This window comes from Theropithecus gelada, chromosome 3 (genome assembly GCF_003255815.1).
Source record: "Theropithecus gelada isolate Dixy chromosome 3, Tgel_1.0, whole genome shotgun sequence".
NCBI classification, from domain to species: Eukaryota; Metazoa; Chordata; class Mammalia; order Primates; family Cercopithecidae; genus Theropithecus; species Theropithecus gelada.
In genome coordinates, this window is record NC_037670.1 from 1,156,606 (window position 1) to 1,290,520 (window position 133,915).

The 133,915-nt window shown below is 44.8% G+C and overlaps 4 non-coding genes and 2 pseudogenes across 4 annotated transcripts; 5 read left to right on the forward strand and 1 right to left on the reverse strand.

Moving 5' to 3' along the window:
* The first annotated feature begins 9,239 nt into the window (after positions 1 to 9,239).
* LOC112621850 lies at positions 9,240 to 9,343 on the forward strand. The gene has a single exon (XR_003118788.1). It is a non-coding gene; the product is annotated as a U6 spliceosomal RNA (small nuclear RNA).
* A 6,500-nt stretch (positions 9,344 to 15,843) lies between these two features.
* Positions 15,844 to 48,121, reverse strand: LOC112620577 (annotated as a pseudogene).
* A 15,717-nt stretch (positions 48,122 to 63,838) lies between these two features.
* On the forward strand, positions 63,839 to 73,700 carry LOC112620565 (annotated as a pseudogene).
* On the forward strand, positions 65,302 to 65,435 carry LOC112621949. The gene has a single exon (XR_003118869.1). It is a non-coding gene; the product is annotated as a small nucleolar RNA SNORA22 (small nucleolar RNA).
* LOC112621942 lies at positions 70,413 to 70,546 on the forward strand. Its single transcript, XR_003118863.1, has one exon. It is a non-coding gene; the product is annotated as a small nucleolar RNA SNORA15 (small nucleolar RNA).
* Positions 73,701 to 125,659: 51,959 nt separating the features above from the next.
* Positions 125,660 to 125,764, forward strand: LOC112621886. Its single transcript, XR_003118819.1, has one exon. It is a non-coding gene; the product is annotated as a U6 spliceosomal RNA (small nuclear RNA).
* Positions 125,765 to 133,915: the final 8,151 nt, after the last annotated feature.

The window sequence follows — 133,915 nt, forward strand, 5'->3', positions numbered from 1 at the left end:
GGAGGGAAGGGGGGAGGGAGGGAGGGAGGGAGGGAGGGAGGGAGGGAGGGAAGGAAGGGGAAAGAAAGAAAAAGGAAGAAAGAAAAAAGGAAGGAAGGAAAGGAAAGGAAAGCAAGAAGGAAGAAAAGGGAGAAGGAAGGAAAGGAAGGAGAGGAGGGGAGGGGAGGGGAGGGGAGGAAAGACCAGGTGAAGGCTACTGGAGAAGCAAAGGACTGGAGGGAAAGGTCACCCTAAACTAGGCACTCCCATGGGGGTGGCAAAGACTGTTCTAAGGAGAATGAGAGGGCCAGGCACAGTGGCTTACACCTGTAATCCCAGCACTTTGGGAGGTCAAGGCAGGTGGATCACTTGAGGTCAGGAGTTCGAGACCGGTCCGGCTAACATGGTGAAACCCTGTCTCTACTAAAAATACAAAAATTAGCCAGGTGTGGTGGCACAGGCCTGTAATTCTAGCTACTCAGGAGGCTAAGGCAGGAGAATTGCTTGAACCTGGGAGGTGGAGGTTGCAGTGAGCCATGATCAAGCCATTGCACTCCAGCCTGGGTGACAAGAGCTAGACTCCATCTCAAAATAGATAAGGAGAATGAGAGGCTTCTATGAAATTGCTCAAAAAACTGGATCTAGATGGAGAGCTGTAAAGATACCCCTACCCCATCCCCACTCCCCACTATGGAGGGTACCAGATCCTTGTCCAGAAGAGTCAAGCCAGCGCCCTGAAGCCCTAACTGGGTCTCTCACTGGGCCTTTGGCCCTCACTTGCCAAGTGCGTAAGTGACTCACAATCACAGTCACCATTGTGTGTCCAGGGCCAGTGGTGCCAATTGTTTCCCATGCAGTATCTCATTTAGTCCTCCCAGCAACCCTTTGAAAGAGATGTGTTTCTATCCTTGTTACAAATGAAAGAAAAAAAAAAAAAAGACTTAAAAAGGCTAAATAACTTGCCCAAGGTCATGCAGCTAGTAAGTAGAAGAGCAGGGGTTCAAATCCAGCTCTGTCCATCACCCATGCTTCTAAAAGTTCTCATTTTTCCATTGAGGAATTTTTAAATTCCATTTGCTGGAAGACCCAGCCCATTTTCTGTCTGTCACAGGGCCATCTTGAAATAGTCCTGCCTCCACAGTCCCTTCTTCAGCCTGTCAAAGCCACAAAAACTTTCCCAAGATCCTAAGACCAGTAGGCAAGAAGCACTTCCAATCCCTATTAAAGCCTTGTTCATGAGAGAACTCAAGCTTTCTACCCTCAGCCACTGGAGTTTCTGCTGTGGGAACTGGGGGACATTCTTGAGCCATGGAAGCCTTGAGGCCGCTGGGACTCAGGAATCTGTGATGATGCCCTCAGTTCCATGAGTCTTGGATTCCGGTTTATTTCTGCTCCACTATGTCCGAGGCCTCCTCTCCTCGCAGCAGCTATTGGGGCTGAAATGTCCAAAGTAGCTTTTGCAGTCACGTGACTGATGCCTCATGTTCTTCCATGTGGTCTCTCTCCCCGACAGAGCAGCCTTGTCATCTCGTACAGTTGTTGGGCTCTGAGAACTCTCTATGGATGCTCTACACCGTTGTGCCATTAACTCTATGGCAACCCTCTACGGATGCTCTTCACCATTGTGCCATTACTCTGTGGCAACCCTCTATGGATGGTCTATGCCATTGTGCCATCACCTGTGCTACCCGCGGCCCCTCCATGGAAACTGCTGCCCAGGTAGCTGTGTCACACCAGGATCTCTGCTACCCCCAAGCCCCCAAATATACAGTTCACTGGACCAGGATCCCATATAGGCTGGCCAATGATTTTGAAGTCATCTGGCTCAAAAATGGAGGGAAAGCCAGCCAGGCCAGTCAGATGGCCCGTTTTGGAAATTGGAGCGGAAAAACCAGACAGTAGAATCAGTGAGCTACAAGATGTCCTGAAGGCAAGTAGGGCCTGGTTGGACCAGTGTGCTGGCCAAAATTACACTGGAGAAGAAACTTGGCGGTGGAAGCAAAACCAAAATGAGCTATGCCATGGAGAAAATCTCCTTGTTGTGGAGGAAAAATGAGCTTGGTTTTCGCAAGAAGATAAAGAAGGAGAGGGCGAGAACAGAGCTGGGACTCCACAAAGGGCCGAGAGAAGCCAGCCCAGGCTGCCTCCTGCCGTGGCTATTACTGCAGCCAGTTTGCCACTCATTCCCTCGGCTGTCAGTTGGCCTAGAAGTGGGCGGGTGACTTAGCTGTGCTGGTAAAATATATGGGGATTTCCAGCCCATGCAGCACGCTCTCCCATTTGCCAGGTACAGTGGCTCACGCCTGTAATCCCAGCACTTTTGGAGGATGAGGCAGGTGAATCACAAGGTCAGGAGTTCAAGGCCAGCCTGGCCAAGATGGTAAAACCCCATCTCTACTAAAAATACAAAAATTGGGGACTGGGCACAATGGCTTACGCCTGTAATCCCAGCACTTTGGGAGGCCGAGGTGGATGGATCACCTGAGGTCAAGATCAGATCAGTCTGGCTAACATGGTGAAACCCCATCTCTATGAAATATACAAAACTAGCTGGGCATGGTAGCACACACCTGTAATCCCAGCTACTCGTGGGAAAAGGCAGGAAAATCACTTGAATCCAGGAGGCGGAGGTTGCAGTCAGCTGGGATCGCGCCACTGCACTCCAGCCTGGGCAACAGAGTAAGACTCTTATCTCCAAAAACAAAAAAAAACTAGTTGGGCGCAGTGGCAGGTGCCTATAATCCCAGCTACTCAGGAGGCTGTGGCAGGAGAATCACTTGAACCCAGGCAGCAGAGGTTACAGTGAGCCAAGATCATGCCACTGCACTCCAGCCTGGGCGATAGAGTGAGACTCCGTCTCAAAAAAAAAAAAAAAAAAAAAGTATGGGGAGATGGCTGGGACCATCTTGAGACCATGAGGCAACAAGACCAAGGGGAAAAGCCCACATACTGAGGATGGCAGAGCCTATGTCCTCCATGACAGCATTGAGCCACCATACCTATCCTGGAATCCCCACTTCCAGTTTTACTGATCTGTAAGTCACTGTCTTTATTTTCTAGGCAGATTTCTGCTCCCTGCAGCCTAAAGCATTCCTCACCGCTTCTCAGAACCCCATGACTCTTGCTATAACTCCCAATGGAAAATCAACCTAAGTTTAGACATTAGAAATCAAATTATTGCTCATATAGAGGGAATAAGAATCAGGATTGGTCCTAGCCTACAGAGGAATCCCAGCTCTGAGTCCTAGCCCCAAAGCCTAGGGGATATGGACAAGGAAAGAAAGAGATATTCAGGCCGGGCGCGGTGGCTCACACTTGTAATCCCAGCACTTTGGGAGGCTGAGGCGGGCGGATCACAAGGTCAGGAGATCGAGACCACGGTGAAACCCCGCCTCTACTAAAAATACAAAAAAATTAGCTGGGCGCGGTGGCGGGCGCCTGTAGTCCCAGCTACTCAGGAGGCTGAGGCAGGAGAGACTCTGTCTCCAAAAAAAAAAAAAAAAAAAAAAAAAAATTTACAAAAAATTCCCAAAAATTTTTTTTTTTTTTTTTTTTTTTTNCAGGAGAGACTCTGTCTCCAAAAAAAAAAAAAAAAAAAAAAAGAAAAATTCACGAAAGTTCCAGAAATTTTTTTTTTTTTTTTTTTTTGAGACGGAGTCTCGCTCTGTCACCAGACTGGAGTGCAGTGGCATGATCTCGGCTCACTGCAACCTCTGACTCCCTGGTTCAAGTGATTCTCCTGCCTCAGCCTCCCGAGTAGCAGGGATTACAGGTAAGCACCACCACACACAGCAAATTTTTTCATTTTTTTTGTATTTTTAGTAGAAATGGGGTTTCACCATATTGGCCAGGATGGTCTCGATCTCCTGACCTTGTGATCCACCGGCCCCGGCCTCCCAAAGTGCTGGGATAACAGGTGTGGGCTACCATGCCCGGCCTTAGACATCTTCTAAAACAGGGCTCACTGGTGAATTGTATCAATTCAGTGGGGCTTTAATGCCTGAGATTTGGAGCGGGAGCAAGGGAACTAACTGGAAGAAGTTGATGGCGGCTGGAACTAAATTGGCCTAGTGGGAAACCAGGCCTTTTGGTTACTGTCCAGCCATAAACTTTAGTGCCGTTTTAGATTCTCAGGAATAAGGTGTCCTCAGTTGCCATTCTCTGTGTGCATAGCCACCATCCCCCACCCCCTCTGCAACTTTATTCATTCCTTATCTCCCCCACCTCTCCTCTTTTTTTCTACATTTTCTTTCTGGCTTCTCTTTTTTTTCTTTTTCCTTGAGATGGAGTCTCACTCTGTCACCCAGGCTGGAGTGCAATGGTGCGATCTTGGCTCACTGCAACCTCCACCTCCCGGGTTCAAGCGATTCTCCTGCCTCAGCCTCCCGAGTAGCTGGGACTATGGGCGCCCACCACCTCGCCCAGCTAATATTTTGTAATTTTAGTAGAGACTGGGTTTCACCATATTTGTCAGGCTGGTCTTGAACTCCTGACCTCATGATCCATCCGCCTCATGAGCCACTGCGCCTCTTTCTGGCTTCTCTAAGCAAAGCTAGAAGCCAGAAATCTACAATACTTAACTCACTTCTATTAAGAACTCAATGGGCCAGCTGTGATGGCTCACGCCTGTAATCCCAGCACTTTGGGAGGCTGAGGCGGGTAGGTCACGAGGTCAGGAGTTCGAGACCAGCTGGCCAACGTACTGAAACCCTGTCTTACCTAAAATACAAAAATTAGCCTGGCGTGGTGACGCATGCCTGTAGTCCCAGCTACTCAGGAGGCTGAGGCAGAATTGCTTGAACCCGGGAGGCAGAGGTTGTGGTGAGCCGAGATTGTGCCACTGCACTCCAGCCTGGGCAACAGAGTGAGACTCCATCTCAGGGAAAAAAAAAATTTTTCAATGAGAGAGTTACTGTAGGGAGAGACAAGGATGTATTTTGGAAGACTTAGAATGCTGGTTGAAGGCCAAGCAACGAGGTTGGTAGGAGAGAAGCAATCAGTTGATGAGGACTAAAGAAAGCTTTCTTCTGGTCTTTCATCAAACATGGTGTGTGTGTGTGTGTGCGTGTATGTTGCTTCAACACAAGAAATATGCCTGATTCTTCCCTTATGGAATGAGAAGCTGAACCCAAGAGCTCTAGCCCATCCTCTTTAAATCTCCATTTTTGAAAATATGAAACAAAGAGAAACTGGCATCCTCCTAATGTATCTTAGAAATACACATTATTTCATTTTACTCAGACCTGGAGAAAAACCACCCCCAGCCCCATTTTCCCATCTCCAAACAATCTCCAGCATTTGTAGAGATGTGGCCCTGCAAATTCATCAGATATATGGGGCCCACCCATGGTGTGTTGTGATATTAGAATTTGCAACTGCCAGATTCTGGCACCAAGCCCAGCACCTCTCAATCCTGTCCTTCTGCACCCCACATATTGTATGATGTTTTGAAGGGCAAAGCCAGTGCAACATTGATTTTTGCCTGTTGCTTCGTTCCCTCAACAGAGACGTAAGGAATGAAAGCTTCGATTGGGGTGAAAGAAGCAAAAAGTTTAAACCTCTACTTGAAGCAAAAAGTTTAAACCTCTACTTTAATGGGATTAATGCTTTAATGTGAATCTTTTTTTTTTTTTTTTTTTTTTTGAGACAGTCTCACTCTGTGGCCCAGGCTGGAGTGCAGCGGCATGATCTCGGATAACTGCAACCTCCGCCTCCTGGGTTCAAGTGATTCTCCTGCCTCAGCCTCCCAAGTAGCTGGGACTACAGGTGCCCACCACCACACCCGGCTAATTTTTGTATTTTTCGTAGAGATGGGGTTTCACCATATGGGCCAGGCTGGTATCGAACTCCTGACCTTGTGATCCGCCTGCCTTGGCCTCCCAAAGTGCTGGGATTACAGGTGTGAGCCACGGTGCCAGGCACTTAATGTGAATCTTAATAAACCCTGAATTCCTCCAGCAAGTTTCCCTATATATCACTGAGGATGCTCTGAAATCCAACAAGGAAAAAAATTGGAAGACTTTTTCCCCTTCTTTGTCATCAAGGTTTTTCTCTGGGATGAATTAGCCTGATTAGTGCCTGAAAGTTCTCCCACGATTTGTCCAAGCTCATTCCTTTTTTTGTGTGAATTCTCCAATGATGAGAAAGCTAAGCTTGTCCCCAAGTGATTTTCCACACTAATTATACTCCTAAGACTTCTCTCCAGTGTGGATGCTCTCACATTCCGTATTCTCCATGCTTCCCCGAGTTTTCCACCTTCATTACATATGACCATTTTAAATCCCACCTGAATTAGCTGATACTGTCTAAGTAAGGAACTCTGACTGAAGGTTCTTCCTCCTCCATTATACTCACAAGGCCCCTCTCTGCTTACAAAATCCCAGATGTCTGATTAGATCTGGGCACCATCTCAAAGCATTTTTACATACATTACACACAGTTTTCCTCCTTTGTGAATTCTCTGATGTTGAATGAGCTGTACTGTCTCGAAAGCTTTTGCACATTTCTGCATTGATAGAGTCTTTGTTGCATGTCAATTAGCTGATGCTGCATTGGAATGTTGACGATGCCTCCCCATCCCCAGGGATTCTCTCCAAAATCAACGTTACAGTGTTCAATAGCATGGGAGTCCCAGGGAAAACTGTCTATATAAATGACAGATGTTCTCTGTGATACAAACACTAATATTGAATAAATTCTGAATTCTGTTGCACAACTTGGCCGTATCTTATTTGGAGTTTCTCTCACTTCTAAAACATGTAAATGGAATAATGGATTTTTTCTGTATTCATGGCACTCAATAGGATGGGGTCCCTAAAATGGTTCTCTACAATGTCCCCATATATGCAATGGCCCAAGGGGTTCTTCCTGACTGCCACACAAACAAAATCCACTGACGACTATGGCATTAAAGAGTTTCATTGATAAACCCTGAATTCCTCCAGCAAGTTTCCCTATATATCACTGAGGATTCTCTAAAATCCGATAAGGAAAAAAATTGGAAGACTTTTTCCCCTTCTTTGTCATCAAGGTTTTTCTCTGGGATGAATTAGCCTGATTAGTGCCTGAAAGTTCTCCCACGAGAAGTATTTTTTCTTTTTCTTTTGAGATGGAGTTTTGCTCTTGTTGCCCAGGCTGGAGTACAATGGTGCGATCTCGGTTCATCACAACATCCGCCTCCCGGGTTCAAAGGATTATCCTGCCTCAGCCTCCCTAGTAGCTGGAGTATAGGCACCTGCCACCATGCCTGGCTAATTTTTGCATTTTTAATAGAGACAGGGTTACACCATGTTGGCCAGGCTGGTCTTGAACTCATGACCTCAGGTGATCTGCCCGCCTTGGCCCCGAAAAGTGCTGGGATTACAGGTGTGAGCCACCATGCCCAGCCTACTCTGATTTTTCAAAATTCTTGTGGTAAAAACAAGATAGATATGTTGGAGTTAGTAGTCACTTAGAGATAGAAAAATGTCTTCAAGAGGGGTTAAGTGTTGTCAGATGTATCTGCGTGGCCAAGAACTTAGATACAATGAAAAAGTATGAAAGTTAATTCATGTCAGGTAACCACAAAAGGTTGTGTTCACAATGATGTCGGGGATCTCACGAAGGTTCCTTAATATAGACAACATTTCAGCAATAGCCATATTTTAAGCAGTCATCTTTTCTCTCCACAATGTATTCCTGGAACTGCTTTGTTAAAAAGTCACATTTTCTTTGAATAATTACTCATATCCTGAAGCAGCGTCAAACAAATTGTAATTCTAATAAATATATCATAAAAACAAAAACATAGCCAGGTGCAGTGACTCACACCTATAATCCCAGCACTTTGGGAGGCCGAGGCACGTGAATCACCTGAGGTCAGGAGTTCAAGACCAGCCTGACCAACATGGTGAAACCTTGTCTCTACTAAAAATACAAAAACTGGCCGGGCGCGGTGGCTCACGCTTGTAATCCCAGCACTTTGGGAGGCCAAGGCGGGTGGATCACGAGGTCAGGAGATAGGGACCACGTCTCTACTAAAAATACAAAAAAATTAGCCAGGTGTGGTGGCAGGCACCTGTAGTCCCAGCTATTCAGGAGGCTGAGGCAGGAGAATGGCATGAACCCGGGAGGCAGAGCTTGCAGTGAGCCGAGGTCAAGATCGTGCCACTGCACTCCAGCCTGGGCTACAGAGCAAGACTCTGTCTCAAAAAAAAAAAAAAAAAAAAAAATACAAAAATACAAAAACTACCCAGGCATGATGGTGCTTGCCTGTAATCCCAGCTACTCGGGAAGCTGAGGCAGAAGAATTGTTTGAAACCAGAAGGCGGAGGTTGCAGTGAGCCGAGATCACGCCACTGTATTCTAGCCAAAACAGAAACACGCCAAGTAATCCCACTGATTTTTTTTTTTTTTTTTTTTTTTTTTTTTTTTGAGACGCAGTCTTGCTCTGTCATTTCAGCTGGAGTGCAAGGGCATGATCTCGGCTCACTGCAACCTCCGCTTCCCAGGTTCAAGTGATTCTCCTGCCTCAGCCTTCCGAGTAGCTGGAATTACAGGCACTCACCACCAAGTCTGACTCATTTTTGTATTTTTAGTAGAGATGGGGTTTCACCATGTTGGCCAGGCTGGTCTAAAACTTCTGACCTCAGGTGATCCACCCACCTCTGCCTCCCAAAGTGCTGGGATTACAGATATGAGCCACTGCGCCCGGCCTCAATTTGGTACTTTTTTTTTTTGAGACGGAGTTTTGCTTTCCTTGCCCAGGCTGGAGTGCAACAGCATGATCTTGGCTCACCGCAACCTCCACCTCCCGGGTTGAAACAATTATCCTGCCTCAGCCTCCCGAGTAGCTGGGATTACAGGCATGTGCCACCATGCCTGGCTAATTTTGTATTTTTAGTAGAGACAGGGTTTTGCCATGTTTGCCAGGTTGGTCTCGAACTCCTGACCTCAAATGATCCACCCACCCTGACTCCCAAAGTGCTGGGATTGCAGGCATGAGCCACCACGATCGGCCAGTTTGAGTGCTTTCTATCAATCCACCTTTGTCTCCTGACTCTTCCTCCTCTTCATATTGTTATTGAGTCCATCTAGTGAGTTTTAAATTTTTGTTATAAAATTTTTGTTTTAAAATTTCCATTTGAGGGTTGGTGCTGTGGCTCATGCCTGTAATCCCAGCACTCTGGGAGGCCGAGGCAGTCGAGTGACTTCAATTCAGGAGTTTGCAACCAGCCTGGGTGACATGACAACACCCTGTCTCTACAAAAAATACAAAAATTGTGCTCGCTTCAGCAGCACATATACTAAAATTGGAACAATACAGAGATTAGCATGGCCCCTGCGCAAGGATGACACGCAAGTTCATGATGCATTCCCTATTCTTGCTACAGTCCACTGCCCGTTACCTCGCTTTGCTTCCCTTCCCCGGATCCTGCCATAATGTCACAGGCCTGTGACATCATAACCTTGCCATGTCCATCTCGCGTTGTACCACTGAGGTTGGCAATTGGAAAACAATTTGCCCATCCTCACTCAGGCATGGCGGCTTGCCACCTACTACTGTAGCCCTCGTGCAACAATAAATAAATAAATAAAAATACAAAAATTAGCCAGGCATGATGGTACACGCCTTTAGTCCCAGCTACTAGGGAGGCTGAGGTGGGGGGATCACTTGGGTCTGGGAGGCAGAGGCTGCAGCGAGCTGAGATTGTGTCACTGCACACCAGCCTGGGCAACAGAGACTCTTGTCTTAAAAAAAAGATGGCCAGGCACAGGGGCTCATGCCTGTAATCCCATCTACTTAGGAGGCTGAGGCAGGGGAATCGCTTGCACCTGGGAGGGAGAGGTTGCAGTGAGCTGAGATCATGCCAGGGCACTCCAGCCTGGGCAACAAGAGTGAAACTCCATGTCAAAGCCTCAAAACAAAACAAAACAAAACAACAAAACAAGGCCAAGTGCGGTGGGTCATGCCAGTAATTCTGGCACTTTGGGAGGCCGAGGCAGGCAGATCATGAGGTCAGGAGATCGAGACCATCCTGGCTAACACGGTGAAACCCTGTCTCTACTAAAAATACAAAATATTTAGCCGGGCGTGGTGGTGGGTGCCTGTAGTTCCAGCTACTCAGGAGGCTGAGGCAGGAGACTCACTTGAATCCGAGAAGTAGAGGTTGCAAGTAAGCCAAAATCAGGTAACTGCACTCCAGCCTGGGTGACAAAAGCAAGACTCCATCTCAAAAAAAAAAAAAAAGAAAGAAAGAAAAAGAAACAAACAAAAAACAAAAAGTAAAAAAGTAGCCAGGCATGGTGGCAGGTGCCTGTAATCCCAGATATTCAGGAGGCCAAGGCACTAGAATTGCTTGAACCAGGGAGGCAGAGGTTGCAGTGAGCTAAGATTGTGCCACTGCACTCCAGCCTGGGTGACAGAGTGAGACTCCATCTCAAAACAAACAAACAAACAAACAAACAAAAACTAATAAAAGAATAGTAAGGGAATACTAAGCAACTCTACCTATATGAATCCAACAAGTTGGATGAAATGGACCAATTCCTTGAAAACTACAAACTACCAAAAAACACTCAATATGAAACATAATTTTTTAAATCTTGCAACAATTTTAAAAATTGAATTCATGGTTTTTTATTTTATTTTGTTTTATTTCAAGACTGCATCTCACTCTGTCACCCACACTGGAGTGCAGTGGCACAATCATGGCTCACTGCAGCCTTGACTTCCTGGGCTCAGGTGATGCCCCCACCTCAGCCTCCTGAATAGCTAGGACTACATGCACCTGCCACCATGCCTGGCTAATTTTTTTATTTTTGTAGAGACGGGGTTTTGCCAAGTTGCCCAGGCTGGTCTCCAACTCCTGGAGCTCAAGCAATCCACCTGCCTTGGCCTCCCAAAGTGTTGAGATTACAGACATGAGCCACTAAGGCCGGTTGAATTCTTTTTCTTTGTTTTGTTCTGTTTTGAGATGGTGTCTTGGTCTGACACCCAGGCTGGAGTGCAGTGGCGCAATCTCAGCTCACTGCAACCTCCACCTTCTGGGCTCAAGTCATCCTCCCACCTCAGCCTCCCAAGTAGCTGAAACTACAGGCCTATGTCACTATGCCCAGCTAATTCTTGTAGTTTTTTGTAGAGATGGGGTTTCATCATGTTGCCCAGACTGTTCTGAACAATCTTAGGTGATCTGCCCGCCTCGGCCTCCCAAAGTGCTAGGATTACAGGCGTGAGCCACTGCCCCCAACCTACATCCTACCTTTTGTGTGTGTGTGTGTGTGTGATTGACTGATTGATTGATTGAAATATTCTACTTTTTCATAGTTAAAATTGCTTATAGGCCATGTGCAGTAGCTCACTCCTCTAATCCCAGCACTTTGGGAGGCTGAGGGAGGATGGCTTGAGACCAGAGTTTGAGACCAGAATGGGCAATATAGTGAGACCCCCATCTCCATAAAAAAAAAATTTTAAATTATCTGGGGGTAGTGGCTTATGCCTGCAGTCCTAGGTACTGAGGAGGCTGAGGCAGAAGGATCACTTGAGCCTGGGAGTTTGAGGTTGCAGTGAGCTGTGATTGCACCACTTACCTCCAGCCCGGGTGACAGAGCAAGACCCTGTCTCAAGAAAAAAAAATAAACAAATAAAAATTGTTTATAATAATTATTATTTCATTAGTCATACTAACCAATACCCTCTTTTTGTGAACAATTTTTCAAAATGGTATTTCCTTTTTTTCTGCCAGGATATAGACACAATACTGCATATATTCATTTGAAGGTACACAATTCTGTTACTTGTCTTTTCCCTTCACTTTTTTTTTTTTTTAAGACAGTCTCACTCTGTCGCCCAGACTGGAGTACAGTGGCACAATCTCAGCTATCTGCAAGCTCTGCCTCCTGGGTTCAAGTGATTCCCATGCCTCAGCCTCCTGAGTGGCTGAGACTCCAGGTGTGCATCACCTTGCCGGGCTACTTTTTTTATTTTTTGTAGGGTCTTGCTGTGTTGCCAGGCTGCTCTCAAACTCCTCCTGCCTCAGCCTTCCAAAGTGCTGGGATTACAGGTACATGCCACTGCACTCAACCAATTTTGTCGTTCCTTTTTTTTTTTTTTTTTTTGACAGGGTCTCACCCTGTCACCCAGGCTGGGGTGTAGTGGCACAGTCATGGCTCACTGCAGCCTTGAACTTCTGGGCTCGAGTGATCCTCCTGCCTTAGCCTCCTGAGTAGCTGGGATGACAGGTGCTCACCACAATCCCTGGCTAATTTTTGTAGAGACAGAGTTTTGCCATTTTACTCAGCCGATGTTGAACCTCTGTGCTTAAGCAATCCTCCTGCCTCAGCTTCCCAAAGTGCTGGGATCACAGGCGTGAGCCGCTTCTGGCTGATTTTGCCATGTCTTGAAAATGAGATTGGGAGCTCCCTGAGAAAACGCTTCATTTTCCTTGCATGTGTTCCTCATTAAACTAGCCCAATGTTCACTGCTTAGCCAATCCCAACATTGGTTATAAATTATCTAAGCTAACGATAAATTATCTAAGCTAACAATTCAAAGGCAGCTGGGCGCAGTGGCTCACGCCTGTAACCACAGCACTTTGGGAGGCCAAGGCGGGTGGATCACATGAGGTCAGGAGTTCGAGACCAGCCTGTCCAACATGGCGAAACCCCATCTCTACTAAAAATACAAAAGTTAGCTGGGCATGGTGGTGGGTGCCTGTAATCCCAGCTACTTGGGAGGCTGAGGCAGGAGACTCGCTTGAACCCAGGAGGAGGAGGTTGCAGTGAGCCAAGATCGTACCACTGCACTCCAGCCTGGGCCACAGGGTGAAACTGTCAAAAAAAAAAAAAAGGATTCAAAGTCTGGGCGTGGTAGCTCATGCCTATAATCCCAGCACTTGGGGAGGCCAGGTGGGCAGATCACCTGTGGTCAGGAGTTCGAGACCAGCCTGGCTGGAACCTTTTTTTTTTTGAGATGGAGTCTCGCTCTGTCATGCCCAGGCTGGAGTGCAGAGGTGCAATCTCAGCTCACTGCAACCTCCCACCTCCTGGGTTCAAGCAATTTCCATGCCTCAGCCTCCAGAGCAGCTGGGATTATAGGTGCCTGCCACCAAGCCTGGCTAATTTTTGTATTTTTAGTAGAGACGAGGTATCACCATATTGACCAGGCTGGTCTCAAACTCCTGACCTTAGGTGATCTGCCTGTCTCTGCCTCCCAGAGTGCTGGGATTACAGGTATGAGTCACCTTCCTGCTCAGCCAAAAAGGTTCCTTTTAATCCTTTTTCATTCATCATTCACAAAGACTATCATTTTTTTTTTTTTTTGACAATCCCTATTTTTAGATCGCAGGAAACTAGGTGGTAAAAACTTCAGCACTATATATATATATATATATCTTTTTTTTGAGACAGAGTCTTGTTCTGTCACCAAAGCTGGAATGCAGTGGCATGATCTCGGCTCACTGGAACCTCCACCTCCTAGGTTCAAGTGATTCTCGTGCCTCAGCCTCCTGAGTAGCTGCAATGATAGGCACCTATCACCATGCCCAGCTAATTTTTTTGTATTTTTTGTAGAGACAGGGTTTCACCATGTTGCCTAGACAGGTCTCAAACTCCTGGCCTCAGGCGATCCGCCCACCTCGGCCTCCCAAAGTCCTGGGATTACAGGTGTGAGCCACCGCACCTGGCCACCCTATATTTTTGGTGTAGTTTTTCTTACATTAGAATGACATGATAAAGGCTAAGCCCTACGTGAAATGGACACATTTGGTATTTACGACACTGGCTATATAGCATTTGCTTCCTGCAATGATTTTAAAATGCTTAGAAATAAAATCCCTGGCCGGGCATGTTGGTTTGCACCTATAATCCCGGCACTCTGGCAGGTCAAGCCAGGAGGATCACTTGAGCCAGGAGTTCAAGATTAGCCTGGGCAACATAGTGAGACCTCATCTCTACAAAAAATAAACAAAATTAGATGGGTGTAGTGGCATGCGCCTGTAGTCCCAGCTACTCAGGAGGCTGAGATGGGAAGATCTCTTGAGTCTGGGAGGTCAAGGCTGCAGTGAGCTGAGACTGTGCCACTGCAGTCTCGCCTGGGTGACAGAGCAAGACCCTGTCTCAAAAAATAAACAAAACCTCTGCTACTCTCAGAAAATGACGTTAATTCAGAGGAATAAAATGCTGTGGTCGGCCGGGCGCGGTGGCTCAACCCTGTAATCCCAGCACTTTGGGAGGCCGAGGCGGGTGGATCACGAGGTCAGGAGATCGAGACCATCCTGGCTAACATGGTGAAACCCCATCTCTACTAAAAAAATACAAAAAACTAGCCGGGCGTGGTGGCGGGCGCCTGTAGTCCCAGCTACTCGGAGGCTGAGGCAGGAGAATGGCGTAAACCCAGGAGGCGGAGCTTGCAGTGAGCCGAGATCGCGCCACTGCACTCCAGCCTGGGTGACACAGCGAGACTCCGTCTCAAAAAAAAAAAAAAAAAAAAAAAAATGCTGTGGTGGTGTGGGATGCGGTGGTGCACACCTGTAATCCCAGCTACCCAGGAGGCTGAGCTGGGAGGATCGACTGAGCCCAGAAGTTCAGAGCTCACCACTGTGATCTCACCACTGCACTCCAGCCTGGGTGACAGAGTGAGACTCTGCCAAAAACAAACAAACAAACAAAACATAATATTTGACTTCGTATGGCTGTTATTGGGATTAAATGACGTAATGTATGAGGAACTAGTATATAAAGTATAAAATGATGTTAAAATCTTCGTTATAAGAGTTGTTGATGGTATTATTTGGGGAAATGAAACCAACTTATTGAGCATGCACCTAGGCTAAAAGGTGGTGCCCATCCTACAGGGATAAGGCATTGTTAAAAGTTTTAAAAGAGGCTGGGTGCAGTGGCTCACATCTGTAATCCCAGCACTTTAGGAGGCCGAGGTGGGCAGATCGTGAGGTCAAGAGATTGAGACCATTCTGGCCAACATGGTGAAACCTCATCTCTACTAAAAATACAAAAATTAGCCGGGCATGGTGGCATGCTCCTGTAGTAGTCCCAACTACTTAGGAGGCTGAGGCAGGAGAATCGCTTGAACCCAGGAGGTGGAGGTTGTAGTGAACAGAGATCACACCACTGCACTCCAGCCTGGCGACAGAGAGAGATTATCTCTAAAAAAAAAAAAAAAAAAAAAAGTTGTAAAAGGTTTTTAGTTCCTTATTCACAACTTTTCTTGGGTTTGCACAAAGTCAGTTGACATAACAAGATTGAATTTGTTTTTATTATTTCATTTTTATCTTGTAATGAGAGTTGTTTTTAACTCCTGTTTTAAATCTTACGTAGTTCTAAATCAGCTTTTTATTTTATTTTATTTTATTTTATATTATTTATTTTGTAGAGATGGGGTCTCACTATGTTACCCAGGCTGGTCTGAAACTCCTGTGCTCAAGCGATCTTCCTGCCTCGAACTCCCAAAGTGCTAGGATTATAGGATAAATCTGCTGTCTAAAACAAAAATACAGCTGGCACGGTGGCTCATGCCTGTAATCACAGCACTTTGGGAGGCCGAGGAAGGCGGATGATCTGAGGTCAGGAGTTCGAGACCAGCCTGGTCAACATGGTGAAACGCTGTTTCTACTAAAAATACAAAAATCAGCCAGGCGTGGTGGTGGGTGCCTATAATCCCAACTACTTGGGAGGCTAAGGCACGAGAATCATTTAAAAACCCAGGAGGCGGAGGTTGCAGTGAGCCGAGATGGCACCATTGTACTCCAGCCTGGACAACAAGAGTGAAACTCCATCTCAAAAAAAATGAAGAAATAATAAATAAATAAATAAATAAATAAATAAATAAATAAAACAAAAGCACAACCTGAAAAAAAAAATTAGTACCCTTCATACAGCAGGAGGACGGGCTTCCATGTCTGCAGCTCCATCTCCAATCATGATTATTTTCTTAAAATGAAATTTTTCCTTTAAAAGTCGAATCACTTTTCCTTTTCCACCAGATCTGGCTATTGGCTGCGTGTCATCAAAACGTGCATATCCACCTTAAAAGAGCAGTAAAAACAGGGTTAAAGACCCACAGAAGTATCTTACCAGTGCCAGCTTTCTGCATAGATGATATCTTCACTTATATGTCACTGAGAAGGCAAAAAATGGCTCTCGGTAAAGTCGCACAGCCTGGAGCTCCATACCTGTTCCTGGGAATAAACAAGCTTTGCTTTTCTTTTATTTCCTTTTATATTATGATTATGATTATAGAAATGGGGTATTGATATGTTGCCCAGGTTGGTCTGGAACTCCTAGACTCATGTGATCCTCCTGCCTCGGCCTCCCAAAGTGCTAGGATTACGGGTGTGAGCTACCACACCCAGCCAATCTTTGCCTTTAAATTACAAATATCAATTGTAGAGATGGCTCTATTAGGTCATAAATACCTAGGGGTGAATTTGTTGTATCCTTTAAGCTTCCAGTAATTCTCAAACCTTGTTGAGGTGGTAGAATATCATAAAATAGTAATACATAAAATTTATTTATTTATTTATTTATTTATTTTGGGGACAGAGTCTCGCTCTGTTGCCCAGGCTGGAGTGCAATGGTGTGATCTCGGCTCACTGCAACCTCCGCTTCCCAGGTTCAAGCCATTCTTGTGTCTCAGCCTCCCCAGTAGCTGGGATTACAGGCACATGCCACCACACTGGCTAAGTTTTGTATTTTCAGTAGAGATGAGGTTTCACCACATTGGCCAGGCTGGTCTCAAATTTCTGACCTCAGGTGATACACTCTCCTCAGCCTCCCAGAGTTCCAGGATTACAGGTGAGCCACAGTGCCCAGCCTTAATATATTAAATTTAAAATGTTAATATATAATGTCACCCAAGAGGAAATCCAGCTTATTTTTGGTCAATTATTTCTATTCTTACAGTAATTACCACACTCAGTCTTGACTTCTTTTTTCTTTTTCTTTTTTCTTTTTTTTTTTTGAGACAGTCTCACTCTGTCACCCAGGCTGGAGTGCAGTGGCGCTATCTTGGCTCACTGCAACCTCTGCCTCCCAGGTTTAAGCAACTCTCCTGCCTCAGCCTCGTGAGTAGCTGTGATTACAAGTGCCCGCCACCATGCCTGGCTAATTTTTGTATTTTTAATAGAGACGGGGTTTCACTATGTTGGCCAGGCTGATCTCGAACTCCTTATCTCAGGCAATCTGCCTTCCTCGGCCTCCCAAAGTGCTGTGATTGCAGGCATGAGCCAACGTGCCTGGCCTTGACTTCTTTTTTCAATGATCTCTATCTCTAGACCATTCAAGAATGTTCTATTAACATATTTACATTTAAAAAATATTTGGTTTTAATAATATCAGCCCCCTTGGCCAAGCGCCGTGGCTCATACCTGTAATCCCAGCACTTTCGGAGGCCAGTGCATTCCTGTAGTCCCAGCTACTTGAGAGCCTGAGGCAGGAGAATCACTTGAAGCTGGGAGGTGGAGGCTGCAGTGAGCCCATATCACACCACTGCACTTCCAGCCTGGGTGACAGGGTGAGACTCTGTCTTAAAAAAAAAAAAAAAAAAGATGGAGACTTTAGAAGGGAGACTTTTGTTAACGGATTACTGAACTACAGCTGCCCTTGTGGAAGCCTCCTGTCCCCTCTCTGGTCCATAACGGTGCCACAGCTGTTATATTATCTCAGATCTCCACCTATATTAAGGAGTGACTGATAGTGAATTTTTTTTTTTTTTTTTTTTTTTTGAGACAGGGTCTCACTCTGTTGCTCCGGCTGGAGTGCAGTGGCTCGATCTCAGCTCACTGCAACCTCTGCCACCTGGGTTCAAGCGATTCTCTTGCCTCAGTCTCTTGAGTTGCTGGGATTACAAGTACCCACCACCACGCCTGGCTAATTTTTGTATTTTTTTAGTAGAGTTGGGGTTTCACCATGTTCGTCAGGCTGGTCTCAAACTCCTGACCTCAAGTGATCCACCCACCTCGGCCTCCCAAAGTGTTTTGATTACAGGCATGAGCCACGGTGCCCGGCCTAATTTTTGTATTTTAGTAGAGACGGGGTTTCACCATGTTCATCAGGTTACTCTCAAACTCTTGACCTCATGATCTGCCCACCTCGGCCTCCCAAAGTGCTGGGATTACAAGTGCTAAGGCCACCACGGCCGGCCTTATATGTGTTTTTCTATATGCACTTAGAAATCAATGGGTAGGGCTTGGCTCCTTTAGGAAACAATTCCACAACTCTACTCTGCCCATGGACCCAGAAAAACATAAGATGAGGACAAACAAGGAAAGCTTAGGTTTTCCCTGGAGAAAGAGGAAAGGTAGAAATGGACAGGACCAGACAACTGGCCAGACAACACCATGTGTAAGTGCCAAAAGAACCACACAGACTGCGCCTTTAATTCCAGCACTTTGGGAGGCTGAGGTAGAAAATCACTTGAGGCCAGGAGCTTGAGAATAGCCTGGGCAATATAGCAAGACCCCATCTCTACAAAAAATGTTTTAAAGGCTGGGTATAGTGGCTCAAACCTATGATTCCAACACTTTGGGAGGCTGAGGTGAGAAAATTGATCACTTGAGGTCACAAGTCCAAGATCAGCCTGGGCGACACAGTGAGATCCTGTGTCTATAAATTTAAAAAAAAAAAAAAATTGGCATGGTGGCCTATGTCTGTACTCCCAGGTACTTAGGAAGCTGAGACAGGAAGATCCCTTGAGCCTAGAAGTTTGATGCTGCAGTGAGCTGTGTTCATGCCACTGCACTCCAGCCTGGGTGACAAAGTGAGACCCTGTCTCAAAAAAAAATTTTTTTTAATTAGCTGGGCATGGTGGCATGCACCTGTAGTCCCCACTACTAAGGAGGCTAAGGTGGGAGAGCCACTTGACCTCAGGAGTTTGAGGCTGCAGTGAGCCATGATTATACCACTGTACTCCAACCTGGGCAACAGAATGAGACTCTGACTCTAAAAAAATAATAATAGGCCGAGTGCAGTGGCTCACACCTGTAATCCCAGCACTTTGGGAGGCTGAGGCAGGTGGAGCACTTGAGGTCAACAGTTCGAGACCAGCCTGGACAACATGGCAAAACCCGTCTCTACTAAAAATACAAAAATTAGCCAGGTGTGGTGGCGGGCACCTGTAATCCCAGGTAGTCCGGAGGCTGAGGCAGGAGAATTGCGTGAACCTAGGATGCAGAACTTGCAGTGAGCTGAGACTGCACCACTGCACTCCAGCCAGGACAACAGAGCGAGACTGTCTCAAAGAAAATAAACACATAAAATTTTGCTGGGTGCAGTGGCTCACAACTGTGATCCCAGCACTTTGGGAGGCTGAGGTGGGAGGATCACCTGAGGTCAGGAGTTTGAGACCAGCTGGATCAACATGGTGAAACCCCGTCTCTACTAAAAATACAAAAACTAGCCTGGCATGGTGGTGGGCACCTGAAATCCCAACTACTCGGGAGGCTGAGGCAGGAGAATCACTTAAACCTGGGAGGTGCAAGTTGCAGTGAGCTGAGATCGCACTATTGCACTCCAGCCTGGGTGACAGAGCGAGACTCTGCCTCCAAAAAAAACCAATTAATTAATTAATTAATTAAAAGTAATAATAAAATTTAAAAATAAAATTGAAAATAAATAAACCACCCAGAGGGCGCTCTAAAGCAATAGTTAAATGCTTTCAGGAGGAGGTGCACCCCAACACTGGTGCTGAAACACACCTGGAGCAGGGGCTCCACTTACCTTATGCCGGGGGTCAGGTGTGGAAGGTGCTCTGCTATGAGTCTCTGCACCTGCTCCCTGGAGGGCTGGATGAGGGATAAGCGATCCATAAAAGCAGCTTTGAAAGGCACTGCCCGCCCATGGCTGGCCGTGTCCTAGGAGGGAGACCCAACAATCAGTGCAGCCAGGTCCACTGTCCTCGAGGTTAACATGCTTTACTGCCCCGGGTCTGCATAACATCCACTAAAAGGAAGGTGCTACCAAGAGCCCCACTGTACAACAGACAGGCTCTGCTGCTATGAGAGCAAGGCCTTGGAATAAACTTTTGAAAGTTTGCTTGAAAATAACATTAACAGGCCAGGTGCAGTGAGACTCATGCTTATAATCCCAAAACTTTGGGAAGTTAAGGTGGGCAGATCACCTGAAGCCAGGAGTTGGAGACGAGCCTGGCCAATATGGCGAAACCCCATCTCTACTAAAAAAATGCAAAAATTAGCCGGGCGTAGTAGTGGGCACCTGTAATCCCAGCTACTTGGGAGGCTAAGACAGGAGAATTGCTGGAACCTCAGAGGCAGAGGTTGCAGTGAGCTGAGATCGTGCCACTGCACCCCAGCCTGGATAACAGAGTGAGACTCCATCTCAAAAAAAAAAAAAAAAGTCACACAGCCTATCCATAGGTAGTTTTCTTGAAAGCCATGAGCTGTCATAAATCCATAAAGATACCAAAAGCTAAACGTTCTTCCATGAAAGGCAGCTGAAAATGAAATGTTGGCCGGGCACGTTGGCTCATGCCTGTAATCCCGGCACTTTGGGAGGCCAAGGTGGGCAGATCACGAGGTCAGGAGTTTGAGACCAGCCTGGCAACATGGTGAAACCCCATCTCTACTAAAAACACAAAAATTAGCTGGGCGTGGTGGTGCACGCCTGTAATCCCAAGTACTCAGGAGGCTGAGGCAGGATAATTGTTTGAATCCAGGAGGCAGAGGTTGCAGTTAGCCAAGATTGCACTGCTGTATTCCAGCCTGGACAACAGAGCCAGACTGTCTCAGAAAAAAAAAAAAAAAAAAAAAGGGCCAGACATGGTGGCTAATACCTGTAATCCCAACACTTTGGGAGGCTGAGGTGGGCAGATCATGAAGTTAGGAGATAGAGACCATCCTGGCCAACTTGGTGAAACCCTGTCTCCACTGAAAATACAAAAATTAGCTGGGTGTGGTGGCGGGCATCTGTAGTCCCAGCTACTCAGGAGGCTGAGGCAGGATAATCGCTTGAACCTGGGAGGCAGAGGTTGCAGTGAGCTGAGATTGCGCCACTGCACTCCAGCCTGGTGACAGAGTGACACTCCATCTCAAAAAGAAAAAAAGAAAAAGAAAAGAAAATGACATGGTGCTGACTGAGGGACTGGGGCTGTGGAGGGAGGTGCCCAGCTGCAGGACCGGAGGGCAGGAGAGAGGGAGAACCTCTGACCCAGGATCCACCAAGAGGCTCTGAGCCTTTCCAGGGAAGCACTAAGGCCACACTTTCAACCATGACACAAAGCCGCTGGACACTTGGGCCCTGCCCCCCAAGCCATCTTCTTTGGTTAGTGACGGTCATCATTCCCCTGATCAAGCTAAGAACATGTCTTATCCATATTTATTTGCCATAAATATTTATATAAATGAATGAATATATCAAATTCAGCTCTAAGGAATGAAAGAAAAAGCCTAGTGTTCATGTTCCATAGCCAGGGTCTAGCACTTCATCCAAAACAATCACTCTTCAGAAATTCTTTATCATTTCATAAAGTGGATAAATGCTATCCCTACATTTCTGACACCATGTCCTCAACGCCACAGATTTTGGCTAGCTCACTGATTCCTTCTTCTCTGATGACCGTACTGTCAACATCAAAACACACTGCATCTGCTGAGTAGAAAAGCTTCCTCAGCTCTGAGTGGGAGACCATCCTTGGAAGAATTTTCCTCCTACAGAAAAAAAAGATAAATGCATTTAAATACATCAAATAAAATTATGAAAATATCCCATCTTGCTTACTAAGCCAATCTAATTTGTGTGAAAGTCAGTGCAGGCCACATAAGAGTGTACTCATGAATTCATTCATTTCTTTTTCCTTTTTTTTTTTTTTACTTCCCACATGACACCAATTTCTTTTTTCTTCTTCTTCTTCTTTTTTTTTTCTTGATGGAGTCTTACTCTGTTGCCCAGGCTGGAGGGCAGTGGTATGATCTCAGCTTACTGCAACTTCCACCTCCCAGGTTTAAGTGATTCTCGTGCCTCAGCCTTCTGAGTAGCTGGGATTACAGGCACGTGCCACCACACCCGGCTAATTTTTTTATTTTTATTTTTAGTAGAGATGGGTTTCACCATGTTGGCCAGGCTGGTCTCAAACTCCTGACCTCAGGCGATCTGCCCACCTTGGCCTCCCAAAATGTTGGGATTATAGGCATGAACCACTGTGTCCGGCTGGTACCAACTTTTAAATACATTTGATGTTGAGGCCGGGCACGGTGGCTCATGCCTGTAATCCCAGCACTTTGGGAAGCTGAGGCAGGTGGATCTCCTGAGGTCAGGAGTTCCAGACCAGCTTGGCCAACAAGGTGAAACCCCTTCTCTACTAAAAATAAAAAAGTAAAAATTAGCCGGGTGTGGTGGCATGTGCCGGTAATCCCAGCTACCCAGGAGGCTGAGGCAGGAGAATCGCTGGAAACCAGGAGGCAGAGACAGAGAAACCACACACACACACACACACACACACACATATATACGTATGTGTGTGTGTGTGTGTGTGTATATATATATATATATAATGTTGAACCAATATTCAATTATTTTTTACCTAATTGTAGCAAGAAAGCAAGCATTAAAGCGGAGGTGTGCATAAGGCTTTATGGGCACACAGGAAAAATGTTTAGCCTTATCTATGAAACAGGGCTTCAGACTGGGCATGATGTCTCTTGCCTGTAATCCCAGCACTTTGGGAGGCAAAGGCAGGAGGATTGTTTGAGGCCAGGAGTTCAAGACCAGCCTGGGCAACATACAGAAACCGAGTCTCTACTAAAAATAATAATGCAAAAAATTAGCTGGCGGTGGTGGTGCAAGCCTGTAATCCCAGCTACTTGGGAGGCTGAGGCAGGAGAATCACTTGAACCCAGGAGGTGGAGGCTGAAGTGAGCTGAGATCACGCCACTGCACTCCAGCCTAGGCAACACAGCAAGACCCTGATTCTAACAAAAGAAGAGAAAAGAAAAGAAAAGAGAGAAGAGAAGAGAATAGAAAAGAAGGAAAGGAAAGGAAAGGAAAGAAAAGGAAAAGAAAATAAAAGCAGAGAAAAAAGAAAAGGCTTCAAGGAGGCACAGATATTTGAGCTGAATCTGACAGGTAAGTGGTCCTCTGAGTGGGTTGTCGAAGGGCAGGGCATTGACTTGGTGTGTACTGGGAGGAGAGGGAGGGAGGTGGAGACAAGGAGAGAGGCTTGTGATGGCAGAGGGAGGAGCGTGAGCAAAGACAAGGAGGAGGAAGAAGCAGATGACCTGCTGGCAGCTACCCTGTGACTTGGCCCAGGAGCCTGGCAGTGCATCAGGAGTTCAGACTCAGCGGATCCTAGGGCCAGGCTAAGGAGTTTAGACTTTAACTTCCAGATATTGGGAAAGGCTCTAAGCCTCAGAAGAAAGGTCAGAGCTAAATGTAAGGGCTAAACATACACAATGTTGCCAATGTAGAGGTGCTAGTTGAAGATGTGATCTGATTAAAGTCCAGAGAGAGGCCAGGCACAGTGGCTCACGCCTGTAATCCCAGCACTCTGGGAGGCTGAGGCGGGAAGATCACTTGAGGACAGGAGTTCAAGACCAGCTTGGTCAACATGACAGAACCCCATCTCTACTAAAAATACAAAAATTAGCCGGGAAGGGTGGTGTGCACCTGTAGTCCCAGCTACTCGGAAGGCCGAGGCAGGAGAATCACTTGAACCTGGAAGGCAGAGATTGCAGTGAGCCAAGATCATACCACTGCACTCCAGCATGGGCGACAGAGCGAGACCCTGTCTCAAGAAAATAAAAAATAATAAAAAATAGGCTAGGCGCGGTGGCTCACACCTGTAATCCCAGCACTTTGGGAGGCCAAGGCGGGCAGATCACGAAGTCAGGACATCGAAACCATCCTGGCTAACACGGTGAAACCCCATCTTTACTAAAAATACAAAAAATTAGCTGGGCATGGTGGCGGGCGCCCATAGTCCCAGCTACTCGGGAGGCTGAGGCAGGAGAATCACCTAACCTGGGAGGCAAAGCTTGCAGTCAGCCGATATCGTGCCACTGTACTCCTGTCTGGGCGACAGAGCGAGACTCTATCTCAAAAAAAAAAAAGAAAAAGAAAAAGAATAATAATAAAAATAAAGATCAGGGAGAATAGAGAGAGGGAGAAGAGAAGAGCGCTAAGGACAGAGCCTACAGGACCACCACCTTTATGTCCTGATTTGAACCTGGGCAGGAGAAGGAAAACGGTGAAGTTACAGGAAGAAATTCTGGGAGGCACACTGCTGCACAAGCTGCAGAGGACAGAGATTCAAAAAGAATTTTTTTGAGACAAGTTCTCACTCTGTCACCCAGGCTGGAGTGCAGAGGACAGAGATTCAAAAAGAATTTTTTTTGACACAAGTTCTCACTCTGTCACTCAGGCTGGAGTGCAGTGGTGCGATCATGACTCATTGCAGCCTCCAACTCCCGGGCTCAAGCGATCTTCCTGCCTCAGCCTCCCAAGTAGCTGGGACTACAGGCACACACCACTACACCAGGCTAATTTTTAAAATTTTTTTTGTAGAGATGGGGGTCTTGCTATGTTGGTCAGACTGGTCTTGAACTCCTGGACTCAAGCAATCGTCCCACCTAGGTCTCCCAAAGTGCTGGGATTACAAGCATGAGCCCCCATGCCTGGCCTTTATTTTTTAGAAAAGCTTTGGACTAGAATTAGGGTGAAAGGGATCCTCAAGGTGGCCTACCCCAGCCTCCCATCAGAGACTAATATGTCATATACAAGGCTACACAGATGATGTAAGTAGTCTATATTTAGAATAGACTGTGGTTAAAAACAGACTCAAAGCAGCTGACCAACCCACTGCTCAACTGATTTCCAACCAATGCAGTTGGCAGAATAATGCCATTTAAAGTCGACCTGGAAAAAAAAAATCTTTTAAGTCAAGGGTCAGCAAGCTATGGCTTGTAGGCCAAATCTACCCTGCCATCTGGTTTTGTATGGCTCACAAGTAAGAATGATTTTTACATTTTATTTTACTTCTTTTTTTCTGTCACCCAAGCTGGAGTGCAGTGGTGCCATCATAGCTCACTGCAGCCTCAAACTTCCATCTTGGCCTCTTAAGTAGCTGGGACTACAGGTGTGAGCCACCATGCCCGGCTGACTTTTACATTTTAAACAGTTGGGAAAAAAACTCAATAGAAGAATAATATTTTTTAACATGTAAAAATTAACGAAATTCAAATTTCAGGCTGACCGCAGTGGCTCACACCTGTACCCTAGCACTTGGGGAGGCTGAGGCAGGAGGATTACTTGAAGCCAGGAGTTCAATACCAATCTGGCAACATAGCAAGACCCCATCTCTACAAAAGGATTTTTTCAATTAGCCAGGTGTGGTGGCATGCGCCTATAGACCTAGCTACTCAGGAGACTAAGGAAGATTAGTCAGAAGGATTGCTTGAGCACAGGAGTTTGAGACTGCAGTGAGCTACAGCCATGACACCGCACTCCAGCCTGGGTGACAGAAAGACCCTGTCTTAAAAGCAATAATAATAATAAAAAATAAAAATGAAATTCAAATTTCAATGTCTACTAATAAATTTTTTTTTTTTTTTTTTTTTTTTTTTGAGAAAGAGTCTCGCTCTGTCACCCAGGCTGGAGTGCAATGGCACAATTTTGACTCATTACAACTTCTGCCTCCCAGGTTTAAGCAATTCTCCTGCCTCAGCCTCCCAAGTAGCTGGGATTACAGGCACCTGCCACCATGCCCATTTAATTTTTGTATTTGTAGTAGAGATGGGGTTTCACCATGTTGGCCAGGCTGGTCTCGAACTCCTGACCTCAAGTCATCTGCCTGCCTCAGCCTCCCAAAGTGCTGGGATTACCCATGTGAGCCACCGGGCCCCACCAGAGCCACTGCACCCAGCCAATTAACATAATGTCTTTATTACGCAATTTATGCCCTTCATGATTTGGATCCTATGCCTATGTATTTTACCAACCACATTCCCTACAAATACACATACACACACACACACACATTTTTATACACACACATTAATCACATGCACACACATGCTTTTTTTTTTTTTTTTTGAGTTAAGGCCTCATTCTGTCACCCAGGCTGGAGGAGAGTGGTATAATCTCAGCTCACTGCAACCTCTGCCTCCCTGGCTCAAGCGACTCTCCCACTTCAGCCTCCTGAGCTGTTGGGACTATAGGCATGCACCATGATGCCCAGCTAATTTTTTGTATTTTTAGTAGAGACAGTGTTTTGTCATGTTGCCCAGGCTGGTCTCAGCTACTCAGGAGGCTGAGGTGAGAGAATCGCTTAAACCCGGGAGGTGGAGGTTGCAGTGAGCCAAGATCGTACCACTGCACTGCACTCCAGCCTGGGTGACAGAGCGAGCCTCCACCTAAAAAAAAAAAAAAGAAAAAAGAAAAAAACTCAAAAAGGGTCGGCGTGGTGGCTCATGACTGTAATCCCAGCACTTTGGGAGGCCAAGACGGGATTGTTTAAGGCTAGGCATTCAAGACCAGCCTGGCCAATATGGTGAAACCCTGTCTCTATTAAAAAAAAGATTAAAAATAAAAAGAAAAAAATAAAATAAACCACTCATTTGACTTTGGTCCAGCAGGAATCAAGCTAATTCATACAGGCAGGCTCGCTGCAAAGAGCTTGAAGTCAGCAGGTCTATCGGCAGAGATGCAGGGCTTACTGTAGGGCAATTCCACTAAGTATGGAGAATGAACCACAAGTGAGTGAAGAGGAAGTCAGAAACAGACAAATGGTGTAAGAGGAGCTAAAATGAGATAAGCGGGATAAGCTAAAGAACTTTTTAAGAAAGTGCCTGACACATATACACCATGGAATACTATGCAGCCATAAAAAAGGATGAGTTTGTGTCCTTTGTAGGGACATGGATGCAGCTGGAAACCATCATTCTTAGCAAACTATCACAAGAACAGAAAACCAAACACCGCATGTTCTCACTCATAGGTGGGAACTGAACACTGAGATCACTTGGACTTGGGAAGGGGAACATCACACACCGGGGCCTATCATGGGGAGGCGGGGAGGGGGGGGAGGGATTGCATTGGGAGTTATACCTGATGCAAATGACGAGTTGATGGGTGCTGACGAGTTGATGGGTGCAGCACACCAACATGGCACAAGTATACATATGTAACAAACCTGCACGTTATGCACATGTACCCTAGAACTTAAAGTATAATAATAATAATTAATAAATAAATAAATAAATAGAAAGTGCCTGAGCAGGCCAGGCATGGTGGCTCACACCTGTAATCCCAGCACTTAGGGAGGCCAAGGCGGGTGGATCACCTGCGGTCAGGAGTTTGAGACAAGCCTGACCAACAGGGAGAAACCCCGTCTCTACTAAAAATACAAAATTAGCTGGACATGGTGGTGCATGCCTGTAACCCCAGCTACTTGGGAGGCTGAGGCAGGAGAATCACTTGAACCTGGGAAGTGGAGTTTGCAGTGAGCCGAGATCGCGCTATTGCACTTCAGCCTGGGCAACAAGAGCAAAACTCCGTCTCGGAAAAAAATTTAAAAAAAAAACAAAAAACAGAAGGTGCATGAAGCAACACAACATAACTAAGAATGGGCAATGCTCCTGAGAATGACTGAAGGTACCAGAACCTCAAAACCAGTCCCCAGGAACCCTGACAAAAGACCTGAGAGAGGAATGCATGTGCACCAACTTCAAGAAGATTCCAGTCTTGTTGAGATGATCAGACAAATAATTACTGGACATGTTTGAAAAACCAGGTACTTTGGCTGGACGTGGTGGCTCACACCTGTAATCCCATCACTTTGTGAGGCTGAGGCGGTCAGGAGTTCAAGACCAGCCTGGCCAACATGGAAAAACCCTGTCTCCACTACAAGTACAAAAATTAGCCAGGTGCCTGTAATCCCAGCTACTCAGGAGGAGGCTGAGGCAGGAGAATCGCTTGAACCCGGGAGGCGGAGGTTGCTGTGAGCCGAGATTGCACTACTGCACTCCAGCCTGGGCAACAAGAGTGAGACTCCATCTCAAAACAAACAAACAAACAAACAAAAAAAAAAACAGGTACTTGAACCTCTTTCCAACCACTGACACTAGCCATAGATTCAATGAGATTGGCCAGGTGCAGTGGCTCACACTTGTAATAATCCCACAAGTGTGTCTCACTTTGGGAGGCTGAGACAGAAGGATCGCTTGAGCCCAGGAGTTTGAGACCAGCCTGGGGAATATAGTGAGATTCCTTCTCTTAAAAAAAAAAAAAAATTGGTGGGGCATGGTGGTGCACGTCTGTGGTCCCAGACACTCAAGAGCCTGAGGTGGGAGGATAGCTTGAGCCCAGGAGTTCAAAGGTGCAGAGAGCTGAGATCAGGCCTCAGCACTTCAGCGACAGAGTGAGATCCTGTCTCCAAAAAAAAAAAAAAAAAAAACAAGACCATCAGCCTTGAATTTGAAAGGAAATGTACATTTCCTCCAGTGAAGGTGAGAACTGATTTACACATCCCCAGCTGAACACTAGGCCTGATTTACAAGTCAGAATTCTTGACACCTGCCTCCTGGGTTGTAATGTGGTCTCAAAGAGAAAACAGAATATTTTTGGCTTTTTTAGAGACAAGGTCTCACTCGTCGCCCATACTGGAGTGCCAATGGTCTAATCATAGCTCCCTGCAGCCTCAACCTCCTGGGCTGAAGTGATCCTCCCGCCTCAGCCTACTGAGTAGCAGAGACTACAGGCATGCACCACCACACCAGCTAAGTTATTATTATTATTATAGAGATGAGGTCTTACTATGTTACCCAGGCTGGTCTTGAATTCCTGGCCTCAAGTGATCCTCCCATCTCGGCTTCCCAAAGTGCTGGGATTACAAGTGTGAGCCACCGTGCTGGCCAAAATAGAATGTTAGGGACTCACTTTACATTGAATTTACTTGGAAGGCTGATTCTTTTCCCACACCCTCCCTAGGAGAGCGAGCAGGATTTTAGGACCTTAATTCTGCCCATGAAATGGTCAGGCCAGGGGAGATGGCCTTCACCTGTTGGGTTACAAGAGTATCAACGCCCTCCCTGTTTGATTGAGCAGCACAGGAAACTCAGCCACAGCTCCTTTTTGCGCTTCCCATCCTGCTCTGCAAAATGCTTTACTTCTCTGTACACTTCTGATTTCCTCGTTTTTATTTCTATTTCTATTTTTATTTTTATTTTGAGACGGGGTCTCACTCTGTCGTCCAGGCTGGAGTACAGTGATGTGATCTTAGATCACTGCAACCTCTGCCTCCTAGGTTCAAGTGATTCTCCTACCTCCCGAGTAGCTGGGATTACAGGCGCCTGCCACCATACCTGGCTAATTCTTTTGTATTTTTAATAGAGCCAGGGCTTCACCATGTTGGCCAGGCTGGTCTCAAACTCCTGACCTCAAGTGATCCACCTGCCTCGGCCTCCCAAAGTGATGGAATGACTGGTGTGAGCCACCACGCCTGGCCAATTTCCTCCTCTTTTCATTGTCTCCACTAGGAGTGACTCACAATTCCTGCATATTTAAAATTCTTGTGGCTGTAGGGGAAAAAAATCTGCTGAGTAAGTTCAGTTGCTTCAAAGTAAATTGTGTACATTAGAATTCCACACACGGAAAAATCATTGCCGGAGACTGGACTCTGGATTCTTCATATTTGGCTCTAACAGGGAGGGAGAGGGCAGGGCCAGGGGTAGAATACATCCCGGTGGGTAGGTCTATTCTCAGATTCTCAGACACAGCGGCTCCCAGGCCCCATCCGGACCACTGCCTTCTGCAGCTCAGAACAGAACACAGAACTTCTGCCTGGCTTGCTCCAGCTAGTTCATGTGGGGCAAGCAAAGGGACAACTGATTTTAGAAAAAAAAAAAAAAACTACTGCTGACAAGGCCTTCTCGCCCCTAGTTCCAAAGTACAAAAGCAAGTTTTCCTGCAGGACCAGCCTTCGGAGGCCTGATTTTGGGTAAGAGGAAAAAAAAAAAAAGTTCCTTGCCCAAACAAACGCTTTCCCAACTTCTCAATCTCTGTATCTTTCAAGAGACGTCTAAGGTCACCTTGCTTCCTTCACCTTTTGTTAGAACTGACCTCTTGTCTTCACTTGTGTAAGAAAAAATAAAAGCTGGTACAGAGGTTGTGAAGGTCACACATAGTTGCGAGAACCAAGCTTACTTGCTTTGGTAGTAGGGATAAATTTGTTCAGGTCCCCAGGCACTGAAAGAGTACATAGTAGATTCTGAAAACAGACACTAATGGCCAGATGCGGTATCTCACACCTGTAATCCCAGCGTTTGGGAGGCCAAGGCAGGTGAATCACCTGAGATCAGGAGCTCAAGACCAGCCTGGTCAACATGGTAAAACCCCGTCTCTACTAAAAATACAAAAATTAGTGAGGCATGGTGGCAGGCACCTGTAATCCCAGCTACTCAGGAGGCTGAGGCAGGAGAATCACTCGAACCCGGGAGGCGGAGGCCGAGATCACACCATTGCACTCCAACCTGGGCAACAGAGCAAGACTCCACATTAAAAAAAAAAAAAAAAAAACCAACAAAACAAAACAAAAAAGATACTAAGGACTACAAGAAGGCAGGGGAAGGAGGGCAAGGACTGAGAAACTACCTATTGGGTACTGTGCTCAAACCCTGGGTGATGGCATCACTCATACCCCAAACCTCAGCATCGTGTGATATACCCATGTAACAAACTTGCACACGTACTCCTTGAAGCTGAGGTAGAAGTTGAAATTGAAATGATATATAATATAACTGGCTATTCTGGGAAGCTGAGATCTTCTGCATGCCACATAGTTGACACTGATTTTTAAAATTAAGGTGAGGAGTAAACTGCTGGCCAGGCACGGTGTCTCACGCCTGAAAACCCAGCACTTTGGGAGGTTGAGGTGGATTACCTGAGGTCGGGAATTCAAGACCAGCCTGGCCAACGTGGCAAAACCCTGTCTCTACTAAACATACAAAAATTAGCCAGGTGTGGTGGCCCGCACCTGTAATCCCAGCTACTCAGGAGGCTGAGACAGGAGAATCACTTGAACCCAGGAGGTAGAGGTTGCAGTAAGCCAAGATCACACTACTGCACTCCAGCCTTAGCTTCCTGAGTAGTGGGGACTACAGATGCACACCACCATGTCTAGCTAATTTTTTATTTTTTCTAGAAACAGGGTCTCACTATGTTGCCCAGGCTAACCTTGAACTCATGGCCTCAAGGGATCCTCCCACATAGGCCTCCCAAAGTGCCGAGATGACAGCTGTGAGCCGCCACACTGGGCCTGCAGTTTCTTATAAAGCTAAACATATACGTATAAGGCTGGGTGTGGTGGCTCATGCCTGTAATCCCAAAATTTTGGGAGGCTGAGGCAGGCAGATCACCTGAGGTCAGGAGTTCAAAACCAGCCTGACCAACATAGTGTAACCCTGTCTCTACTGAAAATACAAAATTAGCTGGGCATGGTCGCGTATGCCTGTAATCCCAGCTATTAGGGAGGCTGAGGCAGGAGAATGGCTTGAACCCGGAAGGCAGAAGTTGCAGTGAGCCAAGATTGTGCCATTGCACTCCAGCCTGGGCAACAAGAGTGAAACTCCATCTCAAAACAAAACAAAACAAAACAAAAACAAAAACAAAAAAGACCCAGCAATCCCAATCTTGGAGTTTTATCCAAGAGAAATGAAAACATAATCACAGCAGCTTTATTTGTGACTTCCCAACACTAGAAAAAACCCAAATGTTCATCAACAGATAAATAGCTAAACAAATTGTGGTATATCCCTACAATGGAACACTACTCAGTAATAAAAAGAAATGAATTACTGATACATGCTACAACATGGATAAATATTTTCAAAATTATACCGATGGGGCCGGGTGCGGTGGCTCATGCCTGTCATCCCAACACTTTGGAAGACTGAGGCGAGCAGATCATGAGGTCAGGAATGCGAGACCAGATCGCGCCACTGCACTCCAGCTTGGGTAACAAGAGCGAAACTCTGTCTCAAACAAAACAAAACAAAACAAAACAAAAACCCCATTGTTCTCTTTATACAGATAAACTTTTTCTTTTTTTCTTTTTCTTTTTTTTTTTTTTTTTTGAGATGGAGTCTCACTTTGTAGCCAGGCTGCAGTGCAGTGGTTCGATCTCGGCTCACCACAACCTCTGACTCCTGGGTTCAAACGATTCTCCTGCCTCAGCCTCCCTAGTAGCTGGGATTACAGGCAAGCACCACCACGCCCAGCTAATTTTTGTATTTTTAGTAGAGATGAGGTTTCACCATCTTGGCCAGGATGGTCTCAATCTCCTGACCTCTTGATCCGCCCGACTTGGCCTCCCAGAGTGCTGGGATTACAGGCATGAGCCACTGTCCCTGGCCTGAAAGTCAACTCTTAACCGCTTGGGTCTGGACAGTTTGTGTTCGTTTTATTTCCCCTTACCTTGACTTCTTACTTTTAACTCCCAGTTTTTGTTTTTTTAATTTTTATTTTATCATATGTATTCTCACTGTAAGTTGTCTCAGATCAACAAGAAATGAGGCAGAGTATAAAATAAAGAAAGAAACATAATTGAATAAAGTTGCTTTTTAATAACAACACAACTCATTTATAAGCAAAAAGATACTGAAAATTTGTCTCTAAAGTAAACTATTATGTGCAGAATCTTATGTTCCAGCTGACTTTCATTATAAAACAGAAAACGTGTCCCTTCAGGAAAAAGAATTCTAGTCCCAAAATGTTATAAAAATTATACTTTAAAATGGCAGCATCTATGTAAATTCACATATTTTAAGGCAAGTAAGTATGCTATTGTGAGTTATCAAGAATAATATGCAAAAGAAGTCACAAAATACAAATGCAAAATAACTAGAATTGCTTTTATGTCTTCATGAAATGACTTAAAGCTGCAGGAAAAGAACATGAGTTTTCCTAACAGGAGACGCCACTCTTTGAGTCTCCACGTTCACCTTTCCCTGGAATCCACTGAAGCAGGAATTCTCAGATCATGGGCAAGCTCTTATCCTTTCACTTTCTGACATCCCTGTAAGTCTCTGTTTTTGTTGTTGTTGTTGTTTTTGAGACAGGGTCTTGCTCTGTTGCCCAGGCTGGAGTGAAGTGGTGCGATCATAACCCACTGCAGCCTCGACCTCCTGGGCCCAAGGAATCCTCCCTCCTCAGCCTCCTGACTAGCTGGGACTAGACATAGCCACCATGCCCAGCTAATATTTTTTATGTCTTTCGGAAGAAACGGAGTCTTGCTATGTTGCCCAGGCTGGTCTGAAACTCCTGGCCTCAAGAAGTCTTCCTGTCTCAGCCTGTCAGAGCCCTTAGATTACAGGTGTGAGCAACTGGGCCCAGCTCAGGCCACTGTTTTTACAAGTCCATCAATACTGGTCTTCCCAATCAATTTCTTTTTTCAACTTAAATTTATTTATTTAGAGAGGAAACAACTTAAATAATATATAGTATGTGTGAATTCATGGGTTTGCTATTTTCCTAAGGTACACTAAAATCAGTTCATAAGTATTAAAAAAAAAAAAAAATAGTATGGGGCTGGGCACGGTAACTCACACCTGTAATCCCAGCACTTTGGGAGGCTGAGGTGGGAGGATCACCTGAGGTCAGGAGTTCGATATCAGCCTGGCCAACATGGTGAAATCCTGTCTCTACTAAAAATACAAACATTAGCCGGGCATGGTGATGTGTGCCTATAGTCCCTGCTACTCTGGAGGCTGAGGCGGGAGAATCACTTGAACTCAGGAGGCAGAGGTTGCAGTGAGCCGAGATCACACCACCGCACTCCAGCCTGGGCAACAGAACGAGACTCCAACTCAAAAAATAAATAAATGAGTATAGTGTGTTACCCTAAAACTATCTCTTTCACTCCATGTTGCCCATGGAACAGTGGTGAGGGGCTCTGTCCTGGGGGATAAGTATGCACTGGGCTGCTCCCAGCCCTTGGAAGTAGATTAACTAGGCTGACTGGAGGAGGAAATCTGGCCACAGTGAGATACGCATGTCAATGAGTCAGCAGAGAGAGGAGGAAGACTCCCCCCAGTTAAAGAGAAAATGAGGCTGGCCGGGTCTGGTGTCTCACGCCTGTAATCCCAGCACTTTGGGAGGCGGAGCCAGGCGGATCACCTCAGGTCAGGAGTTCATGACCAGCCTGGCCAACATGGAGAAACCCCGTTTCTACTGAAAATAGAAAATTAGCCGGGCGTGGTTGCGCATGCCTGTGATCCCAGCTACTCGGGAGGCCAAGGCAGGAGAATCATTTGAACCCAGGAGGCAGAGGTTGCAGTGAGCCGAGATCGCATCATTGCACTCCAGCCTGGACAACAAGAGTGAAACTCCGTCTCAAAAAAATAAATAAATAAAAATTTTAAAAAAAAGAGAAGTCTGGGCACGGTGGCTCACACCTGTAATCCCAGCACTTTGGGAGGCCGAGGCAGGCGGATCACAAGGTCAGGAGATTGAGACCATACTGGCGAACACTGTGAAACCCTGTCTCTACTAAAAATACAAAAACTTAGCCGGGCGTGGTGGCAGGCGCCTGTAGTCCCAGCTACTCGGGAGGCTGAGGCAGGAGAATGGCGTGAACCCGGGAGGCAGAGCTTGCAGTGAGCCGAGATTGCACCACTGCACTCCAGCCTGGGCAACACAGCGAGGCTCCGTCTCAAAAAAAAAAAAAAGAAAAAAAAAAGAAAATGAGGCGAGGTGGGAATACTTTTGCTGAAACATATGCAAGGAGCTCTTGTTGAATGATTGCTGAGCAGGGACATTAAGAAATGTCTTCAGAAAGCATGGGGTGAGGACACCTCACTGTCACATGGTCACCATTAGCAAATAGCTCACCCCAATTCTTTCTTGTTGTGACGTAGAGATGACAGGTGGATTTCCAACAGTCATTCCAATAGAAATCCAACAGTAATTGCAATTGGCTTTTATTTTTATTTTTATTTTTTTGAGACGGACTCTCACTCTGTTATCCAGGCTGAAGTACAGAGGCATGATCTCAGCTCACTGCAACCTCTGCCTCCCGGGTTCAAGCAATTCTCCTGCCTCAGCCTCCCAAGTAGCTGGGATTACTGGCGTGCGCCACCATGTCCAGCTAATTTTGTATTTTCAATTGAGATGGGGTTTCACCGTGTTGCCCAGGCTGGTCTCAAACTTCTGGGCTCAAGCAATCCTCCCACCTCAGCCTCCCAAAGTGCTGGGATTACAAGTGTGAGTCACTGCGCCTGGCCAAAAATGCAGATTATTGAGCCCTATCCCAGAGGTATGTTCCTCCAGAGATTATAATGGATGTTAACATTGAGAACCACCGTTCTGGAAGAAACCCCGTTGTACAGTAAACAGAGGGTGAACAGCAAGGAGACCTGAGATCTAGTCACAGATCTGTAGCCAATCAGCGGTGACCTCAGAACAGAGCCAAATTGCTGTCTTCTGGAATGTGGGAAAAGGCCTGGGTCTGAGCAAAAGTTCCCAGCCTAGAAATACCTGGGGGTCTTTTTTTAAATTTATTTATTTATTTATTTATCTATTTACTTATTTATTTTGAGACAGGGTCTCATTCTGTTACCCAGGCTGAAGTGCAGTGGTGTGATCTCAGCTCACCACAACCTCTGCCTCCTAGGTTCAAGTAATTCTCTCATGTCAGCCTCCTGAGTAGCTGAGACTACAGGCACACACTATTACACCTGGCTAATTTTTGTATTTTTAGTAGAGATGGGGTTTCACCACGTTGACCAGGTTAGTCTCGAACTCCTGAGTCAAGCGATCCACCCATCGTGGCCTCCCAAAGTGCTGGGATTACAGGCATGAGCCACTGCATCTGGCCTCTGGGTAGCTTTTTGAATTCTGATGCTGCTACACCAGAGTCCATACTTTACGATTGAGTTTACATTAAGTTGTAGAACAGGCTGAAACTAATTTATAACGGGAATGATCAGATCAATGGTTGCCTGATTGGAGGGTGGGGAGTGGATCGACTGAGAAGGTACACAGGGGAAGGTTTTTGGGGATGATAGTGATGTTCTGTCTTGATGGCAATATGGGTTACATGGGTGCATGGATTTGTTAGAATTCATTGAGGGGTACACGTAAGATTTGTACATTTTACTATACGCATTAAGATTTTTTTTTTTTTTGTAGAGACAGGGATCTCACTATGTTGCCCAGGCTGGTCTTGAACTCCTGGGCTCCCACCTTGGCTTCCCAAAGTGCTGGGATTTCCTAAGCCATCATGCCCAGCCTAGAATATTGATTCTTTTCTTTCATGCTATGTTATTATTTAAAGCCATGATTTAAATGATGCTCTGTCTCTGGTCTGGAATGCAAGTTTATTCATTGGAAAAATATGATCTACATTGCAACGTGATCCTCAGGAACACATTGAAGCAAAAAGGAAGAGACTTATGTGCTTTCTCTCTTTTTTTGAGACAGGGTCTTGCTCTGTCATCCAGGCTGGAGTGCAGTGGTGTGATCTTGGCTCACTGCAACCTCTGCCTCCTGGGTTCAAGTGAGTCTCATACCTCAACCTCTTGAGTAGCTGGGATCACAGGGATGTGCCACCATGCCCAGGTAATTTTTGTATTTTTAGTAGAAACGGGGTTTCACTATATTACCCAGAGAGATTTTTTTTTTTTTTTTTTGAGATGGAGTCTCACTCCCTTGCCCAGGCTGGAATGCAGTGGTGCAATCTCACCTCACTGCAACTTCCGCCTCCCAGGCTCAAGCGATTCTCTTGCCTCAGCCTCCCAAGTAGCTGGGACTACAGGTGCGTGCCACCACACCCGGCTAATTTTTTGTATTTTTAGTAGAGACAGGGTTTCACCGTGTTAGCCAGGATGGTCTCGATCTCCTGACATCGTGATCCACCTGCCTTGGCTTCCCAAAGTGCTGGGATTACAGGCACAAGCCACTGCACCCGGGCATTGCCCAGGCTGATCTTGAACTCCTGAGCTCAAGTGATCTGCCCACTTCGGCCTCCCAAAGTGCTGGGATTACAGGCGTGAGCCACTGCACCTGATCTATATGCATATTTTATGTCCAAAGAAAAAAGGACTATAAATAAATATGAGAGTCTTGTTATAATATGTGTGCTGAAGTGTTTAGGGGTGAAATGTACTAATGCCACAATTCATTTTCAAATGCCTCCAAATAGAATGGTTTGAGGGATGGATAGTTGAATAGGTTATACGATAAACTGAGCATAATGAAATGTTAATTGTAGACTTCAGGGGTGGGTGTGGATGTTCACTGCAAAATTCTTTCAACTTTTCATTAAGTTTGAACATTTCTTAAAAACATTAATTCATTTATTTTTTAGAGACAGGGTCTTGCTCTGTTTCCCAGGCTGGAGTGCAGTGATGTTATCCTAGCTTACTGCAGCCTTGAACTCCTGGGCTCAAGGGACGCTCCCTTCTCAGCTCCCAGGAAGCTGGGACTACAAGTGTGCTCCACCGCACTTGGCTAATTACCCAGGCTGGTCTCAAACTCTTGTCCTCAAGTGATCCTCCCACCTCGGCCTCCCAAAGTGTTAGGATTACAGGTGTAAGCCCCACACCTCAAACGTTTTTATAATGAAACATTCAAGGGAAATTCTGATGCTGAGACCCTACATTTAACATCTGTTAATGAGACATTTCCTCAATTAAATATTCTACCATTGGAAACTGGTACATTTCTTTGTCAAAGGCAACAGTTTTTAAGCCATTCACATACACATGTTCCTGGGAGAAGTGACACTGTGGGAGATTGTTGTGATTTTTTACCTCTGAAAATGAACTTATCGGGGAATACGTTCATGATCTCTCCACAGGTTCTAATAAAGGGGGGAGACCTGGGTTCTGCACCTGGCCTTATTGTCGTGGCTACTGTTGCTTTCAGGTGATGGCACCTGTTCTCCAGGTGTGATTCTGGACTTGTACTTGCTTTAGTCATATATGACCACCAGGGGGGAGCAGTCACCTCACAGTTGCCTGGAGCATCCACACTCTCCAAACTCACACCTTGAAATGTCACCTGGCTGTCTGAGGTCATCCACGGTTATTTTCTTCCTTCCTTCCTTCCTTTCTCTCTCCCCTCCCTCCCTCCCTCCCTCCCTCCCTTCCTTCCTTCCTTCCTTCCCTCCTTCCCCTCCTTCCTTCCTTCCCTCCTTCCCCTCCTTCCTTCCCTCCCCTTCCCTTCCCTTCCTTCCTTCCCTTCCTTCCTCCCTCTTTCCCTCCTTCCTTCCTCCCTCTTTCCCTCCTTCCTTCCTTTCTCTTTTTCTTTCTTTCCCTTCCTTCCTTCCTTCCTTTTTCTTTCCTTCTTCCTTCCTCCCTTCCTCCCTTTCATCCACGGTTATTTTCTTCCTTTTTCTTTCTCCTTCCTTCCTCCCTTCCCTGCCTTCCTTCCTCCCTCCCTCCCTCCTTCCTTCCTTTCTCTTTTTCTTTCTTTTTCTTCCTTCCTTCCTTCCTTTTTTTTCTCTCTCTCTCTCCCCCTCCCTTATTTCTTTCTATCTTTCTTTCAATCCTTCCTTCCTTCTCCCCTCCCCTCCCCCTGCTCCCCTTCCCAATGGAGTTTTGCTCTTGTTGCCCAGGCTGGAATGCAGTGGCGCGATCTCGGCTCACTGCAACCTCTGCCTCCTGGGTTCAAGTGATTCTCCAGCCTCAGCCTCCCAAGTAGCTGGGATTACAGGTGCGCACCATCATGCCTGGCTAATTTTGTATTTTTAGTAGAGATGGGCTTCCCCATGTTGGCCAGGCTGGTCTTGAACTCCTGACCTCTGATGATCCACCCTCCTCGGCCTCCCAAAGTGCTGAGATTACAGGCGTGAGCCACCACAGCCGGCCATCCACGGCTGTTTTCATCATGCCTCACTTTCCCCTGTTGGTTCACTCACCCTCAAAGGACACAGCCTCTGTGCCATGGGCCCTCCCCCCAGATCTGTGTATTGCCTAACATGACTGGACCCTCCTCCCCACCCTACATCCTGCTCCAGCTCCTCTGATGACATCATTGGCTCCGGAGCCTCCACTCAGCCTCTTGCAGGAGGGTCTCTTCCCTCCAACATCCCCTGGCACTGTCTGGTGCAGGGACTCTTTTTTCTCCTATACCCCACATACCGTAGAATCTAAGGTAGGGTCTATATCCTCCATGCTTCCTGTGGTCGTGTCCAAGACCTTTCTCTTTCAAAGGCAGCGGAGTCACTTGCTGTCCCTCTCGGTGACTGCTGTCTGCTGGTCTTCCGCTTGCACCTCCTCATCCACTGAGGACTTGGGCTCCTGGTTGACTGTGTTCTCCATCCTTCTTGCCATCTTGCAGAGCAGCAACCCCTCTACATTCCCCCAGGAGGTCTGCAACAGTGATTTCATACAAGACGTTGGTGTCATCACCCACGTAGACAGGCCAGGCTACTCCCCATCTCTCTGGGCACCAGGACTGCTGTAGCTCCAGTGATCTTTTCCAATGTGCCTCTCAGCTACCCCTCCCTGTCTGCAGTCACACCTGGGACCCTCCATCACCCAGAGAGGAGGCTTCGGACAGCTCCCCGCTGACCTCTCCTCTCATTCCAGAACTCTCCACTTGGCCTCCCCACCTCACTGCTATTCTCTCTGCGGTCATTGCCTTCCTTAATCATGGTTCATAATTAAAATCAACTCCTGCAGGGTGAGGTGGTTCACACCTGTAATCCCAGCACTTTGGGAGGCCGAAGTGGGTGGATCACTTGAGGTCAGGAGTTTGAGACCAGCCTGCCCAAAATGGCGAAACCCGTCTCTACCGAAAATACAAAAATTAGCCGGGTGTGGTGGCAGGTGCCTCTAATCCCAGCTGCTAGGGAGGCTGAGGCAGGAGAATCGCTTGAATCTGGGAGGTGAAGTTTGCAGTGAGCTGAGATCACACCACTGTACTCTAGCCTGGGCAACAGAGGAAGACTCCGTCTCAAAAAAAGAGGAAGGAAAAAAAAATCAACTCCTTTGTCTCCTGACATTGTTCCCCTGAGCGAGGGTGACATGAACAGGCTGGATCTCTTGCATCTGCACCTGGACAGTCAAGTCTCACTGAGAAAGCATGCACTCAGCTGAACTTTCACTTTATTTATTCATCTATTTATTCATTTACTTATTTATTTATTTTAGTGACAGGGTCTCACTCTGTCGCCCAGGCTGGAGTGCAGTGGTGTGATCAGAGCTCACTGCAGCCTCCATCTCCTGGGCTCAAACGATCCTCCCTCCTCAGCCTCCCTGGGAGCTGGGATCACAGATGTGTACCACACCACACCCAGATAATTTTCTAATTTTCTGTAGAGATGATGTCTCACCATGTTGCCTAGGCTGCTCTTGAACTCCTGGCCTCAAGCAATCCTCCTCACCTCAACCACCAAAGTGCTGGGATTGTAGGTGTGAGTCACCATGTCTGGCTGTACTTTCACTTTTTTTTTTTTTTTTTTTTTTTTTGAGACAGAGTTTTGCTCTTGTTGCCCACGCTGGAGTGCAGTGGTACAATCTCAGCTCACTGCAACCTCTGTCTCCTGGGTTCAAGTGATTCTCACACCTCAGCCTCCTGAGTAGCTGGGATTATAGGTGCCCACAACCATGCCCATTTAATTCTTATATTTTAAGTAGAGATGGGGTTTCACCATGTTGGCCAGGCTGGTCTGGAACTCCTGGCCTCAGATGATCCTCTCTCTCTGTGGTCATTGCCTTCAAAGTGCTGGGATTACAGGCATGAGCCACAGTGCCCAGCCTGGCTGGGCTTTCACTTTAAATTCACAGACTTCAAGTGGGCTGCCTGGCAACTCTTCTACATTTCCCCAGGAGGTTTAAAACAACGATTTCATACTTCCTCTCTCTCCCCTCAAACCTCCTGTGCTTCCTTCCCTCCCTCCCTTCTGCTCAGCTGATGCTCACTTCTCCAACATTACTAGAAGCCCTCAGAGTGAATGTTCTTATCTTCCCACCACCCACCGACTGTGTCTCTGCTCCTTCCACTGTTACTGTGTACTAATTGCCCTTCTGGGGCTGGGCATAGTGGCTCATGCCTATAATCCCAGCACTTTGGGAGGCTGAGGTGGGAGGACTGCTTGAGGCCAGGAGCTTGAGACCAGCCTGGGCAACATAGTGAGACTCCATCTCTACAAAAAAAGTTTAAAAGTTAGCAAGGGGCCAGGTACGGTGGGTCACACCTGTAATCCCAGCACTTTGGGAGGCTGAGGTGGGCGGATCACCTGAGGTCAGGAGTTCAAGACCAGTCTGGCAACATGGTGAAACCCTGTCTCTATAAAAATACAAAAATTAGCTGGGCCTGGTGGCTTGCACCTGTAATTCCAGCTACTTGGGAGGCCAAAGCAGGAGGATCACTTGAACCCGGGAGGTGGAGGTTGCAGTGAGCCAAGAATGCACCATTGCACTCCAGCCAGGGTGACAGAGCGAGACTCCCTCTCAAAAATAAAAATAAAAATAAAAGTTAGCAAGGCGTGGTGGTGTGCACCTGTGGTCCCAGCTACTCAGGAGGCTGAGCTGGGAGGATCACTTGAGCCCACAAGTTCAAGGCTGTAGTGAGCCGTGATTGGGTCACTGCACATCAGCCTGGTGATGCAGTGAGACCTTATCTCTTTAACAACAACAACAAAAAAGAATCATCCTTGTGATTTATGAAGCCGCTGCCTGGCCTGAGCTGTGGTTCCTATTCCTTCTGGCTTTCCCAAGCTTTTCTTGTCCACTGGAAGCTTTCACTAGAGGGTAGAGGACTGGCTCTGTGGTTGGGGACCTAATTGGCCTTCTGTTTTCTGTAAAGAGGAATTTTTCTAATTGCCACTTAGCAGGGAACCTGACTAGGGATGGAATCTGGGGGCCTCACTATTGGTGCACCCTCCTGGGGACCCCTCATCTTTGGTCCACGCATATTCTCCTCGGGGTGACATCCTGGAATTGATGATCTCTTACACATCACAGCACCTCGAAGCTCCCCCAGCCGCACTGTTGTCCAGCCTCTCACTCTGATGCCATCATTACCTAGGGTCACCTCTGCATGGGTCCATACCATGTCCCAAGCTGCTCATCTCAATGACATTTGTGCTCTGGGAGGTGGAGGTGCCCTGTGGGTTCCTCACCAGGAGAGTGGGCAGGTGAGCTGGGTAGAAACACAGAAGGCGGTATAGCAGTGAGACGTGACAGGCTAGATGCACACACAGCGTCATTTAAAAAGCTTAGTGTTGGCTGGACGCAGTGGCTCATGCCTGTAATCCCAGCACTTTGGGAGGCCAAGGCAGGTGGATCATTTGAGGTCAGGAGTTCATGATCAGCCTGACCAACATGGTGAAACCCTGTTTCTACTAAAAATACAAAAAAAATTAGCTGGGCCTGGTGGTGCATACCTGTAGTCCCAGCTACACAGGAGGCTGAGGAGAATCGCTTGAACCTGTGAGGCAGAGGTTGCAGTAAGCCGAGATCACGCCACTGCACTCCCGCCCAGGCAACAGAGCAAGACTCCATCTCAAAAAAAAAAAAAAGGAAAAAAAAGCTTAGTGCTGCCTGAAAACAGAAAGCAATGCCATAAGGCCACAACTCATTGCCATTTGTGTACATTAAAATACCCACGTACAAAATAACAACACAGGTGTTTAAGAGCACATTTAGGCCAAAGGCAGTGGCTCATCCCTGTAATCGCAGTATTGTGGGAGGCTGAGGTGGGAGGATCACTTGAGGTCAGGAATTCGAGACAAGCCTGGACAACATAGCAAGACCCTGTCCCTACAAAAAAATTAAAATTTACCTGAGTATGGTGGTGTGTACCTGTGATCACATCTATTCAGAAGGTTGAGATGGGAGGATCACTTGAGCCTGGGAGTTGGAGGCTGCAGTGAGCTATGATCGCATCACTGCACTCCAGCCTGGGTGACAGAGTGAGATTTAATAAAAGTGTATGCATTGAACCCATTGGAGTGTTTATCTGTTGGGGGAATGGGAATAACTGGGAATCACACAATCAGACAGACAGGAGTGGGGCCTTGAATGGGGCCATGATGCCGTGGCCCGTGAGTCTGGGTGGGGGAATGTGATGCACTCTGCCCTCCCCATAGGCCCTGTCCCACCTGTCTAACTCAGTTGTCCTTACCTGTGGCTCTCTTGCTCCCCTGCAAAGGCTCACTGGGGCTGCATCTTCCAGCTTCTTTGGAAGCAAACATCCTTTGGTAACAGCCAAGAGGCAAGGCTGGGCATGGTGGCTCATGTCTGTAATCCTAGCACTTTGAGAGGCTGAGACGGGTGGATCACGAGGTCAGGAGTTCGAGACCAGTCTAGCCAACATAGTGTAACAGTATAACATATAACAGTCCAATGCATAAAAATATTACAATGACAGCAAAAAAAACAAAACAAGACCAAAAAAAGACAAATCAGACTCACGTTTCTCCAGTGCTAGATTTCTAGGAGACCACACTCTTGTCCTGTTCCTTCCCTAGATAAAAATGCAGCACAAAGTTCTGACTACAGATTTCTTCAAGAAAGACCTGTGGATTCTGCAAGAGCAAGAGCCTAGAAAGAATGAAGAAATGAACATCAAAGTCCAGACACAAAACAGGAAAGAGGGAGACTATCTGGCTTCACTCTCTCCTGGTGGGACTGGCACAAAAATGCGTCAGAGGCAAAATTTCCTAACCCTGCTTCCTCTGGGTAATGCTTTACTTTTGCCCCCTTCAAGCACTGCAGAGTCAATGTATTCTTTTCTGTAGCTTCAATTCTGCAAGGTTCAGGTCTGACAGGAAATCACACATACCTGATTAGCAGGGTACAAAGACAAGGGAGAGGGAGAGGGAAAGAGAATCTCTTGGGAGAACTAAACGCATAGACAAAGAAGCAGACTCAGGAGGGCTCAGTGGCTCACGCATGTAATCCCAGCACTTTGGGAGGCCAAGGCTAGTGGATCGCTTGAGGTCAGGAGTTCCAGACCAGCCTGGCCAACATGGTGAAACCCCATCTTTACTAAAAATACAAAAATATTAGCCAGGCGATAGCAGCACATGCCAGTAATCCCAACTATTTGGGAGGCTGAGGCAGGAGAATCGCTGAACCCAGTGGGTAGAGGTTGCAGTGAGCCCAGATCACGCCATTGCACTCCAGCCTGGGCAACAGAGAGACACTCCGTTTCAAAAGAAAAGAAAAAAAAAAATTCACTGGGTATGGTTGCACATGCCTGTGGTGCCAGCTACTTGGGAGGCTGAGGCAGGAGAATTGCTTGAATCCCAGAGGCAGAGTTGGCAGTGAGCCGAGATCGTGCCTCTGCTCTGCAGCCTAGGTGATAAAGCGAGACTCCGTCTCAAAAATAAATAAATAAATAAATAAATAAATAAATAAATAAATAAATAAAAACGGGACAGAGACAACAGCATTCCATGATGAATCAGAGACAGGATCTGCTGCCCAATTACAAGGGAGCAAAGACAACAGCTCTGTGTGTGTGTGTGTGTGTGTGTGTGTGTGTGTGCGCGCGCGCGCACATCTGAGACACGGTCTTTGTCGCCCAGGCTGGAGTGCAGCATGCAATCATAGCTCACTGCAGCCTAGAACTCCTGGGCTTAAACAATCCTTCTGCCTCAGCCTCCTGAGTAGCGGGGACTACAGATGCACACCACTATGTCCAGCTAATTTTTTTTTTTTTTTTTAGAAACAGGGTCTCACTATGTTGCCCAGGCTAACCTTAAACTCATGGCCTCAAGGGATCCTCCCATATCAGCCTCCCAAAGTGCTGAGATGACAGCCGTGAGCCACCACACTGGGCCCGCAGTTTCTTATAAAGTTAAACATATACTTACCATAAGATCCAGCAAGGCCAGGCGCAGTGGCTCATGACTGTAATCCCAGCACTTTCAGAGGCTGAGGCAGGTGGATCACCTGAGGTCAGGAGCTCAAAACCAGCCTAACCAACATGGTGAAACCCCCATCTCTACTAAAAATACAAAATTTCCAGGCATGATGGCACATGCCTGTAATCCCAGCTACTAGGAAGGCTAAGGCAGGAGAATTGCTTGAACCCAGAGGGCAGAGGTTGCAGTGAGCCAAGATTGTGCCATTGCACTCCAGCCTGGGCAACAAGAGTGAAACTCCATCTCAAAAAATAAAAATTTTAAAAAACCCCAGCAATCCCAATCTTGGAGTTTTATTTGAAAGAAATGAAAACATATCCATAGCAGCTTTATTTGTGACTGCCCGACACTAGAAAAAAATCCAAATGTTCATCAACAGATAAATAGCTAAACACATTGTGGTATATCCCTACAATGGAACACTACTCAGTAATAAAAAAAAATGAATTACTGATACATGCTACAACATGGATAAATATTTTTAAAATTATACCAATAGGGCTGGGTCTGGTGACTCATGCCTATAATCCCAGCACTTTGGGAGGCTGAGGTGGGCGGATCACGAGATCAGGAGATTGAGACCATCCTAGCTAACACAGTGAAACCCCGTCTATACTAAAAATACAAAAAATTAGCCGGGCATGGTGGCACACGCCTGTAGTCCCAGCTACTTGGGAGGCTGAGGCAGGAGAATCGCTTGAACCCAGGAGGCAGAGGTTGCAGTGAGCCACGATTGCGCCACTGCACTCCAGCCTGGGGGACACAGAGAGACTCAGTCTAAAAAAAAACAAACAATTATACCAATGGAAGGCCAGGCACAGTGGCTCACACCTGTAATCCCAGTACTTTGGGAGGCCAAGGTGGGCAGATCACCTAAGGTCAGCAGTGACCAGCCTGACCAACATGGTGAAACCCCGTCTCTACTAAAAATACAAAATTAGCCGGTGTGGTGGCCCTTGCCTATAATCCCAGCTATTCAGGAGGCTGAGCCAGGAGAATCACTTGAACCTGTAAGGCGGAGGTAGCAGCAGTGAGCTGAGACTGCACTCCAGCCTGGGCAACAAGAGCGAAACTCCATCTCAAAAAAAAAAAAAAAAAAAAAAAATTATACTGATGGAAAGGAGCCAGACACAAGAGCACATACTGTTTGAGTTATATGAAACACTAGAAAATACAAACGCTGTAATGACAACGATCAGATCAGTAGGGATAGGAGTTGCAACAGGGGGCTGACTGGAAAGAGGCCCTAGGAAACTTCTGGGTGATGGAAATGTTATTGTGGTGATGATTACAAGTATGAATAAATTTGTCAAAACTCATCAAAATGTGCACTTGAAAAGTGCATTTTATTGTATTTAGTTATATAGCAATAAAACACTGGCTTTAAAAAAGTCTCTGATAACAGGCTGGTCTAGGCAAACTTGAGGATCCCTTTCACCCTAATTCTAGTCCAAATATTTTCTTTTTTTTTTCTTTTTTTTTTTTTTTTGAGATGGAGTCTCACTCTTGTCGCCCAGGCTGGAGTGCAATGACGCAATCTCAGCTCACTGCAGTTTCCACCTCCCAGGTTCAAGCAATTCTCCTGCCTCAGCCTCCCGAGAGTTGGGATTACAGGCATGCACCACCATGCCTGGCTAACTTTGTATTTTTAGTAGAGACAGGGTTTCACAATACTGGCCAGGCTGATCTCAAACTCCTGACCTCAGGTGTTCCGCCCACCTCAGCCTCCCAAAGTGCTGGGATTACAGGCGCGAGCCACCATGCCCAGCTAGTCCAAGTATTTTCTAAAAAATAAAATTAAAAAAGGTCAGGCATGGGGGCTCACCCCTCTAATCCCAGTACTTTGGGAGGCTGAGGTGGGAAGATTGCTTGAGCCCAGGTGTTTAAGACCAGCCTGGGCAACATAGTGAGACGCCATCTCTACAAAAAATAAAATAAATGAGCCAGGCATGGTGGTTGCATACTTGTAGTCCCAGCTACTTGGGAGACTGAGGCAGGAGGATCACTTGAGCTCAGGAGTTTGAGATTGCAATAAGCTATGATTGCACCGCTGCACTCCAGCCTGGGTGACCAAGTGAGACCCTGTCTCTTAAAACAACAAAGAAAAGAAGGAAGGAAAGGAAGGTAGGCATCAGGCATATATTAAATCATTTGAAAATTTTTAAAGTCCTGACTACTTTGTTTCACCAACATGAAAGTGACAGGACTATGGTCATGATATTGAAAACCTACCTGGCACTGTAATACAGGAATATTGGATTTTATTATTTTCCTCCCTGATTTTCATTCCAATTATCAGTCATCAAATATTTAAAAAGTAATAATATGCAAACATACATAAAGAAAATATAGCAGGCAGGTGGCTCATGCCTGTAATCCCAGCACTTTGGGAGGCTGAGGCGGGTGGATCGCTTGAGCCCAGGAGTTTGAGACAAGCCTGGCTAACATGGTGAAATCCTGTCTGTACTACAAATATAAAAATTATCTGGGCATGGTGGCATGTGCCCAGCTACTCAGGAGGCTGAGGCAGGAGAATCCCTTGAACGCAGTAGACGGAGGTTGCAGTGAGCCAAGATCGCGCCACTGCACTCCAGCCTGGGCGACAGGGCAAGACTCTGCCTCAAAAAAGAAAGAAAAGAAAAGATAGTAAATACATTTAATGAACGAAAGCATGATTTATTTAATTCTCAACTTGAAGTTGTATCGTTATAACAATGTACCTGGTAGGTACTTATTTTAAAATTCTAATTCTAATGGGAAAGGAGACGACGACAAAGTCGGACACTTCAACTCTGAGTTTGGGATTGCACCAATCTTGCACGGAGGGTGCTGCTGTGCAGGACTGTATCATTCATTCGTGCTGTTTGGAAACAGGCAGCGGCTGTGAGATTAGACAGTGAAGCTACCCAAAAAATAAATCAATAGAAAGAAAGCCTGGAGATTCTAGGAAATGATTTGCCTACGCGATTAAGAAGAATAAATGTAGACTCAGAGAGCAAGCCTGGAAGAGGAAAAGTAAAGTCGGCGAAATCAGAAAGTTGGCGCAGGGAAGGCAAAAGGCCGCGACTTACCTTGCGTCCTAGGCATCCGGGGCTCCCGCGGCTGCAACTTTCTGACTGCAGGGTGCCAGCGCCGGCTCCGACGCTCAGGCGAGCAGTTCCCAGGGAGGTGAGCTGCGCAGACCTGCAGGGCCTCCACCGAACACTCTCCTAAGATCTGCCGATAAGCGGGGTGGCTTCTGATCAGTTCTGCAAGTGCTTCTGTAGACTCCAGACATCAGATCTCTGCTCTGCAAGGCCGGGCTGGGAGGAGGCCTTGGCCCCGCCCCTCCTCCTCCGGGGGCTCAGCGCCTGCAGACTGAGAAGTGCAAGGTTTGGAGTGCGCTTTCTGGCAAAGCCGCGCCCTGTGACACCTTTGCTTTGCAGAGGAGGAATAAAAGAGCTCCCGGACTTTCAGAAGCTGCTCCGCGCTGCTGCCACCACCACTTAGGATAAGGGTAGGTGAGGGAAGCAAGGGACCTCTGCTCTGATTTTGCAATTAATGAACCCCCCGTGGGGGGCCTCTTTTGAAATCTACGTTTGACATTATGCGCTTGTAGCAGTGTAGGTCCCAAAAGAACTTCAAAGACTGCTTATATTCTTAATTAAAATGCAACCATGAGTAACAAAATGAGTCTTTGCACCATGTTTTTATTTTTAATTTTATTTATTTTTTATTTATGTTTTTAAATAGAGATGAGGGGGTCTCACTGTGTTTCCCAGGCTGTGTTGAACTCCTGGGCTCAAGTGATCCTCCCTCCTTGGCCTCCCAAAGTGTTGGGATTACAGATGTGAGCTACCGCGACCAGCCTATTTCTTTCTTTTAAAAAATTTTCAGGCCGAGCATGGTGGCTCAAGCCTGTAATCCCAGCACTTTGGGAGGCCGAGGCAGGCGGATCACCTGAGATCAGGAGTTTGTGAGCAGCCTGGACAACATGGCAAAACTCCGTCTCTAGCAAAAATACAAAAATTAGCCGGGCATGGTGGCGCATGCCTGTAGTCCCAGCTACTTGGGAGGCTGAGGCAGGAGAATTGATTGAACCTGGGAGGAGGAGGTTGCAGTGAACCAAGATCATGCCACTGCACTACAATGTTTCCTGGCATAGAGTGAGACTCTGTCTCAAAAAAAAAAAAAAATTATTCCCCCGTGTCACTTGCCCAGCTCCTTGTATGTTAACTATGTTAACTGCAACAAATAAGAGGTGTTTCCGCCAAACATTTACCACTGGAGTTAGCTGGGTGGAGCTGGGCATTGAGGTCCAGTCTAAAACACAACCTGAAACCTCAGAGGCTGACAGTCTGCACTCCAGGCTCACTCTAAGTTCCTCACCCACGCAGAGGATGCAATCTGTGGGGCAGGACACTTGGTCACAGTGTTCCTGCCCTTAGCTACAGGACCCTCCCCACCAAAGCACAATTTTTTTTTTTTTTTTTGAGACCGAGTCTCCCTCTGTCACGCAGGCTGGAGTGCAATGGTGCAATCTCAGCTCACTGCAACATTCGCCTCCCGGGTTCAAGTGATTCTCCTGTCTCAGCCTCCCCAGTAGCTGGGATTACAAGTGCACGCCACCACAGCCAGCTGATTTTTGTATTTTTAGTAGAGACAGCATTTCACCATGTTGGCCAGGCTGGTCTCGAACTCCTGACCTCAAGTGATCTAGCCACCTTGGCCTCCCGAACTGCTGGGATTATAGGCATTAGCCAACATGCCTGGCCACCAAAACACAATTCTATCCAGTAACAAGAGGCCTGATGCTCTTGGACTGGATGTGTCCTAAATTCAATACTTTCAGATTTTGAGGCTAGGCTCGGTGTTCCCGCCTGTAATCCCAGCACTTTGGGAGACCAAGGCAGGAGGATCGCTTAAGCCTAGGAATTCAAGACCATCCTGGGCAACAAAGCAAGGCCCTGTCTTTATTATAAAACTAACTAAATAAATAATATTTCCAGATTTTATTAGTAAGAAAATGGTTGCAGGTTTTTGGGGACATCTAGTTTAATATCTGCCAGTGAGGCAGAAAATTTAAAAATAAATATGCATTCATTCACTCCAAGAAAAGTAACAGGCAAGACAAAGGTTAAAAAGAAAAGAAACAAGCTTTCCTCTCACTTAAAGGACAGTTATAAAATAACACTGTCCGAAAAGCCAAGGCCAAAGGAATAGGCTCCAGATACCTCTCCCACTTCCAGAGCAATGCTGAGAGAGAGAGAGAGAGAGAGAGAGAGAGAGACAAATTCCTTTACTGCTACTCCTTTCCCTAGCTTCTTTTTTTTTTTTTTTTTGAGATGGAGTCTGGCTCTGTCGCCCAGGCTGGAGTGCAGTGGCCGGATCTCGGCTCACTGCAAGCTTCACCTCCTGGGTTTACGCCATTCTCCTGCCTCAGCCTCTCGAGTAGCTGGGACTACAGGCGCCAGCTAGTTTTTTGTATTTTTAGTAGAGACGGGGTTTCACCGTGTTAGCCAGGATGGTCTCGATCTCCTGACCTCGTGATCCGCCCGTCTTGGCCTCCCAAAGTGCTGGGATTACAGGCTTGAGCCACCGCGCCCGGCTTTTTTTTTTTTTTTTTTTTTAAGAGACAGTCTTACTCTGTTGCCCAGGCTGGAGGGCAATGGCGTGATCTTGGCTCACTGCAACCTCTCCCTCCTGGGTCCAAGCGATTCTCCTGCCTCAGCCNTTTTTTTTTTTTTTTTTTTTTTTTGAGACAGTCTTACTCTGTTGCCCAGGCTGGAGGGCAATGGCGTGATCTTGGCTCACTGCAACCTCTCCCTCCTGGGTCCAAGCGATTCTCCTGCCTCAGCCTCCCGAGTAGCTGGGATTAAAGGCGTGTGCCACCATGCCTGGCTAATTTTTTTCTACTTTTTTAGTAGAAACAGGGTTTCACCATGTTGGCCAGGCTGGTCTTGAACTCCTGACCGCATGTGATCCACCCTCCTTGGCCTCCCAAAGTGCTGGGATTACAGACATGAGCCACCGCGCCCAGCCATTCTTTTCCCTAGCTTCTTAAGCATGACTATGTTTTACAAATGTATTTAGCCAGTTCTTGTTTTTCTTTCGACGCAGCTACAAGGTCACCAGGTATGCAAGGCCACAAGTTATGCACTATATGATTAACTGCCTTTGTTTTGCTTTTGTAAGCCCACTTATAAAAACCCCGCTCTGTCTTTGTTCAGTGCTCAGCTTTTTAGATGTGAATCCACTGAGCCAGTGCATACCTTAAAATGAATATCCTTCTCTTTTCCCATATCAGTCTCTCCGTTCCTCAGTTTGCCATAACACCAAGTCTGTGGGACGTGGTTCTGATAAAGGATTCAGAGGATGAATTCTGACATTTTGAAATAATGAGATAAAAAAATTATACAATTCATGGGGCGGGGGGTGCCTAATCAGGGTCTGAAATAATAACAATCTAGTCAAGAACTTTTTATATATTTTGCTCTTGCTCTGTCACCCAGGCTGGAGTGCAGTGGAGCAATCTTGCAACCTCTGCCTCCCAGGTTCAAGCGATTCTCCTGCCTCAGCCTCCCGAGTAGCTGGGATTACAGTTGTGCACCACCATGCCTGGCTAAGTTTTGTATTTTTAGTAGAGATGGGGTTTCACCATGTTGGCCGGACTGGTCTCAAACTCCTGACTTCAAGTGATCTGCCCATCTCAGCCTCCCAAAGTGCTGGGATTACAGGAGTGAGCCACCATGCCCAGCCACAAATTTTCTAATGGCTAATTATGTTAGAATCATGTACTCTTTTCAAAAAAGTTATTCAGTGCTGATAGCCTTCTAAAGTATAGTAAATTGGAACAAGCCCCCTGGAAAACAATATGGTTTATTCAGTAACATTGAACACATGCAATTTCTATGACCCAGCAATTCCACCTGAGGAAGACACTCAGGAGAAACTTACATGAGTAGGCTGGGTGGGGTGGATCATGCTTCTATTCCCAGTACTTTGGGAGGCCTAGGTGGGAGGATCGCTTGACCCCAGGAGTTCAAGACCACCCTGGGCAACATAGTGAGGCCTATTCTCTACAAAAAATAAACAAAATTAGCTGGACATGGTGGCACATGCCTCAAGTCCCAGCTACTTGGGAGGCTGAGTTGGGAGGATGGCTTGAGCTTGGGAGGTTGAGGCTGTGCTAAGATCACACCACTGCACTGCAGCCGGGGTGACAGAGTGAGGCTCTGTCTCAAAAAGAAAAAAAAAAAGAGGCTGGGAACAGTGGCTCACACCTGTAATCCCAGCACTTTGGGAGGTTGAGGCGGTCAGATCACCTGAGGCCGGGAGTTCGAGATCAGCCTGACCAACATGGAGAAACCCCGTCTCTACTAAAAACATAAAATTAGCGAGGTGTATCGGTGTAGGCCTGTAATCCCAGCTACTTGGGAAGCTGAGGCAGGAGAATCACTTGAACCCAGGAGGCTAAGGTTGCAGTGACCTGGGATCACACCACTGTACTCCAACCTGGGCAACAAGAGCAAAACTCCATCTCAAAAAAAAAAGAGAAGAAACTTGTATGATTCAAGGAGCCACATATATAAGAATTTTCACAGCAATACTGTGAACATTCTCAGTTACTGTGGTACTCCAATCGCCACTGGAAACTTTAAAAAGAGAATATCATTTAATGTCATAAATGATAACTTCCAACATAAAATTCAGTTCAGTAGTTACTTCTGAAAGTAAGGAAGGAAATGAGATTCAGAAAAGGTATGTAGAGTTAATCAACGGCATTATAATAACGATGTTCCTTTAAGTAGGACAGTAGGTGTACAGACGCTTTTTGTATCTGTGTGTGTAAAATATTTGCTAACAAATGTAATATTTCATATCAATATGTTAAATACCAATACATTTCTGGCAGGGTGCAGTAGCTCATGCCTGTAATCCCAGCACTTTGGGAGGCTGCGGCAGGTGGATCACGATGTCAGGAGATCGAGACCAATCCTGGCCAACATGGCAAAACCCCATCTCTACTAAAATACAAAAAATCAGCCAGGCATGGTGGCACGTACCTGTAGTCCCAGCTACTAGGGAGGCTGAGGCAGGGGAATCACTTGAACCCAGGAGGCGGAGGTTGCAGTGAGCCGAGATCATGCCACTGCACTCCAGCCTGGTGACAGAGAAAGACTCTATCGCTAAATAAATAAATAAATAAATACCAGTACATTAAAATAGCATAAATGTCTTAGAAGAATACAGTAAACACAGTTTAAAATGTGATTTAATATAAACATTGGGATTCAAAATAAGTGACGCTATGGAAATATGCTCATGACAGGTCACATGAATAAAGGAAGTTGCAGAACATACACATAGTTTGAGCCCCCAGTTTTGACAAAGAAATCTCTATGTGTGTCTATATCCAGGTATGGTATATGGTTATATATCTATGTCTATATAGCTACATAAAAGAGGAAACACTGTTTATTTATTTATTTAATTTTTATTTTTTTGAGACAGTGTGTGGCTCTGTCACTGTCCAGGCTGGAGTGCAGTGGTGCAATCTCAACTCACTGAAATCTCCACCTTCCGGGTTCAAGCACTGGGATTATAGTTGTGAGCCACCACACCTTGCCTACAGCTATCTTTATCATGGAAAAAGTGGGGAAAATTTATATTACAAAGTGGTATGATTACAGTATAAGAACTGCAGCAATATTTGACCGAATCTTCCCCTTCCTCCTCCTAGAAATTATGCAAAGTGATAGGGAGATGTGGTTGAGGGGTGAATGAGGCAGAAATCCCATATTCAGCAAAACCAGAAGACAAAAAGTCACTGGAGACTCCAAGACCTGCACAAGCGCTACCAAAGTTACACGGGAAGAGGCAGATGCAGATCCCAAAAAACACCTGCTAAAACAGACTCTCTGAAGATGAGCTGTTCATGCCACAGTGCAAACGTGTGTTGTCTGAAATAAGCACAGCAGAGCAGGGATAAAAAGAACTGAGGGCAAGTCTCAAGCAAGCAGAAAGGGAGTTGAAACCCTTGTAACCCAAGGGGCGAAGGGCATCTCTCCTGGCCTAAGCATCTTACGGGGCAGAGTTAAGGTCCTAAAACCCAGCTCGCTCTCCTAGAGAGGGCGTGGGAAAAGAATCAGCCTTCCAGGTAAATTCAGTGTAGGGTGTGTCACTAACATTCTATTTTAGCCAGCACAGTAGCTCATGCCTATAATCCAAACACTTTAGGAAGCTAAGGCAAGAGGATTGCTTGAGCCTAAGAATTTGAGATGAATCTGGTCATCATAGCAAGACTCTATCTCTTTTTTTGTTTGTTTGTTTGTTTGTTTGAGATGGAGGCTTGCTCTGTGGCCCAGACTGGACTGCAGTGGCGTGATCTCAACTTACTGCAACCTCTGCCTCCCGGGTTCAAGTGATTCTCCTGCCTCAGTCTCCCAAGTAGCTGGGATTACATGCGCGTGCCACCATGCCCAGCTAATTTTTGTATTTTTAGTAGAGACGGGATTTCACCATGCTGGTCAGGCTGGTCTTCAACTCCTGGCCTCGTCATCCACCCGCCTTGACCTCCAAAAGTGCTAGTATTACAGGCGTGAGCCACTGCACCTGGCCCTAAGACTCTATCACTTAAAAGGACAGAGAGACAGTGAGAGCAGGAGCCGCTCGCGCCTGTAATCCCAGCACTTTGGGAGGCCAAGGCAGGCGGATTGCTCGAGTCCAGGAATTTGAGACCAGCCCGGGTGACATAGCAAAACCCCATCTCTACAAAAGAAATACCAAAAAAGCCGGGCACGGTGGCTCACAACTGTAATCCCAGCTACTCGGGAGGCTGAGGCACAAGAATCCCTTGAATCCAGGAGGTGGAGGTTGCAATGAGCTGAGATTGCACCACTGACTGCACTCCAGAAAAAAAAAGGAAGAAAGTAGATGAAGAGCTCACAGGAAATGCAGGGGCTGTGTGCCCTATGTGCAGTGATTGGTGGTGATGCTAGGGAGTACTGGACTGGGAGGAGAAGCCCTACAGGGCCAGTTTAGAACAGTGCAAAGAAACAACAAAAATAAAAATAAACAAAACAAAACAAAAAATAGTACACAGCAAAGGAGGCAGAGCTACACAAAAACCACCAAGAGCCACATTGAATGACACAGTCTGACTGTGGCAGCTGAAAATCTTCATTTGCATTGAGAAGCTTGGAAAACTACCCTGGTCCCTTTCCTTCACAGAAGACCCTTGCAAATGATCAGTCCAGGAAAATACAGCTCGTTCTATAATGGATTAAAGAAAGAAAAAAGAAAGGGACACCTTTGTTATGGGCTGAACTGTGCTCCCCCAAAGTCCACATCTTGAAGTCTTAACCCCCAGTACCTCAGAATGTGACTATATTTGGCGACAAGGTTTTCATTTGTATGTTCGTTTGTTTGAGACCGAGTCTTGCTCTGTTGCCAGGCTGGAGTGCAGTGGTGTGATCTCAGCTCACTGCAACCTCCACCTCCTGGGTTCAAGCGATTCTCCTGCCTCAGCCTCCTGAGTAGCTGGGACTACAGGTGCCCACCACCATGCCCAGCTAATTTTTGTATTTTTAGTATAGATGGAGTTTCACTATGTTGGCCAGAATGGTCTTGATCTCTTGACCTCGTGATCTGCCTGCCTCAGTGTCCCAAAGTGCTGAGATTACAGGTATGAGCCACCTCACCCGTCCCGGAGACAAGGTCTTTAAAGAGGTAATTATGTTAAAATGAGGTCTTTAGAGTGAGCCCTAATCTAATCTGATCAGTGTCCTTGTAAGAAGAGAAAATTTGGACATGGAAAGACATCAGAAGCATGTGAGTGCGCTGGGCACAGTGGCTCACGCCTGTAATCCCAGCACTTTGGGAGGCCAGGAGTTGGAGGCCAGCTGGGACAACATGGCAAAACCCTGTCTCTAATAAAAATAGCAGAATGGGAAAAACTGACATCATGTGACTCTTCCTCTGATGCCTTGAAAAGGCCACATAATTTATCTGGTGTTCTTGCCAAATATGAATAATCTGCTTTTTTTTTTTTTGAGACAGAATCTCGCTCTGTTGCCCAGGCTGGAGTGCAGTTGTGCGATCTTGGCTCACTGCAACGTCTGCCTCCCAGGTTCAAGTGATTCTCCTGTCTCAGCCTCCTGAGTAGCTGGGATTACAGGCACGTGCCACCATACCCAGCTAATTTTTTATATTTTTAGTAGAGACAGGGTTTTACCATGTTGGCCAGGATGGTCTCAATCTCTTGACCATGTGATCCACCCATCTCAGCGGGTCCTGGGATTATAGGCGTGAGCCACTGCAACCAGCCACAACCTGCATTTAAACATAAGGAAACGTCAGGCCAGGCACAGTGGCTCATGCCTGTAATCCCAGAACTTTGGGAGGCCAAGGCGGGCAGATCACCTGAGGTCAGGAGTTAGAGACCAGCCTGGCCAAAATGGTGAAACCCCATCTCTACTAAAAATACAAAAATTAGCCAGGAGTGGTGGTGGGCACCCGTAATCCCAGGTACTCTGGAGGCTGAGGCAGGAGAATCACTTGAACCCACGAGGTAGATGCTGCAGTGAGCAGAGATTGTGCCACTGCACTCCAGCCTGGGCAAAAGGGCGAGACTCTGTCTCAAAAAAATTAAAAAAAAAAAAAAATCATAAGGAAACATCAAATAACCCTAAAGTAAGGGACATTCTGTAAAATAACTGGCCAGTACTAAAAGCAATGCCAAGATCATTAAAAACATGCAGACATGACAACTAAATGCGAAGCATAATTCTGGATAAATAGAATCCAGGGCCAGAGATAGAACAATCATGATATAACTAGCAAAATTTGAATGAAATCTATAGATTGGATCATGCATCAATGTTAATTTCTTATGATAGGATTAAATATGATGTTTACATTTGGAGGATCTGTGTGTAGAGTATGGGAATTCTTCTTACTGTTTTTTACAAATTATTTTTGTTTTTATTTTTGAGACAGGGTCTCACCCTGTTGCCCAGGCTGGGAATGCAGTGCTGCGATTTTGGCTCACTGCAACCTCTGCCTACCGGGTTCAAGCAATTCTGCCTCAGCCACCTAAGTAGCTGGGATTACAGGCGTGCACCACCACACCAGGCTTTTTTTTTTTTTTTGCTTTAAGTTTGGGGATACATGTGCAGAATGTGCAGGTTTGTCACATAGGTATACACATGCCATAGTGATTTGCTGCACCCATCAACCCATCCTCTAGGTTTTAAACCCCGCTTGCATTAGGTATTTGTCCTAATGCTCTCCCTCCCCTTGTCCCTCACCCCGACAGGCCCCAGTGAGTGATGTTCCCCTCCCTGTATAGACCCATGGGAAATGTTTCAAAAGTGAGAACTTCTTATACACGTTATTTAAAATGTTTTTTCCCCTTATCAAGAACACCTATTTATGTATTTAATATATTTCCATCGTGTCACCTGGGCGACAAGTCTCACTCTTGTCGCCGAGGTTGGAGTGCAATGGTGTGATCTTGGCTCACTGTAACCTCCGACTCCCAGGTTCAAACGATTCTCCTGCCTCAGCCTCCTGAGTAGCTGGGATTACAGGTGGCCGCCACCATGCCAGGCTAACTTTTGTATTTTTAGTAGAGACAGGTTTCACCACATTGGCCAGGCTGGTCTGGAACTCCTGATCTCAGGTGATCCACCCACCTCAGCCTCCCAAAGTACTGGGATTACAGGTGTGAACCACCATGCCTGGCCTTTTTTTTTTTTTTTTTTTTTTTGAGGAGTCTCGCTCTGTCGCCCAGGCTGGAGTGCAGTAACATGATCTTGGCTCACTGCAACCTCTCTCTACAGAATTTAAGCGATTCTCCTGTCTCAGCCTCCCAAGTAGCTGGGACTACAGGTGTGCACCACCACACCTGGCTTTTTGTATTTTTGGTAGAGATGGGGTTTCACCATGTTGGCCAGGCTGGTCTTGAACTCCTGACCTCAAATCATCTGCCTGCCTCAGCCTCACAAAGTGTTGGGATTGCAGGTGTGAGCCACCGTGCCCGGCCCTTTTTTTTTTTTCTTTTCAGCTCACTGCAAGCTCCACCTCCCGGGTTCACACCATTCTCCTGCCTCAGGCTCCCGAGTAGCTGGGACTACAGGCGCACACCATTACGCCCAGCTAATTTTTTTTTTTTTTTTTTTTTGTATTTTTTAGTAGAGACGGGGTTTCACTGCGTTAGCCAGGATGGTCTTGATCTCCTGATCTCGTGATCCACCCGCCTCGGTCTCCCAAAGTGCTGGGATTACAGGCGTGAGCCACCGCGCTCGGCCTTTTTTTTTGTTTTTGTTTCTTTGAGACAGAGTCTGGCTCTGTCACCTAAGCTGGAGTGCAGTGGCATCATCTTGGCTCACTACAACCTCTCCTTCCCAAGTTCATGCAATTCTCATGCCTCAGCCTCTGAGTAGCTTGGATCACAGATGCACACCACCATGCCAGGCTAATTTTTGTATTTTTTTTTTTTTTTTTTTTTTGAGACGGAGTCTCGCTGTGTCGCCCAGACTGGAGTGCAGTGGCCGGATCTCAGCTCATTGCAAGCTCCGCCTCCCAGGTTTACGCCATTCTCCTGCCTCAGCCTCCCGAGTAGCTGGGACTACAGGCGCCCACCACCTCGCCCGGCTAGTTTTTTGTATTTTTTAGTAGAGACGGGGTTTCACCGTGTTAGCCAGGATGGTCTCGAACTCCTGACCTCGTGATCCGCCCGTCTCGGCCTCCCAAAGTGCTGGGATTACAGGCTTGAGCCACCGCGCCCGGCCTAATTTTTGTATTTTTACAGAGACGGTGTTTCACCATGTTGGTCGGGCTAATGTTTGTATTTTTACAGAGACAGGGTTTCACCATGTTGGCCAGGATGGTCTTGACCTCCTCACTTCAAGTGATCTGCCCGCCTCAGCTTCCCAAAGTGCCGGGATTACAAGCGGGGGCCACCACGCCTGGTCTCCTCATAACATTTTTAACAGCAGTTATAATAAATCTGCATGCATACCATGTAATACCTATGGAACTAATAACTAGTCTTCTATTGTGCAGTGCTTCTAGTCACATATTATATACGTTTTTGTGATTCTCAAATACACAAACCCTCCTAAAAGCATCATATACCGATATTCACTGCAGCCTGAATAGCAGATTGGGAACAACTTAAACATCAGTCAGTAGGTGACCAGTTAATTGTGTCATTCTTTTTGAGACAGGGTCGGTTCTGTCGCCCAGGCTGGAGTGCAGTGGCAATACCATAGCAGACTGCAACCTCCGCCTCCTAGATTCCGGCAATCCTCCCACCTCAGCCTCTCGAGTAGCTGGGACCATGGGCGTGCACCACCACGCCCAGCTAATTTTTGTACTTTTTGTATAGATGGGGTCTCACTGTGTTGCCCAGGCTGGTCTTGAACTCCCAGGCACAAGTGATCCGCCCCCCTTGGCCTCCCAAATTGTCAGGATTAGTTGTGAGCCACCGTGCCCCGGCCCCTAGTTGTGTAATTCTTACAAAGAACATCCCGCAGCTGTTAACGAGGACTTCCCGTTCATCTTGATATTGCACACTCTCCAAGACACTTAAAGTATAACACACCCCACAGTGTGTATTAGGAATTGCGATTTGTGTGGGGAAATGATTATATTCATATATAAGTTTATAAATTCAGAAAGCATTCCGAAAATTCATCGAGTATCCAGGGGTAACCGTGCTTGTCTCTAGTGTTGAACTAGAGGCGGGAGGATGATTTAATTTCCACATGCCCTTTTATGCCTTTTGAATTCAGAACAATTTCCCTTATCTATTAAAAATAAAACACCAGCCGGGCACAGTGGCTCACACCTGTAACCCCAGCACTTTGGGAGGCCGAGGCGGGAGGATCACTTAAGCGCAGGAGCATCGCTTGAGCTCAGGAATTTGAGACCACCCTGGGCAACAGAGTGAGGCCTATGTCTGCAAAAAGAAAAAAAATAATAAAGTAAAATATCACGTGTTACTGAATCCCTGGTATTTGGCGGGCACTGGATACTGGAAACAATTGTCTAGCTCTTTGGAAATTTACCTTAAAAGGGAGTCCTCTCAAAGGCTGGACACCATGACTCTACAAGGGTGAGTTTTCAAATCTACCATGGAAGCCCAGGGCCTCAGCAGCATCCTGAGTCCTACGGACAGACAGGTTCTTACGACTCAACTCCCATCGCACCAGTCCTGCAGCTTTCTAAAGGCATCCAGCACTTTCTACCTTGCATTCTATCTTCATCTTTGCTAGTCCTTACAGCACCGCATGATCCTGGGGGAGGGTGCTTCTCAGACTAGCTTGTGTGTCCCCACGGCACCTGCAGCACCGTCAAGCACAAGGTCCAGAAAGCTCCAATGAAAGCCATGAGAGCAGCAAGAGAAGGAGACTGAGGAGCAAAACGCGCGAGTAGGGGCGGGAGGAGGCCCACCATACGCCCTGCCCCGCGCGGAGCACAAGCCCCGCCTGCATCCTGAACTCCTGGGTCCGCAAAGCTGTGCCCCACTGAGCCGCAACGCGGGAACCTAGTAGCACTGACTGCTGGGAACAGGTTGCTGCCTTGCGCAATAACTTCGCGGTCACGGCGGCGGCGCGAGGGGTGGGACTGCAGGCACCATGCAGCCGCGAACCAATGAGCGTGCGCCGCACGGGCCGTGGCCCAATGGCGGCGGCGCGCGGGCACGCTAGGGGCGGGCCGGGCGCGCCAACTTTTCCGAAAGAACCGCATAGTGCCTCCCGGGCACGGCGCGCGGGCTCTGAGCTCTCCGCGCGCCGCATGGCTTTCTTTTTCTCCTCTGCAGCAGCTGTGGCGGCGGCGAAGACCGTGAACCCCAAGACAGAGGTGGCTCGAGCGCAGGCAGCGCTGGCGGTCAACGTCAGCGCGGCGCGGGGTTTACAGGACGTGCTGAGGACCAACCTGGGGCCCAAAGGCACCATCAAGATGTAAGGCGGGGCTGGCAGGAGGGCTGGGCGGGCACCGCGCGCTGGGCCCTGGGCCGCGGACGCGAGCCCGCCGCCTCGGGGCTCCGCAGCCTCCTTTCCCCGCGTCCTCCTGGGCGGGTCCTCTTCCCTGCTAAGCCCCACCACGCGGCCATTTCTTTCTGCGTCGATGCCGTCTCCATGGAGAAAAAAGCGGCTCTAGTGCGCGGCGTTTCCCGCTTTCTGGGACTTCCAGGCACCCTGAGGACTCTGCACAATCTCTGCGGGGACGGGGTGGGCACTACACCCGCCCTCCAGCCTGCGGTAGATAACTAGTTCCATATCCTCGGCTCCCTAAGATCTGGGAAAAGCCCGTTTTCTAAAGGGACTTTTTAGTTTTCGTTGATAACTAGCTCCATATCCCCGGCTCCCTGAGATCTGGGAAAAGCCCGCTTTTTGTTTTTTTGGTTTTGTTTTTTGTTTTTGTTTTTTGACACGGAGTCTCGCTCTGTCAGGCAGGGTGGAGTGCAGTGGCACGATCTCGGCTCACTGCAAGCTCCGCCTCCCGGGTTTACCTCATTCTCCTGCCTCAGCCTCGCGAGTAACTGGGACTACAGGTGCCCGCCACCACGCCCAGCTAATTTTTTTTTTTTTTTTTTTTTTTTTAGTAGAGACGGGGTTTCACCGTGTTAGCCAAGATGGTCTCGATATCCTGACCTCGTGATCCACCCGCCTCGGTCTCCCAAAGTGCCGGGATTTACAGGCGTGAGCCACCGCACCCGGCCGGACGAAAAAGCCCGTTTTCTAATGGGACTTTTTAATTTAGTTTTCGTTTTAATTAGTTTGGTTTTTGTCACAATCTGATTCATTTCTGTCCCTTAAACAGGCTTGTTTCTCGCGTTGGAGACATCAGGCTTACTAAAGACGCAGGAGTTGACGACCAGCCCTGGCCAACACGGTGAAACTCGGTCTCTACTAAAAATACAAAAATTAGTCAGGCATGTTCCTGCACAGTGTGCTGCTTCACGAAATGGTGAGAGGTGCTCTGCTAGGTCTGAAATGTCTTGATTTTCCATAGAACTTTTGCTTCGTAGAAAGATTTACCATGTTCATTTTCAAGGAAGGAGAACATTCAGAAGTGACATGTAATCAGTAATAGTACTGACAGTGCCTGGAGTCTGACAGCCCTGTCTTTGAATCCCTGCTTTTTTGCCATTCACAGTCTGGGCTAAAGGATTGTAATTGTACATTAACTATAATAAAATTTGAAAAATTAAGGGTGGTTGACACAATCACATGGTCAAAATGCATGAGGATGGTTTTTCTCTTTATGGCCTTTTTTTTTTTTTTTTTTTTTTTTTAAAGACAGAGTCTCACTGTCGCCCAACCTGGAGTCCAGTGGCTCACTGCGACCTCCACCTCCTGGGTTCAAGCGATTCTCCTGTCTCAGCTTCCCAAGTAGCTGGGATTACAGGCTCCCTCCACCACACCCAGCTAATTTTTGTATTCTTTATAGAGATGGGATTTCACCATGTTGACCAGGCCGGTCTTGAACTCATGACTTCAGGTGATCCGCCTGAATCAACCTCCCAAAGTGCTGGGATTACAGGCGTGAGCCACCGCATCGGGCCGGTTTTTCTTTTTAAAACACCAATTTCTCTGTTAATGTCTTATCTCCATCTCCAACTGGAGGGGAGAGAAATCTCTTTGCTTTAATATTTTTAAAGTCTTAGAGATGGAGAATATGAGATTATTGATGGGAGTATGTGTTTTACTCATCCCTAAATTCCCAAAACTTCGCAATTCAAATACCAGAAAAGGAAATTATTTCCTGCTGGTTTGAGTACAGAATAATAATTAGTGTTTTGCTAGTAGTATACCATGCCATCAACATCCAGATGAAATACGTTTAGCAAAGACTTGCTAACCTAGGAGGTATAGTTTTTTTTTTTTTTTTTTAGTGGGTTCAATGGTGGCCTGCATTAGCAAAAAAGTGGAACCATAGTTAAACTTGACATCAGAATTGTTTGGGGGCTGGGTGCTGTGGCTCATGCTTGTAATCTCAGCACTTTGGAAGGCCGAGGTAGGTGGATCACTTGAGGCCAGGAGTTCACGATCAGCCCTGGCCAACATGGTGAAACTCTGTCTCTACTAAAAATACAAAAATTAGTCGGGCATGGTTCTGCACACCTGTAGTCTCAGCTCCTCCAGAGTCTGAGGCAGGAGAATTGATCGCTTGAACCTAGGAGGCTGAGGTTTCAGTGAGCCAAGATTGTGCCACTGCACTCTCCAGCCTAGGCAACAGAGTGAGACTGACATGAAAAAAAAAAAATTATTTGGGTTTTAGTGTGTGAGAAATACAGCATAAGTAGAGAGAAGCACATTGAACATTTACAATTTAGGAAATAATTATAAAGTGGACACACACAACCACCACTGTAGTTAAGAAATAAATTGTTGCTGGGTGCGGTGGCTCAAGCCTATAATCCCAGCACTTTGGGAGGCTGAGACGGGTGGATCACGAGGTCAGGAGATCAAGACCATCCTGGCTAACACGGTGAAACCCCGTCTCTACTAAAAAATACAAAAAACTAGCCGGGCAAGGTGGCGGGCGCCTGTAGTCCCAGTTACTCAGGAGGCTGAGGCAGGAGAATGGCGTAATCCCGGGAGGCGGAGCTTGCAGTGAGCTGAGATCTGGCCTCTGCACTCCAGCCTGGGCGACAGAGCGAGACTCCGTCTCAAAAAAAAAAAAAAAAAGGAAATGTTGCTACCACCTTAGAAGTCCCCTCCCACTGGAACCTCTTTCCAGTCTCCAGAAGTTTGTATTTCAGTTTTCTTTGAAAAAATTATAAACCTACAAAGATGGTGATTATAATGTGTGTACCCTTTACCTAGATTCACCAATTGTTTACATGTTGCTCCATTTCTTTTCTATTTTTCCCCTGAATCATTTGAAGTTAAACTGGAGACATGCCATTTTACCTCTAAAATACGATGTTTTCCGTTTTTTGTTTTTTTTTTTTAAGAGACAGGATTTTGCCACATAGCGCAGGCCGATTTCAAATTCCTGAGTTCAAGGGATCCACCTGCAGTGGCCTCCCAAAGTGCTGGGATTACAGGCATGAGCTACCGCACCTGACCTTTCCTTTTAAATTATTTGATCATTGCAGAGTAACAGTGGAGGCTGCTGAGCTTTCATTTTAGGAGATACCTGGCTTATTCTCACTAGAGGCCTATACTTGCCGTAAAGAGGCAAGGATGTAAAATTATGTGTTACTGTTAACTGTTAGCTGTGTCATCTTGAGTCAGCTTTTACTGAGCCTCAAGCTTCCTCATCTGTAAAGTAGAGATAACCTGGGAAATAAATTACACATGAAAATGTTTTGATCATTATAATTGCATGTGCATGATAGCTAATTGTGACTTTTTAATCTTAGCAATTTGTAGCCAAACTCTTGGGTAGATTTTTCAAGTAGATAGCACTTAAAGAGGCCCTTCATGCATTTTATTTGTGGTATATTTAGACTGCTTCATATTGTTTTAAGTGATTCATTCTTTTTCTACTTTCAGCAAATTCAACACCCAACAGCTTCCTTAATAGCAAAGGTAGCAACAGCCCAGGATTGTATAACTGGGGATGGTACGACTTCCAATGTCCTAATCATTGGAGAGCTACTGAAACAGGCGGATCTCTACATTTCTGAAGTATGCACAACTGTTTTTTGTTTTGTTTTGTTTTTCGAGATGGGGTTTCACTCTTGTTGCCCAGGCTGGAGTGCAATGGCGTGATCTCGGCTCACCGCAACCACCGCCTCCTGGGTTCAAGCAGTTCCCAGCCTTAGCCTCCCAAGTAGCTGGGATTACAGGCATGCGCCACCACGCCCAGCTAATTTTGTATTTTTGGTAGAGATGGGGTTTCTCCACGTTGGTCAGGCTGGCTCAAAACTCTTGACCTCGGGTGATCCACCCATCTTGGCCTCCCAAAGTGCTGGGATTATAGGCATGAGCCACCGCGCCCGGCGCACAGCTTGTTTCTGTAATATTTCATTGTATATAGGCTATGTCAGGTATTTATTTATACAAATTGATGTGTTGTTAATACTAGCTGAGACCATAGAGTAGAATTAGGGGGCTTAAATCTGGGTCTTCGTCCTGGTCTAAAATAAATTAATTGTGATCTTGGACAGGTTATGGAACCTTCTTTGGCCTGAAAATAATTTTATAATCAAGCTGAATTGCCTATGTGATTTGTATCTGTCTTTAGTGTAAATTAATAATTGAGATTTTAAAATGGGATGTTTAGGACTAGTCATGTTTATTTGTTAGGAAAAAGCCAACTAAAAGCTTACATTTGGATAAATTCCACTTTTTTAGCCCTGACTAGTTCCAAGGTTTAAAACAAACCTCAAGGACTATGAATCTATTGTCAGAATTTCCTGGCAGAAGACAGCAGTCTTTATTTTTATTAGTAAATTATGTGAATTAGTTTGAGATTACCTATAGAAAAAATAGAATAACACTACCATCTGCGAGTTGTTGGGACACGGTGTCGGTTTTGGCATGATTCGGGGTGGTCTGCACAGTGAACACCCAAGTGTGCTTTATAGTTCCCTTGGCTTTGACCCTGTGCTAGAGCATTGCCTGTTCTTCTCCTCTGCATTGAAAGGAATATTTATCCTTTTAAATGTATTCAGAAAGCCAGCACATTATGTTACGGCATGTTCAAAGGTATGATGATTCAGAATATCCCTCCAAGAATTATCTGAACTTTATCATGAACTATAGTTGCACCTAATTGAAGATGGGAGTGTAATTGTGTGTTTATTGTAGGACCTTCATCCCAGAATAATCACTGAAGGATTTGAAGTTGTGAAGGAAAAGGCCCTTCAGTTTTTGGAAGAAGTCAAAGTAAGCAGAGAGATGGACAAGGAAACACTTAAAGATGTGGCCAGAGCATCTCTTCGTACCAAAGTTCACGCTGAATTTGCAGATGTCTTAACAGAGATATATATTAAATTTTGTGTGTGTCTGTTACGGTACACCTATATAGAAAATCTCTGATAGTAGAAACGTGAATATAATTACCAATTTCAATTACAAGGTGCTATGTAGGTTCATTTTTGTGACAGTGATACCTAATCTGTGTCTCTAAAAAGTAAAATGAGGAAATTCAAATAATAGTATACCTAACCAGGTTATAAAATTGGAGCTTTCATTAAAAGGATTATAAAGTGGAGATTTTGTTATTAGAAAGCTTCCAGTTACCAGTATTTTTAATGAAACACCAGGAGGAATGTTAATATTAAGGAATGTTAATGTTTGTGAATTACAGATTGAGATTTCAGAAAGGTAACAGCTGTTTATATATAATGTATTCTATCTGCTTATAGAAGAAGACAAATCAGTGTAGAGATTGTAAAATGAAGAAACTGTCTACTTTAGCCTTCTGAAAAGCAACATATTTCTGCTGCCGCAAATTGAATTTACTTAATGGTTATCCTTCTATTGCAGGCTGTAATGGGCTCCATTTTGGCCATTAAAAGAAAAGATGAACTTATTGATCTCTTCATGGTTTTGTGATCATGGAGATGAAACATAAATCTGAAACTGATACAAGGTAGGTGGTAGAAGACTGAAATACTAATGGTCAGGCGTGGTGGCTAACGCCTGTATGTAATCTCAGCACTTTGGGAAGCCGAGGTGGGTGGATCACCTGAGGTCAGGAGTTTGAGACCAACCTGGCCACCATGGGGAAACCCCGTCTCTACTAAAATTACAAAAATTAGCCAGGCATGGTGGCAGACGCATGTAATCACAGCTACTTGGGAGGCTGAGGCAGGAGAACTGCTTGAACCTGGGAGGCGGTGGTTGTAGTGAGCCAAGACCACACCATTGCACTCCAGCCTGGGTGAGGAGCAAAACTCTATCTCAAAAAAAAAAAAATGAATAAAATGTGTTTTGAAATTTAGGGTGCTTTGTACAATATATACCGTTGGCAAAATTTTTTATTTTTTATTTTTTTTTTTTTTGAGACGGAGTCTCGCTCTGTCACCCAGGCTGGAGTGCAGTGGCCGGATTTCAGCTCACTGCAAGCTCCGCCTCCTGGGTTCACGCCATTCTCCTGCCTCAGCCTCCCGAGTAGCTGGGACTATAGGCGCCCGCCACCTCGCCCGGCTAGTTTTTTGTATTTTTTTAGTAGAGACGGGGTTTCACCGTGTTAGCCAGGATGGTCTCGATCTCCTGACCTCGTGATCCGCCCGTCTCGGCTTCCCAGGGGATTACAGGCGTGAGCCACCGCGCCCGGCCCAAAATTTTTAATATATTTGGATATAAAATATTATATATTTACCTGCAGATATAAGTTGGATAAATTGCTTGGTGAATATTGTTTTTACTTTTAGTAATATTTTCTTCTGAAATACGGTGAATGTTATGTTGTATTTATGGTTAGAATTGTTCTGAAAAGTGAACAACATCAGTCATTTGGCATTTATTGAATTGCCAGGTACAAAGCATAATGAGAAGCAGCAGAGGAATTAAAAAAAATTTTTTTCAAACACTTAGTTAGAAAACATGTTTGTGTTCGTTTTTCCCTTCTTTTAGTGGAGAATGGAGTCTCCCTATGCTGCCTAGGCTGGTTTTGAATTCCTGGGATTAAGGTGTCCTCTCACCTTTGCCTCCCCAAGTGCTGGCATTACAGGCGCTTGGCAGAAAACTTTTTTTTTTTTTTTTGAGACGGAGTCTCGCTCTGTTCCCCAGGCTGGACTGCAGTGGCCGGGTATCAGCTTACTGCAAGCTCCGCCTCCCGGGTTCACGCCATTCTCCTGCCTCAGCCTCCCGAGTAGCTGGGATTACAGGCGCCCGCCACCTCGCCTGGCTAGGTTTTTGTATTTTTTTGTAGAGACGGGGTTTCACCGTATTAGCCAGGATGGTCTTGATCTTGTGACCTCGTGATCCGCCCTTCTCGGCCTCCCAAAGTGCTGGGATTACAGGCTTGAGCCACCGCGCCCGGCTAGAAAACATTTTTAAAGGATGTCGTCACAGTTGGACAGCCTACCAGGGAGACTATCGCTGCAGACTTTTCTGTACAGCATAGGATCTTCAAGTAATTCAAGAAACAAAGCTGACTGCATGAAAATTATCAATACCTTCTCAGTTCAGTGTTTAACACACATCCATCTGGAGATCAATAACCATAATTTTTTGTGTGTTTGAACAGCTTAATCAGAGGGCTTGTTTTGGATCACGGAGCATAGCATCCTGATAGAAAAAAAGGGTGGAGGATGCATACATCCTCACTTGTAACATGTCATTAGAATATGAAAAAACTTAAGTTTATAGCCCCTTAACAGTGAAATGGAGGAGCTTCGTATTTTAGGCGAGATACTTTTTTGTGAAACTTCATTTCCCACTGTAAGGACAATAATCCTCAAATTGGTTTGGGAGAGTTACAGGAAACAGCCTCTGAAGATGTGCAAGGGGCAGGATTGGAGCTCAGTGAACTGTTTGTTAAATCTTAGGACTAATCCAGTTTCAGAAGCTGTTTTCTTCTCAAAAAATAAATGTTTCCCTACTTTCTGTAACTTTTTTTTCCTTCTTAATAGAGAAGTGAATTCTGGCTTTTTTTTTTTTTACAAGAGTGCAGAAGAGAGAGAAAAACTCATAAAAGCTGAAAGAAAATTCATTGAAGATAGAGTTAAATAATAGAACTGAAAAGGAAAGTCTGTGGTGATTCAGATAAAGGATTTGTTATTAATCAAAAGGTGAGAATGAAAATTAATTGTATAAACTAAATAGTATGTATCATCCTTTTTACTTTTAAGGTGGAAGATGTTGAAACTAATTTTTATTTTTGTTATAGGGAATTGACCCCTTTTCCTCAGATGCTCTTTCAAGAGAAGGCGTAGTCGCTCTGCGCAGAGCTAAAAGGAGAAATATGGAGAGGTATGAGTAGCAGATTTATCCAAGTAATTTGACTTTTACTTATTTTGCAAATTAATTGGGATTTCTTTCTCCTTATACTTTATTTTTGGGTTTTTCAACTGTATAATTAATTGGCATTAACTATATTCACATTATTTTGCCCCCGTCAGCACTGTACATCTCTAGAATTTTTTTCATCATCACAAACTAAAACTGTATACCCGTTAAATAGTTACTGCCCATTTCTCCCTCCCTCTTGCCCCTTGTAAACATTATTTTACTTTTTGTCTCTGAATTCAGTATACCTCCTCCCAAAGAGCTCACCACAATAAAGGTTTTTTAAAAAATATTATTATTTTTTGAGACAGTGTTGCTCTGTTGTGCAGTGGTATGATCTTGGTTCACTGCAACTTCTGCTTCCTGAGTTCTAGGATTCTCGTGCCTCAGCCTCCCAAGTAGCTGGGATTACGGGTGTCTGCCCCCATGCCCGCTGAATTGTTTTGTTTTGCTTTTTTAGTAGAGATGGGGTTTTGCCATGTTGGCTACACTGGTCTCAAACTCCTGGCCTCAAGTGATCCACCCACCTCAGCCTCCCAAAGTGCTGGGATTACAGGTGTGAGCCACCATGCCTGGCCAACAAAGAGCTCTTGTCTACTTTTAGATTTCATTTGCTGACTTGGGGAGAGTGGTTTAAATAGGGTTAAAAGACTAGTTTTCACCTGGTTGATGGCAAATTAAAAGGCTTAGGTTAAAGTACATTTTAAAATGTAATTTTTGTGTGTAATTCTGAAAAATTCCTTCCTAAAAATTACTTGTCTTCTCTTTGAACTTCAGTGGTAACATTGCTTATCCACCTCCCTTAAAATGCTATTTCAGGCTGACTCTTGCTTGGGGTGGGGTGGCCCTGAATTCTTTTGACGACCTCAGTCTTGACTGCTTGGGACATGCAGGACTTTTATGTGAGTATACATTGGTAAGTGTATTTTCTTCTTGAAGGCAATAGAACTTTTTAGCTCATGAATTATTTTTATTTTGTTTGTTTGAGATAGGGTCTCACTCCTGCCCAGGCTGGAGTGTGATCAGATCACAGCTCACTGCAGCCTCATCTTCTGGGCTCAAGTGATCCTCCTGCTTCAGGCCCCTGAGCAAATGGGACCACAGACATGTGCTACCATGCATGGCTAATTTTTTTGTGTAATTTTTGTAGAAAACAGGGTCGTATTGTGTTGCCCAGGCAGGTTTTAAACTCCTGGGCTCAGGCCGTCCTTCACCCTCAGCCTCCCAACGTGCTGAGATTACAGGCATGAGCCACTGTGCCTGGTTCAGGAAGTCTTTAGCAGAAAAATTAATTGAAATTCAGGATCAGATTTTTGTTTATATACATTTTGAAGGTTTATGTGTAGTAATGGGAAGCCATTGATGGGGGAAATCACATTTATATGTGATTTTTCAAAAAGAGATAATTTGGTTTAATGTCATCAAGTTTGTTCCTTATTAATATGCTGCTTGTCATTCTCTGTAAGTTCCTCTTCTCTCTTCACTCTTTGCCCAATCATGTTTCTTCTACACATAGGGAGTTCACCTTTATTGAGAAGTGTTAACAACTCTCATTCTGTCACATTATTGATCAAAGGACCAAATAAGCCCACACTTAGATCAAAGATGCAGTAAGGGATGGCTTGAGGGCTGTCAAAATTGCTATTGATGATGGTAAGGTCCTTACCATATTTCAATTCTATTATATTGTTTTGCTGGTCTGAAAAGCATGGCTGAATACTGTGTTGTTTTATCAGTAGTTTACACAGCCAGACACCATGCAAAAGCAGTCTTCCCTTTAGAATGACTGATGGTATGCTAAGGTTTTTCATAGCGTATCATTATTAAAGGGAATACAAATAAATGAACTAATACTGATCTGTTGAAAGAGCTGCCAGTGGCTAGTGAAGCCATTCTGGTTGAGCCATTCTCCTATTTGATATGTTAGTCGCTTGTATTGTGACTTTCAAAAGCAGCACTTAAATTGATGTGGTCATAGTGAATTTATAAGGAAGTAATGGCTTTCATATGTGTATTTTGTTATTCATAAAATTAGTTCTACAGTTTTCTTAGTATTTTTTTTTCCCCATCCAACAGGCTGTGTGATTAAATATAAGCTCAGTGTTAAGGGCAGGGCACAGCTTGGAGTCCAAGCATTTGCTGATGTGTTGCTCGTTATTCCCAAGGTGTACATGCCTTAAACAGTCAATCTTCCAGAAGATTCAGCTCATCAAACCTTTTTGATAATGTAGGCTTTATTGATAATGTGGATTTTGGATAAGCAAGTTTGATCAGTTTTCTTCCTGACTCTAGAACAGGTATCGCTCATCATCCAGATGTATTTGGTTTCTCTGGGAGGCCTAAATAGCTGACATTTCAGATGGCAAGAGAGAACCTGTAGTTTAATATTTGCAGTATTAGGGGTTATACTTGAGTACAAATTTGCTTTTTGTTTTGGTTTTAGTTAAACTGATATCATTGTTTTCTATTATATACTAATTTTGAAGTATAGTTTATGACTGGTGTATTGCTGCTTGCTTTGGGGTAGATGAGAGAGTTGATCAGTAACTTGTGTCTGGTTATTCTCTGAAGGGAACATAAATGTTCTGTCTTCATGCAATAGATTTTTGTGGGTTTTTTGTTGTTGTTTTTTGAGAACTTTGCGAGTTTTGCTTTTGTTGTCTAGGCTGGAGCGCAGTGGTGTGATCTCGGCCCACTGCAACCTCAGCCTCCCCAGTAGCTGTAATTACAGACACCTGCCACCACACCTGGCTAGGTATTTTTTTGTATTTTTAGTAGAGATGGGGTTTCACCATGTTGGCCAGAATGGTCTCAAACTCCTGGCCTCAGGTGATCCACCTGCCTTGGCCTCCCAAAGTGCTGGGATTACAGGCGTGAGCCACTGCATCCAGCTGAGATTTCTTCTGCGCTTTTTTTTTTTTTTTTTTTTTGAGACAGAGTTTCACTGTCGCCCAGGCTGGAGTGCAGTGGCGTGATCTCGGCTCACGGCAACCTCTACCTCCCAGGTTCAAGCAATTCTCCTGCCTCAGCCTCCCGACTAGCTGGGAGTACAGGTACGTGCCACAATGCCCAGCTAATTTTTGTATTTTTAGTAGAGACAGGGTTTCACCATGTTGGCCAGCATAGTCTCAATCTCTTGACCTTACGAGCCACCCGCCTGGGCCTCCCAAAGTGCTGTGATTATGGGCATGAGTCACCGTGCCCAGCCATGCCTTTTTTTTTTTTTTTTTAAACTATCAATTCTTACTTCCTGTTTTCTCAAGAATTAAATTTGTTTACTTTAGGTTCTTGCTCAGAATTCTGGTTCTGACCTTCAGGAAACATTAGTTAAAATTTAAGCAGAACATTCAGAATCAGTTCAGCTCGTGGGTGTGAACTTGAACACAGGTAAGAGAATGCAACTTTTTGTAGAGGGAAAACTAGATGTAATACATGAGAGTTGAAGCCGGGAAAGATTAAAAATGGGGACCAGAAAAAAATCTTTTGCTTTGCAATTTGACACCAGTACTATTAGGGAACTCTAGGTTCTAAAAATGGGATAAAACAGGATATTAATAAAAAATGGAATGATTAGATATAATAAGGGAGTAGACTGAGTAATTTTGGGATAATTTTGTTGGAGATGTTGAGTGGTGGTAGATGGTTCAGATTACTGTTGAAGGATTTTCATATTGCATTTGCCTTACTCAGTGGGTTTTTTTTTGGTTTGTTTTTTGGTTTTTTCTTTTTGAGATGGAGTCTTGCTGTATTCCCCAGGCTGGAGTGCAGTGGCGCGATCTCGGCTCACTTGCAAGTGCCGCCTTCCAGGTTCATGCCATTCTCCTGCCTTAGCCTCCCGAGTAGCTGGGACTACAGGCGCCCGCCACCACACCCGGCTAATTTTTTGTATTTTTAGTTGAGATGGGGTTTCACCGTGTTAGCCAGGATGGTCTCGATCTCCTGACCTCATGATCTGCCCGCCTCGGCCTCCCAAAGTGCTGGGATTACAGGCGTGAGCCACCGCGCCTGGCCACCTTACTCAGTTTTTAATCAAGTGCTATGATAAGAAAATAGATTGGGTGATTATATTCATGGGTGAAAAACAGCTAAAGATAGCAAACAGTGCCAGAAAAGGGGATCTAGAAATCTAATGAAATGGTGACAGCCCTGATCTTAGACCCCTGTAACAAAACAACACAAATTAAGTACAAAGTAGAAGACAGATAACAGGTACATCCATGCAGTATGTGCAAGACCTATTGTTGTCAACATTATTATTTAATAAAAAAGGTTTCTGGAATGAGGGAAATGATCAGTCCATTTTAGCCAGATTATAGTCGCAGTACTATACTTTACTGTGGGTAAACAGAAATGTATCCAGAAGAGAGGGATGTTCAGGTCTTCTAAGTAGAAGTCAGACACTCCTCAAATATTGTGGACAGGGTTCATGGTTCAGAGTAGAAAACTGGGCTAACAGAGAAGCTTTGAATTCTCATAATTAATACTGGCGGAAATGAGTCATCAGTGATAAGCAAAGCCACACACAATCACACAATATTGTTGGTTCTTACTGACTGACCTTATTTAAGGTTTGGTTGCCTTCTAGGTGAGCCAGTGGTAGCAGCAGAAGTAGGCGTTACGGGATAACGATTGTGTAAAGAAACAGCTTCATCACTCTTGGTAAGTTTGGGAAACTGAAAACTAAACTGTTAGAGAATCATCATACTCTTTTCATTTGGTGTGTCCTGTTTAGTTGCTCCTTTTCCCCCATGAACAATGTAATCAGATGAAAGTATGGAAACCGAACTAACCCTCTGATGTGTAGAGGGGAAGGGGGAAATTTAATTGGATGTAATGTGTGCAGCGTAGTTGGAAGTGGGAAGTTGAGTCGAATCAGGGCTTTTAATCATCTGAGCCATCTAATTTTTGTCCCCCTTTCAGCACTGTGATTGCCAGCAACATTCTCTTGGTTGATAAGATCATGTGAGCCTGGAATGCCTTCTCTGAAAGGTTGAATTGAAGCTTCCTCTCTGAGTCTTGAAGATTCTGCAAAGTGATCCTGAGGAATACAGCTGTGGAGTTTCTGTCCAAGCTTCAAATGAGTTTCAAAGGAATTTTCCCATATGAGAAAAGAAGAGAACACTGGCATCTGTTGAAATTCGGAAGTTCTGAGATTATAATTACAGTATTTTTTTTAAAATTGCACTGAAGTGTACATACATAAAGCAGGTCTTTCACCCAGTGAACAGGATGTTTTGCTTTAGCAGCAGTGACATAAAATTCCACGTTAGATAAGCATATATTACCTACATTATTAAATATTTCTTGAAAAGCAGATTTTAATAGTTTAATTTTATGTGGACGTATGTTAAATTATTCAACAGTACCCTATTGTTAAGCATTTGGTTTTAAATTTTTTATGCTAATATAAAGCTTAAGTAATTTAAAATTTTGAGAGCATCCCTGTTAGTGTAAATTTCTGAGTAAATTCATTGGATCAGTTGGACTTTTCATGCTTTTGAAATAGCCTTGCTAAAATGCTCCCCCTACAAAGTTAAGTTGTAGGAAATGGGAAGAGGAGTAAACTAGAGGCAAGGGAGTTGAGAGAGCTGGAAGGTGTGGTGACTAAGGGCTACAGTTATGGGGTTAAATTTGAGATTTGTAGGCTAACTGTATTTTCAAGTTTCTGAACTTTTGCTTATGCAAGATATTCATCCCAAAGCCTCTAGCGTCGTATTTTTCTCACCCAAATAACTACGTTTCCACAATATTATTTATATAGTTGTTGATCTGTCTTTGCAGTCCTTGAAGGTGATATTGATGTTACTAGGCTGTGTGTTTTGGGGGCTCAGCAGTGGCCTGAAGTGAGTGTGCAATAAATGTCAAGTTGAAACTTCCTTTGTGGTCTTGCAATGGTATGATGCACAAATGCAATTTTAAAGGTAGTGTAAACTGTCCAAAGGTTTAAAAAGTAGTGAAGGGGCCTCTAGGGACCCTCAACGTGCTTTTCCTTAATTCCCTGGGCGGCCCTGCAGGTGGTGTGGCCAGTCCTACCCCTTGCCTCCATCAGTTACCCCCTGCTGAATTGTTGGGTGAAGGGCGGGTGGTGGAGCAGCATGCGCATGTGTGCAGGGGGCGACTGCCACCCTGGTGCCTGAGGGCGGATGAGCAGCAGGGCCATCGGTGTGCGTGGCGTGGTGCGCCATTCCTGATGCCAGCATGGGTTGTTCATCACCGCTGCTGTCCTTGCTGTTGCTCCTGGTTGGTGCCTGGCTCAAGCTAAGTCATTGAACCGCTGGTCACCTGGGGGCACTGGGAAAGGGGATGGGGCCCTCCGCCCTTCCGGGATGCACCTGCAGCGGCCGGCTGGGGAGGTCGCTTTCGGTGCGCGTGGTGCCTCACTTCCTTGTGCTTTCAACTTGCTCTGGAATCTTTCAAACCTATAAAAAGGAATGAGAGGCCAGGCGCAGTGGCTTTCGCCTATAATTCCAGCACTTCGGGAGGCCAAGGCGGGTGGATCACTTGAGGTCAGGAGTTGAAGACCAGCCTGGCCAACATGGTGAAACCTCATCTCCACAAAAATACAAAAAATTAGCCGGGCATAGTGGCACAGGCCTGTAATTCCAGCTACTCAGAGGCTGAGACAGGAGAATCACTTGAAGCCAGGGGGTGGAGGTTGCAGTGAGCCAAGATTGTGCTACTGCACTCCAGCCTGGGAGACAGAGCGAGACTTCATCGCAAAAAAAAAAAAAGGGAAAGAGGAGAATGTAACAAGGAATGACCCCCGCCCCCATATACTTGTCGGCCAGCTTAAAAAGCTGCCAGTTTGTGGCCAGTCCTGCTCCTGCGGAATCGTACTCTCCCCGTCTCCTAGAGCCATTTTGAAGTGGGTCGAGACGTATCCCATTTTATTCTAAACCTTCAGCTAGATGAAAAAATAATTACCGTTTCTCACCTAAAAAACTGACAGTGCTGCTTAATAATATATCCAGTCTGTTCAAATTCATCTATCATCTCATAAAGGGTTTTTAACGTTTGCTGGCTGAATTAGGGACAAAATCTCATACATTGCAATTGTATGTTCTTTTTTTTTTTTTTTTTTTTTTTTTTTTTGAGACAGAGTCTCGCTCTGTCGCCCAGGCTGGAGTGCAGTGGCTGGATCTCAGCCCACTGCAAGCTCCGCCTCCCGAGTTTATGCCATTCTCCTGCCTCAGCCTCCCGAGTAGCTGGGACTACAGGTGCCCGCCACCTCGCCCGGCTATTTTTTTGTATTTTTTTTAGTAGAGACGGGGTTTCACCGTGTAGCCAGGATGGTCTCGATCTCCTGACCTCGTGATCTGCCCGTCTCGGCCTCCCAAAGTGCTGGGATTACAGGCTTGAGCCACCGTGCCCGGCCGCAATTGTATGTTCTTAATTCTGATTCAATCTGATTATTTCCCTACTTACTCATTTATTTGTTTTTTTGGTGGGGCAGGGGGCAAGGTCTCACCGTGTTGCCCAGGCTGGAGTGCAGTGGTACCATCATAGCTCACTGCGGCCTCAAGCAATCCCTGCCTCAGCTTCCCAAAGTGCTGGGATTACAGGCCTGAGACACCACGCCAGGATGATCCGTTTTTTATCCCTTGAGATATATTTGTTGAAGAAACTGAAAATAGGCCGGGCGCGATGCTCACGCCTGTAATCCTCAGCATTTTGAGAGGCCAAGGTGGGCAGATTACGAGGTCAGGAGTTCAAGACCAGCCTGGCCAATATGGTGAAACCCCATCTCTACTAAAAATACAAGTAATTAGCAGGGCGTGGTGGCACGTACCTGTAATCTTAGCTACTAAGGAGGCTGAGACAGGAGAGTTGCTTCAACCTGGGAGGCAGAGGTTGCAGTGAGCCGAGATCTTGCCACTGCACTCCAGCTTGGGCAACAGAGTGAGGCTCTGCCTCAAAGAAAAAAAAAAAAAAAAGATGAAATAAGTGTGAATGTGTCAGGATAAGAGAGCCAAAGACAGGATCTTGAGGAACATCAAAAGACCAGGACTCTGCCTTGAAAGAAGTTACAGTGCTTAGACATCCTTTCTTGGAAAGACACTGTGAAGTGGTACATCAAGCTGAGTTAGTGTGGCCTGTTGGAAACAACATGGTAAAGAGACCCGAATCTAGTCCTGTCTCCTGCTAACCAGCATTTTAAGTCATATTTCTTTTTTGAGTCTTGGTTTCCTCCTGTGGAATAAGGGGGCTGAAGCAAAGACCCTTTTTTATTTTTTTATTTGAGACAGAGTCTTACTCTGTCCCCCAAGCTGGAGTGCAGCGGCACAATCTTGGCTCACTACAACCTCCCAGATTCAAGTGATTCTCCTGCCTCAGCCTCCCCAGTAGCTGGGATTACTGGTGTGCACCATCATGCCTAATTTTTTTTTCTTTTTTTTTTTTTGAGACGGAGTCTTGCTCTTGTCACCCAGGCTGGAATGCAGTGGCATGATCTTGGCTCACTGCAACCTCCGCCTCTCGGATTCAAGCGATTCTCCTGCCTCAGCCTCCTGAGTACCTGGGATTACAGGCACCTGACACCACGCCTGGCTAATTATTGTATTTTTAGTAGAGACGGGTTTTCGCCATGTTGGCCAAGCTGGTCTCTAACTCTTGCACTCAGGTGATCTGCCCGCCTCGGCCTCCCAAAGTGCTGGGATTCCAAGACGTGAGCCACCATGCCTGGCCAGTCCTTTTTAATTCTATCATTTTTCTAGGCATTCAAACAAGTCTAAAGGTGCTCATTTAACTATTTGGTGATAATCATTGCGCATTTATGGCAGGGGCCAGGGATATACTGTCAAAAATATATGTATTATATACTTCCCTTCTGGAGCATATAATGGTGAGAATCACTAAGAACTGATAAGAGTTCAGTAAGTGGAGAGGAAGAGGCAGAGAAACAGCATGAGCAGAAGGATGGGTAGAAAGTGCTAAATGTATTTTAGGGTAGAGTGTCTAAATTCGCCTAGCTGGGGCAAGGGTTTGTGTAGAGGAAGAAAGAGGTAAGTGCAAATCTATCATGTGCTCAACATTTCACCCATGCTATTTTATTTCTATCTTTTTATTTTTTATTTTTTGAGACAGGGTCTTACTCTGTCACCCAGGCTGAAGTGCAGTGACATGATCATAGCTCATTGCAACCTTGAACTCCTGGGCTCAAGCAATCCTCCTGCCTTAGCCTCTGCACCCTGTCTCTGAGCCATTGCACCTGGTTCCGTGTTACTTTTTTTTCTTTTATGAACAAGCTACAGTTGTCCATAGATATCCCCATTTTTCAGATGAACAAATTGAATCTCAGCCAGGCGTGTTGGCTCATACCTGTAATCCCAGCACTGTGGGAGGCTGAGGTGGACGGATCACTTGATCCCAGGAGTTTGAGACCAGCCTGAGTAACATAACAAAACCCCATCTCTACAAGAAATACAAAAATTAGCCAGGCATGGTGGTGCACACTTGTGGTCCCAGCTACTTAGGAGGCTGAGGTGGGAGGATTGCTTGAGCCCACGGGGGCAGAGGTTACACTGAGCCAAGACTGTGCCACTGCACTACAGCCTGGGTAACCGAGTGATATCCTGTCACAACAAAAAGAAAAAAGAAAAGGAATTGATTCTCAGATTAAGTAATTTGTCTAAGGTTTCCCATCAAATTAAGTGACAGAACAAGAATGTGAAGCCAAACAAAACACAAAAGGAATTTAAAGCCAGATTTTTAAGCCTCCACGTTTGTTTTGTTATACCATCATGAGTATTGTATACGATCCAAATATTATCACTTGTTTTATATATATGCATGTATTACCAATAACTCTCTCTTTTCTCTGCAGGAAATAGACAGGCTACTAGCATGGTCCAACTGCCAGGTGGGAGATTCCCGATGGGAATAAATTCTCCAGACGGCAGAGATGGTGAAGGCCCTGTGCGGTAGGCGACAGTGAAATCCATATTTCTAGGAGGAATGAAGGCCCTCTCCAATCTCATTCTTTTTTCTTTTTTTCTTTTTTTTTTTGAAACCAAGTCTCACTCTGTCACCCAGGCGCTGGAGTGCAGTGGTGTGATTATGCTCACTGCAACCTCCGCCTCCCAGGGTTCAAGTGACTCTCTTGCCTCAGCCTCCCAAGTAGCTGGGATTACAGGTGCCCACCACCACACCCAGCTAATTTTTGTATTTTTAGTAGAGACGGGGTTTCACCATATTGGCCAGGCTGGTCTCAAACTCCTGACCTTGTGATCCACTCGCCTCAGCCTCCCAAAGTGTTGGGGTTACAGGTGTGAGCCACTGCACCTGGCCTAATTCTTAATATTTAAAGGGAAACTAACTTGTTCACCATCACATGTCATCTTTGCAGTGTACTATGGGATAAGTGTTATCTATGTTAATCAGATGAAGAATCTGAAATCCAAAGAGGTTTGACTGACTCAGTCAGTGGATGAGCTTGGCCTGGAACTGAAATCCCTGGGCTCTTGAGCCAGTCTGTGCATTTTCCATTACACTGTGCATAGCACTGAGAAATATAAGCAAATGCCAGTCACTCAGCAGAACCCTCTTCCACATGGGGAAAGGGACTGGGAGAAGGGACATCATAGTAGAGAGTCCCTTAAATTCCCCTTATAGGCCAGGTGTGGTCGCTCGCACCTGCAATGTGAGCACTTTAGGAAGCCAAGGCAGGAGGATTGCTTGAGCTCAGGAGTCTGAAACCAGCCTGGCAACATAGGGAGACCCTATCTCTGCTAAAATAAATAAGTATATAAATATACATATTGTTATATATGTAAGTATATACATAACAATCCATCTTACCCTGACAATCTGCCTGCTGAAACTTACTAAACCATACTAAACTGTATGAATTTATTATTATTATTATTATTATTATTATTATTATTATTATTTTGAGACAGGGTCTGGCTCATCACCCAGGCTGAAGTTCAGTGGTACGATCTCAGGTCACTGCAGCCTCTGCCTCCCGGGCTCAAACCATCCTCCCATCTCAGCCTCCTGAGTAGCTCAGAATACAGGTGCGCACTACAATGCCCAGCTTATTTTGTGCTTTTGGTAGAGACAGGATTTTGCCCTGTTGCCCAGACTAGTCTCGAACTCCTGGGCTCAAGCAATCCTTCTGCCTGGGCCTCCCAAAGTGCTGGGATTATAGGTATGACCCCCTATGCCTGGCCTTGAAAGTCCAATTTATTTGCTTATTTAGGTGTGACCCACCATGCCTGGCCTTGAAAATCTTATTTATTTATTTACTTACTTACTTACTTTCTTTCTTTCTTTCTTTTACTTACTTACTTACTTATTTAGAGACGGAGTTTTGCTCTTGTTGCCCAGGCTGGAGTGCAAAGGCGCAATCTCGGCTCACTGCAACCTCCGCCTCCCGGGTTCAAGCAATTCTCTGCCTCAGCCTCCCGAGTAGCTGGGATTACAGGCGCCCGCCACCACGCCCAGCTAATTTTTGTATTTTTAGTAGAGGAGGGGTTTCACCACGCTGGCCAGGCTGGTCTTCAACTCCTGACCTCGTGATCCACCCACCTGGGCCTCACAAAGTGCTGGGATTATAGGTGTGAGCCACTGCGCCCGGCCAATCTCTTATATAAATTTTTAAAAAGATGTTTTCTTTGTTTCCTAGCCCCTTCTACCCACCTACAAAGTTCCAAAGGTTTTAATGCTATTGCAACGGCAGTCAGAGGTCAAGCTGGTGCAGCTCCCTAATGCGGGACAGCCTCAGATGGGGTCAACCCTCCCTGCCCAGCACCAGTGGCACCGGGCAGTGGGGGACGCTCCCGAGGTTCCCGAAACCTGGCTGGGGGAAGTGTTGGGGGGTGCACGTACCCAGGCTCAGCTGAGGCGAGTTCGCCGCCGGGGCTGCAGCTAGTGCTGGCTGGCGCTTGCGCCGGCCATTGAGGAGCTTCTGGGCAACCTTGCGCTGGTACCCACCAGGCGCCAGCCGGTAGGTGCACAGCGCCTGCTCCAGTAGCGTCAGGTCTTTGCTGCGCGGACCCCGCAGGCCGGGAAGTCAGGCAGGTATAGTAGTCCAGGTGGTGGTAAAGGTCCTCCTGGTAGCTTATGGGTGACGGCCGCTGGGTTGAAGCCTGCGGACATGACATACCAGCCGGCCGCCGGTAGTCACCCTCGCGCGCAAGCGCGCTCCTGGAAGACCCAGCACTCCCACCTCGAGTTCCGATTGGCTCCGCGTGAGGGGCGGGCCTTTGCGCCATCTTGGTGGTTGGGGGGGGGGGGGTGCCTTCGGTGACGTCACAGGGGCGGGTCTTCTGCCACGTCACGGGCGGTACAGTGCCTGGAGCTGGGCAGTCTTCTTAGCGTGGAGCCTGGTAACGGCGACCTCTCGGCCAGTTCTTGTGTGTTGCGGGCTGGAAAGGGGTAGCTGATAAACTCCCACCCAGCGCAGTATTTATGTCGGTCAAAAATAGAAAAGAATGTCCGGGCGCGGCCGGGGTGGGAGGATCCCTTCAGGCCAAGAGCAGCCTAGCAATATGGCGCAACCCCATCTCTGTAGTCCAACCTCAGCCTCCCAGCTACTTGAACACCAAGGTTCAAGGCTCCAGTGAGCTATGATCCCACCACAGAACTCCTGCCTGCGAGACTGAGGTAAACCCTGTATTTAAAAAAAAAGAAAAAGAAAAAGAAAACTATCCAAGTGTACAACCGGGAGGGACTGCCTAAAGAAAACATGAGGCTGCCTGGGCCCTGTTATTCCAGCACTTTGGGAGGCCAAGGCAGGAGAATAGCTTGGGCTTAGAAGTTCAAGACGGGCCTGGGCAGCATGACGCAACCCCATCTCTACAAAAGATACAAAAATTAGCCGGACGTCGTGCTCACCTGGCCTAATTTTTGTGTGTTTTGTAGAGATGGGGGTCTTGCTATGTTGCCCAGGCCGGTCTCTAACTCCTGGGTTCAAGCATGTTTTCACCTTGGCCTTTAAAGTTGCTGGGATTACAGGCCTGAGCCACCGCACCCTCCTGGGCTATTTAATAACATAAGAAAGTGCGGTGGCTCACGCCTGTAATCCCAACACTTTGGGAGGCTGAGGCGGGTGGATCACTTGAGGTCAGGAGTTCGAGACCATCCTTGCCAACTTGGTGAAACCCAGTCTCTACAAAAAATACAAAAATTAGGCCTGGTGTGGTGGCTCACACTTGTAATCAAAGCATTTTGGGGAGCTGAGGTGGGTGGATCACCTGAGGTTAGTTCAAGACCAGCCTGACCAACATGGAGAAACCCTATCTCTACTAAAAATACAAAATTAGCCAGGCATGATGGCGCATGCCTGTAGTCCCAGCTACTCGGGAGGCTAAGACAGGAGAATCTCTTGAACCCAGGAGGCGGAGGTTGCAGTGAGCCGAGATCACACCACTGCACCCCAGTCTGGGCGACAGAGCGAGACTCCAGAGCTTGAGACCAGCCTGGGCAATGTAGTGAAACCCTGCTTCTACAAAACAAGCAAAAAAGAGTCAGGTGCACCTGTGTCCACCTGTGACCCAAACTACTTAAGAGGCTGAGGCAGGAGGATCACTTGAGGCCAGGAGCTGAAGGCTACAGTGAGCTTTGATCATCCCACTGCTCTCCATCCTGAGCAATAGAATGAGATTATGTCTCTAGATAATTAATTTTACAGTGTTATTAGTTGTTAATGTGATTATGTTTTTCTAAAATACAGTATTCTTTACAAAAGCAGTTTTGTCTTTCAAAGCACATACATAGGTCCTCCAGCGAATTTGTCTAATGTTGGCGACCTTGGCTTTCTGGTGACTGAGTCAACAGTATCTGTTTCATAAATAATATAGCCCTATTTTTTTTGAGACAGGGTCTCGTTCTGTTACCTGGGCTGGAGTAAAGTGGCACGATCTCAGCTTACCATAACTACCATCTCCTGGGTTCAAGCGATTCTCCTGCCTCAGATGCCCAGATAGCTGGGATTACAGGCGCCACCACATCTGGCTAATATTTTTTTGTTTTTGTTTTTGAGACAGAGTTTGCTCTTGTTGCCCAAGCTAGAGTACAATGTCATCATCTCGGCTTACTGCAACCTCCATCTCCTGGGTTCAAGTGATTCTCCTGCCTCAGTCTCCTGAGTAGCTGGGATTACATGCATGTGCCACCATACCTGGCTAATTTTGTATTTTTAATAGAGAGAGGGTTTCTCCATGTTAGGCTGATCTTGAACTCTCGACCTCAGGTGATCCGCCAACCTCAGCTTCCCAAAGTGCTGGAATTACAGGTGTGAGCCACCACGCCCAGCCTAATTTTTGTATTTTTAGTAGAGATGGGGTTTCACCGTGTTGGCCAGGATGGTCTTGAATTCCTCACCTCAAGTGATCTGCCTGCCTTGGCCTCCCAAAGTGTTGGAATTACAGGCATGAGCCAACACGCCCGGCCAGCCCTATTTCTTTAAGCATATACGTTTTGCACTTATTAAAAGTATTTGAACATACAATTATCCAGCTTCCCTTGTTTATGTATGCTTGAATTTTGTATAAGCTTAAATATTTTTTCCAGTCTAAGCTTTATTATATCCCCTTTCTTCTGTATTTGTATAACTTTAGGTGGCTGTCTTTGTTGAAAGTTTTTTCTGAAAAGCCTTAAAATAGAATATAGTTCTTGGCAGCAATTTCAGAGTTATTTGAGGGCAAGGGGAGATTTGTAATGATGATTCAAATGAAGCAAACTAAAAAATAATGAAGCAAGACAGAGGATAAAACAGTATTCACTCGAGCACATCCCAAAAAAATAAAATTTCAGATGCAACTAGAAAAAGGTATGCTAATGATCATAATACAGGAATAATTATTAATACTCAAAATAGTTTTAAAGCCACTTACCTTTTGAATGTTGGGAATTGACTAGGAGGTGGCTGTAACCTAAGATGATTCCTTCAGTGATGACCATTTTCTTTTTCAAGATGATGATGATTCTCCATCTTCTAAGAGACCAAAGACCAACGAGCCACCACAGCCACCAGTTCCAGAACCTGCCAATGTTGGGCAACAGAAAGTGAGGGAGTTCAACTCTGGTAAGTTCTCAGTGAAATCCACGACCTTTTCCTTCATCTTCTGGACTCTCAGTGTGACTGATGAAAGTTACAACATGCTCATCTGCAGGGGGACATGCTTTAGCATGTATTACTACATTATAATCTCACCTTTGTAAAGCCAGGAGCTTTTTGAAAGTCACATTATAGACATTGTTTAAACATCGTTCGAATTTACCAAAGCATAGGGCATTGTTTCATCTCACATTAATTAGTTAGTTGACTCAAAATTAGTGCTAATGACTTAATAATTCAATGGTTTCTCTTAGCTTTAAAACCTTCTTTATTTCAAAGCTATTTCATCTCTTCATTTTCGTTTTTGCTGTGTGTCACTCACTGCCTGTCAGCTGCTAATCTGTTAACTCCTAGTGGATCATGTGTCCTGTGAAGGGACTGAATGAGATATTAGTGGCAAATTATGTTGATGATTCATGTTTTGGATATAAATAGATCATTAAGCTTGTATACATGTTGAAAATAGTATTTTAATATTCTATTATGTCATAGTTACAATGATTGGCTATATATTGAATTTATATGTTCATTAAGTTGTTGTATGTTTATGTTCTTTAGTATTGTAACTTGCAACTGTGTATCTGTTAAGTCTTTTTTTTTTTTTTCAAGAAGATCAGACTCTGATTTATTGAGGCATCTGTTTGATACCAAGTTAAGTGGCCCAGGCTCTGTGTAGGGGGTAAGGTTAACGCAGGAAGAAGGATGGTGAGGGGCAGTGGTGCCAGGATTAGGTTGGAATACCTAGGGGTCCTCTGAGGTTCCCCAAGTTTCCCTTGCCCTGGCCAGCTGTGCTGCTGGCCTGAGCATCTGATGAGCTTGCAAGAGTGACTCCGAGAGGTGGGTGGTCCAGGGGCTAGGGCAGGGACTTTGGAGTCATGCTGTTGGCTTTGAATCCAGACTCCTACACTTGGTAGCTGTGACCTTTCCATGCCTGAAGTGACCTGCAGAACTGAGCTCTGTCTGAGACAGGTCCCATCCAGGCACTGCAGATCCATCTAGAGTTAAACCACCCCCGGTTGCTCACTGTCCACTGCCTTCACAAGTAGATCTTTGTCTTCTTGGAGGCCGTCACAATCCAGTGGAGAAAGCGAAACTCATCTGCCTCTGTCTCTCTGGGTACGCCTCATGCCAGGTGCATCTGTGGACACAGGCCATGCTCCTGGGCTTCCAAAGTTGGAGAAAGTTGCCAGGTTCAGGTGGATACATCAGAGTAGCTGCTGCCCTCTGGACACAGTGACAAAAGAACACTCTGGGCTAGAGCCCTGGTCTGGGGCATTGGGCAAGGCTCTTCCACTTCTCTGAGGTCATTTTCCCATCTGGAAAGTGTGCTGATTGAATCTCCCTTTGGGCACTGAGGGCTCAGTGTTAGTTTGAGAGCCAGCATGTGGGGTTTGGGCTGTAATCCTCCTTTAGCCCCATAGCTTGGGGGTAGCAGGGACTTTGTTGGGATACCCCAGGCATCAGTCCAGCTTCCTGCCCCTGCTTGGGCTTAGCATCTGAAGTACTCTGGGGGGCAGGTGGTCCTGGTGGGGGTTGGGGCTTTTCCCCAGACTGAAGTCACACCCAGAGCCAGAAATCTTGGCGCCTGCTCTAGGCTAAGGATGCATCTGGCCCCCCAGGATGCAGGTAACTGCCCATCTTACCTGGTTTCTGCCTGCCAGGGCCAATCTTCAGACCTCGGGACTTCTATCCTGCCTCCCTCTCTGGCCAGCCTTGAAGCCTCGTGGGTCCAGCACTTTTTCCAGGCCGTCTCCTGGTTGTCCTGCCCTGAGGCCTGGCTCATGCTCCTCCCCATCCTGCTCACCAAGACCCATAAGGACCACTCCACACCCAGCTCAGCCCCATCCCCTTGGATAGTCCTTTCTCTTTCCTCAGGTGACCAGGTGCATATGTTGGTGTCAGGACCTTCCCTGCACCTGGGAATGCCTACTGGGCACCTCGGTCACAGAGACCAAGGCATTTACTTGATATGAGTGCCTTTGGTTCACTGTCTACATGGCCAGGGAGGGAGTCAATAATAGGCTTTTCACTTGCTGCAAGGGCCAGTTCTCCTGGCCCCATGGCCCTAGGGATGGAGGATGCTGCAGGATACACACCCCTCACTTCCCAGCTGAGGACTGTGGGTCATCTCAGGGCGATTTCACAGTCCCTGCATGCCCCATCCCCTCAGCTCTGCAAATGCCAAGCAGCGCAGCCTGCCTAGGCGATAGTGGGCTCAGGACTGCCCAGGTGGGCTCAAGACTGCCCAGGTAGTCCCCAGAGTGCCCTTGGCAGGCCCCTCACCTAGCTGCTCCCACGGCTCTGTAGCAAGAGTTCTAACCGTTTTTGTGTGGAGCCTGCTGAGAATGAGAGCTGTGGACCATTTTCGCAGAAACACATGTGCATGCTCTCCACACAAAACCTTGCATCGTTTCACGGGGCTCACACCTCCCTAAGGGCCCGGTTATTGAACCCCTCGGACCTGAGAGTGAGAAACCTTGCCTCAATGGAGTCTTGCTCTGTTGCCCAAGCTAGAGTGCAGTGGCGTTACCTCGGCTCACTGCAACCTCCACCTGCCGGGTTCACATAAATCTCCTGCCTCAGCTTCCTTAGTAACTGGGACTACAGGTGCGCACCTACCACCCTCAGCTAACTTTTTGTATTTTCAGTAGAGGTGGGATTTCACCATGTTGGCCGGTATGGTCTAGATTTCTTGACTTCGTGATCCGCCTGCCTCGCCCTCCCAATGTCCCAGCATGAGCCACCGCGCTCAGTCAGGGTCCCTCTTAAACTTGTATTTTTAAGGTCTGGGGTCCCTCTTACTTAATCTTTTTTTTTTTTTTTTTTCTTTTTTGAGACAAAGTCTTGCTCTGTCACCCAGGCTGGCAGTGGCGCGGCCTTGGCTCACTGCAACATCTGCATCCTGGGTTCAAGTGATTCTCCTGCCTCAGCCTCCTGAGTAGCTGGGACTACAGGCACCTGACACCATGTCCGGCTAAGTTTTGTATTTTTGATAGAGATGGGAGCGGAGGCAAGGGGTTGGGGAGGGGAGGGGGGTTTTTGCTTTGTTGCCCAGAGCTCAAAGTGATCCGCCCACCTCTGCTCCCAAAGTGCTAGGATTACAGGCCTGCACCACTGAACCCAGCCACTGTAAAATCTTATTTCCACACAGCTGAGACATGTTTTAGGAAGTTTGCTAAAAGACCCCCGGAGACCTCCTCATTGTGGCCTCCCTGTTGTCATGTTTAATTTGATCGATCTTTTCTGCCTTCCTGCTTTTCAGAAATTAAAAGGTTAAAAAGAGGTACTAAACTTTAAAACTTCTCTTATAGTCTCCCATTAAACTAATTCTAAGAACCACCAAAAAAGGGAAAAATGTTTCCAAAAGCAGTAAAATGATATGGACTGTTAGTATGTAAAATGTAGGAAATAAGTCATATGTTAGTGCTGCTCTGACCTAGGGACATATTATTGAGAATCAGCTTTTGCTCAGTTTTCAGAGAAATGGAATAATCATATCACTGATCTATGTAAATAAGTTGAAGAATTGTCTGAAAGAAAATACAGTATGTTTAAATTGGAAAAGTTGTGTAATACTTTGTTCATATACACAATGGAGTTATTGTTTATAATGGGGGTACTGTGGACAAGCCCAGGGCTGCTGGTGAATCCTACCATCCTTACACGTCTCTCATTGTAAGTTGCTTTGTAGTTTCTGTCTAAATATTAGAAACATTCTTTGTTTCCAGATTACTGCAAAGCTGAGGAAAAGTTGTATTTCTTTAATTGTCGTTAGCATTTCTTTTAAACTTTCAGCATGGATATTGGGGATTTATTTACATATTTATTGCAAAGCCCTGGATCTTAGGAATTTAATTGAATATTATTTTTTGAAACTAATTTTTTCTTTTAATCTGCTTTGTTAAATTTGGTATTCACCAAGATGCCCCTATTGTCTCTACTTTTATCTTTTTTTTTTTTTTTTTGAGACAGAGTCTCACACTGATGCCCAGACTGCAGTGTAATGGCGCGATCTCAGCTCACTGAAACCTCCGCCTCCCAGGTTCAAGCGATTCTCCTGCCTCAGCCTCCCGAATAGTTGGGATTACAGGCAATTCTGCTGCCTCATCCTCTCAAGTAGCTGGGATTACAGGCGTGCATCAACACGCCCAGCTAATTTTTGTATTTTTGTGGAGACAGGGTTTCACCATGTTGGCCAGGCTGGTCTCGAACTCCTGACCTCAAGTGGTCCACCTGCCTCGGCCTCACAAAGTTCCGGGATTACAGGCATGAGCCGCCACACCTGGTCTATATTTTTGTTATATTGTTAATTTAGTACTATTCTGAGTAAAAATAATTTGCTATGACAGTTTTATAAATTGACCATGACAATTTTTTAAATGTCAGTGCTTTTTATAAAGTGAAACAGATTATGTTGTGGGGCTTTTGTTGTGATGGTGATTTATTATTTAGTTTAAAGACAATTATATTCAGGTGTTGTGAAATTATAAAACAAATCTTCACATTTTACAATTTTTTTTTTTTTGAGACGGAGTTTTGCTTTTGTTGTTCTGGCTGGAGTGCAATGGCACAATCTCGGCTCACCACAACCTCCGCCTCCCAAGTTCAAGCAATTCTCCTGCCTCGACCTCCCGAGTAGCTGGGACTACAGGTATGTGCCACCGCGCGCAGGTAATTTTTGTACTTTTAGTAAAGACAGGGTTTCACCATGTTGACCAGGATGGTCTTGATCTCTTGACCTTGTGATCTACCTGCCTTGGCCTCCCAAAGTGCTGGGATTACAGGCATGAGTCACCGCACCCGGCCCACATTTGATAATTTTAAAGCAGTATTAATATTAATTGCCTTAGAGAAAGATACTTTTGTTGTGGTATGTAAGTATAATATTCAAGTATAGTGTACAGCAAAGGACATTAAACCTAAGTCAGCACTAATGTGTTATGTGGTACACTTGAAACTTTAGTACAAATATTAATGTTTAGTAGCAAGTAGACCTTAACACATAATGATAGCAAAAAAATGGAGCTGTTCAGATGAGAGACCATTGGTTCTGTCTGATTTTAATACTCCCTATGCTCTTGACTTTTTGTTTTTCTCCTTTGAGACAGAGTCTTACTCTGTCACCCAGGCTGGAGTGCAGTGACGTGATCACAGCTCACTGCAACCTCGACCTCTCAGGTTCAAGCGATCCTCCCGCCTCAGCCTCCCTAGTAGCTAGGACTACAGGTGAGAGCCACCATGCCCAGCTAATTTTTGTGTTTTTAGTAGAGACAGGGTTTCACCATGTTGGCCTGGCTGGTCTCAAACTCCTGACCTCAGGTGCTCACCCGCCTTGGCCTCCCAAAGTGTTGGGGTTACAAGCATGAGTCACTGCACCTTGCCACCTCTTGACTTTTTATAGCTGTTGTATTATTTTAATCATGAGTAAATAAATGCTAGTTGAAATGATGCAGTTCAGGAGAATCTTCTGCTTCTTTTACTAAAAAAAAAAATATTTTTTTAAGTCCAATAAAGTTACACTAATGTTTATGTTTGGAAAATTTTACCTTTTCCAGCCAGGTGCGTTAGCTCACACCTGTAATCCCAGCACTTTGGGAAGCCGAGGTGGGTGGATCACTTGAGGTCAGGAGTTCAAGACCAGCCTGACCAATATGGTGAAAACACCATCTCTACTAAAAATAAAAAAACTAGTTGGGCATGGTGGTGGATGCCTGTAGTCCCAGCTACTCCGGAGGCTGAAACAGGAGAAGTGCTTGAACCCAGGAGGCAGAGGTTGCAGTGAGCCGAGATCGTGCCATTACACTCCGAGACTCTGTCTCAAAAAAAAGAAAATATTACCTATTCCATTTAGTGCTATATGTTTTAAATGATGTTAGCTGGTATTTTTTTTTTTAGTTTTGTAATGTGGTTCAGATTTCTGTAGAAATTCTAGCTGTATCTACATTGCCTTAAAGTAATGGTATATTTCTCTTTTTCTTTTTCTTTTTCTTTTTTTTTTTTTCAGCTGGAGTTTCGCTCTTGTCGCCCATACTGGAGTGCAATGGTGTGATCTCAGCTCACTGTAACCTCTGCCTCCCAAGTTCAAGTGATTCTCCTAGCTCAGCCTCCTGAGTACCTGGGATTACAAGCACCTGCCACAATGCCTGGCTAATTTTTGTATTTTTAGTAGAGATGGGGTTTCACCATGTTGGCCAGACTGGTCTCGAACTCCTGACCTTGTGATCTGCCTGCCTCAGTCAGTGTTGGGATTACAGGTGTGAGCCACTGTGCCCAGCCTGTCTTTTCTTTCCAAAGCCACCCTTGGTGATTAAATGTTAAATATGTACTAATGGATATTACTTTGCTGAATATTGCCTAGTGAATATTAAGTATTTATTCTCACCTTGCAGACATGAACTTGTGAGTTCGACACATGAAGATTTACAACTTGATAAACCAGCTTCAGGAGGTAGGTCTTCAGTCTTAAGTCAGATTAGAAGATTATGTAAAATAATTATTTAATGCTTAACATTGATTTTTTTTTTTTTTTTTTTTTTTTTTTTTGAGACGGAGTCTCGCTCTGTCGCCCAGGCTGGAGTGCAGTGACCGGATCTCAGCTCACTGCAAGCTCCGCCTCCCGGGTTTACGCCATTCTCCTGCCTCAGCCTCCCGAGTAGCTGGGACTACAGGCGCCCACCACCTCGCCCGGCTAGTTTTTTTTTTTGTATTTTTTAGTAGAGACGGGGTTTCACCGTGTTAGCCAGGATGGTCTCGATCTCCTGACCTCGTGATCCGCCCGTCTCGGCCTCCCAAAGTGCTGGGATTACAGGCTTGAGCCACCGCGCCCGGCCAACATTGATTTTTTTAATGGTATCTTCCACATGAAATAATATTCCTCTAACTTTTAATTACATGCCAGGACAGGAGAATTCATGTTGTCAAAATTCTAATACTCTCTAGAACAGTAAATTCACTTTATTTTTATTAACCCATTATAAATACATGTAAATGTTGCATTTATGGGTAGACAGAACTAAAAGAACAATATTTTTCCTACTTTTGAGATGCAAGATTTATCTGGCATAATGCATTGAACAGGTTATTATTGAAGCTTGCACCAAACAACTGAGCAAACATTCATCAAATGTCCATGATACCCAGGATATAAGAGGTTTCCTTTTAGAATATGGAGCCATGCATATCGTCTCTTAATTGTTAGATGTGTTTTGAAAGAAACAGAAATATAACTGATTTTCTTACTTGTTTTGGCTCTGGAGTAGAGTGGAGACAAAACAGAATGGAATCACACTGTTTAGATTTACTAAAATGGAAGGATTGCTGCAAGATTATATGCATAGTCTCCCCATACCAAATGGCACCTGCTAGCTGTTCTTTTTTTTTTTTTTTTTTTTTTTTGAGATGGAGTTTTGCTCTGTCGCCCACGCTGGAGTGCAGTGGTGTGATCTCAACTCATTGCACCCTCCACCTCCCAGGTTCAAGCAATTCTCCCTGCCTCAGGCTCCCAAGTAGCTGGGATTACAGGCACCTGCCATCACACCCACCTAATTTTTATATTTGTATTAGAGCTGGGGTGTCACCATGTTGGCCAGGCTGGTCTCGAACTCCCAACCTCAGGTGATCTGCCCACCTCAGCCTTCCAAAGTGCTAAGATTACAGGCGTGAGCCACCGCGCCTGGCCCGCTAGTGGTTCTTGAGCACACTGAATTCTGCTTTTTCCTAGCTTTAATGAATGTCTGGTTCTTCCTTTTTTGTACAGTGTGTGTCAGCATTGTTTCAGTAATAAACACATTCTGGATCTTAGAAATAACTTTAGTCACAGGAAAAGAAAAAATAATACTGCCTATTTTATAATAATAATATTTAATAACCCAAGCTATTAAACCCACTAAATTGAGAAAACTTGTATTCCTGTGATTTCGACAGTAAAGGAAGAATGGTATGCCAGAATCACTAAATTAAGAAAGATGGTGGATCAGCTTTTCTGCAAAAAATTTTGGTAAGTCTGTTTTTTCCCCTTTCAACTAAAGTATATTACTGAGTAATGTTTTTTATAATGTTGTTTTATTTTAGGAAAGTAAACATAATGAGCAGGACTCAGCTCCAGTTTTCTCTTACTGTTTTGTTTTTGAGATGGAGTTTCGCTCACGTTACCCAGGCTGGAGTGCAGTGGTGTGGTCTTGGATCACTGCAACCTCCGCCTCCCAGATTCAAGCCATTGTCCTGCCTCAGCCTCCCAAGTAGCTGGGATTACTGGCACCTGCCACCATGCCCAGCTAATTTTTGTATTTTTAATAGAGATGTAGTTTCACCTTGTTGGCCAGGCTGGTCTCAAATTCCTGACCTCAGGTGATCCACCCACCTCAGCCTCCCAACGTGCTGGGATTACAGTTGTGAGCCACCATGCCCAGCCTCTCTTACTTTTTTTTTTTTTTTTTTTTTGAGATGGAGTCCAGGCTGGAGTGCAGTGATGTGATCTCGGCTCATTGCAACCTCCACCTCCTGGGTTCAAGCAATTCTTCTGCCTCAGCCTCCCGAGTAGCTGGGATCACAGGTGCGTACCACCACACCCAACTAATTTGTTTTTGTATTTTTAGTAGAGATGGGGTTTTACCACATTGCCAGGCTGGTCTCAAACTCCTGACCTAAGGTGATCCCAGAATGCTGAGATTACAGGTATGAGCCACTGCACCTGGCCAGGAGTGGATTATTTTATGGTTCCCCTTTTTAGACGATATAGGGTAACTTCCTGATGTTGCCATGGCATTTGTAAACTGTCATGGCATTGGTGGGAGTGTAGCAGTTAGGATGACCAGAGGTCACTGTCATCGCCATCTTGGTTTCAGTGGGTTTGGCTGGATTCTTTACTGCGATCCATTTTATCAGCAAGGTCTTTATGACCTGTATCTTGTGCTGACCTCCTCCCTCACCCTGTGACTTAGAGTGCCTTAACCATCTGGGAATGCAGCTCAGTAGGTCTCAGCCTTATTTTACCCAGCTCCTATTTAAGATTGAGTTGCTGTCATTCAAACACCTCTGACAGTATTGCTGCTTTCTCTAAGGTTCCTGAAAGGGAGAGAAGAAATCTTAGATTTTTCATTGCTGTGAACCACTGCAAGTATTCAGGAAATATTTACTACTTCCAACCTCATAATCCTGCAGTCATTTGGCACCTGTGAGTCAGGTGCCGGGAACTGGGCAGTGCAGAAGACAGTGCCCTGCCCCGTGCATTCTGGAGCATTCAATCTGGTGGGGAAACGTGTAGTAAGTAAGAGATATTTACTTTGTAAGAAGGTATAAGGTCTGGGAAATAATTAAGTGGAATAAGGGGGATGGGGAGGCAGGGGGTATGATTGGATCAGCCTTGATGATATGTGATGAGCACGTTCTGTAGTTGGCTTCGCCTCTTTCTAAACTTCCACTTTTCACTCTCAATTCCAACTGGTTCTTTTTTATTTTATAAAAAGTTCATTAGAATTAGGTTTATATATTTCCTTGTTGAATTAACAGAATAATTTTATTTAACATCCTCTCTAGTGTGACCAAAAGCCTCTAATCTTTTACTGTTGTTTGTTCATGGGCATATTTGTTTTTACAACTGTGATAATTATTTCATTTTGTGTGGTTTCTCAAAAACACATGTTTCTTATCTCAAAGAGTTCCTATACTAGGATTTGGTGCTAATGTCATGAAGTAAGAATTTAAGACAAATATTGAGATGTTAGAGGAAAGCCAATCTAAGAACAAAAACATTAATTACTAATACATAATTAAATTATTAATTAATTAATAATTAATTTCTTTCAAGTTGACATTTAAGTTGAGGTGTGGAGGTGAAGGAGACAGTTGGATAAATAAGTCCGGAAGTAAGGAGAAAGATCTGGCAATAGATATAATTTTGGATTTTATAGTTGTGTTTTGATGGCAGTTGTTATCACCAAAATAATTCATCAATGAGCTCCCTGACGGCTCCCCAACTTTTCTTTTTAAAGAAACAGGGTCTGCTGGGTGTGGTGGCTCACACCTGTAATCCCAGCATTTTGGGAGGCTGAGGCGGGTGGATCACCTCAAGTAGGGGGTTCGAGACCAGCCTAACCAACATGGAGAAATCCCATCTCTACTAAAAATACTCAATTAGCTGGGCGTGGTGGCGTGTGCCTGTAATCCCAGCTACTTGGGAGGCTGAGGCAGGAGAATCACTTGAACCCAGGAGGCAGAGGTTGCAGTGAGCTGAGATTGCACCATTGCACTCCAGCCTGGACAACAAGAGTGAAACTCCATCTCAAAAAAAAAAAAAAAAGAAAGAAACAGGGTCTTGTTATGTTGTCTGGAATGGACTGGAACTCCTGGGCTCAAGTTATCCTCCTGCCTCAGTCTCCTAAGTAGCTAGGGCTACAGGCACCTGCCACCATGCCGAGCTTTGAGCCACCCCCAACCATCAGGTTGCAAAATATTTGAATGTTACATACAGAGGTGCAAGGGAGATCTGTATATAAATAGCACGATATAAATTGCTTGAATCTTTCTTTTTAGAGTTTTGTTTGGATGTGGCTTCAGAGCAGGGATTAGTCAATTCTTTTTTACTTTTTTTTTTTTGAGGTGAATTCTCACTCTGTCGCCCAGGCTGGAGTTCAGTGTCATGATCTTGGCTCACTGCAGCCTCTGCCTCCCAGGTTCAAGCAATTCTCTTACCTCAGCCTTCTGAGTAGCTGGGACTACAGGTGCCTGCCACAACACCTGGCTGATTTTTTTTTTTTTTTTTTTTTTTTTGGTAGAGACAGGCTTTCACCATGTTGGCCAGGCTGGTTTTGAATTCCTGACCCAAGTGATCCACCTGCCTCAGCCTTCCAAAGTGCTGGGATTACAGGCATGAGCCATTGCGCCTGGCTCTTTTTTTACGTTTTTAAATTGCAGTTTTTATACCTATTCAAAAGTAGAGAAAATAGTACAATGAACACTAAAATACCCATTCCTCAATTTCTGTGATCATTAAGATTGTCCCACATTTTGTTCTTCTATTCCTTTGCCTCCCTTTGCAGGGATATTGTAAAGCAAATCAGTCATCACGTCATTTTATCTGTTCAGTATGCATCCCCAAACAGCATTAATGTTTTCTTACACAGCTAGTATCTCATCACATGTGACAAAATTACAGTGATTTTTTGGTGTCAGCTCATCTGTAGCCCTTAGTTGACTTTCCTCACTCTTTTTTCTTTTCTTTTTCTTTCTTTCTTTTTTTTTTTTTTTTTAAACAGAATCTTGCTGTGTCGCCCTAGGCTGCAGTGCAATGGCGCGATCTCAGCTCACAGCAGCCTCTGCCCCCCAGGCTCCAGCGATTCTCCTGCCTCAGCCTCCTGGGTAGCTGAGCTTACAGGCGCACGCCACCATGCCCGGCTAATTTTTGTATTTTTAGTAGTGACAGGGTTTCGCCATGTTGGCCAGACTGGTCTCGAACTCCTGACCTCAGGTGATCTGCCCACCTCATCCTCCCAAAGTTCTGCGATTACAGGCATGAGCCACTGTAACTGGCCAGGTTTCCTTACTCTTACCTGAACAGTATCATTTCCTCATTATCTGAAAAATTTTGCTTTAAATCTTGGTCCAAACAATCTTCATGTGCTGACTTTGGTTGTTATGCCTCTTTTAATCTAAACTGGCCTCTGCTTACTATTTTTATTTCCCATTCCATGAATTCTTCATGGAAAGTTATTTCTTTTAAAATAGCGTGCTCATGAGGTTGAAGGGGTAAAGAACATTGATCTCATGGTTGCAGTGTGGATGAAAATTTAGCCTGAAATGTGCCTGTTTGCAGCAGCCAATGGAGGAGGGTTATTAATTTCACAAGCAGATAGTAGCAAAAGGCTGCTTCCAAATAGTATTTGCAGGCCAGCTGTGGTGGTTCACACCTGTAATCCCAGTACTTTGGGAGGTCGAGGTGGGCAGATCACTTGAGGTCAGGAGTTTGAGACCAGCCTGGCCAACATAGTAAAAATCTGTCTCTACTGAAAAGTACAAAAATTAGCCAGGTTTGGTGGCGGGCACCTGTAATATTAGCTGATCAGGAGGCTGAGGCAGAAGAATCACTTAAACCCAGGAGGCGGAGCTTGCAATGAACCAAGATCATGTCACTGCACTCCAGCCTGGGTGACAGAGCAAGACTCTGTCTCAAAAAAAAAAAAAAAAAAAAGCAAAAAAAAAAAAAAATAGTATTTAGGTTGTGTTCTTTATTGTCTATAATGATTTTCTTTCTCTTTCTTCTTCCTAAGAATATTGAAAAAAAAAAAAGAATATTGAAAAACAAAGTTTAACCTTTTAAGATCTTAGAGTTATTAAGATTGTCTTAGGGCCAGGACACTTAAATCTGCCAAAATCTGGTTGTTAATGATGGGTCATTTATTTTTATTATTATTATTCTTTTTAATTTTTAAAATTTTTATTTCTTAGCCTTGGGATTCTGATATGTAAAAATGCAAGTATCTTCAAAGATAGAAAACATATACACATATCGTTAAGATGGCAGAACTCAGAATATGCAATCATGGAGCAGTGCCTTCTACCAGCCCCCCAGCTAACTGCAGCTGCAAGCATGATTCTCATGCTGTCTTTTACCTAGTGTTCAGCTAGTGACTCAGCTTCCTCAATCATGGGGAAGGGCCATCAGCAAGTAGCACTCAGGCATGGGGGCTTGAGAAAAGATCCTACACACTCGAGGCCATGTTAGACATTTCATGGAAGAATTAGGTGGGTTACCCCCGGCTTTCTCCCCCAGAGTTTATTGAGACTGATAATAAAGTAAATGCATTGTAAGCCACATATACAAGTTGTGGAGTCAAGGAAACAGAGTGACTTGTGTTTGTGTCCTATTTTATAGGCTTTAATTAAATTATTGGTGGCCTTGGATTGGGGGCAGAATTTTGTTATTATTATTTTTTATTATACTTTAAGTTCTGGGGTACATGTGCAGAACATGCAGGTTTGTTACATAAGTATACACATGCCATGGTGGTTTGCTGCACCCATCAACCCATCATCTACATTAGGTATTTCTCCTAATGCTATCCCTCCCCTAGCCCCCAACCCCTGACAGGCCCTGGTGTGTGATGCTCCCCTCCCTGTGTCCATGTGTTCTCATTGTTCAACTCCCACTTATGAGTGAGAACATGCAGTTTTTGGTTTTCTGTTCTTGTGTTAGTTTGCTGAGAATGATGGTTTCCAGCTTCATCCATGTTCCTGCAAAGGACATGAATTCATCCTTTTTTATGTCTGCATAGTATTCCATGGTATATATGTGCCATATTTTCTTTATCCAGTCTATCATTCATGAGCATTTAGGTTGGTTCCAAGTTTTTGCTATTGTGAATAGTGCTGCAATAAACATACGTGTGCATTTGTCTTTATAGTATAATGATTTATAATCCTTTGGGTATATACCCAGTAATGGAATTGCTGGGTCAAATGTTATTTCTGGTTCTAGATCCTTGAGGAATCATTACACTGTCTTCCACAATGGTTGAACTAATTTCACTCCCACCAACAGTGTAAAAGCGTTCCTATTTCTCCACATCCTCTCCAGCATCTGTTGTTTCCTGACTTTTTATTGTTTGCCATTTTAACCGGCGTGAGATGGTATCTCATTGTGGTTTTGATTTGCATTTCTCTAATGACCAGTGATGATGAACATTTTTCATGTTTGTTAGCTGCATAAATATTATGTTTTAGATTATTCCTGCTTTCTCTTGTGGACATTCAGTGCATTAGTAATTTAGTGCTACAAATTTCCCAGAGATTCTGATACTTTGTGTCTTTGTTCTCATTGGTTTCAAAGGACATCTTTATTTCTGCCTTAATTTCGTTATGTACTCAGGAGCAGGTTATTCAGTTTCCAGGTAGTTGTGCGGTTTTGAGTGAGTTTCTTAATTTTGACTTCTAATTGCACTGTACAGTGAGAGCCTGTTTGTTATTATCTCCATTCTTTTGCATTTGCTGAGGAGTGTTTTACTTCTAATTATGTGGTCAATTTTAGAATAAGTGTGATGTGGTGCCGAGAAGAATGTATATTCTGTGGATTTGAGTGAAGAGTTCTGTAGATGTCTATTAAGTCCGCTTGGTCCAGAACTGAGTTCAAGTCCTTAATATCCTTGTTAATTTTCTGTCTCATTGATCTGTCTAATAATGAGTCATTTATACTTGCCTTTGCTTTAAGCCTGCTTCAATAGTTAGTAAATATGTTTCCAGAGTTTTTCCAGTTTAAAAAAATTGACCTGCACCTTGCTTTGGATTGTACTAAAATCTGATTGCAACATAAGCGTAGTCTCCTGAATTGCTTTGGTTTTGTTCAGTTGAAGCCTTGGGGAGCACTGAGGCCAAGGCCCTACTGTACCAAAAATTTGAAGCCCATGCAAATGATCTGTATGTAGAAGGACTACCAGAAAACATTCCTTTCAGAAGCCCTCGTGGTATGGAATCCCGAGGCTGGAAAACATCATTCAAGTGGGCAATCAAATTAAATTTCTTATTAAAAAGTAAGATGATAATCCGCAGAAACAAATTCAGTGTCTTCCCTAAGGAGAGATTAATTTGATGAAGAAGGGCTTTTTGTTCCCCTCCCATCATGCTTCCTTATATTTACAATTAACATTTAGATTCACTTACTGAACAAACATTTATTTAGCATAAGTATCAGATGTGCAAAATTAGGTCTAGCAAGAACCCTGTCCTTGGGAGGCTTAATATTATGAAAAATGCAATGAAGAGTTATTGAGCATTTTTGGGGAAGAAGGCAAGGATGGCACACCCAGATCAGTCACTTGTGCATCCAGAAGGGAGGGAACATGTTCCAAATATGAGAAAAGGCAGAGGGGTGTCAAAAATGCCCTCATATTCACATACCTCACCCATTCTCTGTGGAGTGAGGAGTGCCATGTGGGCATAGTGGGATTGCACAGACTTGGGTGGCCAAGTGGAGGGAGGCCTTGGATCCTACAAAAGCAGTGGCAGTCATTAAATGGTCTCATAGCAATTCCCTCTTAAAATAATTTGGATCTGCCCTTTAGAAAGGTTAAGCTGGCTTGATTTGGAAGGGTAATACATGGGTAGTTTGAGTGTGGGGGGTTGGAACAGAAGGCCTGTCTCTACTCATGAAAGGAATGTTGAAGTGGGTTGAGTCTTGCTTACTGATTAAGGTTGTGCATTTGTTGGCCGGGCGCGGTGGCTCAAGCCTGTAATCCCAGCACTTTGGGAGGCCGAGACGGGCGGATCACGAGGTCAGGAGATCGAGACCATCCTGGCTGACACGGTGAAACCCCGTCTCTACTAAAAAATACAAAAAACTAGCCGGGCGAAGTGGCGGGCGCCTGTGGTCCCAGCTACTCGGGAGGCTGAGGCAGGAGAATGGCGTGAACCCGGGAGGCGGAGCTTGCAGTGAGCCGAGATCCGGCCACCGCACTCCAGCCTGGGCGACAGAGCCAGACTCAGTCTCAAAAAAAAAAAAAAAAAAAAAAAAAAAAAAAAAAAAAAAAAAAAAAAAGGTTGTGCATTTGTGTATATTCGTTGGGACTGAGTTATATATGGAGAGGAAAGGTTTAAGATGATACAGCAAGCTGTTTCTGGCTGTGCTGTGGGACAGTTCATCTAAGATTCAGAAGCAGAATTGAGCTGGTTTAGTGGAAAAGTGACTTTGGCATATTTATCTTACAAATAAACAATGACTTTGGAGACGTCCAGGTGGTCTCACCTGAATGTCTGAAAATTGCTATTTTCAAAATTCAAGTCACCAAAATGATTGTTTTCACTATAAAATGAAGGCAGAATGGACTATGTTTAAAAATTGGCCAGGCACGGTGGCTTAATGCTTGTAATCCCAGCACTTTGGGAGGCTGAGGCAGGTGGATCACCTGAGGTCAGGAGTTCGAGACCAGCCTTGCCAACATTGCAAAACCCCGTATCTACTAAAAATATAAAAATTAGCCAGGTGTGGTGGCACGCACTTGTGGTTGCAGCTACTCGGGAGGCTGAGGCAGGAGAATTGCTGGAACCTGGGAGGCAGAAGTTGCAGTAAGTTGAGATCGCACCACTGTACTCCAGCCTGGACAAGAGAACAAGACTCTGTCTCCAATAATAATAATAATAATTAGAAGTGCACAGCTGTGTGAGAAAGGCCTGTAAATTTCTTCTAAATGCTTTATTATAATATCAATATCAACTATGTATTTACAGTCCAAAACTTCTTACTCACAATACAAATGTAGTTATTCAGCCAAGAACAAATACAACAGGTAAAATAGTTGTGAAATCCTTTTTAAAAGCACAGATTAATCTTTAAGCTTTAAAAAATTAACCTTTTAAAATGATGGAACTGCTCCTTCTTTCACCTCCTCCAAAAATATTTTGCAGAAGCTCAATACAGGCACTCCTTGATTTGCCAATAGGAACATATGCAGTGTAGGGAAACTGAAGCTTTTTTTTCTTTTTTCTTTTTATTATACTTTAAGTTCTAGGGTACATGTACACAGCGTGCAGGTTTGTTACATATGTATACATGTATACATGTGCCATGTTGGTGTGCTGCACCCATTAACTCATCATTTACATTAGATATATCTCCTAATGCTATCCCTCCTCCCTCCCCGCACCCCATGACAGGCCCTGGTGTGTGATGTTTACCTTCCTATGTCCAAATGTTCTCATTGTTCAATTCCCACCTATGAGTGAGAACATGTGGTGTTTGGTTTTTTGTCCTTGCGATAGTTTGCTGAGAATGATGGTTTTCAGCTTCATCCATGTCCCTACAAAGGACATGAACTCATCCTTTTTTATGGCTGCATAGTATTCCATGGTGTATATGTGCCACATTTTCTTAATCCAGTCTATCATTGATGGACATTTAGGTTGGTTCCAAGTCTTTGCTATTGTGAATAGTGCCGCAATAAACATACGTGTGCATGTGTCTTTATAGCACCATGATTTATAATCTTTTGAGTATATACCTAGTAATAGGATGGCTGGGTCACTATTTCTAGTTCTAGATCCTTGAGGAATCACCACACTGTCTTCCACAATGGTTCGACTAGTTTACAGTCCCACCAACAGTGTAAAAGTGTTCCTGTATCTCTACCTCCTCTCCAGCACCTGTAGTTTCCTGACTTTTTAATCATTGTCATTCTAACTGGTGAGAGATGGTATCTCATTGTGGTTTTGATTTGCATTTCTCTGATGGCCAGTGATGATGAGCATTTTTTCCTGTGTCCGTTGTCTGCATAAATGTCTTCTTCTGAGAAGTGTCTGTTCATATCCTTTGCCCACTTTTTGATGGGGTTGTTTCTTTCTTGTAAATTTGTTTGAGTTCTTTGTAGATTCTGTAGGTGGCCTGTTCACTCCGATGGTAGTTTCTTTTGCTGTGCAGAAGCTCTTTAGTTTAATTAGATCCCATTTGTCAGTTTTGGCTTTTGTTGCCATTGCTTTTCGTGTTTTAGACATGAAGTCCTTGCCCGTGCCTATGTCCTGAATGGTATTGCCCAGGTTGTCTTCTAGGGTTTTTATGGTTTTAGGTCTAACATTTAAGTCTTTAATCCATCTTGAATTGATTTTTGTATAAGGTGTGAGGAAGGGATCCAGTTTCAGCTTTCTACATATGGCTAGCCAGTTTTCCCAGCACCATTTATTAAATAGGGAATCCTTTCCCCATTTATTGTTTTTACCAGGTTTGTCAAAGATCAGATGGTTGTAAAAGTGTGGTATTATTTCTGAGGGCTCCGTTCTGTTCCATTGGTCTATATCTCTGTTTTGGTACCAGTACCATGCTGTTTTGGTTACTGTAGCCTTGTAGTATAGTTTGAAGTCAGGTAGCATGATGCCTCCAGTTTTGTTCTTTTGGCTTAGGATTGTCTTGGTAATGCAGGCTCTTTTTTGGTTCCATGTGAACTTTAAAGTAGTTTTTTCCAATAGTGTGAAGAAAGTCATTGGTAGCTTGATGGGGATGGCATTGAATCTATAAATTACCTTGGGCAGTAAGGCCATTTTCATGATATTGATTCTTCTTATCCATGAGCATGGAATGTTCTTCCATTTGTTTGTGTCCTCTTTTATTTCATTGAGCAGTGGTTTGTAGTTCTCCTTGAAGAGATCCTTCACATCCCTTGTAAGTTGGGTTCCTAGATATTTTATTCTCTTTGAAGCAGTTGTGAATGGGAGTTCACTCATGATTTGGCTCTCTGTTTGTCTGTTATTGGTGTATAAGAATGCTTGTGATTTTTGCACATTGATTTTGTATCCTGAGACTTTGCTGAAGTTGCTTATCAGCTTAAGGAGATTTTGGGCTGAGACAATGGGGTTTTCTAAATATACAGTCATGTCATCTGCAAACAGGGACAATTTGACTTCTTCTTTTCCTAATTGACTACCCTTTATTTCTTTCTCCTGCCTGATTGCCCTCGCCAGAACTTCCAACACTGTGTTGAATAGGATGATGTGAGAGGGCATCCCTGTCTTGTGCCAGTTTTCAAAGGGAAAGCTTCCAGTTTTTGCCCATTCAGTATGATATTGGCTGTGGGTTTGTCATAAATAGCTCTTATTATTTTGAGATTCGTCCCATCAATACCTAATTTATTGAGAGTTTTTAGCATGAAGGGCTGTTGAATTTTGTCAAAAGCCTTTTCTGCATCTATTGAGATAATCATGTGGATTTTGTTTTTGTCTTTGGTTCTGTTTATATGCTGGATTATGTTTATTGATTTGCGTATGTTGAACCAGCCTTGCATCCCAGAGATGAAGCCCACTTGATCATGGTGGATAAGCTTTTTGATGTGCTGCTGGATTTGGTTTGCCAGTATTTTATTGAGGATTTTTGCATTGATGTTCATGAGGGATATTGGTCTGAAATTCTCTTTTTTTGTCGTGTCTCTGCCAGGCTTTGCTATCAGGATGATGCTGGCCTCATAAAATGAGTTAGGGAGGATTCCCTCTTTTTCTATTGATTGGAATAGTTTCAGAAGGAATGGTCCTCCTTGTACCTCTGGTAGAATTCGGCTATGAATCTGTATGGTCCTGGACTTTTTTTGGTTGGTAGGCTATTAATTATTGCCTCAATTTCAGAGCCTGTTATTGGTCTATTCAGGGATTCAATTTCTTCCTGGTTTAGTCTTGGAAGAGTATATATATCTAGGAATTTATCCATTTCTTCTAGATTTTCTAGTTTATTTGCGTAGAGGTGTTTGTAGTATTCTCTGATGATAGTTTGTATTTCTGTGGGATCGGTGGTGATATCCCCTTTATCATTTTTTATTGCGTGTATTCGATTCTTCTCTCTTTTCTTTATTAGTCTTCCTAGCAGTCTACCAGTGTTGTTGATCTTTTCAAAAAAGCCAGTTCCTGGATTCATTGATTTTTTTTGAAGGATTTTTTGTGTGTCTATCTCCTTCAGTTCTGCTCTGATCTTAGTTATTCCTTGCCTTCTGCTAGTTTTTGAATGTGTTCGCTCTTGCTTCTGTAGTTCTTTTAATTGTGATGTTAGGGTGTCAATTTTAGATCTTTCCTGCTTTCTCTTGTGGGCATTTAGTGCTATAAATTTCCCTCTACACACTGCTTTCAATGTGTCCCAGAGATTCTGGTATGTTGTGTCTTTGTTCTCATTGGTTTCAAAGAACATCTTTATTTCTGCCTTCATTTCATTATGTACCCAGTAGTCATTCAGGAGCAGGTTGTTCAGTTTCCATGTAGTTGAGTGGTTTTGAGGGAGTTTCTTAATCCTGAGTCCTAGTTTGATTGCAGTGTGGTCTAAGAGACAATTTGTTATAATTTCTGTTCTTGTACATTTGCTGAGGAGTGCTTTACTTCCAACTATGTGGTCAATTTTGGAATAAGTGTGATGTGGTGCTGAGAAGAATGTATATTCTGTTGATTTGGGGTGGAGAGTTCTGCAGATGCCTATTAGGTCCACTTGGTGCACAGCTGAGTTTAATTCCTGGATATCCTTGTTAACTTTCTATCTCATTGATCTGTCTAATGTTGACAGTGGGGTGTTAAAGTCTCCCATTATTATTGTATGGGAGTCTAAGTCTCTTTGTAGGTCTCTAAGGACTTGCTTTATGAATCTGGGTGCTCCTGTGTTGGGTGCATATATATTTAGGATAATTAGTTCTTCTTGTTGAATTGATCCCTTTATCATTATGTAATGGCCTTCTTCAGTCTATTCTGTCTATTCTGTTTGTTTGTTTGTTTGTTTGTTTGTTTGTTTTTTGAGACGGAGTCTTACTCTCTCGCCAAGGCTGGAATGCAATGCTGTGATCTCTGCTTACTGTAACCTCCATCTCCCAGGTTCAAGCGATTCTCCTACCTCAGCCTCCATGGTAGCTGGGATTACAGGCGCGAACCGCTATGCCTGGCTAATTTTTTTGTATTTTTAGTAGAGACAGGGTTTCGCCGTGTTGGCCAGGCTGGTCTTGAACTCCTGGCCTCGAGTGATCTGCCTACTTTGGCCTCCCAAAGCATTGGGATTACAGGTGTGAGCCACACCTGTACTCTCAATACAACAGCTAGAACAGTCCTTTTACAGTGGAATTCAAATCTTGTTTACCCCTCTGTTCAAACTCTGTGTGGCTTTCTGTTTTCTACATGATCTGCCCCCCTACTACCTGTTTCTCTGTGCTTCCTGCTACTCTTCTGCTCTTACTTCTCTGTATAAACACTGAGCTTATGGTGTTTCCTTTAACATGCCAGGCATGCTTGACCCTGTCCTATCTCTGGGCCTTGCTGTTCCCTCTGCCTGGAACATTCTTCCTCTGGCGTCTGCATGGCTCATTGTCTCACTGCTTTGGATTGAGGCTCAAAAATCACCTTAACAAAAGCGGCTCCAGGGTGCTCTGCGTGAAATATATCCTCAACTCATTTCCTATTTGATGTCTGACTCCCCTACTCTTCTTCACTAAAACGTAAGCTCCATAAAGGAAGGGATTTTGTCTGTTTTGTTCTGTGGTATCCCTAAATACCTAGAAAGTGCTCAGTAAATATTTGTTGGTTGAATGACTAAATCAACCTATTACTGAATCAGTCAATGTCCTCTGTAGGAGGGACTTCTCATACCAGTGGTGCCTATCTGTATGTTAGCTGGTGTAGGGAGGGATGTGGTCAGAATGGCTCTGTCTGTGTGGAATAGTTTTGCTTAGCATAATCCCAGCAGGCTCCTATTGGGGTTAAGACACAGTTTTAGCCTTATTAGTATCACTCTTTAATCATAAAGTCAGAAGGTGTTAAAATTGGAAGAGATCTGGGAAACTATTTGGTCTGCTTTTCTCATTATTGATGTGAGAATAACAGAGCCTAGAGAAAGTAAGTTAATTACTCACAATCATAAAGCTGTACAGGTCAGTCTGAAATTAGGCTTCTGACGTCAGACTCTGTAGTCTTTTCTACATGTGTTCTCCCCTGCCTGAGACAGTTCATGGGCTTTCAGGTTTGACAATTTTCTCTCCAGTCTCTAAACAGGAGCTTTTATCTGGACATTCTAGGTTAGCCTAGATGGACGATGACCCTGTGATGTGTGGGGAATCCCAAAGGTTGACCACTGTGAATATGAACTACCCTAGATGTGTCAGGAACACCGCAGGCACACTCACTCCTCCATTTGCTGGAGCCATGTAGGGTAGAAAGGAAACCCAAATAAAGACCATTTGCTGCTTCAGTTCCTTTATTGCATGTGGCAGTCCAATGTGTCTCCATTTAAACTCAGATTGTTTGATGACTGGTCAGACCAGCTGCAGGCCCTTTGGGCCAGAAGTTTTGATCTTGCCAACTGTTCATATTCTTTTCTTTTTCTTTTCTTTCTTTTTTTTTTTTTTTTTTTTTTTTGAGATGGAGTTTTACACTTGTTGCCCAGGCTGGAGTGCAATGGTGTGATCTCGGCTCACCACAACCTCTGCCTCCTGGATTCAAGCGATTCTCCTTCCTCAGCCTCCTGAGTTGCTGGAATTACAGGTGTGTACCACCACACCTGGCTAATTTTTGTATTTTTTAAGTAGAGATGGGGTTTCATCATGTTGGCCAGGCTTGTCTTGAACTCCTGACCTCAGGTGATCTACCCACCTCAGCTTCCCAAAGTGCTGGGATTATAGGCATGAGCCACTGTGCCCGGCCGATAACAGATATTTTCTGAGCCCCTGCCAGGTGCCAGGCACAGATCTAGGTGCTGGGAACTTAGGGGAGAATGAGTAAGACAGTCTCTGTTCTCAGGGAGCTTCCATTCTAGTGGTGGTGTGGTGGTGGGAAAGAAGACTATATACATGCAACAAATGATATGTTTTCAGATGGTGATAAGTAATTTGAAGAAAATAAATGGAGCTGTGGGAGTTAGAATATTTGGGCATTGGGATGGGCACTGACCTATTGGGGTGGGCAGTGAAGACCTCTCTGAGGAGGTGACATTTGAACTGAGGCAGCTCAAAGAAGATCTGGGCAAGAGTGGTCCTGATGGGTAGGACATCGAGTGCAGGGACCTGAGATGTGAACGGACTTGGCATGGTGTTTAAGCACCACAAAGATGGTCAGGGTGGCTGGAGCATAGTGGAGCCTGAAGGAGGAAGTAATATTCAGATGAGGATGGAACACCTTCTAGGCTATGGAAAGGAATCTGGATAATTCCAATGGAGTAAGAAGCACTGTGATTAAATCAGGGGTCGGCAAACTCTACGGCCCATGGGTCAAATCTGGCCCGGTGCCTTCTTTTGTGAATAAACCATATTGGAACACAGTGTCACCCATGGGTTTACATACTGTCCATGGCTGTTTTTAATGTTACAAGAGCAGAGTTGAGTAGTTTCAACAGAGGACATATGACCCAGAAACCTAAAATATTTACTGTCTGGTTTTTATAGAAAAAGTTTACTGACCCCTGAACAAAATGATCTATGTTTTGAAGAGGAGAAACTCTGGGTACTATTGGCATGGTGTACGCAGGTATACTCTTGTCTCTTACCATTCCCAGACTGGGTACTACTCTGAGAATGAATGGTAAGAGACAAGAGTATACCTAATAGTTCAGATAAGAAATAACTTGCTGTTGGCTGGGCACGGTGGCTCATGCCTGTAATCCTAGCCTTTCGGGAGGCTGAGGTGGGTGGATCACGAGGTCAGGAGTTGGAGACCAGCCTGGCCAACATGATGAAATCTCGTCTTTACTAAAAATAGAAAAAATAGCTGGGCATGGTGGTGCACACCTGTATTCCCAGCTCCTTGGGAGACTGAGGCAGGATAATTGCTTGAATCCAGGAGGTGGAAGTTACAGTGAGCTGAGATCGTGCCACTGTACTCCAGCCTGGGCGACAGAACAAGACTCTGTCTTGGGAAAAAAAAAGAAAAAAGAAATAACTAGATGTTGAGCCACCAGAAAACAAAGATCACACTGTTTTTATTCTATTTAAAAACACCTAGCTATGCTTCGTACTCATTAAATATTGTTGAATGAGTGATGAGATGCTGAATAGGAGGTGCCAGTGAATATGAAGGGGAAGTGAGGTTTTGAGAGATATTTAGAAGGTAAATATGATCCACCTACCTCGGCCTCCCAAAATGCTGGGATTACAGGCCTGAGCCACTGTACCTGGCCAAAGGCAGCTTTTTTTGTTTTTGTTTTTAGACGGAGTTCCGCTTTTGTTGCCCAGGCTGGAGTGCAATGGTGCGATCTCGTCTCACCGCAACCTCCGCATCCTGGGTTCAAGTGATTCTCCTGCCTCGGCCTCCCGAGTAGCTGGGATTACAGTCATGTGCCATCACACCTGGCTAATTTTTTTGTATTTTTAGTAGAAACAGAGTTTCGCCATGTTAATCAGAATGGTCTCCATCTCCTGACCTCAGGTGATCCGCCTGCCTTGGGCTCCCAAAGTGCTGGGATTACAGGTGTGAGCCACCACACCTGGCCAAAGGCAGCTTTTTAAAGGGTTGCACAGCACTGCATATGCTACTTAAAATGAGATAATTATTCTTCATTCTTAGAATGCCAGTTGGTTTTATTGGTTGATAAATTCCCAGTTACTTGTACTCACAAGCACAACATTGATGATGAGTCTGACATCCCTCGTAACTTAAGAATCATAGGCCGGGCGCGGTGGCTCAAGCCTGTAATCCCAGCACTTTGGGAGGCCGAGATGGGCGGATCACAAGGTCAGGAGATCGAGACCATCCTGGCTAACACGGTGAAACCCCGTCTCTACTAAAAAAAAATACAAAAACCTAGCCGGGCGAGGTGGCGGGCGTCTGTAGTCCCAGCTACTCGGGAGGCTGAGGCAGGAGAATGGCGTGAACCTGGGAGGCGGAGCTTGCAGTGAGCTGAGATCCGGCCACTGCACTCCAATCTGGGCGACAAAGCAAGACTCTGTCTCAACAAAAAAAAAAAAAAAAAAAAAGAATCATTAGCATGACTGCCCTATGGAGGCATACTGCTCTATCTTGGGTTTATTTCAATAATAAAACCTTTGGAAGGTTTAATAATGAAACCTATTTAAGGCCCTTTGCTCAAGAAGTTTGAATCGCTGATCACTGCAATTACTTCCATGGCAGCTGTAGAGCAATTTAACAGGATAAGAGCGAATAAGATAAATTACACTCAGATTCTTAATGGATTGATATGCAAAAGTATGTAAAGGAAGATGGGGGTGGGAGAGGGGTGCCTTTCAAATTTCTGCACACAGTAATAAAATAGGGAACTGGGCCATTGTAGCCATTACTGCTGGGGATTAGTCATCTAGTAACAAGCTCTGGGGCTCAGTGGTGGGTAGAACATCCTGTTTATTATAGACAAATAGGGTTAATTCTCTTGTTTGTGTGCCTCTGTGGAAAGGATGGGAATTCTAGGTGATTTGCTAATTGTCTGATTTAGAATACTCCCCTTTCTACTAAAGAATTAGTATCTTTGGTGCGAAAATAGGGAGGCAGACCAGTTTTACAAATAGCTACTGACCAGGAGAATAAGTTTCTGCCAGGTGAGTGGTTAAAAAAAGGCAGACTAGAAAAATAACTAGGATGTTAAGTGTTTCTTATTTACAAGGCTAACGTAAGTACTCCCATGTGTTGGAGTTGGAGGAGGGGATGGATCAGTTAAGAAGTGAGTACTATGCTTGCTTTGAGTGTCCCTCAATTTGTGTTTAGGGAAGAAGAGTGAGGATGTGGTTATATGGGTAGGGGGTGGGCCCAGGGAAGGGGCCCAAGGAAGGAAATTCAGGAGACTTGACTGCAGTTCTATCCTTATGGACATTCCTTGGCACCTGATCATATTATGCATGCTTGACAATCTGCTGGGTATTGATTTTTCTTTTCTTTTCTTTTTTTTTTTTTAAGATGGAGTTTCACTCTTGTTGCTTAGGCTGGAGTGCAGTGGTGCGATCTTGGCTCATCACAACCTCTGCCTTCTGGGTTCAAGTGATTCTCCTGCCTTAGCCTCCTAAGTAGCTGGGATTAGAGGCATGCGCCACCACACCCAGCTAATTTTGTATTTTTACTAGAGACAGTGTTTCTCCGTGTTGGTCAGACTGGTCTCGAACTCTCGACCTCAGGTGATCCATCTGCCTCAGTCTCCCAAAGTGCTGGGATTACAGGCGTGGGCCACCTCACCTGGCCAATCACAATTTTAAAAAACCACCATAGCCTCGTTAATGATGTTCAGTAGCTCATTACCACAAATAATTGTGCACACTTGCTACATCAGAGGCTCTAAACTGCCCTTTTTTTTTTTTTTTTTTTTAGATGGAGTTTTGCTCTATCGCCCAGGCTGGAGTACAGTGGTACAATCTCTGCTCACTGCAACCTCTGCCTCCTGGGTTCAAGAGATTCTCATGCCTCAACCTCCCGAGCAGCTGGGATTACAGGTATCCACCACCCCACCCAGCTAATTTTTGTATTTTTTAGTAGGTTTTACATTGTCGTCCAGGCTGGTCTTAAACTCCTGACCTCAAGTGATCTGCCCTCCTCAGCCTCCCAAGGTGCTGGGATTTTAGGTGTGAGCCACCGTGCCCAGCCTGAACTGCCCAATTTTAAAGGGATAATTGGGAAAGCAATTGTTTAAAAAGGAAATGAAGGAGTTGCCATTACTGCGCTTAGCAGTGTGAAGACCCTAGAAAACCTGTGTGAATTCCTGGGGGTTCACCGTCTACTGCCTGGTCAAGAGCCTTAGAAAACCAGGAGCCTTAGGAGACCAGGTTCTGAAAGCTTCCCAGGGCTGTATAAACTTCTACATTAAGTTCCATGATGCCCGATGAGTAGTCCCACATTTCCACAGTAGACACGCTATTGCTGCTTCCTTCCTTATCATGAAAAGAGCAGAAGATGCAGATAATACATGAAGCAGGAAGACAAAGGGGAGACACTGAACTTGTCACCTACCTTTGGGTGCCCCTCATGCTTTGTGTTTCCCATTGAGCCTCACTAATCAGTGACACAGGGAATGGTCCCTTTGCTCTCTGCTTTCCCTGTGGCTGCCTGGAGGTAGGGGAGGCAGATTGTGCCACTTGCCGACATTATGTTGCTGTGGATGAGTTGGAGGGACAGGAACAGGAAATGTTCCTGGCGGTGTTTGTGTCACTGGGGCTCACAGGGGTACTTTTTAATCTTCTCACTGGCCTCTGTGATTCTGTGACCCTGGTTATTACACGTTCAGAAAGTGTCAGCTTATTTGAAAGGGATACTCTTATTTTCTATTTAAACATTGCCAAAAACCGTCACACTTTTTTTTTAATTGATATATTTTTGTATTTTTTATTTTTTGGAGATAAGAGTCTCGCCCTTTCATATGAACATGAAGGGACCCATAGTCCTTCCCCTACTGTCGGTCTTTAACTTAACATATCAATGAAGGGTTGTGTCTGAATGAATTATACAAGTTTAGGACCTAAAAAAGGAAGGTCCCAGCAACTGGACTTTGGTTTATTTCTACTACTACACTTGCTATTGAAATCAAGCAGACAACTTCATTTCTCTTGGATTCAGCTTTCTCATGTGTCAGAATGGGAGAGGAAGGGAGGCGCTGGGATAAGTGTCATTCCACTGTCTGTACTTCTAATCTGGCTAACACACGTGTGAAAAATTCTTAGATTTGTTGACAGCGGTTTCCTGGAGTGCTGTCTTGAACGATTCTGAACAGACTCAGCAAGAAAGTGTGTTTCAGTTGATTGGGTGTGTCTGTCATGGAGAAGGAAGTAAGGAGTGAGGAGCACGCACAGCATTCCCGGGGCATTCCTGTCCATTGTCTCAATACCTGGTGCTGACGTTTCCTGTCCCTTATCAGGAATACTGACTATTCTGCGTCTGATCACTTGAACTTAGTGAGTACTACTTAGTTGCATCATAGACACCACCTGTCTTTGAACAGCTACCCTGCCTCTTGAGAATGCAAAGGCTGCCAGGGGCCACAGCTGTATGGTATGGACTTCGGTCATTTCTGCTTAGAACACAGAGGTCACTTTGACTAATAACATAATTCTCGTTTTGATTGAAAGTATTAAAATGGGCTGGGAATGATGGCTCATGCCTGTAATCCCAGCACTTTGGGAGGCTGAGGTGGGAGGATCACTTGAGGTCAGGAGATCGAGACCATCCTGGCTAACATGATGAAACCCCATCTCTACTAAAAATACTGGGTGTGGTGACCTGTGACTGTAGTCCCAGCTACTTGGGAGGCTGAGGCAGGAGAATCGCTTGAACCGGGGAGATGGAGATTGCAGTGAGCTGAGATTGCACCACTGCACTCTAGCCTGGGCAAGACAGCAAGATTCCATCTCAAAGGAAAAAAAAAGAAAAAAAAAGAAAGTGTTAAAATGTTCCTCCTAAAAGTACTTTTAGGCTTGTTCTTCAGATTTGCCCAATATCCTAAGCAAAATGCCTTCAATATGAAGTGAATATTGCTCGATTGTAGGGAACTTGTTCATAATGTATTTGAGAATGCAGATACAAATAAAAGAATGTCTGTGTCAAATTTTATCTTCTACAAATTATTTTCTCTTGCACTTTCAGTTGAAGCTCTTGGACTCACTGAGGCAGTAAAAGTACCATATCCTGTGTTTGAATCAAACCCCGAGTTCCTGTATGTAGAAGCCTTGCCAGACAGGATTTCCTTTCAAAGCCCTCTTGGTTTGGAATTCCATGACTTGAAAGGATCGTCCATGGAGGTAATAAAATCAAGTTTGTTGTTAAAAAAGTAAGTTCTAGGCCGGGTATGGTGGCTCACGCCTGTAATCCCAGCACTTTGGGAGGCCAAGCCAGGCGAATCACCTGAGGTCAGGAGTTTGAGACCAGCCTGGCCAACATCTCTACTAAAAATGCAAAAAATAAGCCAGGCATGGTGGCTAGTGCCTGTAATCGCAGCTACTTGGGAGGCTGAAGCAGGAGAATCGCTTGAAGCTGGGAGGCAGAGGCTGCGGTGAGCTGAGATCACAGCACTGTACTCCAGACTCTTAAGTCTGGAGTGAGACTCTGCCTCAACAACAACAATAGTAAAAAAGTAGGTTCTATTTGCCACTGTAGTCATTTCTGGAATTAAAACAATAAACTGACATTTCTACTAAAATGTTTTTCTAGCTAGAGGTGACAGGCGTGGCTGTAAGTCCTTGATGGAAAAGCCTGGCTCTGAGCTGCAGTGCTGGCACTGTCCATTGCCCCTGCAGTCCCCCATCCTGTACTCAGCTGTCTTCATCAGTGCAAGATTAGTGACCACTGCCTTCATGGTGTTCAGAGGCACTGCAGTGGTTCACAGTATGCCTAAGTACTTGAATGAAGTTTAATTTGCTGGGTTTTATCTGCTCTGTTATTCCTGGGTCAATCTTGTGAGCAACTAAATATTGATGATTGAGTTTCTTTTCTTTTCTTTTTTGTTTTTTTGAGACAGAGTTTCATTCTTGTTGCCCAGGCTGGTGTGCAATGGCGTGATCTCAACTCGCTGCAAACTTTGCCTCCTGGGTTCAAGCGATTATCTTGCCTTAGCCTCCCAAGTAGCTGGGATTACAGGCATGCACCACCATGCCTGGTAATTTTTGTGTTTTAGTAGAGACGGGTAATTTTTCTGTTTTTAGTAGAGACAAGGTTTCACCAAGTTGGTCAGGCTGGTCTCGAACTCCTGACCTCGGGTGACCCACCTGCCTCGGCCTCCCAAAGTGCTGGGATTACAGCTGTGAGACACCACACCTGGCCTGATGTGATGATTGAGTTTCTTATTATATCTACATTTCTGTAGAATTTTAGTGGCTGAAGAAGTACACTAGTGTTAATTTTCTTTTTCATGAAAGAAGTAATTTATTCTTCATATAATTACTTGCCAGTCATGGGAAGGAAAAGTCAGGGTTTTTGTCCACAATGATAGGAATTATTGTTACATTACAGGATGACTCTGCGAACGCCTTTAGGGAAAAACACTGGTCATATCATGACTGTTTTACTAGCTGTGAGGCCACCATTGTACTGGCTACCATAACATTTCTTGGTTTTGTTTCTAGACCTGAACTAGTTATTTCCTACTTGCCTCCTGGAATGGCTAATAAACACTAAGAGATTACCTGTATTGCGTATTATATTTCACTGCATTAAGACATTCTTTCTCAGCATTCCTTAAATCACACGGAATCATTGACCACTCTCTTTGGGGGACTTGCAGTTAGTTTCTTGGCTTTTTAAGGTATTTTATTTAATGGACTTCTTTTTCTTTCTTTTTGTAAAAAAAAATTTATTGGAAGTGTCACATTTGCAATCCCACTTCATTCATGTTTCCATGGCTTTGTTGAGCTCCCTGTGGAGGATTACACTACAAGTTTAATTCTGTAGTTTCCTTTGAAAAGAGCCAAACTGAATAAATTTTAATACTCTGCTCTTATAAGGCATCTCCTTCTGTATTTTTTCCTACAATATACTAAAGTAATTCTGTGCTTATTTTACAGCTTCGCAGTTTCTGAAAAGACCATGAAGCCCTGAGAGTAATGAAAAGCTTCCTGACATTGAGGTCACTGTGGAAGGTAAGAGCCAGTTCTTGGCATGTTTCTGTTGATTCTCCAGTTTAATAGTTATGTCAGTTCACTAGCTACATGTTTATACAGATGAAGGTAACCAAACTAGTTTTACATGTGAACAGCTGCCTGTGATAAAGCTAAACTTCTGAATGTTTTTAACTGAGATTTTGAAAATCATTAACAGAAAATAACTAACATGGATCACATCATAAACTGGACTCAAAAAAATTCCTAAAATGCTTTTCCTTTATTGCAACAAATAAGGGTGCAGAGGGTCATGTGGAATGTTTCTTCATCTTTTGTCCTCTTTGTTTTTAAACAGCAGTGCTTGGAATGAAAGTATTTCCTGCAACACCCTCTAATGTACTTCCTTCTGTCTGTGCCCACGGGGTCTGCAGGGTTCTCATATTTTCATGTTCACAGTATTAAAATACTTCATACAATACCAAAGACAGTTCCCAACCAACCATCAAATATGGGTATTTCTTCCATCTCCTCATAAATTTAAAAGGAAGTAACTGCATTAGGATCTTTTTTTTTTTTTTTTTTTTTTTGAGACAGAGCTTCACTCTGTTACCCAGGCTGGAGTGCAGTAGTGCAATCTCGGCTTACTGCAACCTCCGCCTCCCAGGTTCAAGCAATTCTCCTGCCTTAGCCTCCCGAGTGGATGGGACTACAGGTGCACGCCACCATGCCCAGCTAATTTTTTGTATTTTGGTAGAGATGGGTTTCACCATGTTGCCCAAGCTGGTCTCAAACTCCTGAGCTCAGGCAATCTGCCCACCTCAGCCTCCCAAAGTGCTAGGATTACAGGCTTGAGTCACCGAGCCTGGCCTAGGATCATTCTTTATGTCCTAAGTGTTGAATTTTTAAGTAAGAGTTGCAGTACTGGTGTTTAGTGGTGCAGTAATTTCTATTTAATCATCTAGCATACTCAGAGAGAGGATACCAGATGACTGAGAGTATACCTCACACAGAGTATACCAGATGACTAAATGGGGACTACAGCGAGTATTTAAACTCTTCATTCATTGATCCTGTTAAAGGAAAGCTTACTTAATAACATAAAGTCTTGGTTGTGAATTAGATGTTTCTCCTATGAAAGCTTATAGGCATCTTTGAGCAACTTAGTAATAGACTATTTCTGTTCAGAAATGCAAAGAACTAAAAATATATTCAAACCTTTACTTTCCTCCTTTTGGAAAAGATCAGAGTATCAGAGATCTCTCCTCTACTCGAGGTGTCATCCTTTCCTGAAGGAGCTCCTTGTAAAGTGCATGAGGTGTTTTATTTATTTATTTATTTGAGACAGAGTTTCACTCTTGTCCAGAGTGGAGTGCAGTGGCATTATCTTGGCTCACAGCAACCTCTGCCTCCTGGGTTCAAGCGATTCTTTTGCCTCAGCCTCCCAAGTAGCTAGGATTACAGGTGCCTGCCACCACACCCAGCTAATTTTGTATTTTTGGTAGAGACAGGATTTCTCCATGTTGGTCAGGCTGGTCTCGAATTCCTGACCTCAGGTGATCTGCCTGCCTTGGCCTCCCAAAGTGCTGGGATTACAGGCATGAGCCACCGTGCCTGGCCGAGGTATTCCTTTTGGTAAAAAGACACACTCCGTGACCACACAGACCTGAGCCTCAATTTATGAAGATTTGAATAAGGTGAACAATGACACTATGTAAAAGGGGGGTTAATTCCAAGGTGACAGGAACTTTATGAAGAAAATTACATTTAAGTTAGGCCTTGATGGAAGAGGAGAATGTCATCAGGCAGAGACAAAGCTACTCCTGTTAGAAGGAATAGCATGAACAAAGGTGCAGATTAAAAGGTCCAGGAAATGATGATAATCTCACCTTCTAGGGAGCATGGTTGTATATCTTATTCCAACTATATCTGGTATCTCAAAAACTTTAGAGTCAGAAGAAGTCCTGGGACCAGCTGGTTCTAGGGTCACAGTAGTTGTACTCTAAAGCAATTAGTCCATACTGTCTTCATTTGATATATTGGTGAGGGAAGCAACTGAAGAAGTAATGACCCCAAAGCTTCACCAGGATGGTGAGATGAGAGGCCACCACAAAGACCAAGACGGTCAGAAGGAAAGGTGGGACAGTGAGAAGACAAGCTGTCCCGAAACCCAGTAACACATGCTTAGGTTTAAAGGTGGAGGAGAAGGTGTTTTATAGCGTGGTGACACATTCTGCAAAATCAGTGAGGGCTGCACAAGACAGTGGTGTGAGCCTCCGCAAGGAGAGAGTGCCAGGTCAGTGAGCCCTGGGGGAATACAGTCTCCTTTAAAATATTCTGGACAGAGGACAGCAGCTAGCAAAGTGACTCTGATTTCTACTCTTGGCCCCCCCTCCTAACTCTAGTATAAAGTGGCATTGTATATGCTGGTGCTCTGATCTTGGTCTGTGGATATTAGATATTAAGATTGGGGAGAAAATAAAACAGCCAGTTAATGTGCACCATTTTTACAGGCACTGTCAGTAGCATATAAGAAACAGCATGTTTCTCAAAAGTAAATTAGCTCATAGTAGTCAGTTGGCACATTTGGCAGGTACTTCTATGAGCTTTTTTTGGTATCTTTAAACTCTTCCTTCATTGATCCTGTTAACCCAAAGCTTATTTAATAACATAAACTCTTGGTTATGAACTAGATGTTAGGAACAATAGAGAAGAGCTAATGTAATGAGTTAAAAGGATTGGGACTGTAGAAATAACGTTACCAGGAATAACTTGAGGATTGTTTGCTACTGCAGCCAGCTGTGATTTTCCAAATAGGGAGATACCTGTTTTTCTCACATAAAAGTAATTGTGCAGGTAGGCTGAGGCTGACATTGGTTCAGTTGCTCAAACATGGTAAGACTGGCTTCCCTATGCTTCTCTCCACTCTCCTTTCTGGTGCACGATGACCAGGAGAGATCCTGTCATCATGTCTCCATCCATTATGTCTCTATCCAATTATAAGTAAAGAAAATACAGCATGAGCCCTGCCTGCACCCATGGTCAGGAAAAGCAAGAGGCTTTTTTTGAATCCTAGCAGAATTTTGCATAAGCCTCTTGGTTTTAAAAATGATGAATTTTAAAATAATAAAAGAAAATAAAGCACAAACTCTGAGGCCAAAGTGATAGGATTTAAATCTGTGCTCTGCCACTTAGGAAAGTTACTTAAATTCTCTGTTTTCAGGTTGCACACCTGTAAAATGGGAGGAGGAAAATCATATTTGACTCATGATTTTTAAAATTTGAGATGTTATTTCTTTTAAAATTTGAGATGTCATTTCAGAACACTTGCTATTTAGGCATTTAGGAATTTTTCACTAGAAGGAGTGTAAAGAAAGACGATGGGCATTTGTAATGGATTTAACATTCATCATTTGACTGCCTGACTGACCCCCAGAGCTGTGATTTTACTAATGAATTTTTCAGAAGTCCCTTAGCTAGCAATGAGCCTAACCAGCCTCCCACTCTCACCATTCAGTGCTCTTTTGTTCTTACCTGTTTCCCCTCAAACTTGGTTACTCTCACAAAGTGATAAAAACTTGCATTTCTTTTCTTTCCTTTTTAGAGACAGGGTCTTGCTCTGTCACTCAGCCTACAATGCAGTAGTGTGATCCTGGCTCACTGTAGCTTCAGACTCCTGGACTCAAGCAATACTCCCGCCTCCGCCTCCCAAGTAGCTAGGACTACAGACGTACACCACCATGCAAAGCTAAATTTTTTATTTTTTGTTGTAGAGATGGGATAGTGCTATGTTTCCCAGGATGGTCTCAAACTCTTAGCCTCAAGTGATCCTCCTGTCTCAGCCTCCCAAATTCCTGGGATTATAGGCAGGCATGAGCCACCTGTGCTCAGCCCCCTATTTCCTTTTTTTAAATAACAACTTTATTGAAATGTAGTTCACATACCATGTAATTCATTTATCAAAGTATGCAATTCAGTGGTTTTTAGAATGTTCACGGAGCTGTGCATCTATCATCACAATCCATTTTAGAAGCTTTCATTACCCTGTAGAGAAATCCACACTTCTTAGCCACTATATTCTCCTCCTCCCATGCCCCTGTGTTCCCATAGGCAACCACTGATCTATTTTCTGTCATTATAGATTTGCCTAATCTGGAATTTTTTTTTTCTTTTTTTTTGAGACGGAGTCTTGCTCTGTCACCTAGGCTGGAGTGCAGTGGTGCGATCTCAACTGACTGCAACCTCTGCCTCCTGGGTTCAAGCAATTCTTCTGCCTCAGTCTCCTGAGTAGCTGGGATTATGGGCGCCCACCACCATGTCTGGCTAATTATTGTAGTTTTAGTAGAAATGGGCTTTCACCATGTTGGTCAGGCTGGTCTCAAACTCCTGACCTCATGATCTGCCTTCCTCAGCCTCCCAAAGTGTTGGGATTAGAGGCGTGAGCCACCACACCCGACTTAGACCTTCTATATAAATAGGCTTGTGCAATATGTGATCATTTGTGGCTGGCTTTTTTTTCCCTCTTAGCACAATGTTTTCAGAGTTCCTTCCTGTCATAGCATGTGTCAATATTTCATTCCTTCTGTGGTTGAATAATATTCCATGGTAGAGACACACCACATTTTGTTTATTCATCAGCTGATGAACATTTGGGTTGTTTCCATGTATTGGCCACTATGAATAATGCTGCTATGAAGATTCATGTACAAGTTTTTGTGTGGACATATATTTTTATTTATCTGGGATATACACCTAGGAGAGAAATTGTTGCATTCTGTGATACTGTACATTTAGCCTTTTGAGAAACTGTTTTCCAAAGTGATTACACCAGTCAGGTGCAGTGACTCACACCTGTAATCCCAGCTACATGAGAGGTTGAGGTGGGAGGATCACTTGAGCCTACAAGTTAAAAGAGACCAGCCTGGGCAAGATAGTGGGATCCTATCTTGATTTTTTAAAAATCAAATTAAAATGACAAGAAAGAAATACCCAAACAAAGTGGTTAAACCATTTTATGTTCCCACCAATAATGTATGTGGGTTCCAATTTCTTCACATTTTCACCAACATTTCTTTTTTTGAGACAGGATCTTGCTGTGCCACCCAGGCAGGAGTGCAGTGGTGTGATCACAGCTCACTGCAGCCTCGAACTCTCAGACACTTGCAATCCTTTTGCCTCAGCCTCTTGAGCAGTTGAGACTACAGTCACAAGCCACCACACTCAGCTAACTTTTTTATTTTTAGTAGAGACAAGGTTTCACTGTGTCACCCAGGCTGGTTTCGAACTCCTGGACCCAAGTGATCCACTTGCCTTGGCCTCCCAAACTGCTGGGATTATAGGAGTGAGCCACCATGCCTGGTCCTGTATCTCTTTTCTCTCTTCCTTTTTTCTTTGGTAGATTGAAATGTGTCATGTACCAACTATCCATCCAATGACTGCCCACCAGTTCCAAATTCACCCTTCACTGCCTGCTCTGCAAACATAGACATGGGTTCCTTATATGCTTCCTCTGTCAGCTGGTGCATTATTAAATGTTGTCAGTACATTGTGCTAGAGGGACTTTGTAAGAGGCTGTTCTTTCTGATTGTGGTATATCAATCTCCACAGGCACTAAGCGTCTGCAGCACTGGGCTCCTGCCCTGCATGGTGCTCAGCAGCACCCAGTGACCAGCAGTTTCTCTGCACCTGCCTGGGTGGTTTTGTAGTGAGACAACTGTTCATTAATATCTTAATCTAGCATCATAGAGGGCGGATTTTCAGCAAATTCCAGAGGGCAGATTGCTAGCATCTTCCACCATGTGGTAATGCAGCAATTCTGCCACTGAATTACCCATGACTGTGCCCTCTCCAAGGGTGGCTGGATCTCAGCCCTAGTGAGGAGTCTATCTCCTTGGTCACTCTATCTCAGTGTAGGGACAGTAGGGGCAGTTACTGCTCATTGTATCAGCTGGTCCTATACTTTTTTTTTTTTTTTTTTTTGAGACAGGTTCTCCCTCTGTTGCCCAGGCTAAAGTGCAGTGACAAAATCATGGCTCACTGCAGCCATGACTTCAGGGCTCACTGCAGCCATGACCTCCCTGGCTCAAGCAATCCTCCCACTGCAGCCTCCCAAGTAGCTAGGACTACAGGTGTGCACCACCACACCTGGCTATTTTTTTTTTCTTTGGTAGAGACAGGGTCTCGCTGTGTTTCCCAGGCTAGTCTCAAACTCCTGGCCTGAAGCATCCTCCTGCCTTGGCTTTTCGTATTGCTGGAATTATAAGCATGAGCCACCATGCCTGGCCTCTGATAGTCCTATATTCTCTAGAGTTCTTTTTACTTTTTGGTAGCCAATCTCTTATTATGCTTTGCCCTATTATAATGATAATTCTCTGTATTAAATTTTACCACTTTAAACTTTTGAGTGGTTTATGTCTCCTGATTGAACTCTAATATGCTAAGAAGGGTCCTGGGAGATAGACTCACATAGATGGTATTTGGGCATAGGTTTGGTTATCCAAGGGACGGTGCTAAGCTCCTTGCCAATGGGAAATGGTATACTGGTGATTTCCAGGAAGTGACCTCACAGTTTCCTTGGGGGACTTTACTGGTCCTTCTTCAGGAAACCCTCTCCCTACCCCCGTTATCACTCTTTCACTCTCATCTTTACTCATCTTTAGCCTCAACCGAGATGTCTCACCCCATCCTCTATGATGCAACAAGAAGCCCCTGGGGAACGTTTCAGTCCCACTCTGTACTTCTGTCATTGTGCTTATCACAGTCTGGTAAGTGCTGGCATATGATTCCTATATTAGTCCATTTTGCATTGCTATAAGGAAACACCTGAGGCTGGGTAGTTTATAAAGAGAAACAGTTTATTTGGCTCACAGTTCTGCAGACTATACAAGTAGCATGGTGCCAGGCTGGGCACAGTGGCCCGCACCTGTAATCCCAGCACTTTGGGACACTGAGGCAGGAGGATTGCTTGAGCCCAGAAGTTTGAAACCAGCCTGGGAAACATGGTGAGACGTTGTCTCTACTAAAAATAAAAAGCAAATCATCCAGGTATGATGGTGCACTGATGCATGCCTGTGGTCCCAGCTACTTGGGAGGCCAAGGTGAAAAGATCTCTTTAGCCCAGGAGGTCAGGGTTGCAGTGAGCCATAATTACACCACTGCTCTCTAGCCTGAGTGTCAGAGTGAGATCCTGTCTCAGAAAAAAAAAAAAGCATAGTTCCAGCATCTGCTGGTGAGGACCTCAGGAGTCTTCCACTCCTGGTAGAAGGTGAAGGAAGAGCTGGCACATCACTTGGTGAGAAGATGGAGCAAGGGAGAAGGGAGGAGGTGCCAGGCTCTTTAAACAATCGGCTGTCACATGAACTAGTAGAGAGAGAACTCACTCATTACCATGGGGAGGGCACCAAGCCATTCATGAGGGATCTGCCCCTATGACCCACACACCTCCCACCAGGCACCACCTCCAACATTAGGGATTTATTTTCAATATGAGATTTGGAGGAGACAAACATTCATACTCTATCAATTTCCTGCTACCCTATAAGCTCTGTAGAGAGCAGAAACTCTTATACCTTGTTCACTGCTGTTTCCTGGGCACCTATTATAGTGCCTGGTATGCAGTAGGTGCTCAAGAAATATTTGTTAGAGCCTGATGTGTTGGCCCAAGCCTATAATTCCAGCACTTTGGGAGGAGGGGACCAGGGGATTGCTTGTACCCAGGAGTTGAAGACCAACCTGGGCAACATAGTGAGACCCTGTCCCTAGAAAAAAATAATACACTGGTTGGGCGCAGTGGCTCATGCCTGTAATCCCAGCACTTTGGGAAACTGAAGTGGGCAGATTACCTGAGGTCAGGAGCTCAAGACCAGCCTGGCCAACATGGTGAAACCCCGTCTCTACTAAAAATACAAAAATTAGCCAGGCATGGTGGCACACACCTGTAATCCCAGTTACCTGGGAGGCTGAGGCAGGAGAATTGCTTGAACCTGGGAGTTTGAAGGTTGCAGTAAGCCAGATCACCCCACTGCACTCCAGCCTGGGTGACAAGGTGAGACTTCATCTCAACAAAAAAAAAAAGAAAAGAAAGAGAAGATAGAAAAAAGAAGAAAAAATAATATACTTAGCCGGGTGTGGTGGTACATGCCTGTAATCCCAACTGCTTGGGAGGCTGAGTTGGGAAGATCACTTGAGCCCAGAAGATGGAAGCTGCAGTGAGCCATAATCACCCCACTGTACTTCAGCCTGTGTGACAGAGGGGGACTCTGTCTCAAAAGAAGTAAAAAATAAAAATAAAAATAAAAAAAGCAGCATTATTTGTTGGGGGGAAAAAAAGTGAACAAGAAAAGGTGTCAGGAGACCTGTGAATGTGGGTCCTGTCAGTAGAGTATAGGGACTTGGGCAGGAGCGGCTGGACTTGAAGAGCAGGTTGGTGGAGACCAGGTCATTCATCCTAAGCAGTTTGCCCTATAGCATGTAGATGAAATATCCCACGTTGCCTGCTGGTGACTGAACTGGACTTCCTGTTTCTGTGTTGGTTTGACCATCACAGTGTTGAAGAACTGTTGAATTGAGTACTTTATAGTTTGCTACAGTTTCCCCCGGTCTCCCACGTTACTCGGGCCTCCTTCCCTCTTGTAGGTTGCCTGACTCACTGAGACCTGTGTTTGCTATCCCTGCAGATGGGTGGGTAGGAGGCAATTTAAGGAGGAAGATTTAATATATGAGTCATAGAAAGATAAATAGACTGGGCACAGTGGCTAAAACCTATAATCCCAGCATTTTGGGAGGCCAAGGTTGGAGGATTAGTTTAACCCAGGAGTTCAAGACCAGCCTGGGCCACATAGTGAGAACCTCCTCTCTAAAAAAATTTAAAAATTAGCCAGGCATGGTGGCATGCACCTATAATCCCAGCTGTTCAGGAGGCTGAAGTGGGAGGATAGCTTGAGTCCAGGAATTGAAAGCTGCAGTGAGCCGTGATCTTGCCACTGCATTCCAGCCTGGGTGATAGAGTGAGACCCTATCTCAGAAAAATAAAGCAAGAGAGAGCTAAATAGATCCAGCATTGGTGGGAGTGTGCTTTTGAGTGCTCTTTAGGAGAAAATTTTATTTTAACGTTTTTTCTTCTTTAAATTTTTTATATTCTCTTTTCTTTTTCTCTTTTTTGAGATGGAGTTTTGCTCTGTCACCCAGGCTGGAGTACAGTGGCGCCGTCTCGGCTCACTGCAACCTCCACCTCCCAGGTTCAAGCAATTCTCCTGCCTCAGCCTCCTGAGTAGCCGGGACTACGGGCCCGTGCCTCCACACCAGTCTCATTTTTGTATTTTTAGTAGAGACGGGGTTTCTCCATGTTGGCCAGGCTGGTCTTGAACTCCTGACCTCGTTACCCAACCCGCCTCGGCCACCCAAAGTGCTGGGATTAGAAGCGTGAGCCACCGTGCCTGGCCAATTTTTTTATATTCTAGCAAACCATTTCTTCAACAAGGATAAATTAATTGCATCCAAAGAGCCCTAGGAGCAGGGCAGACTCAGAAAATCAGAGGCACTGTAGTCCATTTGAGCAGCTTATATCTTTGGACCACTAAGCTGACCAGTGTCAGTCTGGGTCCATTCTGTCCTCTTTAATTTCTCAAACACAAAGTGCCCTGCTGGAATCTGAAGTCGGATATGCAGTAGATCAGCAGTGACTCTGCAGCCTGCTATGTTTTGAGGCCTTACGCTAGGAAATGTGTGGAATACAAAATGTAAGAGAAGGCTAGAATAGAGCATCTCCTGGGGAAACAAGAGCCAGAGATATGGCGGTGCCCCATGGAGACAGCCAGCTGGTGTTCGGCAGTGCTTTGTGGAAAGGCCGTACTTTGGTAAGGTCTCTACAATCTGGAATGTGGCTTAAAATATTACAGGCCTCCAAACTCCAGTCGCTTTTTGTTTTTTTGTTTTTTGTTTTAAGACAGAGTCTTGCTCTGTCACCTATGCTGGAGTGCAGTGGTGTGATCTCGGCTCACTGCAACCTCTGCCTCCTGGGTTCAAGTGATTTTCCTGCCTCTGCCTCCTAAGTAGCTGGGATTACACACGTCCACTACCACACCCGGCTAATTTTTGTATTTTTAGTAGAGACAGGGTTTCACCATGTTGGCCAGGCTTGTCTCGAACTCCTGACCTCAGGTGGTCTGCCGCCTCGGCCTCCCAAAGTGCTAGGATTACAGGTGTGAGCCACTGTGCCCAGCCAAACTCCAGTTTTTCATGTTCCCTGCATAGGTCAGGATCGTAGGGAGTGATTCATTCTAGCAGAACTCCCTGGCTTTTAAGGCAGGTGTTCTATTTATTAATTGACAAAGGAGGTGTATTTCTCCCCTGGTAGTCTAAAGATTTTGGTCCTTTTCCCAGACATTCTGTTTCCACTGTGCGGGTTCTTGGAAAACTAAGCAGAGGATGAGGAAAAGACTGTGAACAAAGTTGCTGGTCCCTCCCTGTCCCACAAAAGAGCATACCTCTTCTGTAACCAGAAGACCCTTTTCTTTAGTCTAAAGTCTGGACAGACTGAGATGAGGGGGTGTGTGTGTGTCTGCATGTGGCTGTGTGCATGCGTGTGTGTGTGTGTGTGTGTGTATGTATGTATGTATATGTTGAGACAGGGTCTCACTCTGTCACCCAGGCTGGAGTGCAGTGGTGAGATCAGAGCTCACTGCAGCTTCCACTTCTGCAGCTTCCACTTTCATCCTCCCACTTCGGCCTCCAGAGTAGCTGGGACTATAGAAAAGTGCCACCGCACCCAGCTCATTTTCTAATTTTTTGTAGAGATTTCACTGTGTTGCCCAGGCTGGTCTTGAACTCCTGGCCTCACAGGATCCTCCTGCCTTAGTCTTCTGATGGGCTGGGATTATAGGTATGGACCACCTCAGCTGACCTGCGGTGATTTTTCAACAATGTGATTCCTCTTTTACAAAACCAGCTAAGCTGAAGATTCCCTTGAGAACAAGGGCCAGCCTGTGATTTCATGGCCTTTCTTCCATTTGTGGTTCTTGCCAAGTGGAATTTAAGTGACCTTTTATCAAGATGGATAAACCCAAGTTTCCCAGTGCCAGAATACAGAAAATGGATGGACAAGTAAGTCCCACACAGCACCCATAACCCAGACATGGGGACCTCAATACACCTGGGCCCCAGACATCACCTTTCATTGTGAGTAGCTCAGAGATGACACTTTTGGTTGTTAAGTACCCACTGGCAATAGTTTATATAACAGCAAGTGAAGGAATAAATAGTCACTAAAACATTTTCTGTTCCCAATTCCAGGATTAATTGGATTAGATAATTATTTTATGAAGAATTTTCATATGCCACAGTCCTGACCATATCTTCAAGTCAACAGAAAAATTCTATTAAACAGTCAACCTTCTGTCTCACTCTGTTGCCCAGAATGGAGTGCAGTGGTGCAATTATGGCTCACTGCAGCCTCAATCTCCTGGGCTCAAGCAATCCTCCTGACTCAGCCTCACAAGTAGCTGGGACTACAAGTGCTTGTCACCACACCTCGCTAATTTTCTCATATATATATACACACACATTTACACACACACACACACACATATATATATTTTTTATATATATATCTATCTCTCGATACCTCAGGACTGACTCGAAAACTTGAGTATATGTGGAATTTGGTATACACAGAAATGGAGGAGCTGGAACCAATCTCCCCCATATACCAAGGGACAAATTATATCTGTTTTTTACAATTATACTGTAGGATACATTATGTTCCATCACAATGGTAATTTTTAGTGACAATTTTTAATTGAGTGAAATTACCATAAAAATAATAAAAGTAAAAATAATAATAATAATAATAAAAGTAGCAGCTAATATTTACTGAGCTGTTACTAGGTGCCTATAAATACCATAGTTTTTTAAATTCCCCATAACTCTTCCTTATTCCATGTAACCACCCTATCTTAAATTACTCATGCTTGCTTCGGTAGCACATATACTAAAGTTGGAACAATAGAGAGATTGGCATGGCCTCTGTGCAAGAATGACATTGCAAATTTGTGAAGCATTCCGCAATTTTTTTAAAAAGAGAAAAAAAAAATACTCCGAGATTTTCACTGTGTTTGTGCGTATGAGCTTTCGTTTAGGTTGAATTATATCCAAAGATGGTATTTCCAGAAGTGAGATTACTGTGAGTCACAGGGCATGAGCATTCTTATTACACTTGATGCAAATTGCTGAGCTTTCAGTCATGGTGGCTGTCGGCCTATAATCCCAGCACTTTGGGAGGTTGAGGTGGGAGGATTGCTTGAGGCCAGGAGTTGGAGGAGGCAGTATAGTGAGTCACTGTCTGTATTATTTTTAAAAAATTGCTAAGCTTTACCCTGGAAGGCTTATATACAATTTAAACATCACCAATAGGATAAGAAAATGCGCATTACACTGCACCTTTGCCAGCACAGGGTATTATAATTTAACAAGTTATTTTCTGTTTAATTATTTTTAATAAATAAAAGACCTCATACTATTTTCATTTGTCACTTTTTATTTTATTTTTATTTTTATTTTTTTTGAGACAGAGTCTTGCTCTGTCACCAGGCTGGAGTGCAGTGGCATGATCTTGGCTCACTGCAACCTCTGCCTCCCAGGTTCAAGCAATTCTCCTGCCTCAGCCTCCTGAATAGCTGGGATTACAGGTGCCTGCCACCATGCCTGACTAATTTTTGCATTTTTAGTAGAGACGGGGTTTCACCATACTCATCAGGCTGGTCTTGAACTCCTGAACTCATGATCCACCCACCTCAGCCTCCCAAAGTGCTGGGATTACAGGCATGAGCCACCGTGCCCGTCCTGTTTGTCACATTTTAATATCTTTTCTTTTGTTAGCTTATTACCTTTATTTCTTTATTGTCTTTCTTTTTTTTTTGAGACTAAGTCTCACTGTGTCTTCCAGGCTTGAGTGTAGTGGCCCAGGCAGAGTCTCAACTCACCACAGCCTTGACCTCCTGGACTCAAGTGATCCTTCCACCTCAGTAGCTGGGACTATAGGCACATGCCACCATGTCTGGCTATTTTTATTTTTTATTTTTAGTGGAGACAATGTCTTGCTATGTTTCCCAGGCTGGTCTGGAACTCCTGGCCTCAAACAATCCTCCCACCACCCTCTCCCAAAGTGCTTGGTATTGTAAGTGTGAGCCACCATGCCTGGGCTGTCTGTGTCTTTTCCATTTATTTATAGAGTTAATGTGTATTTTGCTAATTTGATGATCTATTTGTTTAATCTCATTAAATTATAAAAATAGTAAATACTTTTAAATAAAGAAGTGAAAAATTTCCTTTACTCTTTAGACCCACAATTTTATCTCAGGAAATAATTGCTATTGTGAAAATGGGCCATATTCTTCAAGATACATATAGGCTGATTGGACGTCACTTCACATTTTCATATTTTGTGGACATCTATGCCAATACCTATTGCTTTAAATCCTTTTCATGGTTGCATAATATTTTATTATATGGATGTAACACAATTTATAAGTCAACTGCTGTAGGCATTTAGGCTCCTTCTAATATTTGCTTTGAGCTCTTTATATAATTAAAAATTAACCCCCTCAGCCAGGTGTGGCAGCTCACACCTGTAATCGCAGCACTCTGAAAGGCTGAGGTGGGAGAACTGCTTGAGAGTAGGAGACTACCACCAGCCTGGTCAACATAACGACACTTTGTCTCTACTAAAAATTAAAAAAAAAAAATGAGCTTGACATTGTAGTGCACACCTGTAGTCCCAGCTACAGGGGAGGCTGAGACTAGAAGATCTCTTGACCCTAGGAGGTTGAGGCTGCGTTTGTAAGCTATGATCACACCACTGCACTCCAGCTTTGGTAACAGAGTAAGACTGCGTTTCTTAAATAAAATAAAAATTAGATAGGAAGATTGCTCAAGCCCAGGAGGTTAAGGCTACAGTGAGCTGTGATTGCACCACTGCAGTACAGCCGAGGCAACAGAGCAAGACCCTTTCTCAAAAAACAAAATAAACTAAAAATTAACCCTTTATCATATTCCCAGTGACACCATCCCTCCTACGTTTTTCCTAGAAGCCCTTGAATTTTGTTTGCTTTTCACATACGATTTAAAACTTTTAAGTACTGATGTCTGTCTGTGTCATCCCTCTTTAAAAAAAAAAAAAAAAAATGTCTTTTTGTCACTTCCAGCTGAATCTACCATGAAAGACTTCAGAGACCAGGAAGAGAGACTGATTGGGCAACATCTTATTCAGGTACAAAAAGACTTGGACTATGACTTAAAAATGGTCAAATAACAGTACATGCATCAAGTGCAATGGGAAGCTCTTCTGGAGGGTGAGAGAAGCTTCCAGTTAAGGTGACATTGAAGCCAAGTCCTGAAAGATGAGGAAGAGTTGTATGAGAGTGGAGAGGGAAGGGGGAGGTGGAGGGATGGGGAATGGGCTGGGATGGGATGGAGGGAGCTGCCCAGGCAGGGAAACCAGCACTGTAGAGACCTGGACAATGAAGATGGCACATTTTGTTCAGGGAGTGGTGAATTAAGTATGGTGGGAATGCTTTGGAGAGACGGTAATTTGCTTGTATGGAATTTTGCCTGAGAGAACTCATTACAATTTCTAATCTGTTGATGTTATCATGCATCACTGTCCTTGTCAGATAGTTTGGAGTAGGTATAATAATCACAATAACATCAAGCATAGTATTTCATTAGTTCTCGCAAAATCACAGGTAGGTGCCACAGTTATCCCCATTTTACACACAAAATGATGAAGACTTGGGGATAATAAGTGATTTGCCCAAGCTCACCTGGATATTAAGACTGAGTCAAATATTGGGTCTTGTTTGACTTTAATGCTTGCTTTTTCCATGAGCAGCATGCATTGTCTCTCCTATGCAGTTAAGCAGGTAGACAGGTGAGAGAAAAATCCATGTTTCTACTCACACACTTCTGACCAAATGTGTGTGCAGAGCTTCTACACCAATTCTCCAACTCTCTGGATACCAACTGCGTATCCCACAATTCCATTCTGACACTACCTGGAGTTAGTGCAGACCCCACAGATTAGGAGCTCAGTCCCACGAGACCACCCTCACTTCAGATGCCAGTTGCAAGTCCTAGGTTGTCACCTGTATTTTGACCAACCAGTTAGAAATCAGGGGTTCCCATGACCTTCTTCTTAGGTTGAATTATTTGCTAGAACAACTCACAGAGCTTAGAAAAACAGTTTTTCTTTTCTTTTTTTTTTTTAAGAGACAGGGTCTCTCTCTATTGCCCAGGCTCAAGTGCAGTGGTGCAATCATAGCTCATTGATACCTCAACCTCCAGGGCTCAAGTGATTCTCCTGCTTCAGCCTCTCAAGTAGCTGGAATTACAAGTTTCCCACCACCACATCTGGCTAATTTATTTTATTTTTCTGTATAGATGGAGTCTTGTTACATTGCCCAGGCTGTTCTCAAATTCCTGGGCTCAAGTGATTCCCCGACCTCTGCCTCCGAAAGTGCTGGGATTACAGGCATGAGACACCACATCTGGCCAGTTTATTTTCTATTACTGGTTCAATGTAAAGGCTACATCTCAGAAACAGCCAATGAAAGAGATGCACAGGGCAAGGCAAGTAGGGAGGGTCACAGAGCTTCCATGCCCTCTCTTGGGCACACTACCCTGCCAGCACCTCCTCATGTGCAGCAACACGGAAGCTCTCCAAATCCTGTTGTTTAGGGTTTTTATGGAGGCATGATTGATAAAATCATTGGCCGTTAGTGGTTAAGTCAATCTCCAGCCCCTTTTGCCTCCTGGAGCTCAGTGGGTGAGACTGAAATTTCCAAGCCTCAAAAAATGTGGTTGGGGTCAGGCACGGTGGCTCATGCCTGTAATCCCAGCACTTTGGGAGGCCAAGGTGGGCAGATCACCTGAAGTCAGGAGTTTAAGACCAGCCTGACCAACATGAAGAAATCCTGTCTCTACTAAAAATACAAAAATTAGCTAGGCATGGTGGCACATGCCTGTAATCCCAGCTACTCAGGAGGCTGAGGCAGGAGAATCACTTGAAGCCCAGAGGTGGAGGTTGTAGTGAACCGAGATTGTCCCATTACACTCCAGCCTGGGCTACGAGAGCCAAACTCCGTTTAAAAAAAAAAAAATGTGGTTGATTCCTCTGGCAACCAGCCCTTCTGAAGCAGTCTAGGAGCTTCCAGCCACCCAGGCATTTCAACAGCATCCCACATGCTTTCTTACCATGCTGCGATCTGAAAGAACTTAGAGGCCCTTGTGTCAGGAACCTGGGACTAAGACCAAAAATTAAAACAGAAGATGCTCCTATTACCTCTGTCACTAAGGACTTTATAAGAGCTTTAGAAACTTTGTGCCAGGAACCGGGGCAAAAACCAAATATATATTTCTTTTCTTATATTTGAGACAGAGTCTCACTCTCCCACCCAGGCTGGAGTGCAGTGATGTGATCATAGCTCACTGCAGCCTTGACCTCCTAGGCTAAAGCAATCCTCCCACCTTAGCCTCTCCAGTAGCTGGGACTACAGGCATGCATCACCATGCCCAGCTGATTTTAATTTTAATTTTGTAAAGACAAGGTCTTGCTGTGTTGCCCAGGCTGATCTTGAACTCTTGGTCTCAAGCATTCCTTCATCTTTGGTCTCCCAAAGTGTTGGGATTACAGGTGGGAGCCAGCATGCCCACCAATCACAAGGATCTTTATAAGAGAAAGGAGGTAGGAGAGTCAGAATTAGAGAAGAAGATGTGGTGATGGAAAAAGAGGTCAGAGAGGGAGATTTGAAGATGCCGCACTTCTGGCTTTGAAGATGGAGTCAGGGGCCATCTTCAAGGTGAGTCAAGGAATGGGGGTGGCTTCTAGAAACTGGAAAAGGCAGCCCCTCTGACACCTTGTCTTTAGCTTTAATAGACCTAGTTGGGCTTCTGGCCCCCAGAACTGTAAGATGGTAGATTTGTGGGGTTTTAAGCCACTAAACATAGGGTAGTTTGTTGTAGCGCAAGAAGAAATGAACATGAAGCCAGGGGCGGTTGCTCATACCTGTAATCCCAGAACTTTGGGAGGCTGAGGTGGGAAGATTGCTCAAGCCCAGGAGCTTAAGACCAGCCTGGGCAACATAGTGAGACTTCATGTCTACAAAAATTTTAAAGAAAAGGCCAGGTGTGGTGGTTCACGCCTGTAATGCCAGCACTTTGGGAGGACAAGGTGGGGTGGATCACGAGGTCAGGAGTTCAAGACCAGCCTAGCAAAGATGGTGAAACCGCGTCTCTACTAAAAATACAAAAATTAGCCAGGTGTGGTAGTGGGCACCTGTAATCCCAGCTACTCGGGAGGCTGAGGCAGAGAATCACTTGAATCCGGGAGGCAGAGGTTGCAGTGAGCCAAGATCACGCCATTGCACTCTAGCCTAGGCGATAGAGTAAGACTGTCTCAAAAAAAAAAAAAAAAAAAAAAAAAAAAAAAATTTGCCAGGTGTTGTGGCATGCACCTGTAGTCTCAGCTCCTAGGGTGACTGAGCCTGGAGGATTGTTTAAGCCTAAGGGGTTGAGGTTGCTGTGAGCTGTGATTGCACCACTGTACTTCAACCTGGGCAATAGAGCAAGACCCTGTCAGAAAAGAAAGAAAGAAGGAAAGGAAAGGAAAGGAAGGAGAAAGAAAAAGAAAAAGAAAGAAAGGAGCATGGTGGGAATGGGGACAGATGGCAATGTTAAGTAGAATGGTCAGGTTTGGCCTCATAAGTGAAAATTGAGCAAAAGTTTGAAGCAGGCGATGGAGCTGGCCAAGGTGCTGAGAGAAGAGCACTGTAGGCTGAGTCAACAGGATAAAGGCATTAGGAGGAAACTCTCTGGTGTGTCTGAGGCTCTGGAAGGAGGCCAGAGGGGCAAAGAGATACAGAGAGAGAAGTAGGGGAGGAGCCAGGGAGTTGCTGGGCTGCGATCAGTACAGATCGTGTAAGCACTGGAGGCTATTGCTGGGGCTTTGGCTTTTACTCTGACCGAAATGGGAACCGTGGGGGTGGGGGGTGGAGTGGGGCGGTTCTCAGCAGAGAAGCAACGTGATCTTTTTCCTGATTTAAAAGCACCTCCCTGGCTGCTGAGTTGAGAAAGACTGTGGGAAGATTTGGGTAGAAGCAGGGGGTCTAAAGTGTGGCAATATTCAGGTGGAAGATGAAGTCAGTCAATAGGATTTCCTGACAGACTGGATGTGAGCTGTGAGAGAAGGCAGGAGTCAAGGTTGAGTTTGGTTCTAATTGAATTATTAAGTAATTTTAAAAAACACTGCTGCCTTTCCCAATCCTACCAAGTAAAGGATGCTAGATTAAAGAAATCTCAAGTCAGGCCAGGTGCAGTGGCTCACACTTATAGTTCCAACAGTTTGAGAGGCAGAGATGGGCGTATGTTTCAAGGCCATGAGTTCGAGAACAGCCTTGCAACATAGCAAGACCTCCTCTCTACAAAAATGAAAAAAAGAAATTTAATAAAATAAAATAAATATAGCCGGGCATGGTAGTGTGTACCTATGACCCCAGTTACTCAGGAGGCTGAGGTGGGCAGATCTCTTGAGGCTAGGAGTTTGAGGCCAGCTCATAGCAAGACTTCTCTCTCTATAAAAATTTTTTTTAAAAAGCCTGATATGGTGATACTTGCCTGTATTCCCAGGTACTGGTGCAGCTGAGGCAGGATGATCTCTTGAGCCTAGTTGGTCAAAGCTGTAGTGATCTATGATTATACCACTGCACTTCAGCCTGGGTGACAGAGCAGGACCCTGTCTCAAAATACAAATATGAATGAAGTGAAATTTTAAGTCAGAGCAGTCCCTTCTAGGCTATGCAGGCCTTGCAACCGCAGAGCCACATTGTGTGGCTGTGGATGAGGAGACCCCTGCCCAATTGTTATTGGCTATATAATCAGTTTATTTTTAAATATAGTAATCAAATATATTTCATCATACTTAATGGTCTCAGATATGTGTGGGTTTTGGAATTCTCCTTGGAACAGGTTGTAACATCTTATTGGCTCCATCATTCCCTAATTTTTTTATCTTATCAGTTTTTAATAAGATCAGAATTGATATTAGACTACCTAATCAGTTTTGATTAAGGAGAAAATGAAATTGTGTTGTTTGCACTTTATCCAAGTCTGTTGTCATATTTGCTAAATGGAATCAATACTTGAACAAATGCAAAATTAAGGCTTCTTTATCATGAAACACTATGTCATTCTTGAAAAAGATGCTTTAAAAAATAAAAAGACAGTGTCTTGCTTTTGTCGCCCAGGCTGGAGTGCAATGGCGCAATTTTGCCTCACTGCAACCTCCACCTTCTGGGTTCAAGCAATTCTCAGGCCTCAGCCTCCTGAGTAGCTGAGATTAAGGCGCCCGCCACCACACCCATCTAATTTTTGTATTTTTAGTAGAGATGGGGTTTCACCATGTTGGCCAGGCTGGTCTTGAACTCCTGACCTCAGGTGATCTGCCTGCCTCAGCCTCCCAAAGTGCAGGGATTACAGGCATGAGCCACCATGCCCAGCCTCCATTTCTTTTTTGTAGTCTTTAATAAACAGCTGCTATCATTGCAGACTTGCTATTTAGGCACTTAGGAGTTTTTCACTAGAAGGCATGTAAAGAAAGACCATGGGCATTTGTAATGAATTTAGCATTCATTCTTTGACTGCATGACTGTCCCTAGAGCTGTAACTTTACTAATGAATTTTTCAGAAGCAACTTAGCCAGCAACTGGGCCTAACCAGCCACTTACTCTCATTATTCAGTGCTCTTTTATTCTTGTCTATTTCTCCTCAAACTTGACTATACTCACAAAGTGATAAAAACTTGTATTTCTGCTGGGCGCGGTGGCTCACACCTGTAATCCCAGCACTTTGGGAGGCCAAGGCGGGTGGATCACAAGGTCAGGAGATCGAGACCATCCTGGCTAACACGGTGAAACCCCGTCTCTACTAAAAATACAAAAAATTAGTCGAGCATGGTGGCCGGCACTTGTAGTCCCAGCTACTTGGGAGGCTGAGGCAGGAGAATGGCGTGAACCCAGGAGGTGGAGCTTGCAGTGAGTCGAAATTGTCCACTGCACTCCAGCCTGGGCGACAGAGCGAGACTCCATCTCAAAAAACAAAACAAAACAAAACAAAACAAAAAAACTTGTATTTCTTTTCTTTCCTTTTTTTTTTTTTTTTTTTTTTTTTTTTT